This window comes from Falco biarmicus, chromosome Z, assembly GCF_023638135.1.
Source record: "Falco biarmicus isolate bFalBia1 chromosome Z, bFalBia1.pri, whole genome shotgun sequence".
Classification (NCBI taxonomy): Eukaryota; Metazoa; Chordata; class Aves; order Falconiformes; family Falconidae; genus Falco; species Falco biarmicus.
The window spans coordinates 7,866,136-7,976,110 of NC_079311.1; the positions used below are offsets into that span (position 1 = coordinate 7,866,136).

The 109,975-nt window shown below is 41.0% G+C and overlaps 4 protein-coding genes across 8 annotated transcripts; 2 read left to right on the plus strand and 2 right to left on the minus strand.

Annotated features, from left to right (window-relative positions):
• Window positions 1–4,829: 4,829 nt before the first annotated feature.
• On the minus strand, window positions 4,830–56,032 carry SKIC3 (SKI3 subunit of superkiller complex). 3 transcript variants are annotated; one of them, XM_056325787.1, is made up of 42 exons: window positions 55,901–56,032; window positions 55,608–55,703; window positions 55,062–55,156; window positions 54,438–54,581; window positions 53,317–53,408; window positions 52,588–52,663; window positions 50,431–50,571; window positions 47,256–47,354; window positions 47,051–47,159; window positions 45,126–45,266; window positions 43,322–43,423; window positions 40,308–40,441; window positions 39,547–39,633; window positions 39,357–39,460; window positions 39,128–39,248; window positions 37,789–37,968; window positions 36,874–36,998; window positions 36,165–36,418; window positions 33,031–33,133; window positions 32,086–32,262; window positions 31,001–31,145; window positions 30,767–30,845; window positions 30,592–30,653; window positions 30,417–30,473; window positions 29,215–29,283; window positions 28,176–28,250; window positions 27,417–27,558; window positions 26,165–26,258; window positions 25,512–25,589; window positions 23,515–23,639; window positions 22,532–22,655; window positions 20,102–20,323; window positions 19,190–19,262; window positions 18,428–18,481; window positions 18,206–18,317; window positions 16,796–16,924; window positions 16,044–16,165; window positions 14,067–14,225; window positions 11,418–11,570; window positions 9,547–9,677; window positions 7,733–7,856; window positions 4,830–6,144 (listed from the first exon to the last, which is right to left on the minus strand). In XM_056325787.1, the coding sequence occupies exons 3-42, from the start codon at window positions 55,149–55,151 to the stop codon at window positions 6,067–6,069; spliced, it is 4,686 nt and encodes a 1,561-aa protein (XP_056181762.1). In that variant the 5' UTR covers window positions 55,152–55,156; window positions 55,608–55,703; window positions 55,901–56,032; the 3' UTR covers window positions 4,830–6,066. The 3 variants fall into 3 exon arrangements, with proteins under 3 accessions (XP_056181762.1, XP_056181763.1, XP_056181760.1); XM_056325788.1 differs by having other exon boundaries at window positions 20,102–20,320; window positions 55,062–55,159; XM_056325785.1 differs by having other exon boundaries at window positions 55,062–55,159.
• Window positions 56,033–56,127: 95 nt separating this feature from the next.
• On the plus strand, window positions 56,128–84,026 carry ARSK (arylsulfatase family member K). 3 transcript variants are annotated; one of them, XM_056325800.1, is made up of 9 exons: window positions 56,190–56,286; window positions 58,152–58,248; window positions 62,198–62,327; window positions 64,346–64,505; window positions 70,902–71,184; window positions 74,663–74,834; window positions 76,263–76,487; window positions 79,447–79,671; window positions 79,758–84,026. In XM_056325800.1, exons 3-9 carry the CDS (start codon window positions 62,249–62,251, stop codon window positions 80,030–80,032), a joined length of 1,419 nt encoding a protein of 472 aa, XP_056181775.1. In that variant the 5' UTR covers window positions 56,190–56,286; window positions 58,152–58,248; window positions 62,198–62,248; the 3' UTR covers window positions 80,033–84,026. The 3 variants fall into 3 exon arrangements, with proteins under 3 accessions (XP_056181773.1, XP_056181775.1, XP_056181774.1); XM_056325799.1 differs by lacking the exon at window positions 56,190–56,286 and adding an exon at window positions 56,353–57,375; XM_056325798.1 differs by lacking the exon at window positions 58,152–58,248 and having other exon boundaries at window positions 56,128–56,286.
• On the minus strand, window positions 83,619–88,309 carry GPR150 (G protein-coupled receptor 150). The gene is made up of 3 exons (XM_056325801.1): window positions 85,985–88,309; window positions 83,947–83,997; window positions 83,619–83,671 (listed from the first exon to the last, which is right to left on the minus strand). Exon 1 carries the CDS (start codon window positions 87,367–87,369, stop codon window positions 86,320–86,322), a length of 1,050 nt encoding a protein of 349 aa, XP_056181776.1. The 5' UTR covers window positions 87,370–88,309; the 3' UTR covers window positions 83,619–83,671; window positions 83,947–83,997; window positions 85,985–86,319.
• Window positions 88,310–90,660: 2,351 nt separating this feature from the next.
• Window positions 90,661–93,441, plus strand: RFESD (Rieske Fe-S domain containing). Its single transcript, XM_056325289.1, has 4 exons — window positions 90,661–90,979; window positions 91,862–92,042; window positions 92,133–92,167; window positions 92,442–93,441. The coding sequence occupies exons 1-4, from the start codon at window positions 90,902–90,904 to the stop codon at window positions 92,733–92,735; spliced, it is 588 nt and encodes a 195-aa protein (XP_056181264.1). The 5' UTR covers window positions 90,661–90,901; the 3' UTR covers window positions 92,736–93,441.
• Window positions 93,442–109,975: the final 16,534 nt, after the last annotated feature.

Consider the following 109,975-nt stretch of genomic DNA (forward strand, 5'->3'; position numbering starts at 1 on the left):
AAGCTGGTATGAAAAAATCTACTGATGCATGATTTGGACCTGTTATAACGAACTATAGATCATTAAAAGTAACTGATAAATTGGGTACAGGTGAGAAAATGCAACTTAATTATTAGCAGATACAGTTTTAAGAAGGTTTATTTCTCATCTTCTCTGAGTAAAAGTGGTAATTTGCAGTAGAACACTCAAAAATGTAACTGACAGTATGGGTTTTGTTTGGCTTCAAAAAACAAGAAAAACAATCTTGAAGTAAGGAGGAAAACTGGGAGCAGGGCAAAAGAAGCATGTCTATAATTTCCCAACAGAAGCTCATAGGAGTTATTTAGCAGGGAGGCCAGAAAACATGGTCACAGTGCCGTTCCAACAGATTCAATTTCTATGGCACATTTGTTTCCAGAGAACCCAATACTGTCCATTGCCCAGAGAAGAAAATTCAAGGACTCAGATAATCCTTCTCCAATAATCTATATCCAGGTCTCTTGTGCTCCTTGCTCTACAGAAAAGCAGGTTTCTGAAGCCATGGACTACAGGTGGCTTGTCTGAGAAGCCAGACCTGCACAGCAAGGTGGCTGAACCCGAATCGATGCAGTCGGTAGGGAACGCCACTTCAGCAATCAATCTCATTGCTCCTGCAGGTGGAAACTTGGGTACATTTAAACTTTTCCCAGTCAGTAAGAAGTCCTAGAAACCACTCACATCTGGTCAAAAGCAAAGAACAGCCACCTAAGTGGCAGATTTCTGCATGTTGTTTGTGGCTAGGCTCTACAGAGACGAACAGCGCGGGAAAGGCCCCCAGCCCCGCGCCTGCTGCCGCGTCGGGTGCGTGTTGGGCACGTTGCCTACAAGCAGCAGGAAGCCACAGTGCTGAAATCCCCACACACAGCAGTGTCTGAGCTATTCTGGATCCGTATTTTGGTCTCTGTATGTTCTGCCCATTACAGGGAGCTCTGCTTTCACTGTAGACCTGAAGTCCATTACTGCAGTCACAGCAGGACACCTGGGGCTGAGGCAGCCTCCCAAACTGCCTTTCTTTAGCTTCTTGCAGGCACTGTCATCCTTTTCTTGCCCTGTGTGCTTGGCTGCTGGTGAAACAGCTGTTAGTCCAGCTTGGTGGACCTGCCTCCCCACCAAGTACCCTGGGTGCTGTGGTTCCTGGTATACCGAGGGACAGCAAAAAGGTGAAATACAAGGTTATGGATGAATGTGTTTCTAAAAGCACATGGTGTTAAAAAAAGAAAAAGAAAAAGAAAAAGAAAAAGAAAAAAAGAAAAAGAAAAAGAAAAAGAAAAAGAGAAAAAGAAAAAGAGAAAAGAAAAAAGAAAAAGAAAAAAGAAAAAGAAAAAAGAAAAAGAAAAAAAAGAAAAAGAAAAAGAAAAAAAGAAAAAGAAAAAAGAAAAAGAAAAAGAGAAAAAGAAAAAAAGGAAAAAGAAAAAGAGAAAGAGAAAAACCAGGACAACCTTCAAAGTCTAACCCTGGAACCGAGAAAAGGATAGAAATACTGCTACACGTTTCTTGTCTGTCTATCAGTCTGTCTTTCTAATCTATCAGCCTATCCATCTATGTCTATCTATATGTCTATGTCTATCTATCCATCAGTCTATCAGTGTATCACCCTACCATCTATCCATCAGTCTATGTCTGTCTGTCTATGTCTACCTATCCATCAGTCCATCTGTCTAGCTACCTGTCTGTCCGTCTATCAGTCTGTCTACCTGTCCTCTCACATGGCAATACAGCACAACCAAATGTTGCTTTATCTAACCACTGATTTCTATGATTACAACAGAAGGGTTTGAGGGCCTAATTATAAATTCAGATCACATGTGAATATATATTTGGAACATCGCTATTGTTTGAACGACTTCACTGCATAAAAGAGTTATCTCAGTATTTATCACTCCACACTGTGACCCAACTCAGAATGATCCCTCTCTCCCGTGAGAACACTAAATGTAGAAGTTATTTAACTGTCAGCTGTTCAGTTAAATCATTAGAAAGCAAATTAATGGGGGGAGAAGGAAAGCTGAAATCTAGACATCCAGGATGATACTCAGCTGGGCTGCAGGGTTAGGGACGTACTTTTCCTTGCAAGGGTGCATTTGTGTAGCATGAAAAAACAGTTTTCAAGGGGTTTATATCTATAAATCTTAAATTATTATTATTTTTTAAATATAAAAGGTTTCAAACAGAAGTATTGGGGAGAGAAGTATACACCTGTGGTTTTGTTACACACTAATAATGCAATTGCCCACTGTACTTCATGATACCATCTTAAGAGAAGCTCAAAAGTTGAGCTGAAACCCAATCCAGCAATTCTTGGGGAACAGAGAATGAGATGAACATGCAAGACCCAAATAAATAAAATACTCAGAAGCAAGCCATTGTCTGATGTTCATGTGAAAGGAAATGTAACCAGCATATAAAACCCTTCATATCTGAAGCAGTGAAAAGTTCCACCTTGAAATTCATTAGGCCTCATTCCATTCTGCCTTCAGCACAAGCCATGACAGAACAAATTACAGTTGGGGAGTGTTTATTTTTTCCCTCTTTACACTAATAGCAGCTGAACTGTCTTCCCAGGCAATGAAATCCATGAACAACTCTCTGTTCCCCAACGCAGCGATGCTCGTGTGCCTTCCTACAGCACTTTGCATTCTAAAGCTGACCTCTGCAACAGTATAGAACACAGGGCTGTCTCAACCTGCATGAACTTACGAAGTTTTTTTCAGTGTTTCAGCAGACCTTCTACAAAGTCTTGATTTTGTAGACCCTGTACACTGTTAAAAAAAGAAGAGGAGAGCAAGATTTTTACCTCATACTGTTGGGTTTTACAGAAGCTAAAATTTAAACTCCTGTTCCCTGAGCACTTTTCAGTGAGTAGGTGGTAGACAGATGTGGGGGCTTTTTTCCTATGGGGCATGTAATATAGCTTTGGGCTGTATAATTATTGTGTTCACGGAGTTCATCACCCATCACAGTAGAAGTAACTTCATGGTCTTCTGAAGGGAAAAAAACTCTACTATTGTTATTTTTTTTCCTAATACAGAATATTCACTGTTGACAGCTATTTCGCTGGTTTCTCTGGCCAGTTGTTACTTGTCTGTCCTCCTGGGTGTTGGAAAGTACTTAAGGTTTAGTGCCGAAGAAAGTACATGCTAACGCTCGTGGAGCAGGATCTCTGCCCGAGGCACCAAGGGCAGGCAGCTGTCATAGAGCTGGCAATGATGGCTCTCCCACCACTAGAGTAGGAGGCACAAATACAGAGACCATACACCAGGGATGCAAACTATACGCTGCAAGAACTTTTCCCGGTTTTTAATAGCAGCAAGCTAAAAAAAGCTATAGCTAGTCTTGAGAGTCACGAGTCTGGCTTTTGCAACGTTCGCTTTTAATATCTGCAGTTACTGATGGTTCAAGACTATGTGACAGCAGGCTGTGAAGGGAACCACAATGGATCTAAATTTACTGGGAAAAAGCTTTTTACAGAAGGTCTTTGGCATGGAGATGGGTGGGAGGAAAAAAGTGTGGGAGACAAAGAGGGATTCTTGCCATTCAGGGAAGCTTCTACTCACCTCCACAGAGCAGAACCCCAGCCTACTGAGCTTAGTTTTCCAATTTAAGATGACAGTGGCACACGTGCAGCTCTCGCCCACTTTCCAGAGACCACCGTGCACAGCCGGCTGCAGCAATGCATGCCCCACGCACCCCGGCTCGGCACCCTGCTTTCTTTAAGCCCAATACAAATGGTTCTGAAACCACCCTGTGCCCAAGGCACCCCCACTGCGGCCCTTGGGAAGTGCCCTTTTGTCTCTGTGACACGGGATTGCATGAGCCATCATAAACCTTCGGTGAACAGACAGTAGCTTCAAGAAACTTTAAACCAGGAAATGGAGAGCTATCGTGACTCCTGTCAACAGCTTGAAAATCTCAATGGCGACATTAACAGATTAGTCATTGATTTATTATTTATTTTCATGTACTGAAAGGCAAAATAACATCACGTCTTAAGAGCCACTGTCGTGACTCATCCAACTAAGCAGTCCGCAGCAGAATTATCTAGACATAAATAGAGCCTGTTATACACATTTATAAATATGACCCTGTCCCTGATGATCACAAGCTTTTCTTGATGGGAATGTTCACTGAAGCCTGCAGTCAAGAGGATACACTGCTGTAGTTAAAACTAGCTTAAAAAAAAATATATAATTTAACAAGGTATAAACTGACACCACATGGAAGTTCCAAGTGAATTTGGGTCTCAACTGCAAAATAAAGTATATCAGAATAATACAGGCATTTTAAATCTCTCATTGTTTTACAGTATCTGGGAGAGAAGAAAAGTTAGCTGCTACTTAGCTAGTAAATTCTATGCCAACAAAACCTCGCATCACTGCCAATGCCGTTAATATTGTACTTCTGTGTGTGGCCAAGGGGGAAATACAGACAAGTACTCTCCATTGTGAATAGTGCTGAAGTTTCAGTGAGGAGGAAAACAAAAGCAAAATTCAGGGTTTTCCTTTCAGATAAAGTATAGGATCATCAGAGGGCTGGAGCACCTTTCCTGTGAAGACAGGCTGATTTGGGTTTGGTCATCCTGGAGAAGAAAAGGCTCTGGGGAAACCTTTTAGCGAGCTTCCAGTACCTAAACCAGCAGACAAGAAAGCTGGTGTGGGTGGTTTGATCCTGGCAAAATGCCAGGTGCCCACCAAAACTAGTCTTATCACTCCCCTCCTCAACCAGACAGGGAAAAGAAAATACAATGAAAGGCTTGTGGGTCGAGATAAGGACAGGGAGATCACTCAATCAATTACCATCACAGGCAAAACAGATTCAACTTGAGGAAAATTAGTTTAATTTATTACCAATCAAATCACAAAACCACCTTTGCTCCTGCTCCCTTCTTCCTGGACTTAATTCCTGATTTCTCTCCCTCTTCCCCCTAAGCAGCACAGGGGGATAGGGCTGCAGTCAGTCCATCACATGCTGTCTCGGCCACTCCTTCCTCCTCACACTTCCCCTGCTCCAGCGTGGGTCTCTCCTATGGGATGTTGTCCTTCAGGAACAGCCTGCTCCAGCGTGGGTCCCCCACAGGGTCACAAGTCCTGCCAGCAAACCTGCTCCAGTGCAGGCTGCCCATGGGTCAATAGCCTCCTTCAGGCACCCTCCTGCCCTGATGTGGGGTCCTCTACAGGCTGTGGGTGGGGATCTGCTCCATCGTTAACCTCCATGGGTGGATGGGGGCAGCCTGCCTCACCACAGTCTCCACCACAGGCTGCCGGGGGATCTCTGCTCTTCTCCTGCCCTCCTTCTGCACTGACCTGGGTGTCTGCAGAGTTGTCGCTCGCTCCTCTCTCTTGCTGGCACAGATTTTTATCTTGTTTTTCCTTCTTCATGTGCTATCCCAGAGGCACTACCACCATCACCAATGGGCTTGCAGCATCAGGTCCATCCTGGAGCCAGCAGGTGTCACCTCTATGTCACCTCACATGGAGGAAGCTTCTGGCAGCTTCTCACAAAAGCCACCCATGTAGTCCTCCCACTACCACCCAAAACCTTGCTATGCAAACCAAATTACAGCTGGAGAGGGACATTTTACACAGGAATGTAGGATAGGACAATGGGAATGGCTTTACGCTGAAAGAGGGCAGATTTAGGCTCGATATCAGGAAGAAATTCTCCCCCGTGAGGGCGGCAAGGCGCTGGCCCAGGCTGCCCAGAGCAGCTGTGGGTGCCCCATCCCTGGCAGGACTCAAGGCCAGGCTGGACGGGGCTGGGAGCAGCCTGCGCTGGGGAAGGGTGTGTGTGTGTGTGTGTGTGTGTCCCTGCCCGGGGCAGGGGTGTGGAACTGGATGGTCTTTGAGGTCCCTTCCAACCCAAACCAGTCTGTGATGCCATGACTCAACAAGAATAACCTACTGTAGTTCTACTTTTTCTTGAACAAAAGACAAAGTTGCAGACAAAATCAAAACCAGACACAAACAAGTAAAGCCCAGACCACATATTCTCCTGGAAGATGGACAGATGAAGTTGGATGAATGGAAGACTTGTTGCTTGAGACAGTCCATACTAGGCACTTGCTGACAATTTTTCATTTAGTTCCAGAGCTCTAACATCTCCATTAGCTTTGGCATTTTCTATAAGCATCTGCAGAGAACAACAAACAATGAAAACCCGAGAATTCAAGATTTTACTGGTAGTGTTTTACTGGTAATTTCAAGTGCATTTTAATTTATGCTATGCAGTTTCCCTAAAAGATGACATAACCCATAAACCCAGTTAGGTAATACTCAACATCATGCATCAGCTTGCTTAAAACATCAGGCCTTCAAAAAACTCCACCCTGTAGTGACCTGCTACACCAGCAGTCATTTGCAATGCCCTACAACTGCTTCCTCCGTTCTGGAGGCTGAGACTAAGTTTGACAAGTAAAGCTACCTTCTGGCAATGAAACAAGCAGAGCTAGGTGAGACCTATCTCCCTGCTGACACACACTTGCCTCCTCCTAGTACATCTGTATAAATCTCAATTTGCCAAACAGGAGCATTCTCTGCAGCTACTTAAACAAGGCTGCCAAGGTATCCTTCTGCTGCCCCCATTTAAATTTACCCTTCATTGATTTATTTTCCACACCTCCTATGTGCAGCTTTTCTACTACTAAAAAAGCTCCCATGGCAGCCTAATGTTCCAGATGCTCATAAACTTCCAGCACTTGTAATCCAATCACATTATACTACTATATATATTGTAGTGTATATATATGTATATACATATACATATATATATGCGCAACATCCATATATTACAACGGAAAACCATTAAGGAGAGTCAAGAAAATCTTTAGCTGTTATTGTTATTATACCCATTGGTAGGAAGTACAGATGACTTTGAGGAAGCAAGTGCCATGAGATTGTACCACAGTCATCTGAACTCATTAATTCTAGCTTTTTTTATGAACCTGTGTGTCTGTGTATGAATTTTTGTCAATGCTGAGCCTACTTGATGTGTCGTGCCTCCAAATGCATTTTGTTATGGATTCAAAGTTTCACCAGGGCATAGTTGTTAATCTGGGCAAAAAAGCTCATTGTGCCAATGGAGGCAGCAAGGAGATTATTAGGAGAGTGTATTCAGAGTCTGAGTAGCTCAATGACTCCAATTACAACCAAAATGAAGCACCCCTCTTTGCATCACGTGAAAGAGCTGTGTGGATTTGTGAGTTTGAGCAAATCCATTTGTGAAGTACTGTCAACAGAAACTAATGTACCATTTACTATATACTGAAAATAATGTACCATTACAGATGTAATGAAAGTCTTAAGTACAGAAAGTACAGCACTCTACTGTTCAGATCTATTGGGTCAAGGATACCGCACTGTTCCAGACAGGCTTGAGGGAATTCACATTTTCAGTGCTTTAGTATGTTCTTGTAAAATTCTAACAAAATGGTCCTCATGTCTACTGAAGAGTCACTAGTAGAATTCTTGCCAGTTTGCATCAGAGAGGTATTACTGCTTGGTTTTTTATTAGCGTTGCATGGAGGAATGGAAGACTTTCAAACAGACTTGATGCAATTTCAAAAACTGAGGTAATTTCATCAGCGTAGAATCCTTTAACCTTGCAACCTTAGAGCAGGCAAGCCAGCACCTCCCCAGCCTCCCTCCACCCCACTTCCAAGTTGCAGGCACAATATTCAATATAAATTGACAGAATTTCTGTGTAAAGTGGACTGTCTTACATCTATTAATTCGTAATCATCTTTGGCATACAGATGTTGCAGCAGGTACCAGCGTGCCACTGACACTATGGTTTCTGGATTCCCCGGTTGATAAACCACTCTTTCCAACATTCGACGAGTCTCCCTAGAAGCATAATCAAAACATAATCAAAATCAAATGCAACTGAATAGGTGGCATGTAACATACCAGTGTTCCAGAGCAAGCAACAATGATCAGGAATAATATAAGGGAAAATCCTTAATTACATACCACCCAAGAAAGTGAGGGAGCAGAGCTGTACACTCCTTTGTTTCCTACATCCATCGTTGCACCTAGAATGCTGAGGAATACTGCTACCGCTGTCATGCTTGGTATATTACACTCAAGTTACTGCTTTAACTAGCAAGTAACCCAAATTACACTGACAGAGCAGAGTTTATGACTGCTACAATAACATGATAAACATAATCTGTCTGTGAACTCTTGGTCTCAGTTTGTACCTGCTGAACAAGTATAGCAGGTATTACCCTGTTTAAAAGCTATGAAATACATCTTTTGGAAGACTGCACCTGAGAGAAGCAGGTGTCACGATAAATTGTAAAAATCCCAGAATTTAATATTATACACAAATATACTTAATCCAGGCACTCAGAAAAGGTGCTGCAGTTCCTGCAAATGCAGAGGCAAAACGCAAAATTGCAGAAGAGATGGAAACTGGAAAAAAGAGTGCTACACAAAGTCTAAAATTCCACTTGGCTGATACTACCTTCCAACACCACTAGTTTATACCTATCCAAGACATTTTCAAATTCACTGTGTCATTAGAAATCTGGTAAAAACTGGCAATTAAGTTTACAGATGTCGTATTCATTCACTGGTGCTCCAATCAGCTTTGGCTCTTGTTTCAAGAATTCTGTCTTTTATAACCAATGCGACTTTCCAGTACATTGTGATTTTAAAGGCTGTGAGAGGTTACATCTGGTTTTTGTTTGTTCTTTGTACTTAAGATTAATTTCTTGTTTCAGGATTTTGAAACACCTAGGCAGGTAAGGTGTTTCTGTTTCTTACTGTTCACATAAATTAGTATCTGAAATTGCAGTAAGACTGATTTTAATTGATTAAGTAAGTTTTCGGCCCAGTTTTGTTAAAATTGACAACCATCACAACTACATTTGACTGCCTGCCACCTTCCCAAAAGCCCACAGAGAAACTAAGCCAGTTTTTTAGCATTATCTATAAAACCAGGTGAAATTATTGAACAAAGCCATCAAGAACATTCCAATTTTCCATAGCTTAAGCAAAAATACTGCAAAAGACAAGCTAGATTTAATAACCAAACCCACAAAGCAGGAGGTTTCCAAGCCCTGCTCCTTCCCCAAATCTTCTTCTCTTTCCACAATGGGCACCTAGTTGTCTGGGCATGAACAGGAACTTTGCATGCGAGCTCAATTTAGGATCAAAATGAAACCCAGCAGTAGACAGAGTATGATACCTGTTTCCACTGTGCTATTTAACAAGATCTTTGAGAATGTACAGTTTTCCTGATTAATTTCTTTAGTTAACATGCTATTAAAACAGAAGTTGTCTTAACGGCTGTTTTTCTCTTGGTATGAAGGTCATAAACATTTTTTTTCAGAAAAGGAGGCACATTCTGCTGCCTCCTGCTCCCCACACTACTAACTGCTTCCCCACCTCTCCATTTTAACTGCCATACTACTTCAAGAATTATTTCCTGTTTGTGATTTTCTTTTACTTCTTGGAGTTACATCTGAGGGTAATGACTGCTTGTTCTTTACACAGAGTGTTCAATTTAAAATTAAAAGATCATGCATACCTTGCTCCCATTTTACGGTTACACTGTAGCAATGCTTGTAGGAGAGCTGCCAGGGGGCTAGAAGAAAGTTTCAAAGCCTCAGTTGTTGCCTCCTGAACCAAGGATGGCCAGTGCTCATTTGAGACATCAGCCTATGATAAAGGAGGGGCAGGGGGGAGAAAAATAGAAAAATAAAGAAAAAAGAAAGAGCTTTATTGTAGTATGTAGTGTAAATCAGGTTTTGTTTGCAGCTCTCTAGAGAGAGAGAGCTTAATTGAAGTGTTGTGATTATTTGGCAATTTATAAAGAAGTTTCTTCAAAAAACCTCAACAAACAGTGGTTAGAAGAGCCTGGAAAAGTCACATTCAGTATCCTAGGACCAGCCTTGCCAGCATTCCACTTGCTCATTTATGCAAAGAATCTCTGTTTTTTCCATGCATGTTTTAGTAATGCTTGTTTTAATCAGAAACACTTATTTGCTCTTCAGCTTGTAAATCTTCATCCCATGTACAAGACTACTCTAGAATGTAGAATTTATCCCCAGAAGTGGCATCATATTTTACCAGAAGTAAAAACCAACTTCAAGACAGTAGTTACCTAACAGAGCAACTATGCTTAAGAAAAACCTTATTATCTCCATTGTGTCTGGATAGCATTCAAATTGCTGTATTTGAAGGGGTGCCCAAATTTTCATTTGGACAGGTAAATGGGAGACAAGTAATTTTCAAACACAGGTTTTCTTGGGTGTGAGCACGGTTTTCAGGAGGCTTTTTGCCAGCGCAGATTAGAGAGGCTGAAAAGAAAACCACTCATCAGCTGCTTTGCTCATGCAAATAGTAGACGTAAGACAGTAAAATTTATACTAATCATATTTTAAAACAAAGTCTTGTATATTCTCAGGTAATTCAGGCCAGCACTTGAAGATGTAGTATTAATTAACTTAGCAAGTATCTTGCAACCTGTGGAGACATTTAGGAGCTACAGGAAACAGGGAGCAGACCACTAGAAAACAGACAGAAGAACCATGGGAGGAAAAATCCTGTCACTTAACAAATTCTGTCTTTTGAAGCATATGGTTTGTGAGAAAGAAACTTGTCTACACTGAGGGGGATTCTCTTTTCACACCAGGAGCAACAGCTTTACAGCTTTATCCTTGGTAAAAGTGACTGGGTTTTCTTATATAAGCGGTCAGGACATATGGGGTTCCTTTGCCTGATTTTGATTACGGCTCTTACCTTGATCATCTGTTAAAATACACAAAAAAGCTTTAGCCAAGATCACAGCAGTATCTGTGTTTTACACCAGCCTTTAAAGAAATGTGGTAATGCACGTCAAGCTTCTAGAGACAATGCTTAAAGGGAACAGACACTCGCCAAGAATTTGAGTTATGTTCACCTTGGTGCAGGGAGTAGAATGATTTTCATTATACCACAAGGTACACTGCCCTTACATTGTTTTTATACTTCAAGGCAAGGAGCCATATCTAGAAATGACCATACAGCATAAAATTACTTGAAACTTGACGGAAGTGTCCATGCACCTGTGCATGAAAAACATTTATTTAGGCAGTTGTCTGAACAAGAGGACAAAGACTTGAAGGGTATGTCAATTTGGATGATCGATCTGAATCTGTTATTAGAGAAACAAGCCTTACTGAACAACTTAGCTTCTTTATGTACACAGGGCTTCTTTGTGATTATTTCACAGCAACCTCTCTTACAAAGAGACATTCCACAAACAGTCCGCTGCCCCTCACAGTCTGATTTTGTAGTTGTCATTCACAGAATGCTAAGTCATTTGAACAGGGGCTTCATTTAAAGACTGCGGAAGTCCTACATCCCGTGAACTCCTGTTGAATCATGCAGTTATATATATAATTTTGATTATCCTACCATGCAGATCTCCAGTGCGAGCATAGCTAGGCAGAACAGACTGGATAACTTCCCATTCCAGCTGCCCTGCTGTGATGCCAACTGTAGACTCTTTCTGTAACACATCTCTGCTCCAACCATCATTCTTTGAGACTGATACACTTTTGCCAGCCACTGAAAATAAACATTGAACAAAATCAGTTATGGAGGCACTGAAACACACATGCATTAGGTAATATCTTTTAGTTCAATTTGTAAGAGTACCGCAGCATACTATTAGCTAAAACACCACCATACATCCAGCCCTCATTCCAAGAACATACTGCCCACTGCCCTGCAGGAAAATGCAGTCTGCTGCAGAGCTGGCAGTACACCTCACTACAGCAAATTATTCCGGAGTTCCCTAGACCACTCATGGAAAACTGTTTGATAGGTTTGCCCAGCCCATCTAAGTAATGCCAGGAACATGACAGACATGACAATGCGAGCCTGAGCTCATTATCTACACATTTTCTGACCCAGCAGAGTCATGCTGGAGGAGCCTGCATGGGGCAAAGGAAGTAAGGCACTGGGATCTGTGCAGTTTCATGCTCCTGCTCCTTCAGCACAGGATATCCTGGATTTGCTCATGAAAAGAAAGAAAAGGATTCTAATTCCTCCCTCTTTAAATCTGCGGTCATGGCACATGTTTTGAAGCAGACATAGCCACAAGTTTGCAAATTCCTGACATGTACATGATATGCATCAAGATGCACAAGCCACATTTAGAAATATTCTTTGTTGGATTGCCAAGCAAACAAGCAATTTCTTAATAAAAACCAAAATTCACTTGCTTTTAAGCAAAGGTCCTTAGCCTTTTCCTAGCTGAAGACTGCCTGGTGTTAGAAGGGGCAAAATTCTATGCATCAGTAAGGGTTAAGAAGTTATCTACCATTAAGAAGAGACACACTAGGAGGTATTTACTAACACTAGTGAGATTGTGCATCCTTGACACCAATCTGCAGGACTGCTTTGTAAAGTAAAACATCCATTCATGTGCAATAAAAAACCCCTCCAGCTTTCCTCAGCCTCAGCTCTTTGCAGCTGAAGATAACCTAGCATTCAAAATCTGAAGGAGAAAAGAACCTTCATGTAAAGGCACAATGGCAGCTCTGCCAGATCAGTTTTTCTTTATTTTCCTGGTAATCCACAGCACAAAAAGTAGAACAGCCATCAGAACAGCAGAACTCCTAAATCCTGCAAAACTACCATTTAGACAAAAGGCAAAACCTTAAGCAAAAAGGAAATTTAATGGCCTCCCTACCTTTAGTGTAACTGTAAGGCATCACAATAGATGCTTCCGAGTAAGACAAAACATTTATCAAACTCTTCGGAAGTCTAGAGCCAGAAAACATTAAAGCATAGATCTATCCATTAGGAACAGATACAGCAACCAGACTTTTTCAGAATGACATCCAAGCCCCGAGAAGTATCTCCTTTAATTGAAGACTGCAAAGATCTTCCTCAGAGGTGTCTTACCTGAGGCCTGTATTAAAACAAACAAAACAACTCTTCCCTCCCCACAAATCACATACACTTTTCAGTTCACTTACTCCCCCTGCTTGTAAGCAAGACGACAGTTGGCTATGCAAGTGATGCGTGAAGAATGTGCAAGCCCTACTCCCATTTTCAAAATATATTACTAAATTAGAGGATACAATCATGTCTTGCGTGCCCCCATATTTTGCAAATCCATCTGAATGAGTTCTGCAGTTCAGAAAGATGAAGACTCACAAACAAAAGAAAAATGTGTCAAAAGAACACTGTTCCACAAACGATACTCATACAGGAAGAGGATTTGCAGCCCTATAACAAGCAGCCTTGCACTGATCTTCTATGACTGAAATCAGCTTCAGTAAATCTTACCACAAACAGAGTTTTATTTGTTCAACAGGCAGAGGAAACACCATAAAACCTGCAACTACATAAAGGACTCTTAAAATTCATGGAATTTTTCTAAACAACATGCTGCTAACATTGGTAAAGGAAGATAGTAACTGTAACTAACAGCAACAGTTAGGAAATAAATAAATAAATATGCTGGATCACCAGAAAGATCTCTTGGCATGTGTGAGACAGACTTTTCAGACTGTCTCACAGAAAAAAGCCTATGAAGTGAGTTATAGCACCTTCACATTAACTAAAAATTATCCCATGGGAGGGAGGGAGTGAACACTCTCACTGGGACTGATTTCTCTTCCCTGCAGGCTCAACTTAGCCAAAACAACAGTGACAACTCATGTCAGGATATCATTATGGAAAAAGACTTACTCAGGTTTTCTGACCCTGAATAAACAATTGTATATTACCACATGAAAATACTTGCTGGTTTATGTTCACATGCCAAGTCACATGTTCCTAAAGACACAGGTGCCAGGGGTTTATCTCAAGTTTTTAATGCTCCTGCCTCCATGTCTGCTTGCTCTAACTAACGGTCCTCGTTATTTCAACTATTAAAGAAAGTTAACATGTTACAACCTTAAAGTGAACTGAATATAAGCTGGTTTTTTCTGCCACTGGCTGTTGGCAGACAAATAAAACCCAACAGTGAAACAGACTCGCACCCACCTACAGTGGTGCATGCTCTGCTGAGAGCCACACACCAAAGTCAGGGAGAGGATCCACACTTACCTGCCAAGCTGCAACTGAAGTTGAAGTGGTCATGACTGTCTTGCGAAGCTCCTCCAGGACATTTTCTGGAAGTTCTTTGTGAGACTGCAACAGCTGCTTACACTGAACTTGTCTCAAAAGCAAAAACAGAGCCGGGTGCTCAGGGCAACTTTTTAAACCCTAAACCCAAAACAATGTGATATCAGAATTATCATTTCCAACTAACAGAAGATACTTTGATTTTTCCATTTTGGTCTTTACAGAAAACAGCATTGGAAGCATTCTCTGGATGCTCACAACATGGCATTTTCCTCCTACTCTGCACAAAGGAGTGTTCCAGGAATTGACACATGAAAACAGATACTGTTTTTTTCTGTCCTCAAAATACATTTGAAGTCTATCCTAAATTTTGTACATGTCCTACCCTTTCAGAGGTTTCTGAAAGACAGGTAAATGGCAGTCCTCTCATTCTCCTTTGGCTTCACAATTATTACAACTTTTTGGCTAACGGAGGCAAAAACCTCTCTTGTGGCTGTAAGTAACCTTGAGATTGTTCCAAGCAATTTCAGTTCTTCCAGCTAAGGTGCTTTACTCTCACTGGAACAGAAGCACTTTACTAAACATCTCCTGTTCAGTAACAGCAGAAACCTACAGAGTACTTTTTAGGACAAATTCATGCAAAAAAGGAGACAGAAAACTAGCCATCTGTTGCTTCATCCTTCCCAGGCGAAGCATGTGAAGCTTCTGCAAGTCACATTACAAGTTTTTTTAACTTTTCAAATCAATCACAATACTTCTAAGAATTGTAACTCAAACCAGATCCTCTCTAAGAAACAACACTGGTACTTTTCAGCCTGTTTTTTAAAAAAAAAAAAAAAATGTTGTCTGAGAGTCCTTAAAAAGCTGCTGCTTTGCAAAGAACCCACGAACATCCAGAGGCTTTCTGAAACACAAAAGAAGCTGCTAATGTTTGCTGCAATTTTCCACCATTAACAAGTGTGGAATCACGTTGCCTGTGTCAAATTGAAAGACTGCAGTGCCTGACTCATCCTCTCCAGTTACACTGCGTTCTGAGAATCCTGGAGTCCAAAACCATCAATGAGAGTCTGAGTATCAGAGAACGTAACTCCTGTTTCTTTATAAATTGCAGGCACCAACTATCTTCTCCCCAAGCAATTTAACTAACAAAACCCAAACAAACCCCACCATAACCTTCCCCCATGGCCAGATACCACCTTGCATGTCTAGAAGTCTTTGATCCTTGCTAATGGTAAGACATGATGGCCAGAAGAGGAAAACACCTCCTCATCAAGCAAAGAGACAAGAAAGTACTTTCCCTAGAAAACCAGCATGTTCAGTGACTTTTTGTTTTGGTGTTTTGTTATTTTTAAACTCTCTTCCCTGTTAATACAGAAATGCCATAAGCAAGGATCACATTTGCATGAGATTAGTCACTTTCCTTAATGAAAGTCAGGGATGCGTGCTGCTGAGTCCTATTGTTTGCTTATCTTTTGTCAAGTCTTCTGTTCTTGAACACATAAAACACACACTTGAGGCTTGTTAACACCCTAGTCCACACTCCCAACTGTGCTGCCTCAAGACTTTTCTAATAAACTTGTAGCATCCACTTGTGGCTCCAAAATGGAGTACCAACACAACAGAGTAGAAGACATTGAAGCCCCCTGCAAGTCTCCTACCTGGACTTCTTGTCTTGAATTTCTGTCATGTTTTGCTTAACACTAGGTTAATGAATAAAAGCAGGAAGGGCAGACTTAGCTTTGTCTCATCATACACTGCTTAGTTCAACTATTAACACAGTTTTCATGCTGCAAACAGACCAAGTATCTTGGGGAGAGGAGAAAATGCTAACTACTATTGCATCTTGTAGCTCTGATGGAGCAGACAGTTGCTAATCCAAAGATTATGTTTTTGTAAATGCACACATACCATGATTTCTGTACAATTGCACCACAATCTGCCAGCATGACGCCATCATACCTTGGTACAAAGAGCTTCAGCTTTTGAGAGTTTACCAGTCTCCTCTAGACTGGTAATAGCTTGACATAGACACCAGTCCTCAAGAGTCTGGATATAATTACGTGGAAGGTTACTTTCTCCAGCTGCAAAACAAGATAAAACACTTAACCAGACTACTGTATATGCTGTAGTGCCATACAATGTCACATGCTCTAGATCTGGTAAACAAGAACAAGGAGTATAAACCTGAAATGGCTTCCTTCATTAGCGGGAATGTTAAGAGACTATAAACTTAAAAGCAAGAAGGGGGGAAAAAAGAATACACCATTTGATTTAATGGTTTGAAAAAAATAAAATCAAACATGGGATTTTAATTCCAGTTTTCAAAACACTACAGACACTAAGCAAGACTGAGGCTAAAGATACCCCTCTACAGGAAAAGTTACAGAATTCATGAGTACTTTAGCCTTTCCTTGTAAGCAGTGCTCCTGTACTGTAAAACATCCATCCATGCATTTAGGCAGAGTTGAGAAGTGCTATTTTTAAAAAGTATTTGAGGCTTTGGAGGGGAAAGCAACCTGTGTTTAAATAATTAACTGTAGCTGTACATTAAGATTTAGCATTTTTATGTGATAAAGTACAGTTGCAGCTCAAACCACTACTGGGAAATTCTCAGCTTATTTGCAAGTTTCTGAAATTCAGAAGAGTATTGCAAGCTTAGAAGATTTCATTTTTATTTTACTTTTTTCAATCAGAAATCTAGTATAGCTTACTTTTGGCTGAAACTGTAGATAAAAGGGTCATCTCCAGATCTATTCGCTTTGGCTGAGAGCTGTTCAGACAGGCGACAGTGTTTTCAGCATGACAGGCTGCCATTATCACTGCCCAGGCAGCAGGATTATCTAGAAAAGGATTGTTAAAGGCAACTCGTGACCATTCTAAATATGCTGGTCATTCATTTAGAAAGGTCTTTACCAGATTAGGCATAAAAACATAGCCATCAATGAAACCACACACTGTAAATAACAGCAAGAGCAAGGCAAGTAATTCAATCAGACCCTTGCATCAGCTCAGCCCAAGGCAGCTGAGAGCTACTCACCTCTAAGTAGTAAGATTCTTCAAACTGTAAGACAAAGATGCTGTTTCTAAAGCCAACTAATACATTTTTCACATAACCACTGGTGCGCTAACCTGAAGACGCCAGTTTGTTTCTCAGTACACAGATTAAACTTGACTACCACTTAGTGCTGCATAACAGTGGCAGCAGAAATCTCAAGATGCCATCCACAGCTTTCAGTCACAAAGACTCAGTATTGCCTCACCACTGGCATAAAAGTTATGGTAGCAAGTGCTCACCTCTAGTGTCAGCTAATTCCAGCATCAGCTTTACCCTGACCTAGCCCCATGAGGAGCATCTACGACTGGAAGAGTAGCCTCTGTCCTGAACTGGACCAAGCTCCGCTAAAGATTTCACCCACGCAAATTTTCATCCCAAAGATAATAAATTTGCCAGCAAAATGAAACAACGCTTGAAGATCTAACAAAGTAAAAGGTAAAGCATACAGCTTTTGAATAGTGGTCATACTCTTGTATGTACCTATAGGAAAGTAACTGAAACTTTAAACTTGCAGCCACACTAATGCATCAGAACAAAATTACTGCAGAAGAAACAAAGTTTTGGTATCTCACTAGCAAGTGCAAATTAGCACTTAAAAAAGCCACTAGATTTGCAGTTCATACATTTAATGAAGATCTCCTTTATAGCTCTTAACCAGCATATTGTAGCAGAATATTTCCAATCCAAATTCACAAGCTCGATGGATAAATCTATTCTGCTTGGTGTAGCATACTGACTCTGAGGGAACATGTGCACTTTTTTTTTTTCCTTTTTTGTCTACTATACTACATAATACTTTTCTCCTGCTGAGGGATTAAGAAATTACCCATGTTTTCAGAACCAGCCTTAAAACTCAGTGATTTTTTTTTCTTCTGGTCTGGTTTAATTCCCCGTGTCTAAACATGGAATAACTTAAAATTTCACCAATAAGGATTCTCTCCAAAACATACATCAATAATGTAAAACAATAAAACGACACAAGAAAAACGGATTATTTTTGTTAGCACAATAGTTTTGTTTCTGATGGGTAAACAAAATCAGTAGTGTGTTTGAGAACAAGAGTAACCTGGACAGAGGTGGATTGCCTTCTGAATATTTTTCAGAGGGTTGTTTTTCTCATCTTCTAACATGTGACATCCTGCTGCCAACTGATTCACCGCAATATTCATCAGGACTTCCTATAAAACAGAACATAAAAGTGACTTAACACTATAACATAAGTGATCAGATGGAATTAATTTAAGGCTTGTTTATGGAATTACAAAGTTGAAATCTAAGAAAGCCAAACCTTTTCGAAGTTTACATCAAGTACACAAGCGACCTTTCCTGCAACAGCTCCCCCCTGCAAGATTAAAAAAATTGAATTACCTGACTGATTCTAAACAAAATGTAACGCCAAGATCTTTCTATCTTTGTTAATCAGAAATAAAGTGTTTGCACAATGAGATCTTTTCCTTGCCTACAGTATAATGTTTTATTAAAGAATTAGGAAAAGACATTCAGGATTAGAACTTATCCACACGTTGTGTTTCTAATTTTAACGCCACACAGGAAGGGGTTTGTTTTCAGGTGCTATTTCTGTTTACAAAATTGACATAAATTAAGACAAAGCATATTTATTTGGAGAAGAGCTAATAATGAGCATAAAAGCATCAAGGAAATAACTGGCTACTGCAAAAAGTGAAATGGACTAGATTAACCAAATTGAACGTATGTAAATCCTAATAGATCTTTATATACACACACATGTATAAAACTAAACAAAAAAAAAATTATACACGGTACAGCGTTTTCTTGTTGGAATAATTCTAGCATATTTTTCCTGTTTATTTCAAGAAAATAAAGAAGTGCTACCCCATGAAAGAGGCAAATAACTGGAGACATAACTTCAATACGTACCCGTGCATTGCCCTGTATGTGCTTGCGTACGTAAGCCTTAAATTCTTGTATTAACCAGTGAATGTCCATGTACTGAAGGGTGGGATTTTTTTTTTAGTTACTGACTACTCAGGATGTGAACAGCCCACATGTATTACAGCAACGCACTTACTTTTGCCTTTTGTGGTGCATACAGTGGAACTAGTCCAGACAGAAGAGACCAGAGGGCAGGATTATTAGGATTACTGGGAAAAGAAAAAGGATATTAGGCTTTCTGGTTTAGATATGAACCTGGTCTTCCACTACTCAGCTGGCAGTTGCTATAAATCCCAGATCGATCTTTCTTCTACTGAGAAAACATCACAGCGTAGTTGAAAATAGACATGGGTAGTAATTTTAAACAAACAACAAAACATTTAAGTCACATTGCTGGCTAAAGAAATAAAATGTACAATAAGCATATCAATATTCATGGAAAGAAAACAAATAAACTTTAGGACTACAGGTCTTGTCCTCATAGTGTGAGGACACAAATAGAGCAAAAAATTCTAATTGCAGCTGGAGAAAAACAATTTGCATAAATAATAGTTTCCAAAAGCACTTGGAGAGACAGTGAGGTGTGCCTAGCTTAAAGGCACTGATTGAAGTTCCCCCTTTTGAGAATGCTAAGGCTAATCAAAACACACCTAAACACAGACATTTATTTAGCTAATGGAATGAACAGCTTCAGAGGATGTTAAAATGTTAAATAAAAGCCCAAGAGATTTTTCCAAGTTGAAAGTTCTGCTACATATGATGAAAAATGCTTGCACAGAACAGTGGACTGATACAGCTACCAAAGAACCCACCAAAACAAAACCAGAAAACCCCAAACTAGCCATGAAGCTTCTGCCATTTGATCCCATAAATCAGAAAGCAAGCTTCTGTCAGCTAATGCTAAAACCTCAAGTGAGGAAGTCACATTTGAAAAACAATTTATTTTTTTTTTAGAAGAATGCTGCAAGTGAACAGAGGTTTGCTTACTATTCAATGTAATCAAAGCAATATATTTACAAGGCAATCTAAAGAAAAACAAAATACGTACTGGTGTATTGCTCTGCAGACTTCTCTCTGGACCTCCACATTTTTACCTTGCAATGCATAAACACCAGATGCAATCAGGCACGTCTCATAAATCCCATCATCCCTTTTTTCATGCTTCAGTAATTCTTTTAGGGCTGCAGTTGCAAGTGTAGCATCCTGTTTTACCAGTCCCAGTGTGCACAAAGCCTTCAGACTTTCCATAGTAGGTTCCTTTAATGAGCTGCTGAATCAGAGGGAGTGAAGGAAACACTATTTTTCAGCACAAATTTACATACTGTTAACATTAGAAGTACTTGTTACTTCTGGGTCCTCTCGGCCCTGTGCATCATGTATGGTACACAGAATTAACAGTCTCTCACTGTGGGACAGTGGATTAAGCTAGGTCAGTACCCTTGAGGTCTCAGGATACAGGAAACAGCAGTGGTTACGTGCCGTTTCAGCACTCAGGTTTACAAGGAATAACTACTTGGCAAGACTCCAACACATTAATTGCCCTTCAGCAGCAGCCATAAAATGAATGGTAAGAGACTATGTGTAACACTGACAACTATTTTCTTTTCTTGAAGACATCTGTACTTCTAACTAGTATCAAACCTGAGCTGTAGTGTGCCTATTTACAGCTTTACAACAGAAATCCAGGAAGGAAAAAGCTAGGAATAAGCCTGCTGCATAAAACTGCTCTTTCTGAGAACAGGGATGTTTATGCCTTATTGTCATGAAGACTGGTTCCAACGTAAGGTCGTTTGAGCATGCTTTCCACCATCTATTAGTTTTAGTATCACTATCTGCTGCACTGTTCCATTCATTTCACTATGAGAGGCAGTTTAACCTCATATCAATAGTATTCCAAGCTTTATTTGAGACATACTAGATAGAGTTACTTTTTTTCCCCCAGCAAATTATTCTGGTGAAAACAGTAAGCTCAGTATAACCAACCAAAATCAATGACCTTAACTGATGTACTAGCTGAAGGGGTTCTTACAACAAGGACAACTCAATAAACTGCAGTACTGAACAGAGGCAAGTATCGAAACAGAGCATAGCAACACCAATTTGGAGTTACTTCACTGTAATGTCCTACATGTAACTACATAACGAAGTGCTACTTACTTTCACTTATCAGGCTCCTCATCAAGCTTCTGATGACTACTTTTGCCTTCAAAAAGACAAGAATGTAAACTTCCCATCTATGTTTTGTTTTCAGTCCATAGCAAGAAAAACTTCTAAGAGCTGTTAAAGCTGATAAACTTGAATCGACAGCACCATGTATGTTATCTGGTGCAAAAGGGATGCCCTTCAACAAGTGAGAAGCGGGATTCTATCATATTAGCTATAAAGACACCTGCTTAAAATCTCTGTGCCAAGCTGGCTGTGAGAAAAGAAGAAAGGCAGCTTCTTATTCAAAGTCCTACCGGGCTCTTCATGTCATCTAGCATCAATTCCATTCAATAAAGACATCTGTCTATTGGACTAGAATACACCATTTTTGTTCTTATTACTGAAATCCACCATATACCTTTGAAGCACTGTGCTTCCCATTCAGATCTAGCCGTATACACTGCCGTGTTACTTCCCTAAACGATTTACTTTTTTTTTTCCCTTTAAACACAACTGTAATCTAGAAAATCCTCATTGTTGATGTTTATGACAAAAATAGAAGTCGGCAGTGATTAATGGGATGCAGGTAATACCAAGTTCCTAGCTAGCTAATGATCAGTTACTCAGGATTTAGTGTACTATGACATGGACCTTCACTAATTCAGTAACTTCAGGAGTCTGCTGGCAAAATGGAGACCGCATAGCCATTACGGGAGTTCTCTACCGACAGAGAGTTGACCCTGAGAGGCTGAAATGTTAGCTCTTAATCCATAGCTACCAGGAGACTAACAACAATGCATGGGCTTTTAGCCTCCACAGCTCTTAAAAACAATAAAATCAAACAACTTTCACGACTTAAGAGAACAACTGATACAGATCTATTTCTTTTCATGGGGAAGCTATAAGACTGTCTTTGTCCATGGCGCTTGGAACGCAACTGTTCTGGACATTTCTGACTATTTAAACTGAAGTTGTTTTCATTAGTCATCTAGATTTCTTACAGCTAAAGAGCAAAAATATTGCCTAGCGCTTTGGACAACGACAGGTATCTTAGAAGATAAACCTATTAAAAATGCCATTCAAGGATATTAGACATCTAAACAGCCCACTAACCCTTCCATTCCATACTGCTTTATAAATATGCAAGATCAGACAGGCCACAAACCAAAACAGATCTATCACATAAAGAAGCTCAGAAAAACACGGCATTCACTCCCACTTTTGTTCTGCAACACAAAAAGAAAATATCCACTTGACATACTCAAAGAAGTAAATTTCAGGATTCAGCATTACAATGAAATATCATATACTGATTATTATTCCCTCCACTCACCATTTAAACAGCAGTGTCTTTGCAGCATCCACTTTGTTCTGTTTATACTCTATTATTGCCAAGGCAGTCAGGATATGTGCTTTACTTTGTTCAGACTCAGCAACAGACAAGGCTTTTTCATAGGCTGGTAAAAATTTAATAGTCAAAATTGAAATAGGAGAAAAAAATGTTTATAAAGCCTCTACAAAGGCATGATATTAGAACACATGCCGGGGGGGGGGGGGGGGGGCTTTGGTTTCAGGTTCACTGTATTTTCACACCTCAAACCATAGGCAGAAGACAAAAAAGTTGACTAAGACTTTGGAAGTAATTGTGGGCTAGGAAACATCAAATTTACAGGGCTGTTTAGGGCCCGGGAGTTGTTCAGTATGTAGCAAGTGGAACCAAAACTGAAAAGCAGTATTGTAATATCCAGAAAAAGCCTGAAAGAACACACATGTATAAATACTCCCCTATGACAGTTTATTTATGAAATAGTGCTTTAGATGGGCACACATCACTCCAATTAAAAACTAAGGGTTATTTAAAATGCTAAGCTGGCTGTTTGTTTGCGAGTGCTTACGCTTCCACACTGACAATTCAGTATAGCCTTTTGTGGAGTCTCACATCTTAGCAGTGCAGAACACAACAATACAGCACTTATATTTATCACTAAAGCTAAAGGGCTTTGAACAACACATTAATGTCCTACCCAGAACTGATTTTTCCAGAAAAGCCACTCAATTTGAGAACAAGGGAAGCTAAGAGCCTAACAGCTTAATGGACAAGAATTAAACACTTGATGAAATGTAGCTTCCTTTTGTACATTTGAATAGTTCAGCACCCTGCTAAACAGCCTGATCAAAATAGTTGTGGAATTTGTACTTATGCATTCGGACCGAAACAGTGAAATAAACTTAACTACAGCTAGGCTGGTCAGACAAATTTTGTCAAGATTAATCTCAAGAGGTGCCCCATAATGTGTTAATTAGGCAGATGCTTACCTTTGATACTTTCTTCTAAGAGTCCTTTCTTGAAGTAGGCTAATGCTATCCCTACGATGCTATCAAAGTCAGTTAGGGGTGTTGACATGTAAACCTCAATGGCCTTCTCACACTGACCCAGGGCACTGTAAAAACAACAGTCACAGGTATGAAGGATGTAGCAATAGCTGCTACAATTCAGAGGACCTGTCCCTACAGAGCAGTATCTTCTTTTCCTTAGCAATTGTAAGCAGACACCTGGAAAAGAACAAGATTAGGTCTCCACCCTCCTTCTGTTAGTTACAGCAGTTACTTTCTCCAACTACCTGTTGCATGAAGAATAATTGATATGAAAAAGTTCTCCCTACTGCATGAAAGCTGTAAGAATGTCACTTAATGATCAGCACAGTGGAGTGGGCAAAACGGCAAAGAAACATGAAAAAAGCAAATCAAAGTATGCACACACACTGGCAATTGGATATACAGACAGAAATACAGCATTCTTGTTCTAAGACCACTATGGCAGAAATTATACAGAACTGTGTTTATGAGAAGTAGTTATTAGTTACTGGAGCTTTGTTCTTGTAGAAATTGCATATAGGAATCACCACACATAAAGCCTGGATATGAGACTACAGAATACTGAAGAGTTATTTCTAAAATCCTCCTTGCAGTTAAATAATGAATTATCACATCATCACAGCCTAGAAATTCCAGTGTCACATACAGAAACTTAACAATATATGAAGTTTCCCTAGAGAGCTGACCAATATCTAACTAGCAGAGCTTGAGCTATCTCCTATCAAAGAGAAGCTTGAAAGTCTTCATCCGTTCAGACTTGTGTCCTGCTGTGCTGGTTTAGGCTGGGGTGGAGCTGGTTTTCTTCACAGCAGCTAGCATGGGCTGTATTTTGGATTTGTGCTGGAAACAGTGTCAGTAATTGAGGGATGTTTCAGTTATTGCTGAGCAGGGCTTACAGAGCACTAAGGCCTTTCCTGCTCCTCACCTCACCCCACCAGCGAGTAGGCTGGGGGGGGCACAAGAAGCTGTAAGGGGACACAGCTGGGACAGCTGACCCCAACTGACCAAAGGGATATTCCATACCATAAGGTGTCATGCTCAGCAGATAAAGGTGGGGGAAGAATGAAAGGGGGAGGTTTGGAGTGATGGCATTTGCCTTCCCAAGTCACCGTTGGGCGCGATGCAGCCCTGCTTTCCTGGGGACGGCTGAGCAGCTGCCTGCCCATGGGAAGCGGTGAGTTAATTCCTTGGTTTGCTTTGCTTCTGTGCATGGCTTTTGCTTTACTTAGTTTGTCTTTATATCATTTTCTCACTTTTACTCTTCCAGTTCTCTCCCCTATCCCAATGGGGGAGAGTGAGCGAGCTGCTGTGTGATGCTTAGTTGCTGGCTGGGGTTAAACCATGACACCTGCGTTCCCTCAGAACCAGAAGTGAAGGAAACATGGAATTGTGAGTAGGACTGCAGAAGACAGGATTATCAGAAGAAAGATTACATACATGTATACAACACCCCAACCCCCATGCTTCAGGTTGTACAAGTCAATAGATATTCAAAGGGCAGGTAGAAGGGGTTTCTAATAAACCCGAAGCAGCTATTTTATCTGGACTAATCCTACTACATATCTCAAGTGTGGAGACTGTAGAAGAACCAATTCATTCTGGAGACCATAAAAAGTTACATTGTGTAGATTATGTTAAGGCAGGTAAGTACATCAAGCTAAGGGTAAGGGAATCACTTATATGTGAAGATATATCTACATATGTGACACTGTGAACATACCACAATTCCTTGGTTTTGTTTTTTTTTTAATACAGTAACCATTTCTGGAGCACATACAAAATTCAGTCAAAATTGTCTACAGTTAAGAATGACATTTAATAGATTATTTTTAGCAACCACCTTTCACCATTTAGCTTCATCTGTGTTTTGCACCACTGCATTCACTACATCCAAAGCTGAAGTTAGGGGCTGGGAAGGTATGTCAACAAACACTTACCACAATGATCTGCCATAGTTTTGCATTGCTGTATTGTATTTCTCAGTATCTTCAGAGTTTTTCAGCAATGAAGCTGCCCTGAAAATAACCACAATTAAGATAATTACCATCTGACTGTAACACGCATACTTTGACAATAGTTCTCAAAGCAGAATGGACAAATGTTTTATGCAGAAGCTTTCCTACGTAATTAAGCACAAACAGAGGCTATTTTAACATTTTAATGCATCAGCAAACATGTTCACCAGACATGATTTCCTTCTCCGCCTCCCTTTACCATGTGAAGGGAGGTTAAAAAAACAAAGACCAACCACCTCCATTAATTAGAATGGAGTAGAGATCAAAAGTAAAACCAAGTTACCAACCCTCAAAACATCACTTAAATCCCATAGAGTGCATTAGCTATATGTCCTAGTAAGACACCAAAGCCTTGGAACGCCTTTGTACCTCCAGTTCTGTGTTCTGCATTTCCAAGTTTGATGTAAGAACATCCCCACACCTCCCCTTACAGTATGCTTAGTTGAAATGTACTATTGAATTGAAAAGTAAGGTTTACTAAAGGAAAAGAAAAACCCTTAAGTTTTTCAGCTGGTGTATGGAAAAAGATGTCAAAGAGCTCCTATCAGTAAACTTTCCAAGGGTGTACAGTTTACCTCTCATAAGCATCTGCTGCCTGCCTTTTTAGATGCAGATACTCGTTCAAATAACCAAGCATTATGAAAGCTGATGCATCGTCTGGATTTCTTTCTAGAAAATCAGAATTGACAATATAGGAGAACATGATCAGAAAGAGCTGTGAAAAAGCATTACAAAAACATTGCTACATTGATGCTACAGTGTATGTATATATACAAAACACTTTGCCAAGTGCTTCTGTTAGTTGCTCACTGGAATAATTTTGACAGGCTGCAGGCAAATACAGAAGAGATATGAAGACTCACAATATGACATCAGGTTAGCTCAAAAACGTTTACAACTAAATTAAATTTAAGTCTTTAGCATATTTTAAGTTTTTCAGCATGCAGTGGTTTGAGGTTTTTGTAATGAAATAGGAAACTATTCAACTTATATTGACTCCAGTAAAATACCATCAGAATCTTCTAGTTTCTTTTGAACACTACAACCTTGAAATGCTTATTAATAGCTACGGCATAGATTTGTCAGCTGTCATCTCATCTCAGACTTCTAACCTTTTTTCCCAGACTAGGAAGGATCATGTAGGTCCCTCCTGCAGTCTGTATAAGAACAGGGATTACACAAAGGAAGTCTCACATTTGTCTCGTTTTAAGTGCTTGCACTTTTATTTTGTAGCTCTCAAAAAACAGAAAGAGGTTACTAAAAGATGTATTTACAGTAACATATGCAGATTAAAGAGAATCTGCATTTGCTCAATCTACCTTCCAGGTTAGACATACACAAGGTAGTCCAACAGGGAAGCCACGTTGGCTTGGAACCATGCCCAAGAACACGATCTGTTTTCTGTTGAAGGTTGAGATAATCACATGCTTGAGGTGACAAGAGTTACACAGCATCAAGGAGAAGGCTTCTGCCAGACATGATGGCACAAGGGAAGAGAAGCTAGCATCTATCTGTGCCTATGCATACAGACACACCCAAAAGAAGTCTGATAGTGAATGTGATAACAAGAATAACAAGGCTCTGGCCCCTATTTTGATCAGATTTTTTGAAAAAAAAAATAATCTGCTGGAATGAGTAGGTAGACAGAACTCACAGCAATTTCATCTTTGTGCGATAATAAAAATCAGTGCCCCACTTACCCTGTTTTGGTTACTTCCTTTACAGCTCAAAAGCCTCTCCCCAACCCTGCCAGATCACTCATTGACAGAACTAGTACAGGTGTATCAGTTAGGCTTAACAGGTTATTGAAGTATTTAAACTACCTACCTGTATATTTGCTCAAGACCACCTGGGCTGCTGGAATAGCATTCATTTCAACAATGTTGTATGTATAGAGTTCAGTGTTTCTGTTGCTTTTATCCTGCAGTGTTGAACATACCCAGTGGGCATAGCCTTTTGCTCCCTCAGTCTCAAGAAAAAAAACAAAAAAAGCCCCAAAATAGGAGTCACGTAACATGTTCAAGCAACAGCAAAATAATTAAAGATTATAATAATTCTGTGTTTTAAGGCAGAGTCTTGGCTAAAAATCTGCATTGGTGTTAGCAGAACAAAACACCAAACTGAATTCCTCCACACACAGTTTTCAATTCTCCTTTGGGCAAAGAGAATTCTCACATTAACATATCATCTGCTGAATCACTGGAGGGATGACAGACAAAAAAAGCTATAAGAGAATGTAAAGTCCCATGCTTTCTTATTACTCAGGGTACTGGCAATATCCTTGTTCGCTCCTGGAATAGTTGTGCCTTTGATCTCTGTCCAATTCTGTGGAGCACCAAGAATGTTTTTCATGACTTACGGAGCTGATTTCTTGGACCATTTGGACTACAGCACTGAATAAAATAACTACCTGCTATTCAGTGCCAGCATAAGCCAGGAATACCACCAAAGAAGTCAGACAATATCATCTGGAACATGACCATAACTGTTTCACCACTCAAGACTTGCCTGTTTTTTTAAAAATAAACCACCTAAGTAGAGAGATTAGATATGCAGAAACTTCTGGACAATACAACTGTTACTTACATGCATACTGAGTTCAGTTGTGTGCCTGAAGAGATCCATAGTATCATAGCTGCCTACTGACTCTGCAATAAGAGCCTACAAAGAAGCAAAAGTTGCTGTGGTCAAGTACTTTAAAAATTATGATACTGACAAAAATCTCAGCACACATTAACGTCAGGGACATCTTAAGCATTTAATATGAAGCTTTCTTTCCCTCACACTGTCCAGGAAACATTGGTTTTAGCAATAAAATGAACACAATTAAAGGGAGCACAAGCAATTATCAGTGTATCAATAGCTGAAACTTAAGAAGTCTTCTGCTGCTACTTTGCATTCTTCAGGACAAAAACTGTGTGTGTGCTAGCACGATGTACAATAACATTTGTCAGGAGCTTAATTTCAAAACATTATGGTGCTAGCTCTTCCCTAGAATCCAGTTTCAATTAGACATCATTAGCAAGTACACAGCATTGGATTTTGAAGTGATCCTTATAAGCATGAGTCACAAGATTTCTACTGTTCACGGATGGCCTAGATACCAGTGGGAGCATATCCAACCTTCTGGTAGGGTCAGGAAGGGACTTCCCGGGAAGTAAGAACTGTTTTTGGCCCAGGTACATTAGAGACTTGCTCTTTCCAACAGTGGTATTAGAGCAGGGTCTGAGAAGACAGTTATGCAGTGCCATGTTACGAGCTAGTGGTACAGCTGAAGCTGAAATAACTAGCACCTCTGAAGACTGTGCTTTGTTGACAATGCTCAATAAAAGCTTCAGAGCACAAACAATGACTGGTTTTTTAATAGCTAGTTTCTTAGAGAACTCACAATATCAACCAGAAAAACATTATATAGAGATATCTCATGAATGTAGCTTTCATAGTATTACCACTATGGAAACAAAGGGTCCTATCCGCCCTGAAGGGAAGCAGAAGCTCCCTTTACTTAAAACATTTAATTTTCAGGAACATGATTAAGTGCCAATTATCAGGATGGAGCCCAAGTCCTCTCTTCGACCAACAACTGCTTTTGGTGCCCAGTTTTATCATTTTTTTGACATCTTACCTGCCCAATCCAACACAGTAAATAAGAAGGCTCCAGAGACTGGGCTATCTTGAAGGCTTCATGAGCTTGCTGCAGAACCAAAGATAACAGTGCTATTGAACTGTCTCGCATGGTAACAAAGCACTTTTGAGTATACACCAGTATTGACATGCAGTAGTATTGGAAGATATTTCATGGAGAAAATTAGGTCACTACTAAAAAAAAAATTACTGTACCACATAGAACAATGCATTGTCCAGAGAAATAAATCAGTTTAGTCTTATTTACAAAAAAACCCTAAAACAAACAAACACACACACACCCCCCAATCTTTACAAGATTGAAGTTTCCCTCCCTTCCAAATATACTTCCTTCTCATAATAATAAAAGAGTTCAGCAGCTAGATTAATGCTTGGAACAATCACTATTTTAAAATCAAGAGTCTTGGAGGATCCAGTTTTGGAAATCTGCTTTTCCTTCATGTAAACAGTTAAACAAAGACCTTTTCAAAATAAGAAAACTGATTACCACCCACAAGTCATCTTCCCCTAATGAACTGCATTATGTTTAGATTTCCTCCCTCAGTGTGGCACAATGTGAACAAAGTCTAAGCAGCAAGCAGTCTGTAGTACCAAGTTATTTTTGATTAAAAGTAATTCTGACCATCACATTTCAAATTAAACAAAATTTCTGTAATTCTGACCAGCAAATAGGACACGATGCAGTTTTAGCTGCATGAATACTCTGGACTTAAGTACACTTAAGATGTACTCTAATTTTTCTCCAGACATTCTGAAGGTTACACAAAATTACAGCAAATCATAAATCTGCTGATAAGCAGGAAGTAGCTATCTATGGGAAACTCAAAAACCAGAAGTTCAGTTTATGAACCTCCAAATAAAAAGTTCTTGGTCAAACCTGCTGTGCACTGGTTTGACTAACCACTTCTCAGTCTTTCCAATTTTCATTCCATCTAGTTGCCTGGAAAGCAACCTTGCTGATTCAGCAGAACTTCACATATACTTATTCCCTCTAGAACAAGTATTTAACTTATTTGCATGCCTCAGGCAAGGTACAGGTGCCAATTTAATTTCTTTCAAAGGAAGCAAATTTCTTGAATCTAAGAGGGACAATCTTCACTGGGTGCCCACACTTCCACCCCTGTATACTCACTTGAAAACAACAAATGGAAAACTGTATCTGAGGATGGGAAAGAGAGTTACCTCAATGTTTCCAGTTGCCAGATACAATACCCCCAGATTGGTCCAGGCAACAACATTCTAGACAGAACAAATAAAGTTAAAATGAATGTATCATTACTATACTCCAAAATAACACTGCATCGGGGCAGTTTTAAATGCCCACTTGAAACAGATGGCAGCTGCCTACAGCACTTACAATTTGCTCAGCTTGAACAGATTTGATGAACGAATGTTGAGCAAGAGCATAATTCCCAATAGCTGAGGGGGGAAAGAAAAAAGAGCTAAAGCTAACTGAATTTCATAAACACCATTACTCAAGTTGCCTTCTAATTTAGCGTATTACAGAACTAGGGGTTTTGCTGAAGACTTACCGCTACAGGAAGCAACGACACCAAGTGCATTCCAATAAAGATGATTTTTGCTGTCAAGCCTCACAGCTTTTTTGAGACACTGGAAGAAAATCAAATGTGAATTATAATCACTAGAAGAACAAAAATTAGGACTTTATGCATTTACTTACTTAGATATTGAGGACAGAGCATATACATACAAGCCCTAATACCAATTTAAATTTTAAAGAATGTAACAGGAAAAACCACCAATACCTGTAAAGACTTCTCTAGCAGTTCACTGATCTCATTCATATCAGTGCCCACTGCTGTGAGGTGCTCTGCTTGTCGATAAAAATTTATTCCAAGATCACACCATATGCTAGGCAAAGGCATCAATTTTAAAGCTCTGCCGTAACACCTACAGAAACATGAATCACAGAAGCGTTATCCCAGGCCTCTCTGCGTGAAGAGCACAACGCTGAAAAAACATTCAAAAGAGGGCTTAAAAACCTAAACCAAGCAAACATGCACAACTACAAAAAAAAAACAGACAAGAGAAGAAGGCAAATTAAAGCAATTAACGCATTTTCATTCAGACAGTTATATTGACAGAATCTATCCTGGTCTAAAGGCAGTCCACAGTGCCCATCACTTGTGAAGCCGCAGATTATGCATTAAATCAAAGCTCTGTCTGTTGCAATACACACGTTTTTACTCAGAACAAGTATCAGTCATTTTTACAGTTAATCAGACCTCCCCTAGGAAGTATTTGACTTCACCTATCGTGGTTGAGATTTACTAAGCAGCTGCATTTCCTGCCTTCCACATCCAACGGCACAGAGGCAGTCACAGAAGAAGCTACAGAAATACTACAAATGTATTCCCCCATCATGAGCTTCCAGGGCCAGAAACAAGGAATTTCCTCTTCCAACATACTCTAGACCCCATACCTAGGGCAAGAATTGGTAACATTTTCGTAAGGAAGTAGTGCAGACAGAAAGCTTAAAGTATTTTAGTAGTCCCGAAAGAATTAGAAACTATTGCAACGACTTCATTCAAAGAGGCACAATTTGTTGAACGACAGGCAGGATGTAGCCATGCTCTGCAGACAGAAACAAAGAGCAGGTGCTAGAAGAGTGTTCACAGCCACTGTGGCAATCCAGGAAACATACCCCAAAAGGAGTAGTGCAATTTGGAAGAAGCATGAATCTATTTACCACCTTGCTAATCTTTGCTTGATAGGCAGGTGTTGACAGACCAGCTTGTCTTTCATTTTCTGGAAATGAAATAGTCTAGAATACTTGAGACTCTATAATCTTGAGCTGCACACAAGCTCTTGATAAAAAAAAAAATATTACCTTCCTCCCAATCTGAGCAGCTTAATTTTCTTCAGAATCTGTTTGCCTGCATTTTGACCCAGAAGGTATCCTGGAACTTGAATGTTCACTTTGGTTGGTGAAATAACATGCACGCTAGTACAGGTATCTCCCAGCAGTTTCCAAAGGCAAGATACATCAGGACGGTACTTTGCTGCTCTGTAATTAATGGCATAGAAAACATGCACAACACCCATTCAGACACTTCAGTATCTTGCCCTAAAAGAAAGTTCACCACTTTGAATCAACAAGCTGTGGATTTTTGTGGGTTTTTTTGTTGTTTTCCTCCTGTTCAAGATATAGGTCTAAAAGGTCAAAAATAACCAACAAAAGAGAAACTACAAAAGATCAATGTATCTTAACTTTGTTGGGACTAAGAGCCAGTTCTGAAAATCTGCTATTATCAACATGTCAGCTGATGACACCCACTCTTGCATTTCAGAGCATTAACATGTTATATTAACAAGACATGACTCATTTGCAGAAACCCGATGGACCTTAGCCTATAACAGCAGCTATCCCAAGGTTTAATTTAGGACACTAAAGCATTCTCTATGAGATGCAAAAAAAAAAGAGACTGAGAGAGGGATCCACCATTTTTGATAGAAACGCCCTCCTCCCAGCCCCATATATACAGTACTACTGGAGGGAATTGTGTGTCATTTCACACTTGGTTAAAAGGAAATGCCTTTGCATCTTCAAACAGAAACTGCGGAGCTCTGTAACTACCGCTCATTATCCAAACCATTTTCAATAAGTTTGAAATTACTTCTAGATTAGAAGTAAGTAATTTCATTACTTCTACATTAGAAGCCTGGTCCATTTGATTTGGTTTAACTGAAAATCCTCAAACACTTAACTCTTATACTTCCACCTGTCAACCCACAATTCCAGTAGAAATGAAGTAACTGAATATTTGGTACTAACCTTGTAAAAAATTCAAGAGCCTGGTCTATGTAATCCACAGCCTTCCTGTCAAGATAGTCATCAAGGGCTGATCTTGCCAGCATGAGATAGCACTCACCAAGTCCTGAGAATAAGAGAAAATATTCTATATGAAAAGAGATGCTGTTATGAAATGCTTGATAAAGGAGGTGTGGTGGTAGGGCAGAAGCCTGCTCAGTATTCTGCATGATACAAAGATTTATACGCTGCACAGGTTATGCCAAAATCAAAAAGACCCACAGTGCTCACAACAGAGACTTTGCTTTTAACCTATTCTATCAAGCTTCAACTCTAGAATAATTTGTATATTAAATTAAACATAATTAATTATAAAAAACATAGTATTTAAGCTTTGGGTTTCTCCTCAAGTATTAAGTAAAGCCCTCATGAGAAATCTGCTCTGCATTGTTGAGTTTTTGACAAATATACCACCTTCCAGTTCACATGAGTCAAAAATCATTGCCATAACACCAAAAGAAGAACGTCAAGGTAGGCAAAAAGGGAACCCTTCTTTGAAGAAGACTTGAAACCAACATTAATCCTATTTATGTAAGGTTTTACTTCATACAGTGTAGTGCGTCTGTCTTAGAGGGAGTTACTTCTCCCTGCAGCAGCTCTCCTAGTGCTGTGCTTTGTAGTGGTAGCTAGAAAGGTGTGGGAACACAACAGTGTTTTGGCATCTGCCAAGCAGTGCTCACACAGCATGAAAGATGTCCCTCCAACATCCTCTCTCACCAGTAGGTTGGGAGCTGGCACGATCTTGGGTGGGGACACAGCCAGGACAGCTGACTGAAGCTGACCAAAGGGATATTCTGTACATGTGACATTTGCTCAGCAATAAACGCTAAGAGAAAGGAGGCAGCGGGGCCAGCAGTGACATTAATTATTATGATGTTCACCTACTGGAACAACTGCTAAGGGTACTGCAACCCTACTTCCTGGGAAGTGTCTGGACATCGCCTGCCGATGGGAAGCAGGGAATACATCTTTTATTTTCCTTTGCTTCTGCACATGGCCTTTACTTTTGCCTTACTAAACTTCCTCTATCTTGACCCATGAGTTTATTCCATCTTATTTTCTCCCTCACCCCAATTCTGCTGAGGAGGGGAGTGCTAGAGTGGCTTGGTGGGCATCTGGCATCCAGCCAAGGTCAACTCAACACATACACAAATAAATCTAACTGTTAAAAATGAACTGAATCTAACATCATGATTTCCAGCATTTTGGAACCAATAAAATAACTGCTTGTTTTATACTCTTTGCTGGAATAGTAGTGATTCTGTCTGGCGTTAAGTCACTGGCCATGAGTACTATTAATTCTCAGTACTACTTTCACAGTTGTGAAGCTACCTTCCTCATGCTATCTTACCCTGTACCTATTCCAAACTACTAATCACAGTAGTCATGTTTTGCAAGCATCTTTATCTTGCCCCCACCAGCTATTTGCCTTGAACACATAGAAGTCCCAAGATCACGAGCTTCTCAGATGTCAAGAAGCTCTGTAATCTAAAAACAACATTGATTTTATTCCCCAAAATTATGTATTAAAAGATATGCTGGAGCAGAGGCAGAAAAAAATCGTAACATTTAGTAACACACAAACAACAAAAAAAATCAAAAAGATGTATTCAAGTCACATCACTATAGTTATTCTCTCACCTACCAGGAGACTATGATTCCAGCAACTCCATGCAGAAACCGTCTAAACTAACCAGAACAGCACCAAAAGAACACTGATTAATCTTTCAGAGTTCTTTATTTTCAAAATTATTTTTTCAGACTTTCAGGTCCACAAAAGACACCATATGAGACTAAACATTAAGGTCACTAAGAAGGTGAAGACTGTTTTCAGCCTCAAAGTAGGATCTGGAGCTAACAAAACGGAGATTAGGATGTCAGAGATTATGACAGAAGGTTTAGGAGACTTTAAGAAAAGATTAAGTATAGAGGCAACTGCAAGGGGGGAAACCTTGATACCATGTGTGTATGTCCTCTCTGAGCATATTATTCTAAGCAATGCTGTCAATTGTCAGCTACAGACACTGAAAAAGCCATATACACATGCACACTTCTATACAACACCTTTACAAACTGCTGCTGCAGTCAGCTGTTGCCTTCTTGCCCCACAACTATTAAAACTGCCTATGTGCAATACTCTCCAACTCCACCACAGAGCTTTTGCCATGTCACTTCAGTCTGGCAAACTCCAAGTGACAAAATTACGAGAAGGTGGAGGGACAGCCACCCTGTAGCCCTTTCAGATGAAACGCTTACTGTTGCAATTATAACCCAACAGTTCTGACTTAAAATAATTGCTTACATTTACTCGAAAAAATCTAAAGACTTTACACACAACAAAAGAACACTCCGTAACTTAAATTCATACCAGTACCAAGCAGTAAACAGCATCTATTTCAGATAGATAGATGTATGAGGTGAGAATGACTGAAGACTAAGTGGCACAGAGAATGTGAACCAAATGGTTTGGTTCTACCAGAATGTTACAGGCTCCCAATATTATACCTCTTGAGAATCGCAGTTCTATCACCAGAAAGGAGTCTCAGTTCTCCCATTTCTCTCTGCTCCCAGCTGTATACTTGCCACCTCTAACACCTGTGAGACTTCTTGGGGTACTTCCCTGCTATTTTTCATCACTTGAGAAAGCTCAGAGGGGTCTGAATCACTAGGGCTAATATATAAAGCAAGAATACACGATCAGGAGCAGCAGACAATTAGTACAGCCCATCTCTTTGAAATGGTAGCCTGGCTCCATTGCCTGCTGAGCCAGTGTTTGGCTGCTTAGGTGAAACTGTGGCACTGTTAGCTTGCTTCCTCTATCTGTCTTTGATTCTTCTACCCATTTGGCTTGGTAGCTACACAGGAGTAACTACTTTTCATACCTACTTAAAAGAGAAATAATCACTTCCATGCATGATGATTTAAGAGCTTGCCAGATATTCACAGGCTACTACATACTAACTTTCATGCAGGGGATCACAGTGCTCTACACACCTGAAATCCAACCCTATCCTTCCATGCAGGAAAATCACAATACACCAAGATCTGCTCCACAAGACTGAAGCACTACAACGTGCAGAGGGAGAAATTAAAATTACCTTTCAGTGCAGGCACATAGTCTTCTGTCTTCTTTAAGATCTGCTGATAGGTAGCTATAGCATTCTCGTATTTGCCTAGAATCTGTTCAACGGCTGCAGCTTTGTAAACACTGTACACAAGCGCTGGGTTCAGCTCACTTGCCTTCCTGAAGGATTTCAGAGCTGTTGCATAGCTACCTCTGCTCAAGTAAGCCTCCCCTAGAGACTCCCAGCAGTTGGCATCCTTTGGATCAGCTCTCAGGGCTGCCTGCAAACTGCAAGTATCAAGATATAAATTTATCTAAATAAAAGGTGATATAAGTAAGTTAACATAAACAAATTATTCCCTTGCATTAAATGTTCTCAGGACACAATTATACAGAACTTTAAACACTGTACAGTAGCATTCTCATCTTCAGAGCACATTATACAAATTAGATGTTGTACCCAGTCTTGGCTCATTATTCAGTGCTGTACAGTGCTTGTCTATGCCTGTCACCAGGCTTGTCAGTATGGAACACTGCTACGCTGAAAAGACTACATTGTGCTAATTCTGGAACTGAAGACAGGACACAGCTTGCTCAGACTCATTTCCCATTGTTTAGTTCAAGCCATTCCATAATCAGCTAACTTATTTTCAAAACCTGCTAAGATCAAAGGCCACTTTACTGGGGTTTAGAGAAATTGATAGAAATTTATAGAAAATTACTTAAAACACCAGTTCACTTACTCAGCCACTGCTTGTGATGGCTGACCAGTTCTCAAGTAGTAAAGTCCACGATGAAGCCAGGCCCATTTTGCTGTACCAGGACTCGCTTTTTCAGTTACCTCATTCAGGATTGACAGAGCGGTGTCCTAACAAGGCGCCAATGCCAGGTTAGTAAACATACATATGTGCAAAGATTAAGTTCTTGTTACAGAATACTCTTGATCCAGCAAATTGTTAAACTGTCCAACCTGTTAATTACTGCATTGAAACAATGTTACAGGGGCTTTTTAAAGCTGGCAGATTAGAGGAAGAAATTATCATATCCAAACACATGATTATTTCTTATGCACCTGTCTTTGCAAAGAGACAGTAGCTTCCGGAAGTTTTGTAGAGATTTTTTTTTTTTTACACTAAAGAAGGGTACAAATATTTGCAGCAAATAGACAGACTGACTTTCCAGATGTTCAAATGCTGTCTGTCAAAGTATGGATTGCCTTCTTGCTCTGTAATATCACAGGCTAAGAACTTTTTATACAATGCTATATAAGAAATATTTTTTAAATGTTCTGATGACCTTGGATGCTTTTCATGAAAGCAGCAAGGTGGAGGATGGAGAGAAGTGGCCCGAGTTAAACATGAAAAGAAAACCAACTTTCTCTTCATGGTCCCTACGGAAAAAAATCCTTCATCTGACTCACATATGCGATGACTGCAATGTTATGCTTGGTTCCCCTATCCTTCTCCCCAGGTAGATTTCAAATGGAATTGAAGCATAAAACTGAAGCAGGTCCAACTGCGAAAGCAGCTAAGCAATGACAGAACATTTGTTTTCAGATCTTAAACTCAAATACAGTGGAAACCTGAAGTGATTCCTAAAAGAGCAGGATTAACAGAAAAACAAAACAGCAGTAATCCAAAGCCCTGAATGTACAATACCGTGTCTCCAAGTTCCACACTTAAGTCTACAGCTGCTATTCCAGATTCTTCATCAGTTCCATCCAGCTCAAAAGCCCTTTTATAGCAACCACGAGCTCTACTTTTGTCTCCAGCAATATCTCTGTAGTAGTTACCTAAATAATGAAAGGCACTTCCCAAGTATCTGTCCAATTTTGCAGCCTATAAGAAAATATGAACACAATATGAAACAGCATTTTAAAGGACTATACTGACAGACAGGTCCAGTGATAACTACTTGTTCAATCTCTGCTTATCAACTTATTTAAGCTTCTTCAGTGATACATCTGAGTAGTCAAACCTTAAGATGTCAGAGGTTACTGGAGTTTAAATATTTGCAAATCTGTTACAAAACTCATGACACAAAGTATTTTGTACATGAAATACTAAAAAGCTAGTTGAGCTTGCTACATGCCATCATTTTCACATTCTATGCCATTTCGATCACTACGCTCATACTCTTACAGCATTATATCGCAATTAACTCCAGCATTTTCTAAAGTTTAAGTTCCTTTTTAGATACACTTGGCAGATTTGTTTATACTTAAGAAACCCACAGCCCCCTCACAGCAAACAGCTTTGATAATAATCAAAAAACCTCACATAAAACAGTTTAGAACCAAAAGTATTGTTCACTTCAACTACATTCTCCAGTATACTCTGCTGTTACCAAAGTGCAAACTGCAGGCAATGATTTGAGTTGCCAACACTTATCATGAAGTTATACGGCGAGTTTACAATGTCTACAGCCTTATTTTGCATATTTCCATGTCCCCAATAAAGATATCAGACCAAATCTTTTGGATTCATATTCTTACCTATGTTCAGAGAAAAAGCCACAACCACCAAGAACCCAAAGATGAGGAAAAGCATGTGAATTGCAGGGTTTTGCAGACTTACTCCCTTGGACAGGCATTGAGACTCTTAACACCATTCTCATAATTTCTTCCTCACTTTTTTCAAATTTGAATTCTGCCTTCCCCATTTCAAAATGTCTTCAAAGATCTACACTGGTCATCTAGAAGCCTCAACTTTAAAAATCTCAAGGACAGAAGATTCAGAGAATCACCACTACATTTGGCTAAATCAAAGGCCTCAAGAATTAGGTGGAAGAGTAAAACAGAAGCAGAGAGATCCCAGGTAACTGCACAGCTCCCTGCAATGCCTTTCTGCACAACTGAACTTGGTTTACAGGCTCTGGAGGCTTATAAATGGTAACAAGCAGAATATTCAAGTCTGTCACTCCAGTCAGTGTATTTTCCATATTTGTTTCTGATATGTAAAACACTAATCCCACACAAATAGTTAAAGCAGCTTTTACCTTCAAGAACTGAGTAAGCGCTTTTCCTTTTTTTGTCTCATCACTCATGAACCAGTATGTGAGCCCCAGGTACTGATGATACTCTGCAATTTCGGCCTTTCTTTCAATAGCATTTAGAAAACTAAATAAAAAGAACAGAGGTCAGATCAGACAAATTCTCAGAAGTTGCAAAACACTGATTCTATTCTCCCGACATTTCCCTGTTGGAGGAAGGAATAAATAAATCTACCTGCTTTCTGCCTGTTCATAGTTCTTTTGGGAGTAATGGATGAAACCCTGTAGAGCATGGGACTCAGCCAGATCAGGGTGGGACAACAGAAGCTCTTGTGAAACCTGCAAAAGGATGTCGTTCTTCTCTAGTTACTTCCATGAAACCAAAAATTCTATTTTGCTTACAGGAATGACAATACAGCACTAACCTTTGAAGCCTGATCCAGTAAACCTTTGTTTAGATAAGCCTGACCTCTGACAGCCAAAACCACTGGATCGCTGCTTGCATCCACAATCTAGAAAACCAGGTAATAGACACAACGAAGTTATTCTCTCCCCAGATTATGAAATCAAAGGTGTCAAAGTAGGCAGACTGTATGAAGATACAAGACAAGAAATCATGTAGATAGAATACCCTTCCGAAGCCTTAGACAGAATAATTTTGATGGAGAACAGGTAGAAGATTGTAGAGAGCAAGGACAAAAGTACAGAAGTCTGAACAGTGAAGAAACTGTGAGACAAAAAAAAAAAAAAAAAAAGAGGGAAAGCAATTTCTGCTTAAAGCTTAATCATTCAATCTTAAAGGTAATATGCTCTTGTTCTTTACTAATGACAAATGAATGAAAAACATCGCGAACAGGATTGTAACTATAACTCAAATTAAGATGAATAAAATCCATAGAACCAGCAAGAACCCAGCAGCACTGAGCAAGACCAGACAAGGTCAAAAGTGACAGCTTCCAAAATTAGTGTTGTGAGTGAAAAAAAGAGTTGTAGCAAAGACTAAAAAAAAACCAAAAAACAAACAGAGAAGGATGGAGTGCTTGGATTACTCCATAGTTGGTTGTTGTCTAAACTACACAATGTAAACAGATGGCAAGGGGAGAAATACACAGCTTGAGATTTTAGAACAGAAAGATGAGAGCACTTTTAAAAATAAGAATATATACCTTTTAGTCTATGAAAATACCTGCTCAAGTGCTCTAATGGCTTCTTCTGCAGCATCAGCATCAGCTATTTTAATCAAAGCCTCTGCTTTCAACTGAAGGATAAGGTTCTTCCACCGAAGACTAGGACCCTCAGGAGTTTGAAAAGCCTCAAGAGCTGTTGACAACAGAAAAGTTTCATCAAGTAAAAACAGGAAAAGGAACTACAAACAGGACCATGTTTCCACCTTTTTTTAAATCTTGTTAATCAGACTTTTTCAGTCTAGTAGAGCACCACTTAATAGAACTTTTTTTTTTTGACTGCTATCCCCCACGCTGAAGAAATTGTTCTGTAAAATTTCTATCCGTTCAAGTTTAAAGGTTAAAACAATTCTAGAAAGTTCCTTTCAGACACATGGAGAGACTGATTGCTTTCCAGCTGCTGGCCTTACAAAGGCAATGCTAAATTTTTCTGATATATGTTCTGAGAAAACAATGACCTTTCAATAAACAAGTTGTTTTACACTTCAGTGTTTAAATAAGTATTATTGAAACCATGGATTTAACTCTCTGCCTGTGCAAAGGTAACTTTTGTACCTTTCTATGCAGCATTGATTACTTCTCTAACACAGTACCTCAGAAAATGAGTGCATCTCTGTTCAGCTTCAGCATTCTCCAAAGGCAAGATCTTTCAGAGTAACTCAATTAACTCTATTTATTTGCACATATGATTAACTTCTGTCTGACTTGATACAGCCAGTAAGACAGGCAAGCATAAAACAATGCTTCCCCAGGATTCTCTTCAACTTTACACATGTTCTTTGGACTCAATGAAACTTTCTGCATCAATAGCATCTTTTAGCAAGGCACAATAGCTTAGCTTAAATCTTGCACTGAGAAACAAAACTTAATTCATTTTTTCTGAGCCTGCCAGCTTTTAGTTTCATTTGGTACTAACTAGACCTCACACAGGAAAACAAAACACATATCTTTACCTATCTTCCACACCACTTCCAACTTCACAGATTTCAAAATCATCTCTTCTCCAGGCCAGAAAAGGATTTTACAGGCTATTTACTTGTTCTCATACGCTGCATTTTCCATACATTTGATCATCCTTATTACTAGGCTATTAACTTCTCAAAAAGAAAGTAATAGTAGAAGAGGTGGATGGATACCAAAACCACACACAGATTTCAACAGGCTGCTGAAGTTCCTAAAGCAGCTGCAGTTGGTGCTCTGCTTCACTAACCATTCCCTTCTCTTTGTAATTCCTAACATTTAACTTGGTGTAAAGAATAGAAGGGGAAAGAAACAGTCATATTTTTTCATACAAAATGAGGACCTTTCTGCTTTCTACTTCAACAAGACTGCAGGATAGTTTTGTGGGAATATTTCTTCCCACAATTGCATGATTTTGTATTTAAGACAATGGAATTTTTTTTCATTATTTTAACACCTAGTTACCCTCTCTGGTAATCACTTCTTGGTTTTGCAGTCTGCTTTGAATAGTAGCAAACTTTGTAACCTTATTACTCAACAACCATGAATGACTAGAAAAGAGAACGAACAACACAAATATCAGTGAAGACATCAAGGACACCTCCTTCCAGCCTGAAAACAAGCATTATTACTATATAGTGCTTTAGCTTTTAACTTATGTAAAACTGACAAAACTCACTCAATGCTACAACTTTACTTATTAACCCAATACGGCTTATTTTCCTTAACAGTCTTGTAAAAGATCTTATCAATTACCACCTAGAAATCAGAGAAGTCTGATCACATCTCCCTTGCCTATGTGCTCATAAACTCCTTCAAAGAGTTCTACAAAATCAATTTTACTTTACAAAAGCCATGTTGTCTAACCCCCAAAACAATTCTTCTACATAAACTCCCTAACTCTGTTCTTTCAGCTTTAACTAATTCAACCACTAAACATACCAGACATGTTGGTGGTTTCCCTGATCTTTCCTAGAACCCTTTTTAAAAGTTAGGATCATGTTACCTACCTCCAAGTATCTGGGTGCCAAGACAGTTTAAGCTATCAATTACATAAACCCCTTAGTACTTCAGCAATTTCATCTTTCTGTTCCTCTGTCAATTCCTAGGTCAGGATCCTACAGTTCCTTAATGCTAATTTTTCTTGTCTTGTTTTGTAGCACCTTCTAGTAATGTTATAATCACAGACAGGTTGTTCAATGAATCCCCTGAAAAGTAGGGTCATGGTGTAGAAATCACCCTGAGCTGTTCCGCACTGAACACAAATGGGAAAAGCATCACCTCACAAATTTCTTTTTACCTACTTTTTCCTGTTTTCACATTTTCTCCAACCAAATGTACAGGCTTTTTGAATCTCGCTCACTGGCAAGTACTTCCCTTTGCTTTTTATAATTTCCCATGACTGTTTAGCCAGGTCTGCATACATTTACCTCATCAAGTCTTTCTTGTGGAGTTTTTTATCACGTTTGTCCCTGTCAGAAAAAAGTCCACTTTGGCTGCCCCTTCATTTATAACCATCAGATAATGGTTCTATTCAGGTCAGACAGGCACCACTAGATCGTAATAAGTGCCTTCATTCCCAGTTAGCACGGATGAAGATTTACATTCAAGTGAGGCTTCTTAAGTTGTACTATGCAACATTTCTGCATTTTACATTAACTTGATTAAAATCTTAGGTATAAATATGAAGTCTATCAGACTAAAAATTTGACACCTATCCTTGTGGTTTCAGGCAATTACCTGCTGTTTGGCTGAGTTGGTCAACCACCAGCTGAGTAAGTACTTCAGAACATGCAAACCTTTTAAGTATTAACCATCAGGCAGCTTTCTGGTTCTGCTTAGCCAAGTATTTTCTCTTTTCCTAAGACCAAGCAGCCCAAGGTGCTCTTCAGCTGTCCTAAACCAAGAGAAGCAGGGGACACCAGCACAAGTCATGACACTGCAAAAAGCAAAGGACTATGCTGTGCACTCAGATCTACAATGCAAAGGCCACACTGGCTGAACTACATAAAGTGGTGTACCCCTGCAGTTGCTCTTTTGATTAGCAGGCAGTTACCTTGATTGCAGGACAGGACAGCATCCCTGTGTTTGTGAATTTTCATCTGTGCTTCTGCCAAATAATGCCATGCTGCTGGACACTCACTAGTCTTCTGCAAACCTAACAGAAGAAGAGTTTTTAAAAGGCCCAAAGAAAAGTTGCTTAGGGCTGCAAACACATTGTAGCTGGTGTAGATGCTGTATGAACATACAATGCCATCAGAAACACATTATCAATCAGATAGTAACACTTGCAGTTATTTTTTTCTTTGAGCCTTATTTTGAACTGGTTTAGACATACAGATCTCAATGCAGTAAGGCAAAGACTAAGAAGCACATAAGCTTTTCTTAGGCTTAAATTTGCATATAATATTAAGCATACAGAAAATAAAAAGGGGAAGAAGTGAGGAAATACACAACACTAGCTTAGGGTGAGTTTTTGTTTCAAAAAGAAAAAAGTCCTTCACTTTGATGAGACATTAACATCAGCAGCCCGTAGACCGCTTAGTTTTTTCTCAGGAACCAGAGAAAATCCTATAGGATTTCAAGACAGCAAAAAAATGGCAAGACTGTTTCACTGAAACTTCTTGATAAAGTTGCTTTAATTAAAGATTCAATAACAAAGCTGAATCTGAGTCTTCTGATAGCAATATATATATATATATTGCTATTAAATAAATGCCTTGAAGGTTCAATGCCTAAGATGCAAACGTATGGCTTACTGAAAAAGACATTACTTCCAAGCTTTACACATTTACACATTTTATCAAGAGCCCTGAACTTTGCATTAGCCCCTTCATGAGGGGAGTATTACATGTAAAAATAAAACCAAAAAAGCTATTTGGGAGATGTATCTTTTGTCAAAACCAGGATGTGTGTTTTGTTAAAGCATCTAGCAGTCATTTAAGCCAGAAGAATTTGCTTTCCACGGAAGACCTTTTCCTCTTAAGCACCTGACATTTTTTATTTCATATTTTGGGCAAGACACGTTATTTCACTGTCAGTAAGATAAGGTAGAATATTCCAAAATCCAATTTCAGAAACAGTCTGATACTAAACCTGGGTGAAAGTAAGCAAGGTATCCCAGCCTGACTGACTCATGGTTGCTTAGATCCCAAATGTTTATTTAACCAGCTTTCTCAATAAGTTGTTTTGAATTTCCCATGGCCAGAACAGTGAGAGTGGATAGTCTTATTTTCCCGCAAGTATACTTATGAATAATTTTCAAAGAGCTTTGCTATTTCAATATAAGCAAGATAATTACAGGTTAGCACGCCAATTCTTCAGTGAATCTGGCTACTGTAAAAAAAAAAAAATAATCCTCTGGTATTTCTCTTTAGATACCCAATAAAAATGTTTACCCAATGTAAGTGTTAAAATGGTCTTAAAATGATGTAACTTCAAAGCAAAGTCACTTTTTTTCAGGTATAGAAATGCAGTGACTAGACTTGAGAAGCTGTATGGTATTTTACTTTGTAAATTCCACATTCCCTCATTAACTGCTATTGCTGTATTTACTGCTTCACCTAGGTATTTCCCCAGTAATGGTCACATTAAGAAAAAGTTTGATGCTGATCACACCAAAATACTACAGAGCTGACTGTAACAGTAATGATAGACTTCAAAGGCATTATATTAAAGCTGTATTTTTTAAAAAATTTAAATGTCCAATCACAGAAAGTGTTGAGTATTCTTTTAAAAATCCAGCTGTCTTAGAACTGGCAAAGTATTATGCAAGTATAAGATTCCCAAAATATCCAGCATAAACTATCTGGTGTTCAAGTTACCTTAAATTACTTATATACCTCATATTACACATTTACCTTCAGTTAGACTCTTAACAGCCTCTTTGTATTTCTTTTCTTGGATGCATTTTATACCAAAACCAATGATACCTGGACCACTACTTGCATCCATCTCCAAAAGCCTAGAGAAACAATGCAGGGCCTCTTCTGACAAAATACCTGGTTTCAGAAAAAGAAGTATTTTTATAAAGTTTTAAATTTTTAAAAAAATGCAAAATACCTTATCTACATAAATATGACCCCTATCCTTTGCTCAAAGTAATTCATTTATTAACTAAGCTTTTTTCCAAAGGTACTACACGCTTGCCACCCTCTACCTTGAAAACAAACACAAAACCTAAGCAGTTACCTAAATACCCAGTAGCACCAAACAAAACAGTCCAAAACCTGAATTTTTAACCAGTTGTGTTAAATTGCTACAGGTGTAGTTCCTTTATTAATAAAAACTAATTCCTTCACATGGTTCTCATGTAAGTCCAGCTGAATACCCACATGTCAAAATCTGCCATAATTAAATCAAAATAATCTCCTTCCAGAGCAGCCTTGTGTACCTACAAATTTGTTGTGATGAGCTTGCTGCAGCAGTCTTGCTGTGAAACCACATAATGTCTTGGCTTAATTTTAACTGATGCCATGAACTTTTAACACTTGTGTTGAGCTGTGATTGTATACCTGGCAGTCATGGCTTAAAGCAACTGTTGTGACTTGAGCAGTCTCTGAACTACTATTTTCTTTAAAAAATGATGGACTCATTTGACTTAAAGGTTGCCTTTGATCTGCATTTGGTAAAGGTGACTAATAATGCACCCAAGTTACAAGCCCGCAAGTTTGGGCTATGAGTACTACAACACAGTTGCAGTGACTCAAATACAAACAAAACAGCCTTATTAAAGCCTAAGCATCATCCTCCCCACCCTGAGATGGCTGTGGGATGATGAGATGTTGTCAGAGTATTGGTGTATAAGAGCTATGCCAATCAGATGCTCCTCTTCCTTTAGAAATTAGTTTCTACATGTTTCTCTGAACTGTAAAGCATTCTCATGTGGAGATGTGTCTGGGACTCATTTGTCTTCATTTGTTCCAATCAAAGTGAAAAATTCTCTCTTGTTTTATGTCGTTACATTATTTCATGAAGCCTACCTTCAAAAAATAGAAAAGGCCTTCTATTCTCTATGCTGGAAGAATTACTTCTCTTTATCTAAACCAGAGAGGGATTTTTCCCGATTTTCTTTCCTTGTTTCAAAAAGAAATGAAATCAACTTCTGATGTCTTAAACAGTAAAATAAAAGACCAAAACTCAGCAGCTACCTTTGAAAATGCTGAGAAAGTGTCCAACACTACTGTAGTGTTGTTTAGTGAACTACTGAAAATAGCAATTTTATACTTTCAGATCCCTGCACTACTGAACACACTATGGTATTTTTTTTCCTTAGAGGTTCTCCTGTACTACTTAGAACAAGTATCTAAACAGATCTCTTTATTACCTATTCGCCAGACATTCTTTTGAAGAGTTTCACAAACATTTGGATTTTTTGCCAAGAGACATTTTCTGTGTCAAGAATAACCTGTATCTAGCCTGTCCTCAGCCTTAGAGCACTGGCTAGCATTCTCCCGTTTCCTCTTCTAAGCTTAAGCAGCTAACCATATCTGGAGAGGCTGCTTTCAAGTTTTGTAAGGCATTCTTTCTTTGTGACTTTGTACATTGTCAATGTTGGACTTAACTCACAGTGCTACTTTACAGTCACCACACAGTTACAGAGCTAGAAACAGCAAATCATAGGACCAAACACTTTGCATTTCCAGACAGGCAGAAACAGAACACAGAAGTAAATAGTGCACTTGTATTGGGTTGTGAAGGGTAAAAACTTTTAAAAAGATAGTCACAAAACTAACCATAAAAGAAATAATTTAAGCCCCAAAATGTCTAAATCCAGCCTACTCACCTGACTGAATAAAGTGCAAGCAAAGTACTTCTAAAGGATAACCCACAGTAGGATACAAAGCCATCATATCATTACAGGCCTTTGCCAACCTAGGCGTTTCATGAGGAAACTTGAACAGAAAAAAAATAAATAGTTATTTGTATGAATTAACACATGTGGACTATTACATCTATTCACTGATGAAGACAGATTAACATAACCTTACTTTTGACAAGCACTGAATAAAGTCCTTGTAAAGATTTTGGTGGTCTTCACCAGGAATGGGGTCAGCAGAATTCATCGCATGTTCAAACGCAGTCAAAAACTGCAATAAGAAATAATTAGCACTGCAACAAACAATGACCCTAGGAAAATGTTATCATCATAGAATAGGATATTTCAGTTGCAAGGGCCATACAAGGATCATCTGGTCCACCTGCCCGACCACTTCAGGGCTGCCCAAAAGTTGAAGCATGCTGTTAAGGGCACTGATCAAACACCTCTTAAACACTGCTAGGCTTGAGGCATTGACTGCCTCTCCAGGAAGGCTGTCCCAGTGTTTGACCACACTCTCAGTAAAGAAATGCTTCCTATTGTCCAGTCTAAACTTCCCCTGACACACCTTCCAGCCATTCCCACGTGTCTTGTTACTGGATCCCAGGGAAAAGACCTCAGCACCCCCCTCTCTGCTTCTCTTTCTCAGGAAGCTGCAGAGAGCAGTGAGGTTGCCCACCAGCCTCCTCCTCTCCAAACTAGACAAACCCAGAGCCCTCAGCTGCTACTCACAGGATGTGCCTTCCAGTTTTCTATAGCTATGTGGATAAATACATGTTGTTACCTGGATCCTACTAGTTAAGTTTATACTAGTACTGTGAACAGAGAAGCAAGTTCCTTATCATGAAGTAGCACTCAAATAGCAGCCAAAGCATGTGAATTCTCTAGTACAAGACTGCGGATAACTGGCTAGCTGAAAAGGGTCACATAGACATAGTCCAGCTGGCTGGACAAAAATGCACATCGCTCTCAGCTTAACTGAAGTAAAGCAAAATACACTATCCTTGGCTGTTCTTGTTACACAGTAACAGGAAGATCGCGGTGGGAAAAGAATGTTGCAGGTGGGAACAGATAACTACAAAAGAGAAACTAGGGGCAGGCTTGGTATTTAGGCAACTAACCAATAATGAGCTTAACTTTTGTAATATGTATGAGCTAATTATAACAAGGCATAAAAGGTGACTGTAAGGTACAATAAACGAAGTCTGCTGATCACTCATATTGAGTGACTGTGTCTTCCTTCCGTCGCAACACAAGACGAAGCAGTAATACGCTGTTTCGTAACACAGGGTGGGTACAAGGAAGGTAAAATTTCTAAAAATGTGAGATTCTTCTCCACACCTAATCTCAATACAAAGGACTCAGTACCACAAAAACTAGGTTACTATTCTCTACGGTTAGCTGTTAGCCCTCCCCTCTGCTCTAGTCTAGAAGTCTAGTTTTGTATTTCTTGAATCCATATATATTGGAGGACACAGGCACCAAAGAGCACAGGCTACAAACAAGCATGCTGAACAAGAAGTTGCCCACGGTTTGTCACAGGTGAAATACGATGCTGCCTTCAATGCCACATCCTTCCAGGTTCAGGTGCTTTAACCAAAACTGCAGTAACATGAACTGTAGATCTGCACGTTAAATTTATGCAACTGGTATTTAATGCAACTTTTTTTTGTAAACTTCTTGTTACCAAAAAGAAAGCAGTGCTGCCTGCAGCACCTTTTCCTATAATAGCTTGTAGAGTTAAAAGCATTCGCCTTCTCAAATAGCAGAGAGCATGCTTCAGTTTTCTGCTATCTGAAATTATTTCGATTTATATTTGCTACCTTTCTGGAGCACTGCTACTAGCCAGAATGGAAATGAGAAATTTCCACCCTTCCTTCTGAAGGAGGTTCATCTTGCAAGAACAGATAAATCAGACAAAACAAAATTAACTTTGGCCATAGAAAACACAGGATCAGTATAATTCATGATCCATTTTTTTTTTGCCCTATTTAGCTTTGACATATCCTAAAAAGTGAGAGCTTAAAATCTACAGAAGAAAACCTGAACAAAAGCATTACTATCTAGATTAAGCACTAGGTACGAAGAAACAGGAAAACAGCACAAAGCTACTTCCTCAAGCTCAGAAGAAAGGTGAGGGAGTTTGTTTTGGGGAACTCCTGTTCGGGGTTTGTGTGGCAGGTTTCTGTAGCAGTGTGTGTGTGTGGTCTACTACAGGGGTGGCTCCCATGAGAAGCTACTAGAAGCTTCCCCCATGTCCAATGGAGCCGATGCCAGCCAGCTCCAAGATGGACCCGCCGCTGGACAAGGCCAAGCCCATCACCAACACTGCTCGTGCCTCTGGGATGAAATATTTAAGAAGGGGGGAAAAATGCACAACTGCAACCAGAGAGGAGTGAGAACACACGAGAGGAACAATTTTGCAGACACCAAGGTCTGCTGGACCAGTCTGTTCCTGAAGAGTCCCACAGAAGGAACCCATGCTGGAGCAGTTTGTGAAGAACCGCAGCCTGTGGGAATGACTCATGTTACAGAAGTTTGTGGAGGACTGTATCCCATGGGAGGGACACCACACTGGCGCAGGAGAAGAGCATGAGGAGTCCTCCCTCTGAGGAAGAAGGAGTGGCAGAAACAATGTGTGATGAACTGACCGCAGTCTCCATTCCCTGTTTCCCTGTGCTGCTGGCAGAGAGGAGGGAGAGAAAATCAGGAGTGAAGTTGAGCCCAGGAAGGAGGGAGGGATGGAAGAAAGGTGTTTTTAAGATTTGATTTTCTTATTGCCCTGCTCTGACTTCTAATTGGCGATAAATTAAATTAATTTCTCCAAGTTGAGTCCATTTTGCCCATTATGGTAATTAGTGAGTAATCTCTCCCTGTCCTTATCTTGACCCATGACCCTCTCATCATTATTTTCTCTCTCAGGTCCAGTCAGGAGGGGAGGGATAGAGTGGCTTGGTGGGCGCCTGGCATCCAGACAGGGCCAACTCACAACCCTGTCAAAACCGATGAGTGATGATTCTTATAACATGCAGAGACAGAACAATGCATCACTGTGCTACAGTGCAAACCTAGACTCCTGCAAAACTTGGGAGGCAGTTAATGAAGGAATTCCAGGACAACTGCTTGGATTTAGGTATCTGATTGCACCTAATACCCACTGCAGCTGCTGCACCCTCACAGTTTTTGTCAGAAGGTAAAACCACCCACCTTTTCCTGAGAAGTTTAGTACCATTGAACATTAACGAGACTAATAGTCACAAATTTGCATGGTTTTTAAGGCTTCATTAGAAATCTAGCTGCAGTGTACACATATATGTATCTAGATGAGTAGCAGTGAGAAACATTACCAGCTGTTCAGTCTTATTATCTTGGTTCTGTGTACTGTCTTTCAGTAACTGGATCATCTTCTTCCAAAGCTGATGAAGCTCTGCCTTTTCTGCACCTTCCTCCTGCTTCATTTTTATTAGTTTGTGCCATGTTTCAGCCACCTGTCAAGAGGAACATATGAACCAGGCTGTCACTCTTACACAAGCTTTCCAATTACTGTCAACTCTACTATACTAGGGTAGAAAACAGAGTAGCATTTAAAGTAACGACCCAGATTTACCTGCTTCCTGATTAAAGCAGTACCAAGTCCCAAAATCATAACAAGTCTCAAAACCGTAACAAGTCCCAAAGGGACCTGTCCACCTTCCAAGGTACAGTAAATAAGGAAGGCAACATCCAGAGTATGAATCCTGACTCCAGTTCTTGAAGGAAATCAACAGTAAAAATAAACCTAAACAGTTCTCCGATAAACTCTGAAGAAAAAATTAAGTGTTGTTGGATCTACAGCACTATGAACACAGAGAGAACAGCAGTAGTCCATGCTGACATTCCAGTGTGGATATTGTGGTTTAACCCCAGCCCCAAACTAAGTAACCTGTATTTGCTCACTCACTACCTGCCCTCTGCCAAGGGATGGGGAAGAGGATTGGAAAGGAATGTAAAACTCCACAGTTGAGAGTAACAATTTAATAATTAAAATAAAATAGGAGAAAAAACCCAAACCAAAAAATAGTAGTAACAATTATAATGCAAAGGATGGAGAAGGAGAGAGGAATAAAATCCAAAGGGAAGTGAGAACAAAAAGATGATGCACAATACAATTGCTTGCTACCCACTGAGCAACACCCAGCCAGCACCTGACCAGTGATCAGGCAGCTCCAGCCAACCCCCACCCCCACATCCCCTCAGTTTACATACTGAGCATGACATTCTACAGTATGGAATATCCCTTTGGCCAGTTTGGGCTGCCCAGATTGGCTGCGTCCCCTCCCAATTTCTTGTGACCCTCCAGGCCTCTTGCTGGCAGGGACTGAGAAACTGGAAAGTCCTTGCCTTACTATAAACATTACCTAGCAAGAACTAAAAAAAACCTCTATGTGTTATCAAAATTGTTCTTACACCACAGCCAAAACACAGCACAGCACAAGCTACTAATACAAAAATTAATTCTATCCCAGCTGAAACCAGGACAGTGGAAAAGTCAACGTAACTGAAAAAAAAAAAAGACAACAGGACCTTGAAGTCTAACTTGCAGTTTCCCGTTGTGCATACAGCCTTCATATGCTGAACTATTAGCACGGAATTACATTTCAGAATCTGGTATACAAAGAGGCTTTGGAGCCAATTAATAGTTTTGAGCCTGATGTTAAGTAATAACGTAAAGGTTTTAATTTTCCATTGTTGGAGAAAAGGGGAAAACATGACAAGGAGTGAGACCACACACCACCCTGTAAGAAAGCAACCTTATTAAAGAGTAAAGGAAGAGTGAACAGCGTAACTGCAAAAACATGCGTCCTGTAGTATTACTGCAAGGACTATAGGCAAGGTTACTGTTGAACCATTCAGGCATTTAACAGCTCCACCTTGTGGTAAACTGACAAGGGCCACGCCTGCTTCTGCAATGGTGACGCTGACACGGATTTCAGGAGTGCTACGCAGGCTGAAGCTTGGGTCTCCCCGGAGCAGCTTTAGTGTCCTTATTGTTGTGCATGCAGTGCAGTATGTAAGCATGAGTTCAGGTTGACTACAAATTCCACCTTACCCTCTGGCATGCAGTATCAGGGACAGTCTAGGATGGGATCATCTCCCAGGTGAAGAGCTAATCATAATACGTAGAAGCGGCCAAGCTAAGGCAGAGGACATCCGACTCCCACATACTACACGTAAATGTGCATTTGGGATTGTGGCTGACTTCTAGAAATAAAACAGGATGGGCCACCCTTTCAGCCTGTATACTAACATTCCTTTTCAGGTTTTGTCAGTTTAATATACTGCATCCAAGTCTTACACAGTGGAAAAAAACTGAGTTAAAAATCAGTCCTTCTTGGTTGTGGCCCACAAGGAGATCTTAAGTGGTCTGTGACCCAAAAAACTGGGGATTCCATGATGAAAAGTGGTTAGTTCTGATCAAATGGAAATTCCTTGTTAGAAGACAGAAAGTAAAGTACTCAACCTACCTCTAAATACTTCTTTTCTTGATGATATAGTTCCACAAGCTTGTTACATACATCATACCATTTCTGCTTGTCACCACTAGAAAGAAGAAAATCCCACACAAACAGACGAAGTTTGTTTTCCATAAAACCCTATGTTTTTCAAATTTTGACAATATTTACTAGATTCAGTTGCCAAAAAAACATTTATAATAAATACTACAGATCTCCCTAGTTGTTTTACTCATTGCTTCTGTAACTGAGTAAAAAAATTAAAATTACTTTAAGGGATTGTATTTTTATACAATTTTCAAATTAAGGAAACAAATGGAACACTCCAGTCACCTACAGTGACAGCTGAGAGTTAATGTGTTTAGATCTATAGCTGTATGAATCAAGATGACATACATTCTGTGACCTTAAAGAAGAGATAAATAGACCGACTTATTAATGCAGACAGTGAACTATCAAAGCTAAATGCTTCAAGACAGCAAGTTTAGAGACAGGACGACACAGAATTCTCTAAATTACTAGCCTCAAGTAAAATTATTCCAAGAGCTTTTCCCTATCAAAAGGGGCAGGATCAAGAAACCTTAACACACATATGGCAAACATTAGTAATGAGTACTGACCCACTGGTGTAACAAGGCTTTAAAAAAAAAAAAAAAAAAAAGCAGCCTATCCTGTGTATCAGCAATGGCATTCACTGAACTAGAAATCTTACACTAAATTCTACTATTCAAAACTCTTTACCTTTCATAGAGTTCCAAGAGCTTGTGGTAAACGTTTGCTAAGTCTCCTTTGACATCTGTTTGGTTGGATTTCTCGTAGAAATTTGCTAATCCCTTTAAAAAGAAAAAAAAAAAACCTAATATTTGACATCAACAGTATCTGTTACTGCTGCCTACAAAAATTATTCCATTGCCTTCAATGGGGTCAAGTATTAATGCAGTAATCTCTGAGCACAATCTAAATTGATACTTCTGTACAGCCTCCTGAATCTACTTATTTTAAGTTAAAAGCTTTCCTCACTTTCTTAGCTAATACCAACAATATTTGAAACTTTTATATATTACATAATCTTGTCTGCATAATACACAGTATACAAAGCACACTAAGTCATATGATAGAAGATCTACAACCAAATATCATACCATCTTGTAGAGTAACAGCCAGAATTTGACTGCAAAGCTGAGGAAATTTCAATATATCTCAATATATTGAAATCAGGCACCAACAGTTATATTTTAAAAAGGTATTTATATTGAAAATACTAAGAACCTTACTAACTTAGAAAAAATACCGATTGTTACTATCAGAAACAGATTTAATATGCAACCTTACCTTTCACAAGTCTCCAAATAACAGAACTATAAACTGTTACAGGTTGTCATGCACACATCATCCATCACACAGTGATTTAAAATGTGTACTATTGTTTATAAGTAACAACAAAACTCAGTAACAATCCACTACACATTAGAAAAGGAAGTTACTAATAGAACATGTTCTCTCCTATGAGAGCCGTTGTCAAATGTTTCATGAGCTACAAGTACCGAAACTCCTAGGCATGGATCAATTTCCAATATGTTTCAGTTCATGTTCTCTTACACATTTCACTGCTACCTAGGCTACAAAAGAAATAAGAACTTAAAAATACTGAAACGAAAGTTCACCCTGCTATACATATGCAGCCACCCACAGCTTTACTTTGGATGCACAAATAACACGAACCTCTGCTACTCCGAAGCTTCAGTAGAACTAAGGGCCCAATGAGAACACAATGTAAGTCTCAAACTCTGCTTTGCTCCTATATTTAACTCCATTGTGACACTTTTCAGCAAAATAAAAAGTGACTCTGTACTTTCACCTACCTGCCATGCCAGTAACTGGTTTGGTTCAAGTTCGATAGCCTTCTTATATGCTCCTTTGGCCTGATCAGGCTGCTCCAACTCAGCAGCTGCCACGCCAATAAATACCCAAGCATTGTAGTTATTTTTTTCTTGCTTCAAGACTGCCTAGAAATGCACAATTTTAAGAGAAACTGATAAATGACGTGCATCTTACAGATCCATGTGTTAATTAAGTTTTATTGTTACAGTTTGGTGAATTATTCTATATGGTAATACTAGAAGTTATGTAACTTTTAGGAAGAGACTAAGAATGCTTCCTATCTGAACTATTCAGCCAACAACCGTATCTGCAGCTCAGCAATTAAAGCACTCCTGTCAACGTCTGGGTTAGAAACACATTTTTATTTCTGTCATTCCAGACTTAATGTTCTTATTGCCACACATAAGCAAATGTAAAAGGAAGGGGAACAGAAGTTTGTGCATGGGCAACTAATATGAATGACTGATGCAGTAAAAACTGAGAATCAACCTCACCTATTACATCAGTAAGGTCTCCACATCTGCATTACTATACAGCTGCAGGGGTATGGGAACAGCAAATAACATGTGCTAAAATATTAGACTCCAAGTAAAAAAATCAATTACCTTGCAATGTTTCAAAGCTTCCTTATATTCTTTATTTCGTATTGCATCTCTAGCACTCTTTAACGCTGCCTTCACCTCTTTATTTGACATTGTGGCTACTAAGTAAAAAGGACATACGATCAGTTCTTACAAAATGGCATACTGAAACCAAAATATCGTTTATATCCTATTGCAATTGCACGGAGAGTTATTTTAAACACAGAAATATAGTACAATATGCCAAAACGCATACAGCACAAAAAGATTGCTGGGACATCATTGAAATTACTTACACTTAGCTTCAAGGCAGGATTAAGTCAATATTCCAAATAGCTAAATGGTAAGTAGCTATCCCAGAAGGAAATTTTTTATTAAGGTTTAAGAGGAATTTAAACAGGAGGAAAGATGTTATATGACGGTCACCTTCAGACTCTGAAGACACCCTGGACATAGATTCTTTCAAGAGGAATTGCTAAGAAGCAGCAGCCCCTGCTTAAGAGGCATACTGCGCTGGACGCACATGCAAGGGGTTCCCCAGGGTTGCAGTTTTTCTTGTGTGCTGCCTACCGTAGTGCGACGGCCAGCTTCTCCTTCACCTTCGGGTTCGGTCCACGCTGCTCCTCCTGCGCTCACCCTCGCGGCAGGCCCCGCTCCGGACCGCAGCTGCAAAGCCAGAAAGAACCGGCGTGAAGGCCACGGCACCGAAAGGCCGGGCCGCGGGGTCCGCCTGCGGAGGCGGCCCCTCTCCGCCAGCTCATCCGGGCGCGGCAGCAGGTCGGGCCGCCAGCCCTCACGGCGGGGGAGGCCGGGCCGGGCCGGCACCATCACCCCTCGCTACCGCCCCGCCGCTTCAGCCTCACCTCCACCCGCCGCCGCCACGGCCACGACAGGCCGCGCCGCTGTGCCTGCGCGCCCGACGTCAGGGAAGCGACTGGGCCGTGCCCGCCGCCATCTTGCTTCGCGCACTGCGAAGTGTAGTTCCCGGTGCCCGCCGCCCCGCGGCACGCTGGGCGCCGTAGTCCACGGCGCTGAGGGAAGCGACCGGGGCCCCATCGGCAGAATCGGCTGTAGGGGCTGTCGCTGCCCTTTCTCCGAAGAGGCGGGTCACAGCGCGGGCACCATGCGAGGCGGCGGGCCGCTAGGGCTGGCGCTGCTCCTTATGGGCGCCGCGCCCTGGGTAGGGTCGAGGCCGCGGCCCGGCGCCCAGCCCCGGCCCAACGTGGTGCTGGTGGCCTGCGACTCCCTGGTGAGTACGGGCGCGGGGCCGGGTCGCCGCGTGGGTGAGGGGGGGCGGGCGGCGGGGACTGCCTCGGTGGGGACGTCGCGCAGGTCCTGGCGTGGCCGGCACCTCCGAGTATGTGGCTGCGAGGAGTTTCCGTGGCTTTACCCAGGCTACACCCACTGGCCTGCGAAAACAGGGGTGGCTTTTATTCTCCATTACCTCCACGGGGTGGAGGCCTTGCTTGGGACAATGACTGCAGGTCTCCCGTGTCGCTGAGACGCAAGTAACTCTTGTATTCCAAATAAAACTGGGCTGTGCTCACCGGACCGTGCTACATGTTTTCATCAGGTGCGTTATGATAGGCAGTACTTCTGCATAGGTGGTTCCCGCAGCCAGCTGGGTACATAGGGCCTGGCAACAGCACTGTGAGGCAGGGCAGCAATTCATGCAACAGACCTGGCGTGTAAAATGAATACTTTTCTGTTGGTTTGAAAACCAAAAAGGAAAGGAGGGTCACTAAGCCCTATTATTCTAGCCATTGTAAATCCTAAATTAGGTCTCTGCAACAGATGGGATGGAGAATTCCTGTCAACACAGATGGAATGAATGAGTTAAGCTGTTGGGCATCATATATTGACTTGCTCAGACTTTTATGAGGTATAACAAATGTTACAATAAACTTGTCAGATGAGTGTCTAGCTAAGCGGATAAAAGAGACAGTAGGTACATTGTTATAAATTTCTAATGGCTTTATTACATGATTTACTGACATACTTGTTTTAACTCCCAGACAGGTAGAAAATATTTTATTTCATTCACAAGTCCTAAGTATTTCCTTGCTTACAGCTAAAGAGAGCACATTTTTCACCCTTTTCTCACCATGCTCCTATCTGCCCACCCAGCATACTGGTAGTGCTTTTATGAGGGGTTTACTCAGACGAAATGGAAGGCCTTGGTTTCTCCACCTTGTCTAATCTCTCCTTCCTGGTAAATCAGACAGAAGCTCCACGGTATTACTTTCAGGGACTTTCACATCTCATCACTTCTCATTCACTGTTGAGAAATCAACAGTTGACTCCCAGTCATCTCAGAATTCCATCCTTGACTGTACAGGTAAGTGCAGCACTTGACCTCTTGTCTGCTGCCTGCTATTCTTGAGATGAATTCTTCCTAAGTACTTGGTAAACATCAGTTACCCTTCTTCAGACCCTTTTTTAAAATATGTTTGCTGTGATTTCAAAGATAAAGCAGTAGTTCCTTATTTACTTTTCTTTCTCTGACTGTATTCTTTGTTTATTTTTATTTTATTTGGAGGATATAATCTTATCATCTCTCTTAATGTTTCAAAGTGATATGTGGTTTTTTAGATGAGAATTTTTCTCCACATTTTCAGCTTTTATTAAAACTATTATTTACCAATAAAATGCTGAATTTTTAATAATTTAGGTCCTGAGAGTTCATCAATGGGCAGTTTGTCTCCAGATGCTAGCAGCAGCAGACAAATGTTAGTAAAGCTTCTGTATGTTGTCCTGTAACCAGGAAGATTCTTCTATCTTACAGGGATTAGTGAGGTAGCCCTTACAAAAATGAAAGACAACATCACAGACATCTGGGTGTTTCTTACAAAAACAATTAGGAACAAGGTGCTGTTTCTGAAAAGTATTTATAGAATCATAGAATCATTTAGGTTGGAAAAGACCTTTAAGATCATCAAGTCCAACCATTAACTCAGGACTGCCAGGTCTGCCACTAAACCATGTCCCTGAATGCCACATCTAAACGTCTTTTAAACACCCCCAGGGATGATGACTCCACCACCTCACCAGACAGCCTGTTCCAATGCTTGATAACCCTTTCAGCAATGAAATTTTTCCTAATATCCAATCTAGACCTTCCCTGGCATGACTTGAAGCCGTTTCCTCTTGTCCTGTTGCTCGTTATCTGGGAGAAGAGACTGACTGCCATCTTACTGCAGCCTCCTTTCAGGTAGGTGTAGAGAGCGATCAAGTCCCCCCTGAGCCGCCTCCTCTCCAGACTAAACACCCCCAGTTCCCCCAGCCACTCCCCATGGGGCTTGTGCCCCAGCCTTTTCCCCAGCCCTGCTGCCCCTCTTTGGACATGCTTCAGCCCCTCAATGTCCCTCTTGCAGTGAGGAGCTCAAAACTCAACACAGGATTCGAGGTGCAGCCTCACCAGTGCCGAGTACAGGGGGATGATCACTTCCCTTTTCTTGCTAGCCACACTGTTTCTGACACAAGCCAGGATGCTGTTGGCCTTCTTGGCCACCTGGGCACACTGCTGGCTGATGTTCAGCTGGCTGTCAACTAACACCTCCAGGTCCTTTTCCACTGGGCAGCTTTCCAGCTACTCCTACACAAGCCTGTCGTGTTTGTGTAGTGCATTTGAAGAAGACTATGTTAAAAGAATCATTGTGTTGTGTATGTTTTTTAGGAGACGGATTTGAAGGCAGAAATAGATTAACCATTTTGATCACATCACTAGTAGAGAACAAGAAGAGTTGGGTACTGTTGATACTAACAGTTTTTCTGGGGAAAAAAAGCTTAAGGTCCTGCAGGCTGTTAGAAGGTATGGGCTTTCATTTCAAAGTGTGCCTGCCTTTGTTGTGGGTGATGCTGTCTGTGAAAGACTCGCACCTCTTCCATCAAGCATGACAAAAATTTTCTTCTCAGTGATGCTGGTCTGTGTTTGGCCTCCAGAGCAATGACCTCTTGCTCAAACAGTCAGCTTTCTGCTGTTGGGTCACATCAAGCACTGTGAGGCTCATAGGGCTTGCTGGTAGAATGTGCTACTTCTTTTTTTTTCTCCTAATTTGCTACTTGAAGTTAACTGAGTGAAGACAGGCTTTGCTTGCAGTGCAGCTCAAGTTCCTGGGTGAAATGTGCTTGCATGTGTTACTCAGAATAATTGTATTGCCTCGGATATTTCAATATCCGCAAATGCTACCCAATTCTTAGAGAGTAGATTTCCAGAAACAGTTGTAGAGTTTCACCTTCTCATCCTGTTAAAGAAGCTTACTTCATTCACTGAATAGACATGTCACCTGTCTGTCTGCAGTCAAAAGAATGAATTCTTGCCTCCAGTTGTTCAAACAAATAGTGTCTTTGCTGGGGAAACTAGTAAATGCGTTGTTGACAGGATGACACATCAGTCACTTTCTAAAGAGCACTTTCAGCCCGAAGTTCTTTTCAAGATCATACTGTAGATTAGATGACAGGTTTATATCCAGTTTGTCCTACTGAACGCCTGTTCCAGTTGCCATTTGCAGCAGTGTACAAAATCAGGTAGTCGTTTTTGTGTTACGTTCTGATCTCCAGTGGCCTGGTTTACTGCATAGTTGTCCACTGCAATGCAGTGCAGGGATGCCACAGTTAGCTCTGCTGGTGCCAAATGAAGTGCTTCTCTCTACAACACCATGTTATCCAATAGAATTTTTGTGCCAGAAAACAAATGGAATTATTTCCTTCTGCATGCATTCCCTGGGTGGAACTCTAAACAGTGAAAAAAATGTTAGTCTCAGACTGTGGACTTGGTACACGAACGATGGATAGGTGGCTAGTGAGGTAATGAGGTGCTCGTGCTGTAAAGTTAAAATATTTTAAACAATGACAGAATAATTGTAATCTTAAAATATTTCAGTAATGTTAATTCCAGCTGTGGAGCACAATTATGCTGTGCTTAACTCTGTTTTCTGGGTTCTTTCTGAAACCTTGCAAAATCTGATTATGTAGAGTATTCTTTTTAAATTCTCACTTGGATGATTAGTGCCTACCCCTGGGCATGTGTAACGGAAGCACTAAGGTTTTCCCTCACTTATTTTTGGTGTTGGTTTGTTTTGGCTTGGTTTTTTTTTGTCTTCTCACAAATTATTCTGGAAAATTCAACTAGTAAAACTAAAGTGAAAATTCGAAACATCTGCTGATGTGCAGAAAAGGCATAGTATGAAATTGACATGAAGTCTTACGTTGTCTGATCTGCATTCTTGAAAAACTGAAGACAGAAAGAACCAATTGTCCTTTCTATGTAAGTTTGTGTAATGTTTCATAGGGGAGAGCACTGTGTTTGTTTCAAACAGTTATTTTCAAAACAAGTACAGTCTTTTACAAAAATGCATTTCCTTACATGAAAACTCTAAAGGCTAGTAGTTCTCAAAACTCATGCATTGATCTACCTGCTTTTTGTTCTAAGCTGATAGCATTTTCTGTTACCCTTTGGAGTTTACACTGTGACTCAAGATGCCTGAGAAGCGTTTGTACCTGTTTCAAAGGTACTGCTATTTAAAGGTGAAATTTCACAGAAGGTAGTAAGGCCTTGGTCCTGCATCCCTTGAGACTGTACATGTTCTTTACATTTTGAAGTTGATGGTCCAAGGTCTCCATCTGAAGCGAGCATGGAGTTTTTATCAGTTGACTAAAACTACCTATTCAGTGTTAAGAGAAGGTAACTCCCATGATTCAACGTTGGTTGTATCTGCTGGTTTTTGGTTATGATTCAACAGGAGCAAAGCGGTCATTCAGTTGAGTATTTTCTGTTGAAGACATAAGATCTCAGTAAATAAATGTTTTCAAGATTTCTCACCAAAAAATTACAGTAAAAGCCACAGTGCATTTGTTCTTGATGTCATGTAATAATGAGTGTTGGCTTCAGTAGACACCAAGAACCCATTGTGACAAATTAGGCTTGTGCATTGTGTGGCATGGAAAGCAGTTTTTGTAGGCTGCTGATGGTGGTAGTCTGCATGGGGATACAAAGTTACTGCAGGGTTACAAGCCCAATCACATAGAGGCTGTTTTGCTGTGTTTTCTCATATAGGAACTGTTTTCACCTAATGAAAATAATTTAAAGTAACTTTGTAGGATGGTCTGTTGCCCATATATGGACTAGAGGTAAGTATTTGCATGCTGGTATTTATTATACAGATTCTGATGTTGTAGTTTATACATTGTCTCTTGAACAAATGAGCGAGAAGCTGGTGAATTTGTAACCAGCGTTTGATGCATTGTCCTGGCCTTCCTAACTTGCAAACTAAATGCTGTGCAAAACACAACTTCTAAGCTACCCATGCTTTAAGGTGTTTGTGCTTCTGTCACAGATCTCAGGCAGGGTTAGTCAGATGCCTGCATCTGAGTAATGTCTCTAATTGGGAGTTCTATTTAAACCGTGCAGATTCACTGTCACCAAAGAGCCAACCTGTAAGGCTGGAGCTAAGCCAAGGCGTCTTACTGGACCAAGGAAATACATACAGGAAACAGGAAAAGACAGTGACCTGAAACAGGGCAATCTACATGAAACCTGGTTTCACATCATCATAATTTTGTACACTGAACGTACCAATTCAAAATTTTGGATCTTTTTAAAGTTACTGGTTAAAAACTCAAGCTAAAGAAATAGGTAAAATGAAGGATCAATAAAACATCAAAAGGGAACGATGGCAGATGGCATTTCAGTGGGAGAACAGCCTTCCTTCAGCTTGCAGATCACTTTTCCAGTCTGTAGTTATAAATAAGTTCACAGAGATGTGGTATGGATAAACCTTTAAAAAGAGGAAAAGAATGAGGGTGAGAGATTGGTTGTGGTTTCATAGAAATACATACCAGTGCACCCAACTGCATCAAGATTCAGACTGACTCCTTTTCATCTTTTACCATACCTAGCCCTGTTGGATGCATCATGGGAAGCTTAGTATAGCAATAGAAAGGAAGTGGTTTTACTATGAAGAAGGCCAGTTGTCCTTTACATTCCTCTTTTTCATAAGTAATCCATTTTTTATTGATCTAATTAAATATTCTCAATGCTTCTGTTTTCCATACCCGAGTAGAATTGGCTATATCGGAATAGTACAAATTCAAGGTAACATGTCTATGCAGCCAATAGTTTGGGTTAATGCCGTTTATGTGTTGTTTTTCTCTGATTGCAGGATGGACGCTTGACATTTTATCCAGGAAATCTGACTGTGGATTTGCCTTTCATGAATTTTATGAAGAGATATGGCACTGTCTTTCTCAATGCCTATACCAATTCTCCAATTTGTTGTCCTTCCCGCGCAGGTAGGACCGAGCAAAACATCAGATAAATACTTGCATGTGTCAATTTAAGTGTGTGGTAATGATGGGAAATGTCAAAGGATTTAATTTCAGTATATTTGTTTTGTTTTTCAGTAAATTTTTTAGTTTGTGTGTGTATTTACATAGTATTCGCATGTTTGATCTGTTTCTCTTTCTTGTTTGTCATGTTTCCTCCCTTTTTTTATTTTGTTCTTTTTCCAGCTGTGTGCAGCCTCAAAGCTGTTTGTAGACTCCACTAAAGATTCAGTATTTTTTTAAATCTTTAGCATTTGTGGAGATATCATCAGTTTGTTTGCTACAGTGCTGAAGCTGCGCTACTCTCCCTTCCCAATACAAAGTTAACAAATCTCTTCCCTGTTCTTGGGGAAAAGTATTAAATAATAGCAGCTGAATAGCTTGGTGGCTGCTAGCACTGCCTGCCAGTGATGTTTATTCCACTCTGTTAAATATGTAATTTATCCTTCAGTAACTTTAATTGAATACTTCAGTATTTTTCTTTACTTTGCTGCAATCACTGCCCTGTGTTCAATTTCACATTTGCAGAATTTGCTGGGAAGTTAGAAGGAAGCTATATTCTTGAATCAAAGGTTACATCTTAAAACTTTACTAGCCCTGTCAGTTGTTGCGAAGACCCTCCAGAGCTGATGTAAATGGATTTCATCTACAGCTGAAAGGCAGATCCCCCTTCGCCTCAAGTACAAACTGGAAGAAGCGACCTGTCCTGACTGCAGCAGGCACAGGCTGTCAAATTTAGTGTTAGTGTTTAGTATTCCATTTATTGATAACTTAGTCCCCTTTTCTGTTTCTCAAGGTCACATTTTGAGTGAGTGAGATTACATGAACATGCTATCAGTCTTATTTTCTTTTTCTTGATTTTTGAGTCTTTCAGCCAGTCTTGTCGAGAACAATAACTTTGTGTTAGGTTATTTAATTTTTTGGAAGTTTTGTGAAAAAGGCGTCTAGTTTTCCCAGTGAGGAAAAGACTGCATGATGAATTCAACAATTCATCAGCTCTACTGAGCAATGTAGGTGGCCCATCAACATCATCATGACCACTGGTCAGTCATCACAAGTGTAGCTCCAAACCAGTGGGACATCTCTTGTTTAACCAGTAGCTTGGAGACCTGCAAGAACTGAAGGTACATCTATTGTGGAGGTGTCGGGGATGATACTAGAAGAGATGGTGGGAAGGAGGACTTTGAGGTGGGAAAGGTAGGAGTATTCACATGGCATAGGCGTTAGGATTGACATGTTGTTTGTGCTTACAGGATATTTCCACTACTTATAGAACAGCTTAGTTTCAGCTTAGGACTCCTTTAGACTCTAAATTAGCATTGGGAAGAGTGAACAATTCTCAACAAGCTGCAAAGAAACACAGGAATTCACTAATAAAAACTTGCCATTTAGTTCCTTTGCAACTCTTCCCTTCATTTCATTTCTTCTTGTCCTCTTCTTTAATAATCTCACTTTGTTTCTGCAGCTGGTAGTGAAACAGATTATCTGAAACTGAGGGTAAAACTGAGGGCATATAGTATTTATGAAAATAATATACTGTAATTCTCTCCAAAACATACCTAATTTTAAATTTTAATCTAACCAGAATAAGGGGAGATAATACTCTGGAACACATGTAAATAATGACTGTTTCAGCAGGATCTGTACTACCATGCTGTTTTCTTTCTGCAATCAGTAAGATTATTTCCTGATCTACAGAAAACCCTGATTTAATGATTGCATAGTGCCTGAAGAGATGGGACCTTCTTCTGCAGTTCTGGGGGTTATTTTAGTAAATGTTGTTACTCATATTGATGATGAAAATAAGATTTGGAAGAGTAATACCTTGTATTCCCTGCTCTATTGAACCACAATGAGGAACTTTTACCTCTAAAATAACAAGAGGATTGATCTCATCTCAAGAATATTCAGCTTACATTTAGATAGGAAGTACCAATTACTTGTCAAAAAAATGTATTTTTTTTTCTTTCTTTTTCTTCCCACAGCTATGTGGAGTGGTCTTTTCACTCATTTAACAGAATCTTGGAATAACTTCAAAGGTCTAGATCCAGATTATGTAACGTGGATGGATCTCATGGGGAAGCATGGCTACCGCACACAGAAGTATGGGAAGTTGGACTATACTTCTGGACATCATTCAGTAAGGTAATCAGATAAGATTCTCCTGCTATGAAATAGACAGGAGTCAACAAACTATGTAACAGTCTGGCAAGTGATTTCTGTCTCTGATCGGAACGGTATTAGCTTTACTGTAAAAGAAATTGTGTTAGGAACGTAGCAGGGGTCTGTCTTGCAAGTTTTTGCAGAAGCAAGCATATCCCATACAGATGCACTTTGTCTTTTACCTGTAGCTGGAAGGTGGATATCAAGACTGTGTTTTTGCCCAACATGAATTAAAGTTATTTTTGATTGTTGGTCTTGCTCGCTAAGTGAAATTCATAAACCATTTTTGCCTTGCCTTGAGACTTTGTGGCTTGATTATACTAGCAGTGTAGGAAAAGCAGAACAAGGAAAAATTTGATAATACTCAAATATTAAATCTACCATCACAAAGCATGATGTGGGCTTTTTGTTTTCTTTTGAAGGCCTTTGCTGTTTTTATAGATTTGTGCTGTTGTGGTGGGTTGACCCTGTCTGGATGCCAGGTGCCCACCAAGCCACTCTATCCCTCCCCTCCTGACTGGACCTGAGAGAGAAAATATGATGAGAGGGTCATGGGTCGAGATAAGGACAGGGAGAGATTACCCACCAATTACCATAATGGGCAAAATGGACTCAACTTGGAGAAATTAATTTATTGCTAATTAGAAGTCAGAGCAGGGCAACAAGAAATAAAATCAAATCTTAAAAACACCTTTCTTCCATCCCTCCCTTCTTCCTGGGCTCCACTTCACTCCTGATTTTCTTTCCCTCCTCTCTGCCAGCAGCACAGGGAAACAGGGAATGGAGACTGCGGTCAGTTCATCACACATTGTTTCTGCCACTCCTTCTTCCTCAGAGGGAGGACTCCTCATGCTCTTCTCCTGCGCCAGTGTGGTGTCCCTCCCATGGGATACAGTCCTCCACAAACTTCTGTAACATGAGTCATTCCCACAGGCTGCGGTTCTTCACAAACTGCTCCAGCATGGGTTCCTTCTGTGGGACTCTTCAGGAACAGACTGGTCCAGCAGACCTTGGTGTCTGCAAAATTGTTCCTCTCGTGTGTTCTCACTCCTCTCTGGTTGCAGTTGTGCATTTTTCCCCCCTTCTTAAATATTTCATCCCAGAGGCGCGAGCGCTGTTGGTGATGGGCTTGGTCTTGTCCAGCGGCGGGTCCATCTTGGAGCTGGCTGGCATCGGCTCCATTGGACATGGGGGAAGCTTCTGACACCTCTTCACAGAAGCCACCCCTGTAGTCCCCACCCCGCTACCAAAACCTTGCCACACAAACCCAGTATGACTACTTCCTATGCTGTAAAGCTTTCTTTTTTTAAAAAATACTTAAATTACAGCAATTTAGAGTTCAGAGTATAACTGCATTATATTCAAAAAGTAATAAGCATAATGTGTCTGGACAGTTGGGACAAAATACGCTGTCTTACTTCTGTGTGGTTTTTATGAAGGTGCACGGTCTCCCTGATTAATAATGATGTCCTTGGTTGATATTATAATAAAGAGCAGTTTTTTCTTTGATACTAAACAGGTCAGAGTTACTTAAAATTTCCTTGCTTCCCTCACTAAAATGATCATCAGAAGCTGAAAGGTCACATTAATAGTTAATAGTGTGTTGCACATACACACTGCTTTTCATCTACAAAATACTTTATAAATAGTATCCACTTCAGAATCTGGCCAAAGTAATAATCAGTTTAAGACTGACAAAAATAAGAAAGCTTTTTTCACTTTCTCTATACCAGTTCTATGTCGGAAGTAAAAGATTATTCAAATGCAGACTTACAGCAAAAACTTCATGTTTACTTACTTTACCAGACAGTGTACATATTTATGTATGTACTACTGACGTTTCTCTCTTGTAGGTGTCTGCAGCTTTTCTTAGTAACTTGGCATTTAGCTAGAAACAGATGGGTGTTTGACCTCTAGTCTTTTGGTTTGATTTTTTTTTTTCTGAAGACTGCATTATTCTTAAGACTTTTTGGGTTTTTCCTGTCAGAAACAGTACTTACACAATGTACTAAAAAGTCATCTGCTATAGTATTACCGTGATTCTTTGTGCTTGCTTATATGAATGCTGGGAAAACTTTCTCTCTGGCAAGACAACTGAATATTAAGGTGAATGCTTAGAGATGGTGGTGGTGTTGTAATGTAGAGATGTTACGTTGTGACTGCCTCAGGCATTCATGCTTTTCAAAAGAGCTGAGTCTTAACAGCATCCTGTGAAGTGCCAGTAACAGACCATTCTTTGAGAAAGCAAAAGGTCAGATTTTGTGCTATGTAATGAAGCAAGACATGAATAATTCTGTGAGTGCATCATTCTGAAGCATTTCTAGAATAGATTTTCAGTAAATTACTCTGAAAAATGTAAATTATCTGCAGTATTATTCAGACTCTTACACTTTTCTTCTGAATCACTTTTGTGCAGGGAAAATTTTGGGTTATCTAAATGGTATATAGTATGCACTCACCCTGCCCTTTAACTGAGATGGAAGAAATGTTTTATAACATTGCAATCTGTTTATCTCTAATCCAGTGTCACTCTAGGTTTAAAGAAGAGCAGCTCTAAGTAATTCCAGAAGTTCCTGGCTGTTCATATGATAAGTGGAACACCAAGTTGGCGCTAAAGAAAAGGTTGGTTGCATATAAATGTCTGGATTGCAGAAGCCTTGCTTTCATTTGCCTGAGCTGAAGGCCATTGGTGAATCCTGGCTTCAGTACAAAGGCCTTCACATGGGGAGAGCAAAGCTGAACAGATAGTCCGTAGTTCTCGAATTTTAGTGCAGGAATGAACGCAAAATAAACCTTAATGTAAGACTGTATAGAACAGGAATGTAATTTTTATGTTACTTAACTTTCTAAGTTGGTAAACTCTTTCAACTTACAAATACTAGGATTTGTGTTCTGAACAGGATTGCTGGCATGTGGTAGGGCAAGGGATGTCATTTGATGAGGTCTTTCCTAGTTTTCTGTTGATTGGCAATGATGAAATGTTATTTTGCATAGGTATTTTACACTCTTTCGGAGTGAAAAGTTACTGTGGTGTGATGCTGTGCCTTGAAATCTTGCTTACTTCAGTCTTCAGAAACATTAGGCAAAAAGCCTTTTTGTTTCCGTATTGTAGCTATCTTACTGTATTCTGGTTTTCTGTTGGAGAGGAATGGCACACAGTGTGCAATGACCTGGTTGCCTTCCTGCTATGAGGATGCTACTGACAAGTCATCTGTATGGTGATCTGAGCGCGGACAGCCCCTTCTCCCGTACTGACCTGTTCGCTGGTATCATTCACATTCTTGCCTATGGATGCACACCACTGCTTTCACCTTGCTCTCATAGTTACTTTGTCTGGTACTCTCATATTTCAGTGGTTCTGTCGATACCATTGTAAGTATTTTTGTAACATCTCCACAGATGAGAAGTAATTAATCAATTCAGGGTTTTGCAAAACTGTAGCAGCACCAGTATCAGTGCAGTTAAAATTGTGTACTCTGATTTTTCTTGTTCTGCCATGTGTAGATTCATCTACTTTAATGTGAGGCTGAATTCTTAGGCACTTCAAAGGTAACAGAAAAGTACTGTGGTGTTGCAGTTTTTAATTATCTTTTTTCCTAGGCCTTTTTCCTACATTTCCACCTGGTGCAAATCTTTTATACCATTTTTCCCTTCAGTGAGAGTTTTAGATCTGTACTTAACAGGATCAAGCCCTTATTGTTAAGTTGAATAAATGCGGGTAGTATTTGAGAATAAACAAAAATAAAACGCGGTTAGTCAGCCTTTCTATACCTGCACAAGAGGAATTTGGAAACAGCAGTTTACACTGGTTTTAATTCAAAAAATGGAAATGCCAAATAGAGTTCCTCAGTCAAAGAAAAATTTACATCTCGTTCCTAGCATGGCATCTGTGTAGTCATTTAAAAACCCTAAAAAGCCACTTAATCTAAAAATAGTGAAGAACAGTTATGACAAAGGTTCCTGTTTATTGTGGTGATAATTAAAATGTCCTGCTGATTTAATTTCTTGTTAAAAAGGAGCCTAGCAAAGGGACATACAAGAGTTCAATTAGCACAAGGTTCAGCAGGCAGTATTACCTCTTTAGAAACTTTTCTTCCACCTGTGTTGTCTTTAAATGACAAAACCACCACTGCTCCCTGATCCCGTATTTACCTAATAAAAGAGTAATTGTTAGCTTTTCTCCTGCAACATGTTTGACATAAATGGATTGTTTTGTCCTAACCTATTGCAAATGGCACATTGCTAACTCACATCATCTTTGTAACTAGAGAAGTTCACATATCTTAAATATACAGATATGTAGTGAAATATACTAGGTATCCATTTGAATGTGACTTACTCATAAGATAATTATTCATAGCTGTGAATTAATGAGGTGTGAGGAAGAGGGCTCCTAGGAAGTGCATACAAAGCTTACTAACAGAAAGAGCTGGATCTTCACCCTCTGGACTGTTGAGTACACAAAGCCCCTGCTTAGGCGTGAGGAAGAGGGCTCCTAGGAAGTGCATACAAAGCATACTAACAGAAAGAGCTGGATCTTCACCCTCTGGACTGTTGAGTACACAAAGCCCCTGCTTACTGTCAGAAAAACTCCATGTGTGCTTTTGAATGTTGGTGGCTGTCCTCACTTAAAATTTAAAATAGATGTAGTTATTGACTCCCATGTAATTATTTTCACTTGGGTTAATAATGGTGGTAGTTCATCTTCAGTGTTGCATTGTTATATTCCCGTCCTTTACTTAGTGGCTTTTTTTCCATTGTATGCTTGTTAGAATCACTGGAGTACTGTCCACTAGCAAAGGAGATGTAACCCCCCCTTCATTTCCATTGAAAGTGTTGGAAATTGAATTTAATTTCTAAAGCTTTTGAATAAATATCTGTCAAGTCTTTGCTCTTTTAACAAAGATTTGAATCTTTATTGCCCCCTTTTTCAACTTTCTGCCTGGCTTTTTGAAGATTCATATTTTGGCATATCTTTTTCTCCTCTTCTGCCTGATGTTTAGTTTTCCTCATGGGTGTGTCAAAACACCTCCTTTATTGCTCTGGAATGTGAAAGGGTCTGAAGCAGATATTTTGGGGTTGGGAGGGGTTGAGTTTTGGGGATTTTAGTTTAGTTTATTTTACTTGATCCTAACCTCATTGTGATTGGATAGAGTGGTCTGTGGCTTACATGACAACTTCTGTATATGTCAGTATTATGATATTAGATGCAATTTGATGCACCGACACCCCCCCACACACCCTCCTTTACCATAATTTCATATTAATATTTATGATACGTGGTTTCTTTATAGGCCATCTACCTACCTTAACTTGTTTTAAGTAAATTGTGTAAGCTTGTTTACCTTGAAAGTGTGAGCCTAAACCAGGAGTTAAAACAATTAAAAAAATTGTTGTTACAGATAATTCAGAAGAGTTCTTCTGGAGGTTAAAAGCAGACTGGTAAAATTCCTGTGATGACAAAACTGGTTAGATGCTCTTTAAACAATAGAAATGATGCATTTTGATGAAAGTACATAATCAAACCTTGAACAGTTTCGTATTTTCTTTTATTATTTCTTTGATTATATTGGAATTGCCATGAACAAAAGGGAGATTAGTCAAGGTCTTAAATGAGCTGTTTCTCCCCAACACTTGTGTACGGCAGCAGTTGTGGTGTCATTCGCTCTGGCAAAGAAACAAGGACATCTGCAGCTCAGATTTCTCAGTGTTTTGGAGAGGCAACAGTTGCCATGATAATAGAAAATCTGTTCCAAAAATATTTTATCATTAAAGTGTTGCCTTTTTTTTTTTCCTCTTCTTGCTTTTTCTATACCCTTCTATATTATTCCCTTTTCTTTATAGCATTTATCCATTGTATCAACAGCAATTGCACAGGATAAATCAAACGATTTTTGTCATAAGTGATAGTGTTTAAAAATGTTGTAATAGTACAATCCAAGAAAATATGTTGCCTCTAAAGGAGCCCCTCCAGGCAAGTTACTTCCCATGGGACTTTTTCAAGTAACAAAAATCTAAGGCCCTCTTTACCAGATAAATAGGGTTGAACCCATGCCAGAATAGGGAGCCGGCTCAACAAGATGGAGTGCTATTTCTAAATATTATTTTGTAGATGTAAGGAGAACCATTCTGGCATGAGGTTATAATTAATATGAAAGAAGATTCAGAAGCAGAAAAAAATGGCTCAAGGTCAGAGTATAAAGTAGATGCACAATAGATATTGATCAATTGAATAACAACTCTTTATGTAGGAATTACAAATAGATTGCAGCTACAAGTATAGAGGAAGTTCTTCAGGAATTCTTAACTCTTTTGACTTGGAGGAAAACTGAAGGAAACTTTTTCCACTGATTATGTATCTTGTGTATATATTTTCAGTAACCGTGTGGAAGCTTGGACTAGAGATGTTGACTTCCTGCTGCGGCAAGAAGGGAGACCCATGGTAAAGCTTACTGGTGACAGGAAGCATGTGAGAGTGATGGAAGCAGATTGGCAGAATACTGATAAAGCAGTGAAATGGATAAAGGAAGAGGCCATTAACTTTACTCAACCATTTGTTCTTTACTTGGGACTAAATTTGCCACATCCATATCCATCACCCTATGCAGGAGAAAATTTTGGATCCTCTACATTTTTAACATCTCCCTATTGGCTTGAAAAGGTATGTGAAAATGAAATTTAAATATACATTTATTTATAACAGTACTTACTATGAATAGTATTTTATTCCTTACGTGATTTTTCAAGTCAGACTCAGTTTTGATATTTCGGTACACAGTAAAAAAGTACTTGGATGGGATGGTAGATTTCTGATTTAAGGGTAAGCAAACAGAAATGAAGAATTTCTCCTTGTTATAGGAAAGGGCTTGTTAGCAGTAGTCACTGAGTCAATAAAGAAATTTAAAATTTAATGGCTAGAAATACGTTAAACGGAGGATGAAATTGTTGCTACACTTAGCTGTAATTTTTTTTCAGCAATGGTCTGAAGTTCATTGGTCACAACATTCTGTATTCTGCTTGTTATAAATTATGCTATATGTAATCATTCTGTCTGAGTTATTTTCTTTTGTAATAGGTATGTATGTATTGTAATAAGTATGTAATTGACATGAGGCAACATAAGTCTCTTTTCTGCTAACTTCTTTCCATGCTGCTGTAGCTTTTCAGTGTTTTTAGAGTGCAGTAAAATTCCATTGAAATAGAGTGCATAAAATCCCATCCTATTCCAGTATGTGGAAAGTTGACAGATAGCACTCCATTCCAGAGAAGAAGAAAATATTTTTTTGCTGTCTTGTGTGCTCTCCAGGTGCCATTATCTTATTTTATATATATATATATAAAAAAAAATATAAATGGGTTACAATAGCTTTCCCTGCATAAAAGCATTAAAAGTCTCTGCAGCTGAAGAACTGAGAATTAGGTTTGAAAAGACTTTATGCTTTCTTCAGAAAAAAACATACACAATTTATATAACTCATGGCCTTTTCTGATGGGGAACTGCAAAATCTCTTTATCTAGGTGCAATAAAAATGGAAAGACTTAGAAAAAAGGATATACAAATGAAGTTTGGGAGATCTGAGTTTCTTTGTAATAGTGAGGGTTGTGGGTTCTAGAAATGGTGAGAAGTTTGTGGGGAGAGGAAGAGCATGAGGGAAAAACCCTTCATTTGTAAAAAGCAAGTTCTAGCTTGGGTATTCAGGAAAACTTGCTAGGTGCTAACAGCTCGGTTAGACATGTCTTGGGAAGTGGGGATACCTTCCATCAAGTCACAGACAAAGTTATAACATCTCTGACAAAATTGTTGTCATCCTTAATGCAGTTATTGCTGAGGTCCTTTCACCACTACATATACATACATACTCAGTTGTGTGACCCACATATTACCGTTTATTGACCATTGGCTGATTCTTCTGGGATGTATCTGTGTTTTGGCCATGGAAGGAGCAGTCTTTGAAAATGCCAGAGCTCAATCTCATGAAGAAGTTTGAGTGCAAAGATGAACTTGACTTAAATTGTGTTTACTAGGGAGCTTATACAGAACGGAGTATCAACTCGGTATGTTTATGAAACCCTGTGTTGCTAAACTAAGCAGATGGTCCCCTCTATTTTGCACAAACTGGCACTTTTTCAGGACGTGTGGCTTCTTTCCTAGCTATGAAATACAACAGACAGACAAAGGCATTATGACTTTGTGAATCCTTCAAACTAGGTTGTAGTCCTATAGAATAGAGTTCAGTCTTCTGACAAACGATGGATGGAGAGAGACACTCTTTGCTCCCATTATATCTTAAGCAACTAATAAATACCCTTTGAGAAGTCTAAAATGTGAGTTTATTTAGCCAAGGACCTTCAGCAATCAGGAGATGACTGAAGCAGTTGTCTGCTATTATTCTGTTTTCCATTATTTCTTCTTGCAGCCTATTTTCTATAGGGCCTAAAAGAAATTTATGTTTTGGTATGTCTGTCTGTCTATTACAAAGCCAGGTTTTATCCCTGTGGGCACTTACAACTCTTGGTGTCTTAACAGCTGTTTAGATGTTGGTCTCTCTGAAGTAACAGATGATAGGAGAGGAAACAGCCTGAACTTGCACCAGGGGAGGTTTAGACTGGATATTAAGAAAAAACGTCTTCACTGAAAGGGTTGTTAGGCAGTGGAACAGGCTGGCCAGGGAGGTGGTGGAGTTACCATCCCTGGAGGTATTTGAAGGACATGTAGATGTGGCGTTTGGGGACATGGCTTAGCAGTCGGCTTGGCAGTGCTGGGTTAATGGTTGGATTTGGTGATCTTAAAGGTCTTTTCCAACCTAAATGATTCTATGACTTAATACGTGTGCTAGGTAAGAAAGAGTATTGACTGTCATGGGAAGTGGAACTTTATGGGTACTAGAACACATGGCTGTAACAGCTCTGGTGGTCAACATGATGTTAGCATGTGCTCAAGAGACAGACACTATGCTAGTAGCTCCCTAGACAGCTCTCAGTCATCCATGCCACACATGGGGCAAAACCAAATGGGGTTCAGCAGGGTTTGACACTTAAATTGCTACACCAATAAACAGGGATGTAATGCTTCCAGGGGCAGCTTTGGCCTGATTGCTTTTGTGCCGCGTGGAGGCCCTTGGACAGTATTTCATCTTGGGTATTTTATCAGGAGCCAGCGCTACACGTTTGGGGCCAGCTCAGGTGTGGAGCTGTGGCTGCAGCCCTGGGAAGGTGCTGGACAGGCACCAGAGTTCCTGTGCCATAATGTAGGCCTCGCCTCTGTTTGTTAGAGAAGATTTTCAGAGGTGTGGTTTTATTATTTAATAAACTGAAGTTGTCCATACTGAGATTACATCTTCTCTGCTTTGTGATAATTTGTGCTTTAAGTCCACAATATAGGAGTAATTAACTCTGTTAAACACAGCACGCACTTACAAGTATGACTGCCTAGGCTAAATGTATGTCAGACTTTGAGGCTCTAAAGCTGGTACTGCAGCACACAATGTCTGTGACTGCACAGTTTGAATATAGAAATCCAGCATTATTTGTAATTGTTTGGTTCCCACTTTTTAGTTTCAAACTGATCTTACACTGCATTATAATTAAATGGATTGACATCTGTAGAAACAAATAAAAAAGTATTAGAAAATTGGACTAATGTACTGAATTGTTTTTATCAAGATGTCAAGACTTGTCATCCACTGTCCTGCAGACCTTCCCAAATTTAAGTGAATTTCCATGTTGTTCTGTAAGTTCACTTAAGCTCCCATTATTTTTTGTACATATGCTTTGTAGTTATCCTACTTTGATGAGACACTATGCCAGTATTTCTGTATTTTCTCTAGAGTACAGTTCTAGAAGATTGTTCTGCAGTGTCTGTCTTAAAGAAAGACATCGGCTGGTAAAGCATATATTGGCCCCTAACCTTAGTTTCTAGCAGAATTCAAAGCTTTCTTTTAAAATCACTTGATACCTGGGGAAGCAGAGGGGAAGTATTGAGGAGGTAGCAGCACCATGTAACATGTAAGCAGCTGGTGTTTCCTGGACAACAAATTGATTGCTCTGAATTTATGCTAAAAAGTTGTAAATTAAATCCATTCTTTTAAAAATTCTTTAATTTAGTTGCTGAAGTAATGTAAATTTCCTCTCATTTTTAGGTAACTTATGAAGCTATTAAAATACCCAGATGGTCTTCTTTTTCAGAGATGCATCCAGTAGACTATTACTCGTCTTACACCAAGAATTGCACAGGAGAGTTTACAAAGCAAGAAGTGAGAAATATTAGAGCATTTTATTATGCTATGTGTGCAGAGACAGATGCCATGCTGGGTAGGTAATGTTTCATTATACGGTGGGTTTTCTTGTGCTGAATTTTTTACAAAAATGCTTATAGGGGCTTTCTTGGTGGTGGCGGGGGGGGGGGGGGGGGGGGGCGGGCAGCGTAGCAGGGCAGGGGGGGGAACCACAATTCAGATCTGGGACTAAGTCACATGACTGTTGCTTACCAGTCTATATGATAAATAATTGGATAGCTTTTAAGGCTGTTGCAAGGAGACAGAGCACTCTGAAAAGTAATCACAACCACCAGTCAGAGGCCCTGTAAAAGCCCAGTAAAACATTACTTGGCTCATATACAAAAGAAGCAGAATACTCTTTGATTAAGTTCTAACTCAAATAATGGAAACAGTTGTGAAGGGGACAGACCAGCAAAGCAGAGCTGGAAGGAAAGATACATTTTAGGGCATAAGCAGTTTCCTTGGAGATTTTTTCAAATGCATAGACTGGACGACAGCTATTACACATAGACTAAACAATAAGGTTACCTTTGACGTCACCTTTAGCAGCAAATTATAAAAAGTTAGAAGAAAAAAGAAGAATTAATTAGGCATTCCGAATTCTTCCTAGTTTGCAGTAAGGTCTACATACATAGAAGTTACAATGCAAATCGGTCTTCATTTACAGTATCTTATTTCTTAATTTGAGAAGTGGCCATGAAAGAACAAGAATTTCCTTGTATTCTAATACAAAATTAATGAATAAATAAGCTAATATTTTAGCAATGTTAGAAGTAATTTAAAAGACACACATCTACTCTTCCACATTTTATGAAAGAAAAGAGATCAACACGAGCCTGACAGTTTTAGGAAATTAAGGTATTCCCAGGTAGCTGCACTGCAGTTTAATTTGGTAATGTATTTTAAGTTTTTAATGTCTGTTAAGCAAGAACCGTCTTAGTGTTTTAATGTTAAAGATGTGTAAGTGCTTTGCCTAATTACCAACTTCATTGATCTTGGCCCTGTCTGTGTTGCACAAACCCCTGTCTGTGGGTATGTTGGCACAGGAAGGAGAAACTTCCACTGGTTATATATAAGGTGGATACGTCAAGAGTGCTTCACCCTAAATGTCAGAACTTCTCATGACCTATTTTACTGCTGTTTTAATAACTATTACTAGTTATGCTAGAAATTAACCAAAAGTGACAATAGCAGAAATGGAGCTTGTCCTGTGGTGCATCCTTGCTTTTTGAAATTTTTGTGGTTGTTACCCTCCACACTTCCTTGGGAGCCAGACCCTTGCAACTCATTGACAACTGTATGTTACTCTGGGCCTGAACACTTTGGGCTTTGCCCTCTGTGGCAGAGAGAGGAGCTTCCAACCCTCTGACTAGGATTTCTCAGTGTTTCATGCTGCTTTGCAGGTACTGAAGTTGAAAGGATTATTTTGAACATATCCTTTTCAATATCTTTCTTGTTGCAGGTGAGATTATTTCAGCTCTGGGAGATACTGGGCTACTTAAAGAAACAGTTGTTATATTCACTGCAGATCATGGAGAACTTGCCATGGAACACCGGCAGTTCTATAAAATGAGCATGTATGAAGGAAGTTCGCATGTTCCTCTTCTAGTTATGGGGCCAGGCATAAAAGAACAGCAGCAAATACCAAATGTGGTATCTCTTGTGGATATATATCCAACTATGCTTGGTGAGTCAAGTCATTTCACGTGATTTTCCCCCCCTCCCCAGTTACTATTATTACCATGCATTTGTATTATAATCAGAATTATATCTCCTTTTTGTGAGGCAATGTAGCAACACAAAAGGAGATAATTTATCTGTGGAGCATACATATGGACTTAATACAAAATGCAAAAATATGATGTCAAAATTAAATAAAGGAGCTGATGATGTTCCTTACTACTGTTAACTGTCATCAACACAATTACAGTGAATGATTATTTATAGGATTATTTTTGTTTTATCACCTTTTTTTTTGTAACAGTCACTTCTGCTTTAGATATTAATAATCCCTGCTAGTCTTTATACCTGATGGTTTACTGTAGAAATTACAGTGTAAATGCATCCAGAGATGAGATTAAACCTGAAAGGATAGCAGGTTCATTATCTTATCAAAGGAATATCCTTTATGAAGGGTCATGTGGAAAAAATGTGATAAAAGCTTTGTATAGAAAGGGCAAGTGTAATAGTTTATGATAATGGATATCCATTCTTACTTTCTTGGATATGGAAATATTTGTTATGGGGCAGAAAAATCAAATAAAAAGAACTGACAATGAATTACTTACAGATGGAAATTACTTTTAAGAGTGAATTTTTGAACAGTTACTTGTGATAAATCATGCAAGACATGAATCTCACTAGATCTAAACATTAGGTGAATTCACTATTTGAGGCTTTATCTGGGATCTTTTAGGCTAGAAAAATGTTCTTTTCAAGGCAGTCTGCAAAGCTTGCCCTTCAAGAAGTGTCATGTGTATACTGCAGTTGCCTGAGAGATCGTGGGGCAGTAGGTAAAATGGTACTTCTAGCAGTAAAAGCCAATGAAAAATCATTTTCTGTACTGTTTTAAGTTGATTTTCTACACAAACGATATTTATCTGCCTCTCTCCTCTCAAAACTTCTGAAGCAGTTGAAAACAGGCTATAAACTGAGTAGCTTTCTCTTCCAAATTCTGATATCAAATCTTTTATATATGTAGTCATCTGTGTTAGATGTGGTTCTTCAGTAAGTTCTGGTATCATATGTAAAGAGTTAAAAATATCTTTTTTTCTTCTTTGTGCCTTTTCCCCAAGTAATATAATTGGTCAGATGGTTTAACATCCTTCCTTCTTGTTCTTTTCCTCCTTCTTTTTTTCTTCCCAGAACTTTTAAGTCCTTTCCTTCTGTTCTGGCAGTTCCCCTCTCCTGTAATCTGAATGTCAAAAAAGGCACTTAGCTCAAGATAAATGTGAAAACATGAAGAATCATCTCTGTCAACTATTATCTCTTCAGGCTGCATGCTGCTGCTGACTAGTGAGGAAATAGATTTCAAGTCTTTTTTTGTAATAAATTTAATCCCTTTGCTTTCAGTTGTCTCAGGGCAATAATCTCTTTTAAGGCGCCGTCTAAATGTTTTGCTCAATACTTCCTCCTTTATTGACTTCAGCATTCAGTGCACCCTATAGTGAGTGTGGTACAGAAGTTTTGATTCCAGCAGAATCTGGGTGATACAGGTAATTCAGCCAGGATTTTTTGACAGGTTGTAGCATAACCTTTCCTCCAGACAGCACTAGCTTTGTTGGTCTGTACGGAGGTACCTTTGGATCTCTGTTGGAAAGCAGGAACTACTGAAGGTGCCAGCCAGCCTGGAGCATTCTTCACATGTAAATGCAGTTACTGCAATGAATAGCGTTACTGGTTTCGGATGACAGAAGAGGAAGGCCTACATCCCTTTTTCATTTGTTCAAATATCATATGTATTTTTTCAAGTTTTTAGCCCACATGCCAGAAGCTACTGGGTTTACATGTTACAGGTCTTCCTAGTGCTTAGTCAAATGCTGGCCTTTTTATTTACTAGAGGAAGAACTACAGATTATTGACAGGTATATATGCTATAGAAGCAGAGGAGAAAAAGGAAGGTATGTGCTGATGAAGGGAAAAGTCACCTGTGGGCAGTTTATATATCTGAGTATCACCACTTGGCATAGCACAGAAGATAAAATACTACCACGGTGCTCTGTGAAATGGAAAGTGTTGAATTTAGATGACTACTTGCTATGTTCAGTAGGGTGATTTAAAACATCATTACTGTCATACCCCATTTTCCAGACACAACAGAGTTTAGCTAACATGCTTGGGATTCTCATCCGTGTTTTTCAGAATGTCTCTGAGAGTCTTTGCAGCTTCTTAATACTGATCTGATCTTTGGAAGCCAGAGATGTTTTTAAGTTGATATGAAGGAAGCTTATTCAAGTTACAGCATCTTCTAGGGGCCATCTAGCAAGCTATAGAGTCATCCAGTTTTTCCATATGTGCACTGTATTGATACCACCTCTGATACCATCTTTATCTCCAGCCCTGCCAGAGAAGCAAGTGGCCACGTGTTGCTCGGTTTCCCCACCAGTTATAGGTGATAACTTATAAAGGCCACCTTTCGTAAAGTATTTTGTAACTCACTGATAAAGGATGCTAGACAGGTGCTTAGCACCATTATTACCAAAGAAATGAATGGTTAGGCTATGTTGGATATGGAGCTTGTAGGGTCCTTTCATGGTATGACATCTCTTTCTCCTGCCTGATATGGTCAGAGCAGGAGGGAAGGGTGTAAAATGATTAAAAATAACAAAAAAGCACCACCTATCACTGGAGGCTATTATGATCAGTTAATAACTGTTAAAAAGTTAAAAACATCTGTTAAAGATTGACTTAGACATAGCTGATAGTGCTTTTGATCAAGATAGTGGGTAGCTCACTTTGGAAAGTTCCTTAAGGTTTTTCTTAATATTTACGTATGTTTGGTTCCGGTGTTCTACAAGAAGAATAATTACAAATGTTTGTTTTATTAATGAAATAGAATTTATGTTCAGACATCTGTAGCATTACATTAGGGTTTTTCAATCACAGTTAACTGCAGTAGCGTTTTGACTTTGTATATCTTTGCTCAGATGTAGCAAGAATTCCTGTGCCACAGAACCTCAGTGGATATTCGCTTACACCGCTGCTACGTGGAAAGGCTGAAAATGAAGCGTCAGCCAGAGGGCTTCGGCCCTCATGGGTGCTGAGCGAGTACCACGGATGCAATGTCAATTCTTCCATGTACATGCTTCGAACTGGCAAATGGAAATATATCGCGTACTCAGATGGCCATTCAGTACTTCCACAACTGTTTGGTATGTTACAACCTCTATGTTCTAACTGACTGAATTGATTTACTTAAATGCAAATTGGCTTTTAACTGACTTTTTCTTTGTTCCAGACCTTACTGCTGATCCAGATGAGCTAACAAATGTTGCCGTAAAATTCCCAATAATTGTACATTCCTTGGACACACTACTTCGCTCAATAGTAAACTATCCAAATGTTTCTTCTTCTGTTAAGGAGTATAACAAAAGACAGTTTATCAGTTGGAAACAAAGTTTGGGCCAGAATTACTCAAATGTTATTGCCAACCTTAGGTGGCATCAAGACTGGTTAAAGGAACCAAAAAAATATGAGAATGCAATTGACAAGTGGCTTAGTCAAAGTAAATAAAAACCACCTAGATTTTATATAACTAATGATATGAAAACATTCTGCATTTGTAATATTATGCTATATTTCAAGTATTACAGTTATTCTTATATAAGCTATTGACAGCAAAGATGCCCAAACAATTACTGCTTTGTGTGAGAAAGCCAAAAGCATTTTATGTAACTAGCCAGCGCAACAAATCTAGATTTTTAGATACTACAGTTCTGTAACACTTAAGTGTATGTAGGAAGGATAGTACTTAAGTACTAATTGCATGTATGGAATATTTACCTGGTTGCAAAAATGCAGAGTATTAAGCATTAGAACTCACCACAAATTTTCATTTCTAAGGACAGACTAAAGCAAGGATTATAAAATTTAGTGGAGTCGGATACCAATTACAGTGGAATGTGCTGGAGCCAACTTTCCATCAAGGCAGATTTTAAGTCTACAATGAATACACATTCATCCACCTTCGAGAAGCTATAGTGGTTAAAATATAATCAGAAAGTTAACAGCTAGTGCTGGTCTGAATATGGATGCAGTTTATTCGAGTATTTACTGTGTCAGCATTCCTGTTTCATATGTGGTTGACTCCCATCTTTTCAAGATTGGCTTTCTATCTCTTGCTTTTGGATCTGGTACTTATCACTCCTTGCTGTTCAAATAAATTTCATAATATGCATAGGCTACTAGTTGAACATATGTGCAGGTGAAGAGGAATCTGGTCACTGTCAGAAATTAAAAAAACCCACAAAACAAACAAACCCCTCTGATGATAAGTAATAGTCTGATTCGCATAGCATAAGATGAAAGCTTCTTGAATAAATCTCCATTATGCAGTGAGATTCTGCAGGCATATGTTTTAATGTGCATCAGTGCGTGGAGAACTGGAACCTGAAATGTACACAGAGGAGACAAAACTGAAGCTTGGAGAAAAAGTTAACATAAAAATACTATTTGACATTTTTTGAGGGATGTGACCAAAAAAAAAAAAAAGCAGTTTTTGAAGATGGAAGATTTAGCTGGTAACTCTTCTGCTTAAGAAAAACATAATTGTAGCCGCACTTAGGTTTACTTATTCTTGATCACAGTTGTTGCTGCTATAGTAACAACTCAGGATGACATTATACTTCCTGCGTGAATGCTTTCTAGAATCTGTAATGAAGTGCTCACCAGTAGCAGTAAGCTAGTAAAAATAAACTTGAAAAATACTTGTGTTTTCTGACAGCTAAGCACTCCACATGCATTTCATAAATTACTTCCCACACTAGAATTAGAATGTTTTAGCTGTTTTCTACATCTGTGTTCATAGGACATTAAGCCTAACCGTACACTACTTACTGCTATGGTAGCATGTTTTCCAGGTTATTTGGGGTTTTTTGTGGGCAAGGAACAAATTAATAGTTTTTAAAAACCCTTCAGACACTGTAGCACATGTCGTTATAATTCTTGCTAAAATGAGTTCAGATAGCAATGAAATTATTTTAAAAAAACCCATGTCTTAGTGGTGTAATGTAAAGCAGCTGCATAAGTAGAGAAAATAAACATATCCCTATGAAAGCTTCTTCAGGAGGGAAAAGAACAAATAAACTTCACTTGTCAGAGAGTACATTGTACAGAATGTATTAAAATAAAATTATGGTGAACTGGATGTGTTTTGTGTGTGCTTTTTTAACGACTGAATGTTTAAAGAATTACTAGGGAAAATTGTATTCTGTCAGTTCTGCAGACAGTGGTTTCTGTAAAGACACGAGCTTGTAAGATGCATTTCTTTGTAAGTATTAAGCTTACAAAAGTGCAGTTTGTGATACTCTGTGAAATGGAAAAAAAACCTGGAAAAACAAACTTCTTACCAGAATTCCTTGCAAAAACTTATTTTATCACAGACTGTCCAAAGAAGCCCAGTGCATGGGAGCAGGTTTCCAGAAAACGCAGGAAAGCCCAGGAATGCGCCGGCTTGCAAGTAGAGCTACCGCATCAGGAGGTAGGGATACCCCCTCGCAAGGCAATTCTATGGCATGTGAGCCAACCAGCAGTGGATTGTGATCGGATCCTAAGTCTGTCTAGTACTTGTTTTTATACCTGGTCATCTTAAAATGCTTATTTAAAGAGAAGATAGTGACTTGTTTGTTAAAAGCAAACTTTGAGTTTTGCAAGTTATTACTTGCCTGTGAACCTTTGTTCTGAAGAGTCAGGAGAGAAGGCAAAATCCCCCTAATGCCTTCCAACCTCTGTTTGCAATAAACAATCTACCTGTGTCAGTGCAGAATTGAGCTAATTTTCAGTCCAAAACAGACGCATTTATCATACTCGGTTACTCTGCCTTACTGTGCTAACGCATCTGCATTATTGTAACACAAACCGAGTGAGGTTTGCAATCTGCAAGGCTGGCCAGCTAACGAAGGGCAAACCCCCCTGTTTTTCAAACATGCTAAACAACTTACGTAGTATTAACAGTGAAGAGACACAGTGCAGTGAAAGGGAGAAGGGGGCAGGCTGGAATGCCAGCAGGTCCAGATGTATTTATTAGATGTAGCCAGGTCAATTCAGCCTCTTCAGATTTACCTCTGACTACCAAGGGCTTCTGAACCTTCCTTTTTACCTGCAAGTGTTCACAAAGGCAGGAGAGGTGCTACTGACCAGATGAACAAAAAAGGGAATTACTTTTGCAAATGCAAGTTCCTAGATGTCACCAGATAGGTACAAGACTGTCACTGTGAATTTGCCAACAAATCACATGAGAATAACCTGCTGCCTTTGTCAGGATAATTAGCCGAGTCGGTAAGAAATAAATCAGAGGGGAAATCCAGACTTTGAATGCACTTGGGCAATGGTCTACCTGATCTTAATTTAAGCAAGGAATGGCAACAGAGTAGATAAAATTACTGTAAGTTAGCTTCACAGCTGGCTAAAATAAAGCTCAGTAGTAGGTACCAAAAATTAAAGACAGAAGGCTGATCAAATAAGGTCTGCAAGAACGTGGTGTAGTACTGTTGGTACTTTTTTAGTTAGTAATTTGAATGCAGGATTCGGCACTTCTATTAAATGTGAGAAAATGCACCCTGGGAGAACTGTCAGCACTTCTGAGGACAGGCTAAAACTAAAGTAGTCTCGATTAGCTGGAAAAATAATTTGCAATCAGTCAGGTGAAGTTTTTCATGGATTAGTCGTGGTCAAAATGAAGGGAAAATATTTAAAATGGTGAACAACAAACTTTCTAGGCTGCAGTTTTGCAGCAAAAAAACAAACAAGCAAACAAACAAAAAAAAAACCCAGAACACATGCCTGGAGATTTTTGAGAACCAGGAGAGGAGTATGAATCAACAGCGTGATGTGGCGACAAAGGAAGACAGTGACGTTTGAGGATCATTTAATGAAAAGACACAAGAGGCAATTACTTTATTATCACTAGTGAATCTCCTAAAAAAAGGGTATTGTCTCCACTTTGTGGCTTTGTCTCTTAAGGCCATAAAGAGATGAGAGGATTTGTAAGAAAATACTATAAATAATGGACCTGTGAATCATATTAGGTGTGTTTCATCCATCAGACAAACTTGACAAGTCCTCAACTATGACTAAGGCTCATACAGGAGCACCACAAGCGCTGCCACTGAGAGCGGAAAAAGTTTTTCTGGTAGGGCTGTTCTGATGAGCTGTCTGGAGAGAAAGAAAGGACTTTTAAGTGCTTAGACATGTAAACAGCCTGTCAAGCTATCTAAACTCTGTCACTGGAATTTAATAAAAAATGTTGAAATTATTTGTCAAGAATGGCCAAGGTATGTGTGATCCTGCACTAGATCAGGGAGCCAGAACAAATGCCTGCAGGATGCTCTTCACAGCCCCTTTCTGCGTGATTTCAGCTTCACCACTATTTATTTCTTTCTGAATGAAGTTCAGTCCCATCTACACAGCCCAGTTTCACCTCTACTCACCTTTGTAATGACCCTTTGTCAGCAGCAGTAATTATGAGCAGACACCAATTACTGTAAAGATAAATAAAAACATCACATGAGGTCACTGGCTTTGGAGTCATGTTTTCTTCTAAGGAAATTGGTCACCTTCAGCCTTCCTCAAGAGGAAGCTCATTGAGCTTGAGATGCTACAGCTACCTGTCAGCATCTGATACCTTGACATGTAACTGCAGTACAACAGGAGCTATGACAGTGTCCTCCCACCTCAACCTGACCTTTATTTCCGTAACCCTGCTCACGTGATAACTACCGTTGGCAGCTATATATTACATTACATCTATGATGCATCTGGCTGTGATGGCTGCCTCCAACTCGAAAAGGATTCTGGGGAGACAGGTAACCCCACAACAGCCAAGGGCTAAAACAATGCACCCACCTAACCACAACGCTGGTAGAGGTCTGACTCAAGCTGGGTATGAAGGAAACCAACTTCTTTAGTTAGTATGAAAATGTAAGTCAATCATCTTAACCCATAAATAAAGGGCAGCCCAGGGCCCGCTGAACCCTCATGCATGGCAGGGTATCCCCGTGAGCGGGGACACCCCTCAGGCATACTCTTTGAGGCTGAGAGATTCGTCGCCCCAACAGATTCTTGGTAAGTGACTAAGTGCATGCTAAACTTTGAAATCCTGGCTAAGTGGTACAAAGGACTGGCAGTGCACATATAATCCGGCAGCTAGAAACCATTGACCAACTCTGGGACTAAGTTTGGATCCATCCGCACCACAACTCCCCTCTGAGAAGGATTCCGGAATGCAGGGGTGTCCTTTCTGAACCTCATGACTCAACGGGAGGGTCCCCCAACAGTCTTCTCTGGCTCTGTCCTCTGTGCAGTAAATAATCAAGTGTACCTTGCCATCAAATCTTGTCAAACCGGCCACATTTACTATCAAACTTGGTTCAATTGCTGGTTTATACCGATAAAACATATTGCTGCTTCCCTCTTAGGAGTGAAGTGCATCTCTCCACCCGTGACACCAGCACACAGCAAGAGACAGTTCTGAGACAAGACGTGATATCCACAGGAAAGAGGAAAGTGTAAAGAAATTTTTGGATAGGTTGGTGAGAGCCAGACAGCAAGAATATGATTAGCCTCAGGTCCTCTGTCGCTGAGCCAGAGCTGATTTATCACCTAAGCAAGGAAAAGCCCTGCTAAAGAGCCTGCACAAATAGAAGCCTTGCCCTGAACCGACTGTCCTTGCCCCCCTTGTGAGCATCGTTGGTGAGAGCCTAAATGCACACAGATCACTGCTAGATAATTAGAACTAAAAAGCCCCACTTGGCAGCTTCCCCGTGGAAAGAAACATTGCTGTTCAAAAAGCTGTGCAGCTCCTGAGACCTGCCCAGGTGGCTGTGCTGTTCCCTGCACCAGCAGCAGCCGCGCAGGAGCTACAGCCAGGGTCTTTGGGTGAGAAACAGCTTCATGCAATCACAGCATAAACACGCTGCAGTTTGTCTGCAGGTACAGAGCTCTCGCTCCGGCATATTCATACATGTGAGCTGTCGTCAACATATTGAGAGTATTGATACGCATATGCTACCGGCTATAAACATTGCACATCCTTCGTGCCCAGTCCTACAGAAACAGAGCTCTTGAATCACAGAAAAATGTAGGCTTGGCTTAACTGGTAGTGTCAACATGAACATTATGAACGAATGTCAACACATTCAGCTGGTGAAGTGGGTGTAATGGAAATCTAACAAATAAAACCAGAGCTAAACGAGGATATAGTCTCAGAGCAGTACGGCTTCATTGTTCTGCCTTCACACATGCCACGCAGGAATAAACACCACGTTTTAGAAGACTTTTGCCACAAGCAGGGGTGTGTTTTATACAGCTACACACCACTGCAGCCCCCTGCTCAGCCTGTACAGCTATTTAACCGACCCAAGAACCGCACCAGCCCACCCGAAAGCTAATGGTCACATCCACACTTTCCTAGCGGACTACAACAACGGCAACAACAACAACAAAAAAGAGTAAATTTCTTGTACTGACCGATTTTATTTCCGAATGAGGTACCAAGAAATCCACACGGTACGACCGAAATACGCGTAAGGCTCTGTAGGGACCAGTCAGTCGGGCTGCGGATGGGACCAGCGCTCGGGCAGTTCGCACAGCATCAGCCTCCCTGCCGGCTCTGCCCTCTCCGGGCCTGACACGGAAACATGCCAGACAGGTAATAGCCAGCCCGCGACACCCCCGGCTCGGCCACCGCCGAGGTGAAGGTCTGGGGGCAGCGCTCCGCGGCTGCCCACACGCCCCGCAGCGCGCAGCCCCGTCCCGTCCCCTCGCCGGGGCCACCGCTCCCCCGGGGCGAGGCCCCGCCGCCGCTAGCGCCGCACCGCCGGCTCGGGCACGGGGGCTGCCGAGGCGCGGGGGCTCCCGCGGGGCCCCGGGGAGCCGGGGGCGCGGCGGCGCAGCGGGCGGCGGAGCGTGGCCCCCCGCGGCCCCTGGCCGTCGAGGCCGGGGCAGCAGCAGGCGGCGGCGGGCGCCGTGCAGCTCCCGCAGGGGCCCCGCCGCAGGCGGCGCGGCCGGTGCCGGCGGCCGTGGAGGAGCAGGCAGGCGTAGGGGTTGAGGGCGCTGCTGGCCGCCGCCACGATGCCCAGCGCCGGCGGCGCCTCCCGCCGCCCGGCCGAGGCCAGCCCCAGCTCGGCGGCGCAGCGGGGCAGGCGGCAGAGCGCGAAGAGCGCGGCCAGCAGCAGCAGCAGCCGCAGCGCCCGCGCCCGGCCCCGGGGCCGCCCCTCGCCGCCCCCCGCCCCGCGCCCCCGCCGCCGTCGGGCGGCGTCCAGGCTGCGGGCGCAGGCCCAGCCCAGCAGCCCGGCGGGCGCCAGGAAGCCGGTGGCCGCCCCGTAGGCGGCGAAGGCCAGGCCGTGCCAGCGCGGCAGCTCCTCGAAGATGCTGCGGCAGCGGGGCCCGCCGGGGCGCGGGGCCGGGCGGAAGGCGAAGGCCTGGGGCAGGGCGAGGAGCGGGGCCAGCAGCCAGCCCAGGGCGCACAGGCAGCGGGCGGGCAGCGCCGGGCGGTGCCGCTCCAGCGCCAGCAGCACCAGCCCGTGGGCCGAGGCCAGCGGCCCGCAGCGCTGCAGCAGCGGCAGCAGGCGGCAGGCGGCGGCGCCCGGGGGCGCGGCGGCGCCGGGGAGGTCGGCGGCCAGCGGCGGGAGCAGCGCCAGCCCGCAGCCCGCCAGGTCGGCCAGGGCCAGGTGCCCCACCAGCAGGTCCCGCCGCCGGCGCGGGCCCCCGCACACTCGCCGCAGCACCAGCCCGTTGCCCACCAGCGCCAGCAGCAGCACGGCGCCCGCGCAGGCCGCCCGCGGGACGGGGCGGGACGGGGGGGCGCCGGGGGCGGAGAGGTTCAGGCCGTGGGGGAAGGGGTCTTCCGCCATCCGGGCAGCCGCCGCTCGGGCCGCCGACCTTCCCCGGCGGCAGCGCACCGCTCCCCGGAGGCATATATAGGGGGCTCGCCGTCATACGGCACCGGGGGTGGGCTGCGCGCACGGCGGATCGCACGCCCCCCGCCTCCGGCACCCGCGGGCATCTTTCGCCGGCGAGCATCGTCCCCTGCCCGGCACCGGCGGGCGTCTTCCCCCCGCGGTCCTCAGCCCTGGCGCCACCCGGGGCCAGCAGTCCTCATCCCCGACACGGCCCGGGACCGGCAGGCATCATACCCTGACAGCTCTCATCCCTGACGCGGCCCGGGACCGCCGGGCATCTTCCCCTTTAGCCACCGGGGACCAGCCGGTATCTTCCCCCAGCGGTCCTCATCCCCTGCACCGGCCGGGACTGGTGGGCATCATCCCGCTGGTGTCCTCATCCCTGGCACAGCCTGGGGCTGGCAGGGTCCTTCCCCACAGCTCAGTAACCTCCTGCCTGACGCCGCTGCCTGCCCTGACACCCCCAGTGAGCATCCCCTCCAGAGGACAGCTGGGGTGAGCGGCAGAGCGTGGGGGGAGCAGGGGGTCGTGTCTCTGTTTGCTGTGGTCTCCACATGGGAGGTGTTGGGACCCAGGCCAGCCCCTGATGGCTGCCCATACTGACACCCACGTTCCCGGGGCACGTGGGGCACACACCCCCTCCCAACGAGGGAAAAAAGAGTTAGAGCAGCGTGCAGCAGTGAATAACTACGACTCACTGTTATTCCCAGCTGTATTTCTAGCCGGAAAACCAATCCTTTTGCTGCTCACAAATCCCTTTCCCACCAGATGGCCCTTGGCTGCAGGGACGCCTCCGTCCAGCATGGTGTGTGGTGACTCAGAAATCCTCAAAACAGCCAAACTCTTAAGAAAACGTCAGGAAAAATCTAGTTGAAAATCATCTTGAAGTGTGTTTGCGTGTGGGGGGTGGGGGTGGGTGGGAAATAACCATTTCTCTTTTTGATTGAAGTGTTTTTACTTCCATTGCCAGGTTCTGCTCTGGTACCTGTTGGTAGCCCAAGACACTGTCATGGGACCTGGGGGGGGGTGTTATGGGCCATCATACTCCTTGTCTTGTTTGAATAGATGATTGTAACATGGTCATCAGCCTGGAAAAAACAGGAACAAGCCAAACTGATTATTATTTCACCTTGAAGTCTGATGGAGAGTGCACTTTGCAAGGGGCTGTGAGAGGGCAGACAGACAAATTGCCATTTTAATGTGCTTTTGATAGGCAAGTGATGCTCACCAGCTTAGCTCTCTCCAGAACCATGCTTCGTGCCCATGGCTTTGCTGTTTAAAGAAAGGGAGGAAAAAACAGGTCTTCGTTGGTCTGTGTCCAGCTGTGGAGGCTGTGCTCTCCCAATGGCACCAAGGGGGGAGCTGAGATGGAAGAAGTAAAGGTGACATTGACTGAAAACCACTTTGGAGGTCTGTTGCCCTTCCCTTATGCTGGGTCCTGTCCCTGACTGATGACTCCTCTCGGTGAGAAACTGCAAAGCCTCCTGTGGGGTCTCACTGCCTCTTGGCATGCTCCAGGTTGAAACTTCTCATGTTCCATTCGTACTTTGCAGGTAAACGTCCACCTCATGGATGAGAAAGTGGCCAATAGTCGGCCTGCAGTGAAGGGGTCTAGTTACAGGTCTTCTGTGAAGGGGAGTCCGTAACCATGCTCCTTTTCTAAGGGAAGGAAGTCTTTTGCCACCGTGCATTTAACAAACTCAGTAGCATGTTAACAAGTGTACGTTGTCTCAGAGTCTTTCTTTTGGAGGACCATCTATGTGCCAGGGCAGCTCTTAATCTGCAGTTGGCTGTAGATAAGCATGCAAGTCTTATGCAATGTAAAATGAAGCTGTTGGCTATTGATTGCTTACACCACTTGGGCCATGTGGGGTCTACAACGTGCTGACAGGCTGGGTTGCCAGCACCCTAGCCCGGTGGGAGGTGTCCCTGCCCATGGCAAGGGGGGGTGGAACTAGAAGGTCTTTAAGGTCTCTTCCAACCCAGACCATTCTATGATGCTCTGGTAATTTACGTATACAAAATCCAGGTTAACAGTATAAATATCATTACTAAATGAGCTGGAGGTTTGGTGCCAGGTGTTATTTTCATACTGGTTTGGACATACATATGTCCAAATATGTTGAAATATGAGACCCCATCTACAGTACTGTGTCCAGCTCTGGGGCCCCCACCGTAAGAAGGACATGGACTTGTTGGAGCAAGCCCAGAGAAGGCCACAAAGATGCCCAGAGGGCTGGAGCACCTCTCCTGTGAGGACAGGCTGAGAGTTGGAGTTGTTCCATCAGGAGAAGAGAAGGCTCTGGGGACATCTTAAAGCAGCCTGCCAGCACTTAAAGGCCAAGGGGGCTTATAAGAAAGATGGGGAGAGACTTTTTAGCAGGGCCTATAGCAATAGGACAAGGAGGAATGGTGTTAAACTGAAAGAGTGTAGATTTAGATTAGATATCAGGAAGAAATTCTCCCCGTGAGGGCGGCGAGGCGCTGGCCCAGGCTGCCCAGAGCAGCTGTGGGTGCCCCATCCCTGGCAGGGCTCAAGGCCAGGCTGGACGGGGCTGGGAGCAGCCTGGGCTGGGGGGAGGGGGCCCTGCCCAGGGCAGGGGGTGGGACTGGGTGGGCTTTAAGGTCACTTCCAGTCCAGACAACTCTATGATTCTATGATACATGTATACGTGTGTGTGTGTTGAGGCATGTAGATATGTGTGTGTGTGCGTGTCTATTTTTATGTGTGTATGTGTAGAGACATACAATTTTTTTAGTGGTGCCTTGTTCCTAACTACAGGCTTTTGCATTTTAAGATTGTGACCAGTTTGGAATGTTTATAGACGAAGTCGGCCAAAAGGTAATAGTAAAATTTAGGGATTTCCTGCTCCTGTTCTTGTGGCTAGTTTGCTGTGTGCTATGCTTGTTTTCTTAAGAAAACAGGCGTGAATGCTTTGTTGGATCGTCCCATGAGTCTGACAGTGACGTTTCATTTTCTAGGTAAGACTGGGTGGAAGTTCCTGTAAACTGGAAAGCAGAGGATTGGTCCTTATGGTTGATCATGTGTAAATCAGATAAAAACTGGCCCTGAAAACGCCACACCATTACTTACACCAGCGTTCCTGCTGTAACAGTTTATTAGGAAACACGCAGCTGCTGATCCTGAGCAAACACATAAGGCAGTGTGCGGCTCTGAGCAGGGTTTTGGTCCAGCGTGTCCCACGTGGAGGAGGCGGTGGTGGCATGGGCTCACGGGGAGGATGGTGGCAGGGGGAACCCAGAGCTCTCATCTTCTTATCAGGCCAGACCCAGCGTGTCCCTGGTCCTTATCAGCCCTGGCAGAGCTGGTTCAGCCGTGCTGAGCCTCCATACATCCTGCCTCTGGAGCTGCAGGGGCTGGCCCTGCCGCCTCCTATGTGCACATAAAGAGGGGTAGCGAGGCAAGCTGTTGCGTATGTGAGCAAGGCAGGACAGTTGCAATAGGCACAGCTGAAGAAAGGCAATGCTGGATCTCATTATTCTGAGCCTCCATTTCTTCATCTGCTTTCTCATCTCCTTTGCAATCTGGCATGGACCTAAGGTACCGTGTGGCTCTTCGTGGTTCTACACACCCTGCAGCAGGATTCCCCCCGTGCGTGGTTCCCCTTTGGCCTCAGCACATGAAAAGACCTTTTTTGGCCTGATGTTCTGAAGGAGCAGGGTGGTGTGGTTGATCTGGGAACTGGGGGATCTGGAACACAGTAGCTAATTATCAGAAAATTTTATAGGAAGGCAGTTTTGTGAGCATGTCGTCTGCTGGGAGAGGGAGAAGCTATCAGACATTTGAAATACATATGAGGAGGGAGGGAAGTACATAAAGATTTGCTGAAAAGGCCAGCTTGAATATGACTTCTTAATAAATCATTTTTCCCCCTTTTGCAGGCGAAACTTTTTAGCAAGTTGTACCAATTTGTATTTCTAGCCATGTTATTTAGAACACTATTGGACTTCTGTGTAAATGCTACCCACTGCATAGCTAAACTGTACGGTATTTCATATTTGCATTTGTGTCCTTATGTATTTGTTTATATAAATTTGTGTCCTTGTGTATTTGTTTATATAAATTTATATCCTTGTATTTGTTTGCATATAAGTTTCGAGGGGAGGTGGCAATTAAAGTGCAGAGTAAGTGAATAGTGATTGAGAATTTATCTTGCCTCAGCCTCAGGTATCAGGTTTGCAACAGCTGGTTCTCCTAGTCCCTGTTCTGTTAGGGAACACGTTGGCCGAGCATTATCACCAAGCTCCTGTGCTTTGCTTCGTGTGCATGGTGATAGTCTTTTACAAAAAATTCTGCTCCTTTTGCCTCACGTGTTAAGTGGATAGGGGTTTTCTCTGGGACTGAGATATCCATTGTATGTATAGAAGTCCAAATGTGAACTGCTCTGTAAGTGGATTTTTGATATTTTTTTTCTGTTTTGAGGATGTGGATTTGCACAGCTCAAGCACAGGAACAGTTGAAATGGAGCCAGATGGTCTTATATTAGTTGGCAAAGAAGATGATATAAAGAAGTCCCAAAGAACAACAGCCAAAGTCAATGGCAGAGAAGTTGTTGTTTTCTACCATGAAGGGAAATTTCATGCTATGGACTCCCGCTGCTACCGTAAGATATTTGCACGTGTGATCTCAATGTTGCAACTATTAAGCATAACATCTGCTGCATAAATTAATACTGTCCTCTACCATGTTTCAGATGAAGGAGGCCCTTTATGTCTTGGAGAAATAGAGGTACGTAAGCAAAATAAAAATAATATAGTGGCATACAGTCATGTGGAAACTCAAATGCATTTTTTTGGAATACTTTCATCTGAACATGACATCAAAAGAAGTGGTTATATATGTAAAATTACAGACAGCCATGCAGCCAGATCACCAAGCATGTCTTTTGCCCTAGAGATTCTTCCAGAAGAAGAAGCAGAAGCTGATGACTTGCAGGTGGTTCTTCTTCTTCTTCTTCTTCTTCTTCTTCTTCTTCTTCATCTTCTTCTTCTTCTCCTCACAGGATATCAATGGTCAAGCATGTATTGTTTGTCCTTGGCACAAGTATAAAATTACTTTGGAAACAGGAGAAGGATTATATGAAGGAATAAACCCTTTGGATCCATCACCAACACCACAATGGCAGTCAAAAGGAGTCAAACAAAGGATTCATAAAGTCACAATAGACAATGGAAACATTTATGTAAGTCCTCCTGATTTGTCCGTAAGCTTTGACTCTGATTATTTTGCTGACAAGTACAAAAATGGTGGTGATTTAGCTATGGAAAAACAAAGCAACTCACAAGCAGCAGAGTAACTTGTGGCCAGAAAGCAGAATCTGGGTGAATGCACTGATGAAGTACCATTGTAATGAAATAAAAATGTACTGTGGCCGTGAAGATTGTCTCCAGATTACATTCTAGTGTTAATGTTATGTTAAAGCATTGAAACATGTAGAATTAAGATAAGAAGCTCTGCATTGTCAGAAATGTGACTGATCTTGTGCCAATGATTTTTTTTTTTGCACTTGCATTTCAAAAGGACTATTTACAGCAGAGTGCTTCATGATACTTGATATTTAGAAATCCTATTTTGCTAGATTATTTTTTTTTTAATTTTTAGGAGGGAATGTAGTATATCACTGCTTATAAAACGTATTACATAATTAAAGATAAATAGTCAGGTGTAAAGGTTATATTTATGTACTTAACAGTTTATAATGACAATGTCTTTGGTATAAATGACATGGAAATTTTAAACTTTTTAGATATGTGAGCAATCCTGAATGTTTATTAAGTACCACAAAGGGAAGTACAAAACCTAAGCATATTTTAGTGAGCTTTTTTTTGTGCCTATTTGGGTGTTACTACCATGAGTCCATGGAAATATTTCTTTTCCTTCTCAATTGAACTCCTTTTGGTAGTTCATCAAATGATGTGAAAAGTATTTGTCAGGTATAGTTTATTCTTCCTGAGTCTGTTGGATAAGGAAGAAGCTGTTTGGTATAAAAACCTGATACATAATGTACTGGCTCTTGTTTGATTTTATTTGTTGTAAATATAGTTTTATACATTTGAAAAATGTTACATTTATGTTTAGAGTCAAAAGTTAGGTTTCTGTGTGTGCATTCACTGTATAATGTCAAACCCGCCTCGATAACCCCTCCAAGAAAGTTTCCCTCCGAGCTGTGCTGGGTTGAGGGGAGGGCTGGGCTCTGGGACACAGTGGGGTCTGGAGTGCAGCGTTGCCATGTGAACGCTCAGCAGCCTCTCGCATGGCTGCAGTTCTTTGGGGTGTGTTTTTCTGTGATTTGTGGGCTGTTTACAAAGTTTGGTCATAATCAGTTTCAGTTTGAAGTTTACCAGTCTTAAGTTTCTCTTGTGCATCTGGTGGCTTGTATTGTTTTTAATGTATGTGAAGATCTTTTAAAATTTAATTTAATTTAATTTAATTTATATTTTTATTTATATTTTTTATTTTTTAATTTTAATGTATGCAGGTCTGTGACAAAGCCATTGTTCATATAAATGTGTTTTAAAGTACTGAGGCATAGGGAGATATCAGAGGAAAACATCTGTGTCCCACTGATTGTGATGAAAAAAGCAAAGAAAATGCAATTTATTTCACCACATTTAAATTTAGATGTCCACCTCTGATCATGCCTCCTTACGTTGTTTTCATGGTCAGTAGAGAGAAGTGATGCATGCCTTCAAAGTGCTGTTGAGCTGACCTGCTTCAGTTTTGTGTTTTATAGTACTACAGCAAAAAGTGCTTGCTTCCTTCTTCTCCTCCTCCTCTTCTCGCTGACCACTCAACCAGCCAGTGCTGATGAGACCAGATGTGAACATGTCTGCCTCCCATCAGACGAGTCACGTCTTAGTCATCTGCTAGAAAATACTGTTGTGTACTGACCAGTTCTGTGGTGGTTTTTGTTTGTTTGTTTTTTAAGGAAAACATAAACTTCTCCTCTTGCAGCCACAGGGTAGCTGGCAGGAAGGTGAGGCAGGTGGGGAGGTGATGGAGCTGATCGTCCAAGAGGCCTGGAACATGCATCCCTTTGGGTGGTGCAGAGTGGGATGGAGAATCCCTTCCTCCTCACCCAGCTACCTGCACCTGCAATGGAACTTAACCATGGATGTCTTGTCCTATTGAAAGGCATAGATCATATAAAAGGAAAGTGTTGTAAGAATCTTCGGATATACCTGCATCAGCTTCCTGTTTAAATTAATAAAGATGCAGTTCAGTTTAAGAAAGTACCAATTATCAGTGAATATGCTGCTGCCTGTATGACATTTAGCAGATTGTTAGTAATAGGAAGTTTTACTTGAAACTTTCATGAACATGTTCATATTGGCAGAAGAGTGCTCAGGCTTTTGCAGAATTGAATTTTCTGGCTAAAATCCAGCAAAGTGTTTAGTCATATATTTACTGTTAATTATAACAAATCAGTGGAACTGCGTGTCCAGGCTTAGATAAGTCCCTTTTCTTCAGTACTTCTCAAGCATAATACCTGTTTGCAAGCTTTTAAGGTGTTTTTGCTTGTACTTTAAACATGTTCTGAGGGAGATCACAATTTAGCATCTGAAGTTGATCCATTAGTTTGCTTTCCCCTCAATTTTCTTGTTGATGATCCGGAACAGAGAAGGAACAGAGAACTATTAACTCAGGTGGTTGTGAACAAAGGAGGGAGACTTGGCTGGCTGTTAGATTTTTTTTTTTTTTTTTTTTTTTGACAGCAAAGAACAAAACCTATGGCTTGCTAAAGTTGCTACCTTTAAAATAATATATACGCTATTCCATTTTATTCGTCTGAGTTTTGAAGTGCTAGAATATGCACCTAATTTGAAAATACCGTAAACGTTTAATGTCCTGGGTTTGGGTATTTCTGAGTCTCTTGTCCTGCCAGCCCTTTCTGAGTCTCTAGTTATACTGATCTATCCTGTGAAGACGTGGAAAACATGGAAACACAGGGGTTGTCCTGAAATGGAGACAGTCAGGGGACTGGTAGGGAAGCATAGACGGGCAGTGTGGGGGGTTCTTGGATGTGATAGGAGAGCAGGTGCTGGAGCTGGGTGGGAAGTGAGGAGTGTCCAGATGGGTGAGAAGAGGAGGGAAGGAGGCTTCAGTGGAGAAAACCAGAAAAGGCAGCAAAGAGCACTTTTGGGAGCAAGGAGACTAAAGCAGGGTGGGGGACCAAGAGCTGCCCAGGGAGCTGCTGGTGGGGGCAGAGGAAGGCTGGCATGTAGCTGTTTGCAATCAGAGAGCAACAGCAGGACAAGGAGGAAGACAGGAGTGGTTAAGGTGGTGAGGCTGAGGCGGCATTTCAAAGACAATGAAGAGGCAGAGGGAATGAGTCGTCGCTGTGGGCAAGAGACGGAAGAGTCACTGGCTGTGTAATTAGAGCTTCCTGGAAAGATGTGTTAATGAGAGTGATGTTCAAATCAACCTTGCAAATCATTCAGGAGTGGTTCGTTGGTGATAGTTTTGGGGGTTCAGTTTAATTTGACAAATGAGCAAAACCCATCTGTTTTCCTATCATTAACCAGCCAAACAGAGAAATATATTTTGTGCTTTGGACTGAAAATTTTCATGATGACTCTGCAAGACATTCAGGCTTTGTAAGCTGCTTTCACAAACAGCTTGAACAGAATAAACAAGTTATATTTATCCTATCATGGAGCCATGTTTTAATGTAAGACAGGTGAAAACTATGACTGTAGTGGTTTGAACAGCAGCTTGAGTCTTACCCTGATGTAGCTGCACCGCAAACTTTAATTAGACAATATTGTCTCAAAGGCTGATGGTGTGCATTTACCTTCTGCCTTGTTTTGCACATCCTTGACTTCATTTAGTGCTGCACATGAAATAAAGGACAACTTCAATGTAAAAAGCGTTATGAAGTCAGGATTGAGAAGTTCATGAACATACCCTATATGGAGCACATACATCAGTGAGAGCAGTCTTTACAGGGTAGGAGATCATACCAGGCTGATAAAAATGTCAGGTGCCTAGGAAAACAACTTTTAAACCCCACCTTTCACTGTTGAAGCCCTTTTCAATAGATTTGTACGGTTCCTAAATTCATGCTTAATTTTGGAATGAGATCAGGTCTGAAATTTGCACCTGTGCTTTCTGATATGATTAGGAAAAATAACTCACATTTATTCCTGCTGATCGCACAAACATGGTCTGCGGGAGTCAGCACTCACCAATTCCCAAGTGTCCCATCGCTCTGCCCACTTGGCTTGGCACCTGCTTTCGAAGGTTACTGGAGGAAGCAGGGGGTGGACAATGGATATAATATTGCTGGAGAGGTACTTGAGCCCCTGGCTGTGTGTGGGGAGAGGGGACGCGTGTGGGGAGACTGCCCTGTGCTGGCAGTGCTGTGGGAGAGCTGGTCCCACACTGGATCTGACCCGTGGGGTCTCCCCTGCCCCAGCTGCACCTGAGGCACCCAGGGTAAGTGGCTTTCTGCCGCACCAGCACATCCAGCCAGCTCTGCCAAGTGGGTATGCTGGCACCGTGCCGAGGGCGTTGGGATGCAGGAGGAGTAGGTGAGGCTTAAAGGGGTGCAGTGGTTTTGGTTCTTTCTTTGAATGCTACCCAGAAAATGTTTTTTTTAATGTGGTGTTAATTCTGGCAGACTTACTGATTTTGTTAAGTGGAATTTTTCACTGGAATGGAAGACTTAAACTCAGTTTTCATCGTCTGACATCTGTAATTTTACTGAATTAGGCTGCAAGTGAAAGTGTTGTTTGATAGGAGACATTACCTCTGCTCACAGATCTCCTGCCTTGATTTCAATTAATCCCCATTCAAGTAAAACCTTTCTTTTTTATTACAGTGTATACTGAACATCCTGAAAAAAATGCATGCTTATTTGGCACAGATAGCTCCAGGAAAAACTGCATAGTTCTGTAGCTGTATTTTGGCCCAGGAAAGAGTGGTGCGGTGATGGCCTTGCCCTGTATTGATTATATGGCCTTGCAGTGCTCCTGACACCATACTGGCCTGACACCCAAGAAACACCAGCACTGTCATCTGAATTTGAAAAGCAATAGATGTTCAGGACAAATAGCATCTCCCAGGAGGCTGTGTCACCTTGCAGTGCTCATGGTATTTTTCATGATACTCAGCACTAAAGAAAACTTGAAGCTCACCATCAGTCTGGAGATGCAGGTGTTCACATGAGTTTTTGTTATCACTTTGCAGAAGTTATCACAAGCAGAAAGGAGGCTTAGTATTAACTACATTCATGTGCGAGGCCAAGTGCAAGGTCCTGCCCCTGGGTCAGGCAGCCCCCGGTACCAGTACAGGCTGGGGGTGAAGGGGTTGCGGGCAGCCCTGCCCAGAAGGACTTGGGGGTGCTGGGGGATGAACAGCTGGACATGAGCCGGCAACGTGCGCTCGCAGCCCAGAAAGCCAACCGTGTCCTGGGCTGCATCACCAGCAGCAAGACTGGCAGGTCAAGGAGGGGGGTTCTGCTGCTCTACTCTGCTCTGGTGAGACCCCCGCTGCAGCGCTGCATCCAGCTCTGGGGTCCTCAGCACAGGAAAGACATGGACCTGTTGGAGCATGTCCAGAGGAGGCCATGGAGATGCTCAGAGGGCTGGAGCACCTCCCCTATGGAGACAGGCTGAGGGAGCTGGGCTTGCTCAGCCTAGACAGGAGAAGGCTCTGTATATTGCAGCCTTTCACTATGTAAAATAAAGGGGGCTTGTAAGAAAGATGGGGAGAGACTTTTTACCAGGGCCTGTAGTGACAGGACAAGGGGCAGCAGTTCTAAACTGAAAGAGGGTTTATTCAGGGTAGATATTAGGAAGAAATTCTTTCTTGTGAGGCTGATGAGGCGCTGGCACAGGTTGCCCAGAGCAGCTGTGGATGCCCCATCCCTGGAAACATTCAAGGTCACGTTGGATGGGGCTCAGAACAACTTGGTCTAATGAAAGATGTCCCTGCCTGTGGCAAGTTGTACTAGGTGGTCTGTAAAGGTCCCTTCCAACCCAAACCCTTTTGTGATTCTGTGATTTTATGTAATGTTGTATTCCTGGTTATTTTTTCCATTGCTTTTGGAATAGCTGATAACTGATTAACTTTAACTATATAGACAAAACATACTGGCATTTAAAAAGATGGGCTGCTGCTGCACTGCTCTCTTATCCCAATGTGCTTTCCTTCTGTAATTTGGACTATGCAAGCTTTAACAGAGATTATCTGTTAATTTCTATGGACAACTTTTACAAAATTTTTCTTTGCTGTGCAGAATGGAAGAGTCCTTTCTGAGAACATTCATCGCAGTAAAATACAGTAAGTCAATAATATTGCCTCATATAGCCTGCATTTTCAAATTTTATCAGTCAGCTCCTTGGTAAGATTAATCACACTTCATGGCTATGAAACTGAAGCAGAACTTAATTTGCTATAGGTGAGTATTCCTCTAGAAAAAAAGTGTAAGGACTAAAAATGAAACAAAAGTAATACTAAATGTGTTTCTGGCATTTACCCGAACACTCTCCCTGTATCTCCCTATTGAAAAATGGAAACAAGGAGGAATCCAAAAGTTCCTTCAGGCTAAACCAAATAAACCTTGTCTTTTCAAGTTCAAAAGCAACAAAAACAGAGCTGTTCCAAACCCCCTTCCTGAGATTTCAGATAAGCGACATGGCTTAGAGAGGCTGCCCCTTGCTAAGGCAGCAGTTATGCTCTTTAACAGTCATTGCTGGCTTTTCAGTGACTGAAGCATTTGAGCCACTTCTAACACGTATGAGGCTGCTTCCCACACCCTCCCTGTGCCTGGCTCTGCAGAACTCGCCGGGAGCAGCGGTCAGGACCTGAGGGGATGGTGTACTCCTTCACAGCCCCTCACTGACTTCTAAAGGAATCTGTGCACCTGTGAGGAATGGTGGTTCCTGCCGTGGCCGCAGTGGTTCAGGTGGTTGACAGCAAACGCTAGACATGCACGTGGAGGGCCTGTGCCCGTTCCTCAGGTGACTTTGCTCAGGGTATTTTGCAAAGGGCTGTGTGGCAAGGCTGGGGTCCTGTGGTGCTGTTTGTGGACCTGCTGCAAGGTAGCTGGACATCAATCACCGGGTCCGGTACAGAGGATGGGGTTCCCGCGGAACCCTCCAAGTCCCTTTATAAAGGAGCTGAGGGTGGAAAGAGTGACAGTGAGAATATCAGTTTATTTGGCCAAAGTTTTTCCAGGTCAAATGAAAGATGCAACTTCACCTTGAGACCCCTGACAAACTCGTGGTGTTTAACATAAAACAGGCTGCTGCAGGGTCATCCCTATACGTCGGCAGCAACATACAAACATTAGTAAAGAGTGAACACCACTAATGAAATCACTGTCACGGTCTTCCACATATCATTCCATCTCCAAGTTTCCTTGCAGCTAGGGAAACGGAACAATGGAGGGCAAGGTGCCTGACAGCCGTCAGACTTCAGGTGTTTATTTCAAAAGGAAACTGAGTTTCCAAAAAGGAACTGAGTTTCCTAAACAAGCAACCCTCACTGTTTGCAAGATCTTTTTTTTAGCCCAGCGGTGTGTCTGGGAACTGACTGTAGCTGTGTCCTGTCCTGCTGAACGTGGGCTGTGAGTGATGCTTGCTCTGCTGAGACTGGACCTCAGCATAACGCTCCGTGGTACCTGGGAACGGTACCTGGTCACAGGTTTCTTTTAATTTGGATTAAGAGGGGCTAAGGTACATGGTTATGCATACACAGGCACATTATACAAACTTTCTCTGTAAATAAAGCTCTAGCTGCTAGGCTATAGAACATGGTGGATGGCAAATGGGGTAGCTGCTAGATCATTTCTTCATTCAGATGTTCATCCTTCTCAGAGTTTGATAATCCAGGTTCCAATGGACAAACATAAACCTTGTAATTTAGGGGTACTGTAGCAGCTAAAAATCAGCGCTTTTCTATGAGGGCATGACTTAGCAACACTTTTTAAAATAGTGCCTTCATTTGGCTGTGAAGCACAACCTCAGCTGCGTTAGAACCCCACTGTATTAACATGCACAGTTCATCCTTTGCTGGTAAATGCAAATGCAAAACCATGACAGCCTTCAAGTTCGGGGCAAAATTTCTGGAGCAATAAAAAGACTAGGAGGTTTTTAGAGGAAGTTTATACTCCAAGGTATAGGAATCTCATACATTTCCCTAATTAGTGCTCACCAATGTAAAGGCAAGTTCAGCAAAACTCATTAGGTGAATAAAGACACAGTTGCACATACTGTTTTGCAGATTAAAGACCTGATGTCCAGTGGTTTGGCTCTTATGTGTTAAATATTCTCTGACTGCAAGCTTTGTTTTACCTTAATTGCTCTGTGTATGTCTCAAACTGTACCACTGTAATGTCAAAGTTTTCAATGAAAAACTTACCACAATTTTCTAGCAAGATCTAAGGATAACGATCCCCATTATTCCTGGTAAATGAGGCAAAAATTAATATAAATGGTGCTTGTTAACTTCAGGTCCAGTCCCATATCTCTAAAGTGAGATACTGTAAACCTGTTTGGTTTGGTTTGTGGGTTTTTTTTTGTTTTTTTCCTGAGTACATAATAACTCAGCTCTTTTCTATGAAACAACAGCTTTCTTCAGAGGTGATTTCAGGTAAGCACTCTGTACCTAAATGAATCATAGCATGAAGTGTCAAGAAAACAAGAAATGTACAGTTAGTCATTGCCCTTTAAAATTTGTTTCAAGTTACTTGCCTGAATTTATTTAAGAAATCTAGCAAGGAAAGAATTTTTTAAGAGTAACTAGAATTTTTACTTTGATAATGAGCTCATTCACTCAAGCTGTAAGTGACAGCATACTGCAGATTTTTGAGACAAGAACCTTTTTGATGCTATCGTCGTCACAGTCGCTATCCCAACCCCATGCTGTTACCTTGGTTGTGGGTTTGAGACCCTGCATCCTCAATTCCTCTTAATCTGGGACGTAACGAGAGAGTTAAAATGCTACAGAGAAGAACAGAAGGTGGAAGGTGAATGTTTGTGGAGTCCCAGGCTGCTTAATGGGGGCTGCAGCACCAAGTGGTGACCCAGGTGCCTTCTGATCTCTGAGCATCCCCAAGCCACGAGCAGTGGCCGTTTCTTGGGACAGCATGGGTTCAGCGTGACACCAGCCCTGCAGTCCTCTGGTGCCAGTGCCACAGGCATGTGGATGAAAATCCAGCTGGAGGTTTGGGGGTGAGAGAGAGACTGTGTCCGGGGGTCGCAGGCACAGCTTGGTGTTGGTGAAGAGGCTGCCTGCCCAGGGTGCCTGGGGCTGCTGTCTCCTGGCTGGAAACCCAACACACCTTAATCAAGGTGTATGTTGAACGATTAGTTTACCGTCAATGACAATACAGTATATAGCCTCTAAAGAAATGGAATTCCATCAGGAAAATATCTTTAATGTGCTCAAGTAATTCAGCTTTCCTTTTGAAAACTTACTTGAAAATGTGCAGCTGTGGAAGTACAGGGTAGCGTGGGCAAAAGAAAAAAAAAAAAGGACAGTGAGAACAGAGGAAAGAACGTAGTTGATTCTAGTGGAACAGAAAGTTTGGAAGAAATCTGCAAAGTGTTTATTTATTTATATCCCAATCAGTATTGCAAACAAATGCACAAGAAATAACAACACAAGATCTATTTAAAACACAAATAGAATTTTAACATCACTCTGCTGTTTCCCTTTCTTATAATTGACTTTTGCCCCTGCATTTCCTAAGAATAGTGTTAACTACTGTGTTTTTAATGCTGGTTTTTGCTGTTATGCTTAATAATCAGAAATTAGTTTAAAAAAAGAATATTGCTGTCATTTGTGATTTTACGTAGGAGGCCCTCCTTCCAAAACATCAAAAGGGTCATTTAAGGTATACTGAAAGACATCTCTGAAAATCCTGTTGTTCCTCTAGCTGGTTGCATTACATCCTAACCAGATGTCTGACACATGATTTCCTGTTCCAAACCCTCTGATACCACTGGCCCAAATCCACCAAGATTAGCTGTAGGAGCTCACTAATACTTATGATCTATTTCCTGGTAGATGGCATCAAGAAAGAAATCAGGCATAGATTCATCTCTGGACAATGTAAGATGTTTCAGTGCTAATAAATGGCAATCAAATCCATTACCTAAAAATAAACAATGCAGAACTCATTTGAAGGTCTGAGAATTTGTATTTCATTGATTATGATGCAGCATTGTTCAGAGATTTTCTTTAAGCTTGTAAGAAGCAAATACTGAGGCTAAAATAGCTAGGTGTGCTATTTCCTTTCAGTATGCTAAATTAATAAAATAGTTTATTAATTTTGAGCATCCTTAGTACTTGTAATGAGATCACTCATGTTAGTGATCTCACATCCTTCAGGCGGCAAGGCTTTTAGCTGCCACAACAGCAGGTACTTGTTCAACAACAGATATGTGTCATTTATTTAGGTGACTAATTTATACATCCAGTTCCAAAAGTCCAGGTTACATGGTGGGACCATGAATTTATGGGATCCTTCCCTTCGGCAGTTTCCCTGGCATGAAGTCTTTTCTTCCTCCTCTCTATACGAAGGTCACAGATGGAAACAAACTGATTTTTCAGGCCAAACTTTTGGTCTGATGTTCTGAAAAGATGCAAGCTTTCAGACAAACGCAAGTATTTTATTTTTCTGCCATGTCGGGATCTGGCTAGGAGAGCCAAATAAACTGTTCTGCAGGATCTCCTTCTGGGAGCTGGGAGTGTGTGGTAAGAACTGCTTTGTAAAACAACAGTGTTTTCCCAAATGGATCACTGCCTTGGCATGACTTTATTCCAGACCAGCACTTACCTGAGATGCTTCTGGGGAACTCCAGTTATTTAGTAGCCTGTGAGTATCTGCTGCAGTTAATTTCACTATAAGGGTAGCTCATCACCCAAAGGAAGACAAAGGAAGGGAAACTTCTGCTGATTGCTATCAGAAAAAATAAATGTGATGACCTGGTTTTTTATTTCAACACAATAAAGCTAGTATTTAATTGCTTTTAAAGTCACAGAAGCGAAGATGGATTGGTTTGCCTCCCCGCCTTTTAATGTTCTAGTAAGAAATAACTTTGAATTTCTTTTAATTTTCTCAACACTTTATGCCAGTGTTTATACGTTTTAAATTGATATTTTTGAGGTTTCTTACTATCTTGCCATTCTTTGCTGTACTCCTTTTGATTTTTTGCTCATGCATCACTGCTGCTCTGCTGTAAAGGTGGAGCATGATATGGTGTGTGCAAGCAGAACCGACCTCAGCCCTAAACTTCACATAACATTGTAGAAAGAGACCCTAAAAGGGTGATTCATAGAGAAGCAGATGCTGTTCCTCTGTTTCTTTGAGTATCTCAAATTGTTAAATAATGAGTCCAAATTCTGCGGGCTAGGGGGCAGAATTTCTTTTACTGGAAACAAAAATTGTGGTCTTACTGTCAGAGCGCATGTGGCAACTGAGACCAAGGATAATCAAAAGAGTCAGCAATAGGAATGACAGGAATTCTTCATTAGCCTTCAAATTCTGCCTGATATCAGGTTAAAGATAAATACAAATGAGAAGTCTTTGGGTTTAAGCTCCTAGCTTGTTGTGTTAATGCATACTATATATATATATGTAACTCCATAGCAACAATTCTGATATTTGCTAGGGAATAAGGGCCAGCCTTCTGATGTGCCTTCAGCAGAATCCACCCTCCATACAAGCCCATTTCAAAATTTCCCTACAGACCATAAGGCAGCAGCAGGGCACAATGCCCAGTATTAAAATGCCTCCTGCAGCTCAACCAGAGCAGCGAGGACTGAGGTCTGGCTACCCCCTTCCCCTTGCAACGCATCTTGGGAGGGTTTCCAACACCTCGAGAATTAGGGGACGTTGATAAAATTTCTAAGATTCATGGGCATGGAGGTAACCTAAGGCACATTCCACTTGTAGTGGAATAGCTGGATCCCTGGTGCTGTTTCTATAAACTTCATGTATAGAATGGAGGACTGGAACGCCGTCTTCCTGAGAGCTCAAAGTTTACTTGTGCATGACCATCAGCTGCAATAATCAGGCTAGAAAATTTACAATGCCAAACAAGTCAAGCAATTTCCACAAAGAGAACAGTGAAGAGCTCATCCTCATCCTTGCAACAAGTACTATTTAATCACAGGCAAAATATTGCACTACCCATTTTCTTTTAAGGTTGGGTTTTTTTTTTCATTACCTGCTTAAAAACATTGTTTAACTGTTGACAAGCTATTCCTGTCTTCAGTGGTCAAGTATGAAATGGCAAGTTCCGGACAACGATCTGTGTACTATGAATTGTGAGCCACAGTTTCAAAAGAATACTGTTGGCAGAATCCAAAACATCAAAACCATAAAAAGTTAATTTCTCATCATGAACAGATGTCTTGATCATGAACGGTTTGTTTAGTTTAGAAGTTCTGGAGCTTTTGAGATTTTTATACTGAGACGTATCTAATGGATAGGCATTTACCATATATGCTCCATACCACGACTCAGGGGTTGGAAGAAAATGGGGTAAGAGTTTTGAAGAGCCTACTCTCACTCCATTTTGAGGTGTCTGTGGAATATATCTGGATCGAGCTAATTATTTTTTAGAGAGTTCAGAAATTCTGTGGGTGATACTACCAGATTTGTTGCTTTTACTGACTGGTTTTTTCAAGCTTCTCTTGGTCAGTTGGTCAGGGACAAACCTCATAAAAGGACTGGATTTTAAAGCAACAGGTTCTCTAGCAGAGAAGTACATATTAAACCATGGATGTGAAACAAAATAACATTTTAACTGAATCAATCAAATCCCATTTAGTGATCTGTAGAAATGTGTCACACAAAATATTTCTATATACTAACTCATTACTTTGCTGACAGCTCAATTTTAAATTAGTGCAAATGTTTCGACTGGTAGAGAATGGAAAATACTCCTAAAGACTGAAGCTTTTCAATTAAGTTCCATTTATGTTTTTTCCTTTCAATTTTCTTGTTTTCATGTAATGGATAGGAAATAAGAGGTAACTCCACTCCTGTACTTTAAGTATGAGTTATTTTTGGTTTAGTCATGATGTTGTATACTTTTTTGTTTTGAACTTACTTTAAAATAATTTTGTCAAAAAGTGCAAGCTGCGTAAATCATTGCACACACACTACTGAGCATTGGCTTTCAGAGGGGGGAACTAAGTGTAAAACCAGAATATTTTGTCCCAGTAGAATACATCTTTGTCAAAAGTGAACCAGAGAAGAGAATAAACTGTCTTGCAGAGATGTTGCCGAATAAACTACTGTTTGTGAAATCCATGGGGAAGTCAATAAACCTAGCAGCTTACAGAAAACGCCTATTGCTATCAAGGAGAAAACACAATTGATTTTGTTCTTTGTAACTTGTTTTCCACTTTGTTTTACCTTGCTCCCAAACATTTTGCCCTGCTCGGTCTTTTCCGAACATCATGCCCCTACTTTTCTGTTTTTGTCAGATGAAAAAGCATTGTTAGGCAACGCTGGCAAGATTACTGGAGATAGGAATCTACATTCAAGACTATAGCTGAAGTTGCTGCCAAATCAGTAACTGAAAATCACGATGAAACCTAAGCCTCTTCACTGTAGAAAAGCGATGATTCAAACAGAAGAAGAAAACCCCCAAAATAAACCAAAAACTGCCAAATCTTTTCCTGCAGAAAAAGCCAGATTTTTTTAAAATGTTTTCAGAGAAGAAAAGTCAAATGTGTGCCTAAAATGTTACCTTTTAGTAGTATTTACTCTTTATACTTACATTGTAAACATGTCAGAGCACCTTAATTATTGGGTGTAAGGCAGAACCAGAGCCTTTGCTGTAGTAAAATTCATGCTGTTTGTCATATGCTGTTTCTATCTTCAGTTTTAAACTGGGATGTGAGATCTCATACTCGGCAGGCTCTGAACATGATTTATGAAAGCAATACCAATTTTGTTCTTTCTCATGATTCAGTAGAGAAAAAGTTGACTTTAAGAAAGGAAGAAAAATATTTATGAAATCCAAAGTTGCATTATTTCATATTAACAAAGCCTGATGTTTTACTGTGAGGTTCATAGACGAGAAGCAGGTGGAAATTTATAATGCATCCTCTACCCTTGGAAGAGCAGCACACCTGCCATGACAAAGAAAACACAAGAAATGAAAAAGGAAGTTGAGACCATTTACTGGCTGCATGTTTGCTAGACCTTCGTAGACCTTTGCTAGACCTGTAGGTTTGCTAGACCACACTGAGTGGTCTGGTATGTGTGCTCCTTCCATCCAGCTGAACCAACTCTCTTTGCAATTGCTTGCCAGCTCCTTCTTCAAACTGTTTGGCAATTCTTTTAGTTTTTCTGCAGTATCAAGAATCGTGTATTTTTATAATACAGGAAAATTCCTCTTCTTACTTTTTTCTGTAAGTGTTCTTTTTTTGCAAGATGACAGATTTAGGCCCTTGCTGGTAACCTAGTTTGATCGTTTCCCAGCAGACCATCTTTCACACTGACCGGTCTGGCCTTTTGTCCATGTTTATCTTGCAACAACAGTACTATTAATAAAGCAATAGACAATAAATCTACTTACCAGAAAATATCTGGTGCTAACCAGGCAGTTCATATCTGTGCAGCCTCCAGACCAACACCAAATACAAAATAATTTGTGGTTACTTTTATTTACCTCAACTTAAGAGTAAGTAAAGCACAAAAGTACAGTACCGATTTATGGATTATACCAGGGTTTCAGTTTTCATTTGGAGAGCTGGTGTTTAGAAAAAGCAGCTTTTTATTGAAAACTCGTTGTGTGAAAACTTAGCAAATTTGTCCTAGTCCTCCTCAGTATTTTCAGAGGTGGGAGATTTAGTGCAGACGTGCACCTCAAATTAAAAAAAGAAAAGCCAAACCAAAAAAAAACCCACAAAACCACAAAACAACAAAAATTCCAAGAAACTACAGTGAAATAAAAAATGACACAGTGCTATGAATTTTCACCTTCTTCCTCTTCAGAGGAAGCAATTTCCAGCCTGATTTCCAGCAGAATCAATGCTTAGAGAGTCATACCACCCATTGGTATGTGTGTATGTGTGTGTTTATATGGATATATATATATATATACACACACACACCATAGAATGTCCACACCATTCGCCTGTCAGCTCTTACTAGTAAACTTTGACCATAGTGGACTGATGGTGCAAAAGCATTAAAAATCCTAAATTCCTATTAGTTTTGTAAAAATAGGCTGTTCAGTGCTGAGACCTCAATTAACAGTCCTTCGGAGACAACAGCCAAGATCAGAACTCTTTTGTGACTATACATTATACTCCCAGGATCTGAGACAGGAATATAGTGGTCTACTGGCTTCTGTTCTTAAAAATAATCCATTTATAAAGACGCTTTTATTTATGGCTTTTATCACATGCCATTTCTCACATCACGTGCACAGGTATCACCCAGCAAATGCCCCAGAGCACCCAAGTACCTCCCGAGAGTGGGCTGCCGTTCTGGAGTAAGTAATACAAGGGTGCAGGAGAATGTGAGAGGCTGAGACTAAAGCTGAGTTTCTGTATAGTGAAAGCAGTACAGACAACATTCAAATCCATGAAACACATTCCGTTACCACACACAAATCATCCTCTCTTGCTGCCTTGATACATGCCTGTGCACTTGGAGGTGTGTGGAGGGCAGAGGAGGCTGAGAACTAGAAGGGGTATTAAATAGCAGTGAAATCATAACAGCAGGGAAAATAAGAAAGCAGAAATCAGGAAAATAAATACATGATAAAAATGAAAAAGCTGGTTTAAAGTCTAGCTCTGAACTGGATCTTTGGATTTTTTGACACCAAAATTATTTTTTAAAATATGAAATGTCCATCCAACGACTGCTTGGAACATGTTTAACATATATATAAAGAAAGCTAATTGACAATGTTTTGCTCTGTCTTTTAATTCTGGAGAAGTGCAGTTGTATGAAAAGGGTTAGAAGGTAACTTTAAACAGGAAACTCACTCCTGATGAAGCTTTATTTATGACTTGTGGAGAATTTGCAACTTCAATAGGTGAAAAACTGTTTTTGTCATTCATATACTATATGGTAGATATTTGTATACCTAGGTATAATCTTTCTTCTTCACTTTTCTCTTCTTGAAGCACACATCAACCCTAGCTGACATTATTAGATCAGTAACATTTACCTGATGCAATGAATGCTGCCTGCACTCCCGCGGTATGTTTTTAGTAAGAAAGCCTAGAAACTTTATACATTACTGAACAAAACTGTTGGCAGGCAAAGGGCAGGTCTTCTGCAGAAGCACGTTAAGTACTTTGAGTCATTTCTCCCTGTAGAATGCAAGTGCTGGGTCACTCAGTCTTAAGCGCTTATCCAGGGGATCATAAAGTGGATTAAAATATCCCAGAACTTTCAAAACATGCTGAGCATATGCCATCCCTTTCCTGCCCCCAAAGAACAGCAGTATCTCCTGCCAAGGTGGTCGCGTGCCTCTCCCAGAACCCTGTGGAAAGGGGCACCCAGGCAGCAGAGACCTACAGAGCAGTTTGATCAGTACAACGGCCCGGGCTGTTCCAGAAGAGACCTTTCCCATCGCTCTGGTGGGGATCACCTGCCCCTTCCCCATTCCCCTTGGTGCTTGTTCCATGCTCACCTCTCCCTGCAGCTTGGCCTCAGCCTGGGAGAACCAGGGTGGGCTGGAGTGAGGATGGTGCCCTTCTGCATGATGTGATGGTCCATATCCACCTCAGAGCATGGGCTTTTGTTTCTGAAACACCAGAAAAAAACATATAAACTACCTTTTTTTGATCCTTTGACCTGCCTTCTAATGCAATTGGCAGCACTTGTTAAACAGTGACACCAGAATTCCATGGAGCAGATGCACACCTGCAGCTGGGGATCCTCACCACTGTGAAGGGGGTATTTTCTGCAGCCCGTAGTGTTTTCAGCCCTTCACCTCTGCAGCAAGCTGGGGCATGTAGGCACCAGATGGGTTTCCTCCTCATGATACAGGACCTTGTTGCCTTCACAGCCAAAGTCCTTGCACTGGACTTCTGCAGCAGCCGAGCTGGCTTCTGGTAATCCATGGCTCACCCTCACAGCGTTAGCAGCTTTCCACAGCTCAGCAGTCGCTTTCACAGCTCTGCTCTGCTACAAACTGGATCTGTTTTAAATTTTAAAAAGTGTTATTTTTCTTTCTCGTTCTCCTCCCATCAGATCATTTTCCACCCCCTTCATACTTTTGGTTCAATATGGGGCCGATATTACATTACTTCATCTGATACAGTAATACTAGGAAAAAATAGTTAAAGTAGACATTAATAAGTGGTCAGGAGTAGGTAACATTTATGAAAGCATCTTTCAGAAACTTAGATAAGAAACCACAGAGCAGGGTCTGGGTCTGTGTGTCATTGGAAGTGCCATCAGAGGATGCCAGTATGCTGAAAAACTGCTTTAACAGGGTCTGGGACATACCAAAGCAACGGAGCCGGCTGCTGTTCCTGGTGAGATGACACAGTCTACGGTAGAGGATGAGACTAAGGGACAGGTGGATCAACACAGTCTGT

Excerpts from the sequence above, each read along its gene's own strand:
- RFESD (XM_056325289.1), top strand. The coding sequence starts at position 90,902 with ATGCTGGATCTCATTATTCTGAGCCTCCATTTCTTCATCTGCTTTCTC. Across the intron at positions 90,980-91,861 it reads CAATCTGGCATGGACCTAAG|GATGTGGATTTGCACAGCTC; the intron begins GTACCGTGTGGC and ends TTCTGTTTTGAG. Across the intron at positions 92,168-92,441 it reads TATGTCTTGGAGAAATAGAG|GATATCAATGGTCAAGCATG; the intron begins GTACGTAAGCAA and ends TTCTCCTCACAG.
- ARSK (XM_056325798.1), top strand. The coding sequence starts at position 56,161 with ATGCGAGGCGGCGGGCCGCTAGGGCTGGCGCTGCTCCTTATGGGCGCC. Across the intron at positions 56,287-62,197 it reads TGGTGGCCTGCGACTCCCTG|GATGGACGCTTGACATTTTA; the intron begins GTGAGTACGGGC and ends CTCTGATTGCAG. Across the intron at positions 62,328-64,345 it reads TTGTTGTCCTTCCCGCGCAG|CTATGTGGAGTGGTCTTTTC; the intron begins GTAGGACCGAGC and ends TTCTTCCCACAG.
- SKIC3 (XM_056325787.1), bottom strand. The coding sequence starts at position 55,151 with ATGTCAAATAAAGAGGTGAAGGCAGCGTTAAAGAGTGCTAGAGATGCA. Across the intron at positions 31,146-32,085 it reads CTGCTCAGATTGGGAGGAAG|GTGTTACGGCAGAGCTTTAA; the intron begins GTAATATTTTTT and ends ATGTTTCTGTAG. Across the intron at positions 30,846-31,000 it reads TGCTAGAGAAGTCTTTACAG|TGTCTCAAAAAAGCTGTGAG; the intron begins GTATTGGTGGTT and ends ATTTTCTTCCAG.
- GPR150 (XM_056325801.1), bottom strand. The coding sequence starts at position 87,369 with ATGGCGGAAGACCCCTTCCCCCACGGCCTGAACCTCTCCGCCCCCGGC.